The sequence below is a fragment of the Schistocerca gregaria genome, unplaced genomic scaffold (assembly GCF_023897955.1).
Source record: "Schistocerca gregaria isolate iqSchGreg1 unplaced genomic scaffold, iqSchGreg1.2 ptg000047l, whole genome shotgun sequence".
Classification (NCBI taxonomy): Eukaryota; Metazoa; Arthropoda; class Insecta; order Orthoptera; family Acrididae; genus Schistocerca; species Schistocerca gregaria.
The window spans coordinates 292,799-436,977 of record NW_026061704.1 but is presented as its reverse complement, the minus strand read 5'-3'; positions in this window follow the sequence as shown (position 1 = coordinate 436,977).

The following is a 144,179-nucleotide window of genomic DNA, read 5'->3' as shown; positions in this document are numbered from 1 at the left end:
GGTTATTGACTTTTTAGCTGGCTTTGGTGCCTTGGACATGAGCTAGGACCTTAAGATTCTGCATGAAAGGAGGACTAGCAGCCGAGTTGCACGGGAGAATGTGAAAAGTGTTCATATGTAGTAAAAACCTGAGAAATCCGTCCGTTTTCGTCATTTGTTATCGAATCGACTTAAAGCCATATCGACACATTGGCCGCTCTTCTCTCTGAAACGGTTGTACTTATCGTCTGCAAAGCTATGTCGCGTGCTGCGGTATGCTGAGACACTACAAGCACCACAGTAGAACACAGATGAAGCTTCTAAGTTGATGTAATAGCCAGTAAGAGGTAGTACAATTCAAGTTATAGGTATTGAATATTGACCTTTTAGCTGGCTTTGGTGCCTTGGACATGAGCTAGGACCTTAAGATTCTGCATGTAAGGAGGGCTAGCAGCCGAGTTGCACGGGAGAATGTGAAAAGTGTTCATATGTAGTAAAAACCGGAGAAATTCGTCCGTTTTCGTCATTTGTTATCGAATCGACTGAAAGCCAGATCGTCACATTGGCCGCTCTTCTCTCTGAAACGGTTGTACTTATCGTCTGCAAAGCTATGTCGCGTGCTGCGGTATGCGGAGACACTAAAATCACTATAGTAGAACACAGATGAAGCTACTAAGTTGATGCAATAGCCAGTAAGAAGTAGTCCAATTCAAGATTTAGGTATCGATTATTGACCTTTTAGCTGGCTTCGGTACCTTGGACATGAGCTAGGACCATAAGATTCTGCATAAAAGGAGGACTAGCAGCCGAGTTGCACGGGAGAATGTGAAAAATGTTCATATGTAGTAAAAAAATGAGACATCCGTCCGTTTTCGTCATTTGTTATCGAATCGACTTAAAGCCACATCGTCACATTGGCCGCTCTTCTCTCTGAAACGGTTGTACTTATCGTCTGCAAAACTATGTCGCGTGCTGCGGTATGCGGAGAAACTAAAAGCACCGTAGTAGAACACAGATGAAGCTTCTAACTTGATGTAATAGCCAGTAAGAAGTAGTACAATTCAAGTTTTAGGTATTGATTGTTGACTTTTTAGCTGGTTTTGGTGCCTTGGACATGAGCTAGGACCTTAATATTCTGCATGAAAGGAGGACTAGCAGCCGAGTTGCACGGGAGAATGTGAAAAGTGTTCATATGTAGTAAAAACCAGAGAAATACGTCCGTTTTCGTCATTTGTTATCGAATCGACTTAAAGCCACATCGTCACATTGGCCGCTCTTCTCTCTGAAACGGTTGTACTTATCGTCTGCAAAGCTATGTCGCGTGCTGCGATATGCTGAAACACTAAAAGCACCATAGTAGAACACAGATGAAGCTTCTAAAATGATGTAATAGCCAGTAAGAAGTAGTACAATTCAAGTTTTAGGTATCGGTTATTGACTTTTTAGCTGGCTTTGGTGCCTTGGACATGAGCTAGGACCTTAAGATTCTGCATGAAAGGAGGACTAGCAGCCGAGTTGCACGGGAGAATGTGAAAAGTGTTCATATGTAGTAAAAACCTGAGAAATCCGTCCGTTTTCGTCATTTGTTATCGAATCGACTTAAAGCCAGATCGTCACATTGGCCGATCTTCTCTCTGAAATGGTTGTACTTATCGTCTGCAAAGCTATGTCGCGTGTTGCCGTAGGAGGAAACAGGAAAAGCACCATAATAGAACACAGATGAAGCTTCTAAGTTGATGTAATAGCCAGTAAGAAGTAGTCCAATTCAAGTTTTAGGTATCGATTATTGAATTTTAGCTGGCTTTGGTGCCTTGGACATGAGCTAGGACCTTAAGATTCTGCATGAAAGGAGGACTAACAGCCGAGTTGCACGGGAGAATGTGAAAAGTGTTCATATGTAGTAAAAACCTGAGAAATCCGTCCGTTTTCGTCATTTGTTATCGCATCGACTTAAAGCCATATCGACACATTGGCCGCTCTTCTCTCTGAAACGGTTGTACTTATCGTCTGCAAAGCTCTGTCGCGTGCTGCGGTATGCTGAGACACTACAAGCACCACAGTAGAACACAGATGAAGCTTCTAAGTTGATGTAATAGCCAGTAAGAGGTAGTACAATTCAAGTTATAGGTATTGAATATTGACCTTTTAGCTGGCTTTGGTGCCTTGGACATGAGCTAGGACCTTAAGATTCTGCATTAAAGGAGGGCTAGCAGCCGAGTTGCACGGGAGAATGTGAAAAGTGTTCATATGTAGTAAAAACCTGAGACATCCGTCCGTTTTCGTCATTTGTTATTGAATCGATGTAAAGCCAGATCGTCACATTGGCCGCTCTTCTCTCTGAAACGGTTGTACTTATCGTCTGCAAAGCTATGTCGCGTACTGCGGTATTCGGAGACACTAAAAGCACCACAGTAGAACATAGATGTAGCTTCTAAGTTGATGTAATATCCAGTAAGAAGTAGTACAATACAAGTTTTAGGTATCGATTATTGACAGTAAGAAGTAGTACAATTCAAGTTTTAGGTATTGAATATTGACCTTTTAGCTGGCTTTGGTGCCTTGGACATGAGCTAGGACCTTAAGATTCTGCATGAAAGGAGGACTAGCAGCCGAGTTGCACGGGAGAATGTGAAAAATGTTCATATGTAGTAAAAAAATGAGACATCCGTCCGTTTTCGTCATTTGTTATCGAATCGACTTAAAGCCACATCGTCACATTGGCCGCTCTTCTCTCTGAAACGGTTGTACTTATCGTCTGCAAAACTATGTCGCGTGCTGCGGTATGCGGAGAAACTAAAAGCACCGTAGTAGAACACAGATGAAGCTTCTAACTTGATGTAATAGCCAGTAAGAAGTAGTACAATTCAAGTTTTAGGTATTGATTGTTGACTTTTTAGCTGGTTTTGGTGCCTTGGACATGAGCTAGGACCTTAATATTCTGCATGAAAGGAGGACTAGCAGCCGAGTTGCACGGGAGAATGTGAAAAGTGTTCATATGTAGTAAAAACCAGAGAAATACGTCCGTTTTCGTCATTTGTTATCGAATCGACTTAAAGCCACATCGTCACATTGGCCGCTCTTCTCTCTGAAACGGTTGTACTTATCGTCTGCAAAGTTATGTCGCGTGCTGCGATATGCTGAAACACTAAAAGCACCATAGTAGAACACAGATGAAGCTTCTAAAATGATGTAATAGCCAGTAAGAAGTAGTACAATTCAAGTTTTAGGTATCGGTTATTGACTTTTTAGCTGGCTTTGGTGCCTTGGACATGAGCTAGGACCTTAAGATTCTGCATGAAAGGAGGACTAGCAGCCGAGTTGCACGGGAGAATGTGAAAAGTGTTCATATGTAGTAAAAACCTGAGAAATCCGTCCGTTTTCGTCATTTGTTATCGAATCGACTTAAAGCCAGATCGTCACATTGGCCGATCTTCTCTCTGAAATGGTTGTACTTATCGTCTGCAAAGCTATGTCGCGTGTTGCCGTAGGAGGAAACAGGAAAAGCACCATAATAGAACACAGATGAAGCTTCTAAGTTGATGTAATAGCCAGTAAGAAGTAGTCCAATTCAAGTTTTAGGTATCGATTATTGAATTTTAGCTGGCTTTGGTGCCTTGGACATGAGCTAGGACCTTAAGATTCTGCATGAAAGGAGGACTAACAGCCGAGTTGCACGGGAGAATGTGAAAAGTGTTCATATGTAGTAAAAACCTGAGAAATCCGTCCGTTTTCGTCATTTGTTATCGCATCGACTTAAAGCCATATCGACACATTGGCCGCTCTTCTCTCTGAAACGGTTGTACTTATCGTCTGCAAAGCTCTGTCGCGTGCTGCGGTATGCTGAGACACTACAAGCACCACAGTAGAACACAGATGAAGCTTCTAAGTTGATGTAATAGCCAGTAAGAGGTAGTACAATTCAAGTTATAGGTATTGAATATTGACCTTTTAGCTGGCTTTGGTGCCTTGGACATGAGCTAGGACCTTAAGATTCTGCATTAAAGGAGGGCTAGCAGCCGAGTTGCACGGGAGAATGTGAAAAGTGTTCATATGTAGTAAAAACCTGAGACATCCGTCCGTTTTCGTCATTTGTTATTGAATCGATGTAAAGCCAGATCGTCACATTGGCCGCTCTTCTCTCTGAAACGGTTGTACTTATCGTCTGCAAAGCTATGTCGCGTACTGCGGTATTCGGAGACACTAAAAGCACCACAGTAGAACATAGATGTAGCTTCTAAGTTGATGTAATATCCAGTAAGAAGTAGTACAATACAAGTTTTAGGTATCGATTATTGACAGTAAGAAGTAGTACAATTCAAGTTTTAGGTATTGAATATTGACCTTTTAGCTGGCTTTGGTGCCTTGGACATGAGCTAGGACCTTAAGATTCTGCATGAAAGGAGGACTAGCAGCCGAGTTGCACGGGAGAATGTGAAAAATGTTCATATGTAGTAAAAAAATGAGACATCCGTCCGTTTTCGTCATTTGTTATCGAATCGACTTAAAGCCAGATCGTCACATTGGCCGCTCTTCTCTCTGAAACGGTTGTACTTATCGTCTGCAAAACTATGTCGCGTGCTGCGGTATGCGGAGAAACTAAAAGCACCGTAATAGAACACAGATGAAGCTTCTAAGTTGATGTAATAGCCAGTAAGAAGTAGTACAATTCAAGTTTTAGGTATTGATTTTTGACTTTTTAGCTGGTTTTGGTGCCTTGGACATGAGCTGGGACCTTAATATTCTGCATGAAAGGAGGACTAGCAGCCGAGTTGCACGGGAGAATGTGAAAAGTGTTCATATGTAGTAAAAACCAGAGAAATACGTCCGTTTTCGTCATTTGTTATCGAATCGACTTAAAGCCACATCGTCACATTGGCCGCTCTTCTCTCTGAAACGGTTGTACTTATCGTCTGCAAAGCTATGTCGCGTGCTGCGATATGTTGAAACACTAAAAGCACAATAGTAGAATACAGATCAAGCTTCTAAGTTGATGTAATAGCCAGTAAGAAGTAGTACATTTCAAGCATCGATTATTGGCTTTTTAGCTGGCTTTGGTGCCCTGGACATGAGCTAGGACCTTAAGATTCTGCATGAAAGGAGCACTAGCAGCCGAGTTGCACGGGAGAATGTGAAAAGTGTTCATATGTAGTAAAAACCTTAGAAATCCGTCCGTTTTCGTCATTTGTTATCGCATCGACTTGAAGCCATATCGACACATTGGCCGCTCTTCTCTCTGAAACGGTTGTACTTATCGTCTGCAAAGCTCTGTCGCGTGCTGCGGTATGCTGAGACACTACAAGCACCATAGTAGAACACAGATTAAGCTTCTAAGTTGATGTAATAGCCAGTAAGAGGTAGTACAATTCAAGTTATAGGTATTGAATATTGATCTTTTAGCTGGCTTTGGTGCCTTGGACATGAGCTAGGACCTTAAGATTCTGCATGAAAGGAGGGCTAGCAGCCGAGTTGCACGGGAGAATGTGAAAAGTGTTCATATGTAGTAAAAACCTGAGACATCCGTCCGTTTTCGTCATTTGTTATTGAATCGATGTAAAGCCAGATCGTCACATTGGCCGCTCTTCTCTCTGAAACGGTTGTACTTATCGTCTGCAAAGCTATTTCGCGTACTGCGGTATTCGGAGACACTAAAAGCACCACAGTAGAACACAGATGTAGCTTCTAAGTTGATGTAATATCCAGTAAGAAGTAGTACAATTCAAGATTTAGGTATCGATTATTGACTTTTTAGCTGGCTTTGGTGCCTTGGACATGAGCTGTTACCTTAAGATTCAGCATGAAAGGAGGACTAGCAGCCGAGTTGCACGGGAGAATGTGAAAACTGTTCAAGTGTAGTAAAAACCTGAGAAATCCGTCCGTTTTCGTCATTTGTTATCGAATCGACTTAAAGCCAGATCGTCACATTGGCCGCTCTTCTCTCTGAAACGGTTGTACTTATCGTCTGCAAAGCTATGTCGCGTGCTGCGATATGCTGAAACACTAAAAGCAGAATAGTAGAATACAGATCAAGCTTCTAAGTTGATGTAATAGCCAGTAAGATGTAGTACAATTCAAGTTTTAGGTATTGAATATTGACCTTTTAGCTGGCTTTGGTGCCTTGTACATGAGCTAGGACCTTACGATTCTGCATGAAAGGAGGACTAGCAGCCGAGTTGCACGGGAGAATGTGAAAAATGTTCATATGTAGTAAAAAAATGAGACATCCGTCCGTTTTCGTCATTTGTTATCGAATCGACTTAAAGCCACATCGTCACATTGGCCGCTCTTCTCTCTGAAACGGTTGTACTTATCGTCTGCAAAAATATGTCGCGTGCTGCGGTATGCGGAGAAACTAAAAGCACCGTAGTAGAACACAGATGAAGCTTCTAAGTTGATGTAATAGCCAGTAAGAAGTAGTACAATTCAAGTTTTAGGTATTGATTATTGACTTTTTAGCTGGTTTTGGTGCCTTGGACATGAGCTACGACCTTAATATTCTGCATGAAAGGAGGACTAGCAGCCGAGTTGCACGGGAGAATGTGAAAAGTGTTCATATGTAGTAAAAACCTTAGAAATCCGTCCGTTTTCATCATTTGTTATCGAATCGACTTAAAGCCAGATCGTCACATTGGCCGCTCTTCTCTCTGAAACGGTTGTACTTGTCGTCTGCAAAGCTATGTCACGTGCTGCGGTATGCGGAGACACTAAAATCACCACAGTAGAACACAGATGAAGCTTCTAAGTTGATGTAATAGCCAGTAAGAAGTAGTACAATTCAAGTTTTACGTATTGAATATTGACCTTTTTGCTGGCTTTGGTGCCTTGGACATGTGCTAATACCTTAAGATTCTGCATGACAGGAGGACTAGCAGCCGAGTTGCACGGGAGAATGTGAAAAATGTTCATATGTAGTAAAAAAATGAGACATCCGTCCGTTTTCGTCATTTGTTATCGAATCGACTTAAAGCCACATCGTCACATTGGCCGCTCTTCTCTCTGAAACGGTTGTACTTATCGTCTGCAAAGCTATGTCGCGTACTGCGGTATTCGGAGACACTAAAAGCACTATAGTAGAACACAGATGAAGCTTCTAAGATGAAGTAACAACCAGTAAGAAGAAGTACAAGTTTTAGGTATCGGTTATTGACTTTTTAGCTGGCTTTGGTGCCTTGGACATGACCTAGGACCTTAAGATTCTGCATGAAAGGAGGACTAGCAGCCGAGTTGCACGGGTGAATGTGAAAAGTGTTCATATGTAGTACAAACCTGAGAAATCCGTCCGTTTTCGTCATTTGTTATCGAATCGACTTAAAGCCAGATCGTCACATTGGCCGCTCTTCTCTCTGAAACGGTTGTACTTATCGTCTGCAAAGCTATGTCGCGTGTTGCCGTAGGCGGAAACAGGAAAAGCACCATAATAGAACACAGAAGAAGCTTCTAAGTTGATGTAATAGCCAGTAAGAAGTAGTCCAATTCAAGTTTTAGGTATCGATTATTGACTTTTTAGATGGCTTTGGTGACTTGGACATGAGCTAGGACTTTAAGATTCTGCATAAAAGGAGGACTAGCAGCCCAGTTGCACGGGAGAATGTGATAAGTGTTCATATGTAGTAAAAACCTGAGCCATCCGTCCGTTTTCGTCATTTGTTATCGAATTGACTTAAAGCCAGATCGTCACATTTTCCGCTCTTCTCTCTGAAACGGTGGTACTTATCGTCTGCAAAGCTATGTCACGTGCTGCGGTATGCGGAGACACTAAAAGCACCATAGTAGAACACAGATGATACTTCTAAATTGATGTAATAGCCAGTAAGAAGTAGTACTATTCAAGTTTTAGGTATCGGTTATTGACTTTTTAACCTTCTTTGGTGCCTTGGACACGAGCTAGGAACTTAAGATTTTGCATGAAGGAGGACTAGCAGCCGAGTTGCACGGGAGAATGTGAAAAGTGATCATATGTAGTAAAACCTGAGAAATACGTCCGTTTTCGTCATTTGTTATCGAATAGACTTAAAGCCAGATCGTCACATTGGCCGCTCTTCTCTCTGAAACGGTTGTACTTATCGTCTGCAATGCTATGTCGCGTGTTGCCGTAGGCGGAAACAGGAAAAGCACCATAATAGAACACAGATGAAGCCTCTAAGTTGGTGTAATAGCCAGTAAGAAGTAGTCCAACTCAAGTTTTAGGTATCGATTATTGACTTTTTAGCTGGCTTTGGTGCCTTGGACATGAGCTAGGACTTTAAGATTCTGCATGTAAGGAGGACTAGCAGCCGAGTTGCACGGGAGAATGTGAAAAGTGTTCATATGTAGTAAAAACCTGAGACATCCGTCCGTTTTCGTCATTTGTTATCGAATTGACTTAGAGCCAGATCGTCACATTTTCCGCTCTTCTCTCTGAAACGGTTGTACTTATCGTCTGCAAAGCGATGTCGCGTGCTGCGGTATGCGGAGACACTAAAAGCACCATAGTAGAACACAGATGATGCTTCTAAGTTGATGTAATAGCCAGTAAGAAGTAGTACAATTCAAGTTTTAGGTATCGGTTATTGACTTTTTACCCTTCTTTGGTGCCTTGGACACGAGCTAGGAACTTAAGATTTTGCATGAAGGAGGACTAGCAGCCGAGTGGCACGGGAGAATGTGAAAAGTGTTCATATGTAGTAAAACCTGAGAAATACGTCCGTTTTCGTCATTTGTTATCGAATCGACTTAAAGCCAGATCGTCACATTGGCCGCTCTTCTCTCTGAAACGGTTGTACTTATCGTCTGCAAAGCTATGTCGCGTGCTGCGGTATGCTGAGACACTAAAAGCACCATAGTAGAACACAGATGAAGCTTCTAAGTTGATGTAATAGCCAGTAAGAAGTAGTACAATTCAAGTTTTAGGTATTGAATATTGACCTTTTAGCTGGCTTTGGTGCCTTGGACATGAGCTATGACCTTAAGATTCTGCATGAAAGGAGGACTAGCAGCAAAGTTGCACGGGAGAATGTGAAAAGTGTTCATATGTAGTAAAAACCTGAGAAATCCATCCGTTTTCGTCATTTGTTATCGAATTGACTTAAAGCCAGATCGTCACATTGGCAACTCTTCTCACTGAAACGGTTGTACTTATCGTCTGCAAAGCTATGTCGCGTGCTGCGGTATGTGGAGACACTAAAAGCACCTTAATAGAACACAGATGAAGCTTCTAAGTTGATGTGATACCCAATAAGAAGTAGTACAATTCAAGTTTTAGGTATCGAATATTGCCTTTTTAGCTGGCTTTGGTGCCTTGGACATGAGCTAGGACCTTAAGATTCTGCATGAAAGGAGAACTAGCAGCCGAGTTGCACGGGAGAATGTGAAAAGTGTTCATATGTAGTAATAACCTGAGAAATCCGTCCTTTTTCGTCATTTGTTATCGAATCGACTTAAAGCCAGATCGTCACATTGGCCGCTCTTCTCTCAGAGACGGTTGTACTTATCGTCTGCAAAGCTATGTCACGTGCTGCGGTATGTGGTGACACTAAAATCACCGCAGTAGAACACAGATGAATCTTCTAAGATGATGTAATATCCAGTAAGAAGTAGTACAATTCAAGTTTTAGGTATCGATTATTGACTTTTCAGCTGGCTTTGGTGCATTGGACATGAGCTAGGACCTTAAGATTCTGCATGAAAGGTGGACTAGCAGCCGAGTTGCACGGGAGAATGTGAAAAGTGTTCATATGTAGTAAATACCTGAGAAATCCGTCCGTTTTCGTCATTTGTTATCGAAACGACTTAAAGCCAGATCGTCACATTGGCCGCTCTTCTCTCTGAAACGGTTGTACTTAGCGTCTGCAAAACTATGTCGCGTGCTGCGGTATGCGGAGAAACTAAAAGCAACGTAGTAGAACACAGATGAAGCTTCTAAGTTGATGTAATAGCCAGTAAGAAGTAGTACAATTCAAGTTTTACGTATTGATTATTGACTTTTTGCTGGCTTTGGTGCCTTGGACATGAGCTAGGACCTTAAGATTCTGCATGAAAGGAGGACTAGCAGCCGAGTTGCACGGGAGAATGTGAAAAGTGTTCATATGTAGTACAAACCTGAGAAATCCGTCCGTTTTCGTCATTTGTTATCGAATCGACTTAAAGCCAGATCGTCACATTGGCCGCTCTTCTCTCTGAAACGGTTGTACTTATCGTCTGCAAAGCTATGTCGCGTACTGCGGTGTTCGGAAACACTAAAAGCACCATAGTATATCACAGATGAAGCTCCTAAGATGATGTAATAGCCAGTAAGAAGTAGTACAATTCAAGTTTTAGGTATCGGTTATTGACTTTTTAGCTGCCTTTGGTGCCTTGGACATGAGCTAGGACTTTAAGATTCTGCATGAAAGGAGGACTAGCATTCGAGTTGCACGGGAGAATGTGAAAAGTGTTCATATGTAGTACAAACCTGAGAAATCCGTCCGTTTTCGTCATTTGTTATCGAATCGACTTAAAGCCAGATCGTCACATTGGCCGCTCTTCTCTCTGAAACGGCTGTACTTACCGTCTGCAAAGCTATGTCGCGTGCTGCGGTTTGCGGAGACACTAAAATCACCATAGTAGAACACAGATGAAGCCTCTAAGTTGATGCAATAGCCAGTAAGAAGTAGAACAATTCAAGTTTTAGGTATCGATTATTGCCTCTTTAGCTGGCTTCGGTACCTTGGACATGAGCCAGGACCTTAAGATTCTGCATGAAAGGAGGACTAGCAGCCGAGTTGCACGTCAGAATGTGAAAAGTGTTCATATGTAGTAAAAACCTGAGAAATCCGTCCGTTTTCGTCATTTGTTATCGAATCGACTTAAAGCCAGATGGTCACATTGGCCGCTCTTCTCTCTGAAACGGTTGTACATATCGTCTGCAAAGCTATGTCGCGTGCAGCGGTATGTGGAGACACTAAAATCACCATAGTAGAACACAGATGAAGCATCTAAGTTGATGTAATAGCCAGTAAGAAGTAGTACAATTCAAGTTTTAGGAATCGATTATTGACTTTTTAGCTAGCTTTGGTGCCTTGGACATGAGCTAGGACTTTAAGATTCTGCACGTAAGGAGGACTAGCAGCCGAGTTGCACGGGAGAATGTGAAAAGTGTTCATATGTAGTAAAAACCTGAGAAATCCTTACGTTTTCGTAATTTGTTATCGAATCGACTTAAAGCCAGATCGTCACATTGGCCGCTCTTCTCTCTGAAACGGTTGTACTTATGGTCTGCAAAGCTATGTCGCGTGCTGCGGGATGCTGAGACACTAAAAGCACCATAGTAGACCACAGATCAAGCTTCTAAGTTGATGTAATAGCCAGTAAGAAGTAGTACAATTCAAGTTTTAGGTATTGATTATGGACCTTTTAGCTGGCTTTGGTGCCTTGGACATGAGCTAGGACCTTAAGATTCTGCATTAAAGTAGGACTAGCAGCCGAGTTGCACGGGAGAATGTGAAATGTGTTCATATGTAGTAATAACCTAGAAATGCGTCCTTTTTCTTCATTTGTTAGCGAATCGACTTAAAGCCAGATCGTCACATTGGCCGCTCTTCTCTCTGAAACGGTTGTACTTATCGTCTGCAAAGCTATGTCACGTGCAGCGGTATGCGGAGACACTAAAATCACCACAGTAGAACACAGATGAAGCTTCTAAGTTGATGTAATATCCAGTAAGAAGTAGTACAATTCAAGTTTTAGGTATCGATTATTGACTTTTTAGCTGGCTTTGGTGCATTGGACATGAGCTAGGACCTTAATATTCTGCATGAAAGGTGGACTCGCAGCCGAGTTGCACGGGAGAATGTGAAAAGTGTTCATATATAGTAAAAACCTGAGAAATCCGTCAGTTTTCGTCATTTGTTATCGAATCGACTTAAAGCCAGATCGTCACATTGGCCGCTCTTCTCTCTGAAACGGTTGTACTTATCGTCTGCAAAGTTATGTCGCGTACTGCGGTATTCGGAGACACTAAAAGCACCATAGTATAACACAGATGAAGCTTCTAAGATGATGTAATAGCCAGTAAGAGGAAGTACAATTCAAGTTTTAGGTATCGGTTATTGACTTTTTAGCTGGCTTTGGTGCCTTGGACATGAGCTAGGACCTTAAGATTCTGCATGAAAGGAGGACTAGCAGCCGAGTTGCACGGGAGAATGTGAAAAGTGTTCATATGTAGTACAAACCTGAGAAATCCGTCCGTTTTCGTCATTTGTTATCGATTCGACTTAAAGCCAGATCGTCACATTGGCCGCTCTTCTCTCTGAAACGGTTCTACTTATCGTCTGCAAAGCTATGTCCCGTGTTGCCGTAGGCGGAAACAGGAAAAGCACCATAATAGAACACAGATGAAGCTTCTAAGCTGATGTAATAGCCAGTAAGAAGTAGTACAATTCAAGTTTTAGGTATTGAATATTGACCTTTTAGTTGGCTTTGGTGCCTTGGACATGAGCTAGGACCTTAAGATTCTGCATGAAAGGAGGACTAGCAGCCGAGTTGCACGGGAGAATGTGAAAAATGTTCATATGTAGTAAAAAAATGAGACATCCGTCCGTTTTCGTCATTTGTTATCGAATCGACTTAAAGCCAGATCGTCACATTGGCCGCTCTTCTCTCTGATACGGATGTACTTATCGTCTGCAAAGCTATGTCACGTGCTGCGGTATGCTGAGACACTAAGAGCACCATAGTAGAACACAGATCAAGCTTCGAAGTTGATGTAATAGCCAGTAAGAAGTAGTACAATTCAAGTTTTAGGTATTGAATATTGACCTTTTAGCTGGCTTTGGTGCCTTGGACATGAGCTAGGACCTTAAGATTCTGCATGAAAGGAGGACTAGCAGCCGAGTTGCACGGGAGAATGTGAAAAGTGTTCATATGTAGTAAAAACCTGAGAAATCCGTCCGTTTTCGTCATTTGTTATCGAATTGACTTAAAGCCAGATCGTCACATTGGCCGCTCTTCTCTCTGAAACGGTGGTACTTATCGTCTGCAAAGCTATGTCGCGTGCTGCGGTATGTGGAGACACTAAAAGCACCATAGTAGCACACAGATGAAGCTTCGAAGTTGATGTAATACCCAATAAGAAGTAGTACAATTCAAGTTTTAGGTATCGAATATTGACTTATTAGCTGGCTTTGGTGCCTTGGACATGAGCTAGGACCTTAAGATTCTGCATGAAAGGAGGACTAGCAGCCGAGTTGCACGGGAGAATGTGAAAAGTGTTCATATGTAGTAATAACCTGAGAAATCCGTCCTTTTTCGTCATTTGTTATCGAATCGACTTAAAGCCAGATCGTCACATTGGCCGCTCTTCTCTCTGAAACGGTTGTACTTATCGTCTGCAAAGCTATGTCACGTGCTGCGGTATGCGGAGACACTAAAAGCACCACAGTAGAACACAGATGAAGCTTCTAAGTTGATGTAATATCCAGTAAGAAGTAGTACAATTCAAGTTTTAGGTATCGATTATTGACTTTTTAGCTGGCTTTGGTGCATTGGACATGAGCTAGGACCTTAATATTCTGCATGAAAGGTGGACTAGCAGCCGAGTTGCACGGGAGAATGTGAAAACTGTTCAAGTGTAGTAAAAACCTGAGAAATCCGTCCGTTTTCGTCATTTGTTATCGAATCGACTTAAAGCCAGATCGTCACATTGGCCGCACTTCTCTCTGAAACGGTTGTACTTATCGTCTGCAAAGCTATGTCACGTGCTGCGGTATGCGGAGACACTAAAATCACCACAGTAGAACACAGATGAAGCTTCTAAGTTGATGTAATATCCAGTAAGAAGTAGTACAATTCAAGTTTTAGGTATCGATTATTGACTTTTTAGCTGGATTTGGTGCCTTGGACATGAGCTAGGACCTTAATATGCTGCATGAAAGGAGGACTAGCAGCCGAGTTGCACGGGAGAATGTGAAAACTGTTCAAATGTAGTAAAAACCTGAGAAATACCTCCGTTTTCGTCATTTCTTATCGAATCGACTTAAAGCCAGATCGTCTCACTGGCCGCTCTTCTCCCTGAAACGGTTGTACTTATCGTCTGCAAAGCTATGTCGCGTGCTGCGATATGCTGAGACACTAAAAGCACCATAGTAGAATACAGATCAAGCTTCTAAGTTGATGTAATAGCCAGTAAGAAGTAGTACAATTCAAGTTTTAGGTATTGAATATTGACCTTTTAGTTGGCTTTGGTGCCTTGGACATGAGCTAGGAACTTAAGATTCTGCATGAAAGGAGGACTAGCAGCCGAGTTGCATGGGAGAATGAGAAAAATGTTCATATGTAGTAAAAAAATGAGACATCCGTCCGTTTTCGTCATTTGTAATCGAATCGACTTAAAGCCACATCGTCACATTGGCCGCTCTTCTCTCTGAAACGGTTGTACTTATCGTCTGCAAAACTATGTCGCGTGCTGCGGTATGCGGAGAAACTAAAAGCACCGTAGTAGAACACAGATGAAGCTTCTAAGTTGATGTAATAGCCAGTAAGAAGTAGTACAATTCAAGTTTTAGGTATTGATTATTGACTTTTTAGCTGGTTTTGGTGCCTTGGACATGAGCTAGGACCTTAATATTCTGCATGAAAGGAGGACTAGCAGCCGAGTTGCACGGGAGAATGTGAAAAGTGTTCATATGTAGTAAAAACCTTAGAAATCCGTCCGTTTTCGTCATTTGTTATCGAATCGACTTAAAGCCAGATCGTCACATTGGTCGCTCTTCTCTCTGTAACGGTTGTACTTGTCGTCTGCAAAGCTATGTCACGTGCTGCGGTATGCGGAGACACTAAAATCACCACATTAGAACACAGATGTAGCTTCTAAGTTGATGTAATAGCCAGTAAGAAGTAGTACAATTCAAGTTTTAGGTATTGAATATTGATCTTTTTGCTGGCTTTGGTGCCTTGGACATGTGCTAGGACCTTAAGATTCTGCATGAAAGGAGGACTAGCAGCCGAGTAGCACGGGAGAATGTGAAAAGTGTTCATATGTAGTACAAACCTGAGAAATCCGTCCGTTTTCGTCATTTGTTATCGAATCGACTTAAAGCCAGATCGTCACATTGGCCGCTCTTCTCTCTGAAACGGTTGTACTTATCGTCTGCAAAGCCATGTCGGGTACTGCGGTATTCGGAGGCACTAAAAGCACGATAGTAGAACACAGATGAAGCTTCTAAGATGATGTAATAGCCAGTAAGAAGAAGTACAATTCAAGTTTTAGGTACCGGTTATTGACTTTTTAGCTGGCTTTGATGCCTTGGACATGAGCTAGCACCTCAAGAATCTGCATGAAAGGAGGACTAGCAGCCGAGTTGCACAGGAGAATGTGAAATGTGTTCATATGTAGTAAAAACCTGAGAAATCCGTCCGTTTTCGTCATTTGTTATCGAATTGACTTAAAGCCAGATCGTCACATTGGCCGCTCTTCTCACTGAAACGGTTGTACTTATCGTCTGCAAAGCTATGTCGCGTACTGCGGTATTCGGAGACACTAAAAGCACCTTAATAGAACACAGATGAAGCTTCTAAGTTGATGTAATACCCAATAAGAAGTAGTACAATTCAAGTTTTAGGTATCGAATATTGATTTTTTGCTGGCTTTGGTGCCTTGGACATGAGCTAGGACCTTAAGATTCTGCATGAAAGGAGGACTAGCAGCCGAGTTGCACGGGAGAATGTGAAAAGTGTTCATATGTAGTACAAACCTGAGAAATCCGTCCGTTTTCGTCATTTGTTATCGATTCGACTTAAAGCCAGATCGTCACATTGGCCGCTCTTCTCTCTGAAACGGTTCTACTTATCGTCTGCAAAGCTATGTCCCGTGTTGCCGTAGGCGGAAACAGGAAAAGCACCATAATAGAACACAGATGAAGCTTCTAAGTTGATGTAATAGCCAGTAAGAAGTAGTACAATTCAAGTTTTAGGTATTGAATATTGACCTTTTAGTTGGCTTTGGTGCCTTGGACATGAGCTAGGACCTTAAGATTCTGCATGAAAGGAGGACTAGCAGCCGAGTTGCACGGGAGAATGTGAAAAATGTTCATATGTAGTAAAAAAATGAGACATCCGTCCGTTTTCGTCATTTGTTATCGAATCGACTTAAAGCCAGATCGTCACATTGGCCGCTCTTCTCTCTGATACGGATGTACTTATCGTCTGCAAAGCTATGTCACGTGCTGCGGTATGCTGAGACACTAAGAGCACCATAGTAGAACACAGATCAAGCTTCGAAGTTGATGTAATAGCCAGTAAGAAGTAGTACAATTCAAGTTTTAGGTATTGAATATTGACCTTTTAGCTGGCTTTGGTGCCTTGGACATGAGCTAGGACCTTAAGATTCTGCATGAAAGGAGGACTAGCAGCCGAGTTGCACGGGAGAATGTGAAAAGTGTTCATATGTAGTAAAAACCTGAGAAATCCGTCCGTTTTCGTCATTTGTTATCGAATTGACTTAAAGCCAGATCGTCACATTGGCCGCTCTTCTCACTGAAACGGTGGTACTTATCGTCTGCAAAGCTATGTCGCGTGCTGCGGTATGTGGAGACACTAAAAGCACCATAGTAGCACACAGATGAAGCTTCGAAGTTGATGTAATACCCAATAAGAAGTAGTACAATTCAAGTTTTAGGTATCGAATATTGACTTATTAGCTGGCTTTGGTGCCTTGGACATGAGCTAGGACCTTAAGATTCTGCATGAAAGGAGGACTAGCAGCCGAGTTGCACGGGAGAATGTGAAAAGTGTTCATATGTAGTAATAACCTGAGAAATCCGTCCTTTTTCGTCATTTGTTATCGAATCGACTTAAAGCCAGATCGTCACATTGGCCGCTCTTCTCTCTGAAACGGTTGTACTTATCGTCTGCAAAGCTATGTCACGTGCTGCGGTATGCGGAGACACTAAAAGCACCACAGTAGAACACAGATGAAGCTTCTAAGTTGATGTAATATCCAGTAAGAAGTAGTACAATTCAAGTTTTAGGTATCGATTATTGACTTTTTAGCTGGCTTTGGTGCATTGGACATGAGCTAGGACCTTAATATTCTCCATGAAAGGTGGACTAGCAGCCGAGTTGCACGGGAGAATGTGAAAACTGTTCAAGTGTAGTAAAAACCTGAGAAATCCGTCCGTTTTCGTCATTTGTTATCGAATCGACTTAAAGCCAGATCGTCACATTGGCCGCACTTCTCTCTGAAACGGTTGTACTTATCGTCTGCAAAGCTATGTCACGTGCTGCGGTATGCGGAGACACTAAAATCACCACAGTAGAACACAGATGAAGCTTCTAAGTTGATGTAATATCCAGTAAGAAGTAGTACAATTCAAGTTTTAGGTATCGATTATTGACTTTTTAGCTGGATTTGGTGCCTTGGACATGAGCTAGGACCTTAATATGCTGCATGAAAGGACGACTAGCAGCCGAGTTGCACGGGAGAATGTGAAAACTGTTCAAATGTAGTAAAAACCTGAGAAATACCTCCGTTTTCGTCATTTCTTATCGAATCGACTTAAAGCCAGATCGTCTCACTGGCCGCTCTTCTCCCTGAAACGGTTGTACTTATCGTCTGCAAAGCTATGTCGCGTGCTGCGATATGCTGAGACACTAAAAGCACCATAGTAGAATACAGATCAAGCTTCTAAGTTGATGTAATAGCCAGTAAGAAGTAGTACAATTCAAGTTTTAGGTATTGAATATTGACCTTTTAGTTGGCTTTGGTGCCTTGGACATGAGCTAGGAACTTAAGATTCTGCATGAAAGGAGGACTAGCAGCCGAGTTGCATGGGAGAATGAGAAAAATGTTCATATGTAGTAAAAAAATGAGACATCCGTCCGTTTTCGTCATTTGTAATCGAATCGACTTAAAGCCACATCGTCACATTGGCCGCTCTTCTCTCTGAAACGGTTGTACTTATCGTCTGCAAAACTATGTCGCGTGCTGCGGTATGCGGAGAAACTAAAAGCACCGTAGTAGAACACAGATGAAGCTTCTAAGTTGATGTAATAGCCAGTAAGAAGTAGTACAATTCAAGTTTTAGGTATTGATTATTGACTTTTTAGCTGGTTTTGGTGCCTTGGACATGAGCTAGGACCTTAATATTCTGCATGAAAGGAGGACTAGCAGCCGAGTTGCACGGGAGAATGTGAAAAGTGTTCATATGTAGTAAAAACCTTAGAAATCCGTCCGTTTTCGTCATTTGTTATCGAATCGACTTAAAGCCAGATCGTCACATTGGTCGCTCTTCTCTCTGTAACGGTTGTACTTGTCGTCTGCAAAGCTATGTCACGTGCTGCGGTATGCGGAGACACTAAAATCACCACATTAGAACACAGATGTAGCTTCTAAGTTGATGTAATAGCCAGTAAGAAGTAGTACAATTCAAGTTTTAGGTATTGAATATTGATCTTTTTGCTGGCTTTGGTGCCTTGGACATGTGCTAGGACCTTAAGATTCTGCATGAAAGGAGGACTAGCAGCCGAGTAGCACGGGAGAATGTGAAAAGTGTTCATATGTAGTACAAACCTGAGAAATCCGTCCGTTTTCGTCATTTGTTATCGAATCGACTTAAAGCCAGATCGTCACATTGGCCGCTCTTCTCTCTGAAACGGTTGTACTTATCGTCTGCAAAGCCATGTCGGGTACTGCGGTATTCGGAGGCACTAAAAGCACGATAGTAGAACACAGATGAAGCTTCTAAGATGATGTAATAGCCAGTAAGAAGAAGTACAATTCAAGTTTTAGGTACCGGTTATTGACTTTTTAGCTGGCTTTGATGCCTTGGACATGAGCTAGCACCTCAAGAATCTGCATGAAAGGAGGACTAGCAGCCGAGTTGCACAGGAGAATGTGAAATGTGTTCATATGTAGTAAAAACCTGAGAAATCCGTCCGTTTTCGTCATTTGTTATCGAATTGACTTAAAGCCAGATCGTCACATTGGCCGCTCTTCTCACTGAAACGGTTGTACTTATCGTCTGCAAAGCTATGTCGCGTACTGCGGTATTCGGAGACACTAAAAGCACCACAGTAGAACACAGATGAAGCTTCTAAGTTGATGTAATACCCAATAAGAAGTAGTACAATTCAAGTTTTAGGTATCGAATATTGATTTTTTGCTGGCTTTGGTGCCTTGGACATGAGCTAGGACCTTAAGATTCTGCATGAAAGGAGGACTAGCAGCCGAGTTGCACGGGAGAATGTGAAAAGTGTTCATATGTAGTAATAACCTGAGAAATCCGTAATTTTCGTCATTTGTTATCGAATCGACTTAAAGCCAGATCGTCACATTGGCCGCTCTTCTCTCTGAAACGGTTGTACTTATCGTCTGCAAAGCTATGTCACGTGCTGCGGTATGTGGTGACACTAAAATCACCGCAGTAGAACACAGATGAAGCTTCTAAGATGATGTAATATCCAGTAAGAAGTAGTACAATTCAAGTTTTAGGTATTGATTATTGACCCTTTAGCTGGCTTTGGTGCCTTGGACATGAGCTAGGACCTTAAGATTCTGCATGAAAGGAGGACTATCAGCCGAGTTGCACGGGAGAATGTGAAAAGTGTTCATATGTAGTAAAAACCTGAGAAATCCGTCCGTTTTCGTCATTTGTTATCGAATCGACTTAAAGCCAGATGGTCACATTGGCCGGTCTTCTCTCTGAAACGTTTGTACATATCGTCTGCAAAGCTATGTCGCGTGCAGCGGTATGTGGAGACACTAAAATCACCATAGTAGAACACAGATGAAGCATCTAAGTTCATGTAATAGCCAGTAAGAAGTAGTACAATTCAAGTTTTAGGAATCGATTATTGACTTTTTAGCTGGCTTTGGTGCCTTGGACATGAGCTAGGACTTTAAGATTCTGCATGTAAGGAGGACTAGCAGCCGAGTTGCACGGGAGAATGTGAAAAGTGTTCATATGTAGTAATAACCTGAGAAATCCGTCCTTTTTCATCATTTGTTAGCGAATCGACTTAAAGCCAGATCGTCACATTGGCCGCTCTTCTCTCTGAACCGGTTGTGCTTATAGTCTGCAAGGTTATGTCGCGTGTTGCCGTAGGCGGAAACAGGAAAAGCACCATAGTAGAACACAGATGAAGCTTCTAAGTTGATGTAATAGCCAGTAAGAAGTAGTCCAATTCAAGATTTAGGTATCGATTATCGATTTTTTAGCTGGCTTTCGTGCCTTGGACATGAGCTAGGACTTTAAGATTCTGCATAAAAGGAGGACTAGCAGCCGAGTTGCACGTGAGAATGTGAAAAGTGTTCATATGTAGTAAAAACCTGAGAAATCCGTCCGTTTTCGTCATTTGTTATCGAATCGACTTAAAGCCAGATCGTCACATTGGCCGCCCTTTTTTCTGAAACGGTTGTACTTATCGTCTGCAAAGCTATGTCGCGTGTTGCGGTATGCGGAGACACTAAAAGTACCATAGTAGAACACAGATGAAGCTTCTAAGTTGATGTAATACCCAGTAAGAAGTAGTACATTTCAAGTTTAAGCTATCGATTATTGACTATTTACCCTTCTGTGGTGCTTGGACATGAGCTAGGACCTTAACATTCTTCATGAAAGGAGGACTAGCAGCCGAGTTGCACGGGAGAATGTGAAAAGTGTTCATATGTAGTAAAAACCTGAGAAATACGTCCGTTTTCGTCATTTGTTATCGAATCGACTTATAGCCAGATCGTCACATTGGCCGCTCTTCTCTCTGAAACGGTTGTACTTATCGTCTGCAAAGCTATGTCGCGTGCTGCAGTATGTGGAGACACTAAAAGCACCATAGTAGAACACAGATGAAGCTTCTAAGTTGATGTAATACCCAGTAAGAAGTAGTACAATTCAAGTTTAAGGTATCGATTATTGACATTTTAGCTGGCTTTGGTGCCTTGGACATGAGCTAGGACCTTAACATTCTTCATGAAAGGAGGACTAGCAGCCGAGTTGCACGGGAGAATGTGAAAAGTGTTCATATGTAGTAAAAACCTTAGAAATCCGTCCGTTTTCGTCATTTGTTATCCAATCGACTTAAAGCCAGATCGTCACATTGGCTGCTCTTCTCTCTGAAACGGTTGTACTTATTGCCTGCAAAGCAATGTCACGTGCTGCGGTATGCGGTGACACCAAAATCACCACAGTAGAACACAGATGAAGCTTCTAAGTTGATGTAATAGCCAGTAAAAAGTAGTACAATTCAAGATTTAGGTATTGATTATTGACTTTTTAGCTGGCTTTGGTTTCTTGGACATGAGCTTGGACCTTAAGATTCTGCAAGAAAGGAGGACTAGCAGCCGAGTTGCACGGGAGAATGTGAAAAGTGTTCATATGTAGTAATAACCAGAGAAATCCGTCCTTTTTCGTCATTTGTTATCGAATCGACTTAAAGCCAGATCGTGACATTGGCCGCTCTTCTCTCTGAAACGGTTGTACTTATCGTCTGCATAGCTATGTCGCGTACTGCGGTATTCGGAGACACTAAAAGCACCATAGTAGAACACAGATGAAGCTCCTAAGATGATGTAGTAGCCAGTAAGATGTAGTACAATTCATGTTTTAGGTATTGAATATGGAACTTTTAGCTGGCTTTGGTGCCTTGGACATGAGCTAGGACCTTAAGATTCTGCATGAAAGGAGGACTAGCAGCCGAGTTGCACGGGAGAATGTGAAAAGTGTTCATATGTAGTAATAACCAGAGAAATCCGTCCTTTTTCGTCATTTGTTATCGAATCGACTTAAAGCCAGATCGTCACATTGGCCTCTCTTCTCTCTGAAACGGTTGTGCTTATCGTCTGCAAAGCTATGTCGCGTGTTGCCGTAGGCGTAAACAGGAAAAGCACCATAGTAGAACACAGACGAAGCTTCTAAGTTGATGTAATAGCCAGTAAGAAGTAGTCCAATTCAAGTTTTAGGTATCGATAATTGACTTTTTAGCTGGCTTTCGTGCCTTCGACATGTGCTAGGACTTAAAGAATTTGCATAAAAGGAGGACTAGCAGCCCAGTTGAACGCGAGAATGTGAAAAGTGTTCATATGTAGTAAAAACCTGAGAAATCCGTCCGTTTTCGTCATTTGTAATCGAATCGACTTAAAGCCACATTGTCACATTGGCCGCTCTTCTCTCTGAAACGGTTGTACTTATCGTCTGCAAAACTATGTCGCGTGCTGCGGTATGCGGAGAAACTAAAAGCACCGTAGTAGAACACAGATGAAGCTTCTAAGTTGATGTAATAGCCAGTAAGAAGTAGTACAATTCAAGTTTTAGGTATTGATTATTGACTTTTTAGCTGGTTTTGGTGCCTTGGACATGAGCTAGGACCTTAATATTCTGCATGAAAGGAGGACTAGCAGCCGAGTTGCACGGGAGAATGTGAAAAGTGTTCATATGTCGTAAAAACCTTAGAAATCCGTCCGTTTTCGTCATTTGTTATCGAATCGACTTAAAGCCAGATCGTCACATTGGTCGCTCTTCTCTCTGAAACGGTTGTACTTGTCGTCTGCAAAGCTATGTCACGTGCTGCGGTATGCGGAGACACTAAAATCACCACATTAGAACACAGATGTAGCTTCTAAGTTGATGTAATAGCCAGTAAGAAGTAGTACAATTCAAGTTTTAGGTATTGAATATTGATCTTTTTGCTGGCTTTGGTGCCTTGGACATGTGCTAGGACCTTAAGATTCTGCATGAAAGGAGGACTAGCAGCCGAGTAGCACGGGAGAATGTGAAAAGTGTTCATATGTAGTACAAACCTGAGAAATCCGTCCGTTTTCGTGATTTGTTATCGAATCGACTTAAAACCAGATCGTCACATTGGCCGCTCTTCTCTCTGAAACGGTTGTACTTATCGTCTGCAAAGCTATGTCACGTGCTGCGGTATGTGGTGACACTAAAATCACCGCAGTAGAACACAGATGAAGCTTCTAAGATGATGTAATATCCAGTAAGAAGTAGTACAATTCAAGTTTTAGGTATCGATTATTGACTTTTCAGCTGGCTTTGGTGCATTGGACATGAGCTAGGACCTTAAGATTCTGCATGAAAGGAGGACTAGCAGCCGAGTTGCACGTCAGAATGTGAAAAGTGTTCATATGTAGTACAAACCTGAGAAATCCGTCCGTTTTCGTCAATTGTTATCGAATCGACTTAAAGCCAGATCGTAACATTGGCCGCTCTTCTCTCAAAAACGGTTGTACTTTTCGTCTGCAAAGCTATGTCGCGTGCTGCGGTATGCGGAGACACTAAAAGCACCATAGTAGAACACAGATGAAGCTTCTAAGTTGATGTAATACCCAGTAAGAAGTAGTACAATTCAAGTTTTAGGTATTGATTATTGACCTTTTAGCTGGCTTTGGTGCCTTGGACATGAGCTAGGACCTTAAGATTCTGCATGAAAGGAGGACTATCAGCCGAGTTGCACGGGAGAATGTGAAAAGTGTTCATATGTAGTAAAAACCTGAGAAATCCGTCCGTTTTCGTCATTTGTTATCGAATCGACTTAAAGCCAGATGGTCACATTGGCCGCTCTTCTCTCTGAAACGTTTGTACATATCGTCTGCAAAGCTATGTCGCGTGCAGCGGTATGTGGAGACACTAAAATCACCATAGTAGAACACAGATGAAGCATCTAAGTTCATGAAATAGCCAGTAAGAAGTAGTACAATTCAAGTTTTAGGAATCGATTATTGACTTTTTAGCTGGCTTTGGTGCCTTGGACATGAGCTAGGACTTTAAGATTCTGCATGTAAGGAGGACTAGCAGCCGAGTTGCACGGGAGAATGTGAAAAGTGTTCATATGTAGTAAAAACCTGAGAAATCCGTCCGTTTTCGTCATTTGTTACCGAATCGACTTAAAGCCAGATCGTCACATTGGCCGCTCTTCTCTCTGAAACGGTTGTACTTATCGTCTGCAAAGCTATGTCGCGTGCTGCGGCATGATGAGACACTAAAAGCACCATAGTAGACCACAGATCAAGCTTCTAAGTTGATGTAATAGCCAGTAAGAAGTAGTACAATTCAAGTTTTAGGTATTGAATATGGACCTTTTAGCTGGCTTTGGTGCCTTGGACATGAGCTAGGACCTTAAGATTCTGCATGAAAGGAGGACTAGCAGCCGAGTTGCACGGGAGAATGTGAAAAGTGTTCATATGTAGTAAAAACCTGAGAAATCCGTCCTTTTTCATCATTTGTTAGCGAATCCACTTAAAGCCAGATCGTCACATTGGCCGCTCTTCTCTCTGAACCGGTTGTGCTTATAGTCTGCAAGTTTATGTCGCGTGTTGCCGTAGGCGGACACAGGAAAAGCACCATAGTAGAACACAGATGAAGCTTCTAAGTTGATGTAATAGCCAGTAAGAAGTAATCCAATTCAAGATTTAGGTATCGATTATCGACTTTTTAGCTGGCTTTCGTGCCTTGGACATGAGCTAGGACTTTAAGATTCTGCATAAAAGGAGGACTAGCAGCCCAGTTGCACGGGAGAATGTGAAAAGTGTTCATATGTAGTAAAAACCTGAGAAATCCGTCCGTTTTCGTCATTTGTTATCGAATCGACTTAAAGCCAGATCGTCACATTGGCCGCTCTTTTTTCTGAAACGGTTGTACTTATCGTCTGCAAAGCTATGTCGCGTGTTGCGGTATGCGGAGACACTAAAAGCACCATAGTAGAACACAGATGAAGCTTCTAAGTTGATGTAATACCCAGTAAGAAGTAGTACATTTCAAGTTTAAGGTATCGATTATTGACTATTTACCCTTCTTTGGTGCCTTGGACATGAGCTAGGACCTTAATATTCTTCATGAAAGGAGGACTAGCAGCCCAGTTGCACGGGAGAATGTGAAAAGTGTTCATATGTAGTAAAAACCTGAGAAATCCGTCCGTTTTCGTCATTTGTTATCGAATCGACTTAAAGCCAGATCGTCACATTGGCCGCTCTTCTCTCTGAAACGGGTGTACTTATTGACTGCCAAGCTATGTCGCGTGCTGCGGTATGTGGAGAAACTAAAATTACCATAGTAGAACACAGATGAAGCTTCTAAGTTGATGTAATACCCAGTAAGAAGTAGTACAATTCAAGTTTAAGGTATCGATTATTGACATTGTAGCTGGCTTTGGTGCCTTGGACATGAGCTAGGACCTTAACATTCTTCATGAAAGGAGGACTAGCAGCCGAGTTGCACGGGAGAATGTGAAAAGTGTTCATATGTAGTAAAAACCTTAGAAATCCGTCCGTTTTCGTCATTTGTTATCGAATCGACTTAAAGCCAGATCGTCACATTGGCTGCTCTTCTCTCTGAAACGGTTGTACTTATCGCCTGCAAAGCAATGTCACGTGCTGCGGTATGCGGTGACACTAAAATCACCACAGTAGAACACAGATGAAGCTTCTAAGTTGATGTAATAGCCAGTAAGAAGTAGTCCAATTCAAGATTTAGTTATCGATAATTGACTTTTTAGCTGGCTTTCGTGCCTTCGACATGAGCTAGGACTTAAAGATTCTGCATAAAAGGAGGACTAGCAGCCCAGTTGAACGCGAGAATGTGAAAAGTGTCCGTTTTCGTCATTTGTTATCGAATCGACTTAAAGCCAGATCGTCACATTGGCCGCTCTTCTCTCTGAAACGGTTGTACTTATCGTCTGCAAAGCTATATCGCGTACTGCGGTATTCGGAGACACTAAAAGCACCATAGTAGAACACAGATGAAGCTTCTAAGTTGATGTAATAGCCAGTAAGAAGAAGTACAATTCAAGTTTCAGGTATCGATTATTGACTTTTTAGCTAGCTTTGGTGCATTGGACATGAGCTAGGAGCTTAAGATTCTGCATGAAAGGTGGACTAGCAGCCGAGTTCCACGGGAGAATGTGAAGATTGTTCATATGTAGTAAAAACCTGAGAAATCCGTCCGTTTTCGTCATTTGTTATCGAATCGACTTAAAGCCAGATCGTCACATTGGCCGCTCTTCTCTCTGAAACGGTTGTACTTATCGTCTGCAAAACTGTGTCGCGTGCTGCGGTATGCGGAGAAACTAAAAGCACCGTAGTAGAACACAGATGAAGCTAGTAAGTTGATGTAATAGCCAGTAAGAAGTAGTACAATTCAAGTTTTACGTATTGATTATTGACTTTTCAGCTGGCTTTTGTGCCTTGGACATGAGCTAGGACCTTAAGATTCTGCATGAATGGAGGACTAGCAGCCGAGTTGCACGAGAGAATGTGAAAAGTGTTCATATGTAGTAAAAACATGAGAAATCCGTCCGTTTTCGTCATTTGTTATCGAATCGACTTAAAGCCAGATCGTCACGTTGGCCGCTCTTCTCTCTGAAACGGTTGTACATATCGTCTGCAAAGCTATGTCGCGTGCAGCGGTATGTGGAGACACTAAAATCACCATAGTAGAACACAGATGAAGCATCTAAGTTGATGTAATAGCCAGTAAGAAGTAATACAATTCAAGTTTTAGGAATCGATTATTGACTTTTAAGCTGGCTTTGGTGCCTTGGACATGAGCTAGGACCTTAAGATTCTGCATGAAAGGAGGACTAGCAGCCGAGTTGCACGTGAGAATGTGAAAAGTGTTCATATGTAGTAAAAACCTGAGAAATCCGTCCGTTTTCGTCATTTGTTATCGAATCGACTTAAAGCCAGATCGTCACATTGGCCGCTCTTCTCTCTGAAACGGTTGTCCATTTCGTCTGCAAAGCTATGTCGCGTGCAGCGGTATGTGGAGACACTAAAATCACCATAGTAGAACACAGATGAAGCATCTAAGATGATGTAATAGCCAGTAAGAAGTAATACAATTCAAGTTTTAGGAATCGATTATTGACTTTTAAGCTGGCTTTGGTGCCTTGGACATGAGCTAGGACCTTAAGATTCTGCATGAAAGGAGGACTAGCAGCGGAGTTGCACGGGAGAATGTGAAAAGTGTTCATATGTAGTAAAAACCTGAGAAATCCGTCAGTTTTCGTCATTTGTTATCGAATCGACATAAAGCCCGATCGTCACATTGGCCGCTCTTCTCTCTGAAACGGTTGTACTTATCGTCTGAAAAGCTATGTCGCGTGCTGCGGTGTGAGGAGATACTAAAAGCACCATAGTAGAACACAGATCAAGCTTCTAAGTTGATGTAATAGCCAGTAAGAAGTAGTACAATTCAAGTTATAGATATTGAATAAGGACCTTTTAGCTGGCTTTGGTGCCTTGGACATGAGCTAGGACCTTAAGATTCTGCATGAAAGGAGGACTAGCAGCCGAGTTGCACGGGAGAATGTGAAAAGTGTTCATATGTAGTAATAACCTGAGAAATCCGTCCTTTTACGTCATTCGTTATCGAATCGACTTAAAGCCAGATCGTCAAATTGGCCGCTCTTCTCTCTGAAACGGTTGTGCTTATCGTCTGCAAAGCTATGTCGCGTGTTGCCGTAGGCGTAAACAGGAAAAGCACCATAGTAGAACACAGATGAAGCTTCTAAGTTGATGTAATAGCCAGTAATAAGTAGTCCAATGCAAGATTTAGGTATCGATTATTGACTTTTTAGCTGGCTTTCGTGCCTTGGACATGAGCTAGGGCTTTAAGATTCTGCATAAAAGGAGGACTAGCAGCCGAGTTGCACGGGAGAATGTGAAAAGTGTTCATATGTAGTAAAAACCTGAGAAATCCGTCCGTTTTCGTCATTTGTTATCGAATCGACTTAAAACCAGATCGTCACATTGGCCGCACTTCTCTCTGAAAAGGTTGCACTCATCGTCTGCAAAGCAATGTCGCATGCTGCGGTATGCGGAGACACTAAAAGCACCATAGTAGAACACAGACGAAGCTTCTATGTTGACGTAATAGCCCGTAAGATGTAGTCCAATTCAAGATTTACGTATCGATTATTGACTTTTTAACTGGCTTTGGTGCCTTGGACATGAGATAAGACCTTGACATCCTGCATGAAAGGAGGACCAGCAGCCGAGTTGCACGGGAGAACGTGAAAAGTGTTCATATGTAGTAAAAACCTGAGAAATCCGTCCGTTTTCGTCATTTGTTATCGAATCGACTTAAAGCCAGATGGTCACATAAGCCGCTCTTCTCTCTGAAACGGTTGTACATATCGTCTGCAAAGCTATGTCGCGTGCAGCGGCATGTGGAGACACTAAAATCACTATAGTAGAACACAGATGAAGCATCTAAGTTGATGTAATAGCCCGTAAGAAGTAGTACAATTCAAGTTTTAGAAATCGATTATTGACTTTTTAGCTGGCTTTGGTGCCTTGGACATGAGCTAGGACCTTAAGATTCTGCATGAAAGGAGGACTAGCAGCCGAGTTGCACGGGAGAATGTGAAAAGTGTTCATATGTAGTAAAATCATGAGAAATCCGTCCGTTTTCGTCATTTGTTATCGAATCGACTTGAAGAAAGATCGTCACATTGGCCGCTCTTCTCTCTGAAATGGTTGTACTTATCGTCTGCAAACCTATGTCGCGTACTGCGGTATGCTAAGACACTAAAAGCACCATAGTAGAACACAGATCAAGCCTCTAAGTTGATGTAATAGACAGTAAGAAGTAGCACAATTCAAGTTTTAGGTAATGAATATGGAACTTTTAGCTGGCTTTGGTGCCTTGGACATGAGCTAGGACCTTGAGATTCTGACTGAAAGGAGGACTAGCAGCCGAGTTGCACGGGAGAATGTGAAAAGTGTTCATATGTAGTAAAAACCTGAGAAATCCGTCCTTTTTCGTCATTTGTTATCGAATCGACTTAAAGCCAGATCGTCACATTGGCCGCTCTTCTCTCTGAAACGGTTGTGCTTATCGTCTGCAAAACTATGTCGCGTGCTGCGGTATGCGGAGAAACTAAAAGCATCGTAGTAGAACACAGATGAAGCTTCTAAGTTGATGTAATAGCCAGTAAGAAGTACTCCAATTCAAGTTTTAGGTATCGATTATTGACTTTTTAGCTGGCTTTGGTACCTTGGAAATGAGCTAGAACTATAAGATTCTGCATAAAAGGAGGACTAGCAGCCCAGTTGCACAGGAGAATGTCAAAAGTGTTCACATGTAGTAAGAACCTGAGACATCCGTCCGTTTTCGTCATTTGTTATCAATCGACTTAAAGCCAGATCGTCACATTGGCCGCTCTTCTCTCTGAAACGGTTGTACTTATCGTGTGCAAAGCTATGTCGCTTGCTGCGGTATGCGGAGACACTAAAATCACCATAATAGAACTCAGATGAAGCTTCTAAGTTGATGCAATAGCCAGTAAGAAGTAGAACAATTCAAGTTTTAGGTATCGATTATTGACTTTTTAGCTGGCTTTGGTACCTTGGACATGAGCTAGGACGTTATGATTCTGCATGAAAGGTGGACTAGCAGCCGAGTTGCACGGGAGAACGTGAAAAGTGTTCATATGTAGTAAATACCTGAGAAATCCGTCCGTTTTCGTCATTTGTTATCGAATCGACTTAAAGCCACATCGTCACATTGGCCGCTCTTCTCTCTGAAACGGTTGTGCTTATCGTCTGTAAAACTATGTCGCGTGCTGCGGTATGCGGAGAAACTAAAAGCACCGTAGTAGAACACAGATGAAGCTTCTAAGTTGATGTAATAGCCAGTAAGAAGTAGTCCAATTCAAGTTTTAGGTATCGATTATTGACTTTTTAGCTGGCTTTGGTGCCTTGGACATGAGCTAGGACTTTAAGATTCTGCATAAAAGGAGGACTAGCAGCCCAGTTGCACAGGAGAATGTGAAAAGCGTTCACATGTAGTAAAAACCTGAGACATCCGTCAGTTTTCGTCATTTGTTATTCAATCGACTTAAAGCCAGATCGTCACATTGGCAGCTCTTCTCTCTGAAACGGTTGTACTTATCGTCTGCAAAGCTATGTCGCGTGCTGCGGTATGCGGAGACACTAAAAGCACCATAGTTGATCACAGATGATGCTTCTAAGTTGATGTAATAGCCAGTAAGAAGTAGTACAATTCAAGTTTTAGGTATCGGTTATTGACTATTTACCCTTCTTTGGTGCCTTGGACACGAGCTAGGAACTTAAGATTTTGCATGAAGGAGGACTAGCAGCCGAGTTGCACGGGAGAACGTGAAAAGTGTTCATATGTAGTAATAACCTGAGAAATCCGTCCTTTTTCGTCATTTGCTATCGAATCGACATAAAGCCAGATCGTCACATTGGCCGCTCTTCTCTCTGAAACGGTTGTACTTATCGTCTGCAAAGCTATGTCGCGTGTTGCCGTAGGCGGAAACAGTAAAAGCACCATTGTAGAACACAGATGAAGCTTCTACGTTGATGTAATAGCCAGTAAGAAGTAATCCAATTCAAGATTTAGGTATCGATTATTGAGTTTTTAGCTGGCTTTGGTGCCTTGGACATGAGCTAGGGCTTTAAGATTCTGCATAAAAGGAGGACTAGCAGCCCAGTTGCACGGGAGAATGTGAAAAGTGTTCATATGTAGTAATAACCTGAGAAAACCGTCCTTTTTCGTCATTTGCTATCGAATCGACATAAAGCCAGATCGTCACATTGGCCGCTCTTCTCTCTGAAACGGTTGTGCTTACCGTCTGCAAAGCTATGTCGCGTGCTGCGGTATGCTGAGACACTAAAAGCACCATAGTAGAACACAGATCAAGGTTCTAAGTTGATGTAATAGCCAGTAAGAAGTAGTACAATTCAAGTTTTACGTATAGAATATGGACCTTTTAGCTGGCTTTGGAGCCTTGGACATGAGCTAGGACCTTAAGATTCTGCATGAAAGGAAGACTAGCAGCCGAGTTGCACGGGAGAATGTGAAAAGTGTTCATATGTAGTAATAACCTGAGAAAACCGTCCTTTTTCGTCATTTGCTATCGAATCGACATAAAGCCAGATCGTCACATTGGCCGCTCTTCTCTCTGAAACGGTTGTGCTTACCGTCTGCAAAGCTATGTCGCGTGTTGCCGTAGGCGGAAACAGGAAAAGCACCATAGTAGAACACAGATGAAGCTTCTAAGTTGATGTAATAGCCAGTAATAAGTAGTCCAATTCAAGATTTAGGTATCGATTATTGACTTTTTAGCTGCCTTTCGTGCCTTGGACATGAGCCAGGACTTTAAGATTCTGCATAAAAGGAGGACTAGCAGCCCAGTTGCACGGGAGAATGTAAAAAGTGTTCATATGTAGTAAAAACCTGAGAAATCCGTCCGTTTTCGTCATTTGTTATCGAATCGACATAAAGCCAGATCGTCACATTGGCCGCTCTTCTCTCTGAAACGGTTGTACTTATCGTCTGCAAAGCTATGTCGCGTGCTGCAGTATGCGGAGACACTAAAATCACCATAGTAGAACACAGATGAAGCTTCTAAGATGATGCAATAGCCAGTAAGAAGTAGAACAATTCAAGTTTTAGGTATCTATTATTGACTTTTTAGCTGGCTTCGGTACCTTGGACATGCGCTAGGACCTTAAGATTCTGCATGAAAGGAGGACTAGCAGCCGAGTTGCACGGGAGAATGTGAAAAGTGTTCATATGTAGTAAAAACCTGAGAAATCCGTCCGTTTTCGTCATTTGTTATCGAATCGACTTAAAGCCACATCGTCACATTGGCCGCTTTTCTCTCTGAAACGGTTGTACTTATCGTCTGCAAAACTATGTCGCGTGCTGCGGTATGCGGAGAAACTAAAAGCATCGTAGTAGAACACAGATGAAGCTTCTAAGTTGATGTAATAGCCAGTAAGAAGTAGTCCAATTCAAGTTTTAGGTATCGATTATTGACTTTTTAGCTGGCTTTGGTACCTTGGAAATGAGCTAGAACTTTAAGATTCTGCATAAAAGGAGGACTAGCAGCCCAGTTGCACAGGAGAATGTCAAAAGTGTTCACATGTAGTAAGAACCTGAGACATCCGTCCGTTTTCGTCATTTGTTATCAATCGACTTAAAGCCAGATCGTCACATTGGCCGCTCTTCTCTCTGAAACGGTTGTACTTATCGTGTGCAAAGCTATGTCGCTTGCTGCGGTATGCGGAGACACTAAAATCACCATAATAGAACTCAGATGAAGCTTCTAAGTTGATGCAATAGCCAGTAAGAAGTAGAACAATTCAAGTTTTAGGTATCGATTATTGACTTTTTAGCTGGCTTTGGTACCTTGGACATGAGCTAGGACGTTATGATTCTGCATGAAAGGTGGACTAGCAGCCGAGTTGCACGGGAGAACGTGAAAAGTGTTCATATGTAGTAAATACCTGAGAAATCCGTCCGTTTTCGTCATTTGTTATCGAATCGACTTAAAGCCACATCGTCACATTGGCCGCTCTTCTCTCTGAAACGGTTGTGCTTATCGTCTGTAAAACTATGTCGCGTGCTGCGGTATGCGGAGAAACTAAAAGCACCGTAGTAGAACACAGATGAAGCTTCTAAGTTGATGTAATAGCCAGTAAGAAGTAGTCCAATTCAAGTTTTAGGTATCGATTATTGACTTTTTAGCTGGCTTTGGTGCCTTGGACATGAGCTAGGACTTTAAGATTCTGCATAAAAGGAGGACTAGCAGCCCAGTTGCACAGGAGAATGTGAAAAGCGTTCACATGTAGTAAAAACCTGAGACATCCGTCAGTTTTCGTCATTTGTTATTCAATCGACTTAAAGCCAGATCGTCACATTGGCAGCTCTTCTCTCTGAAACGGTTGTACTTATCGTCTGCAAAGCTATGTCGCGTGCTGCGGTATGCGGAGACACTAAAAGCACCATAGTTGATCACAGATGATGCTTCTAAGTTGATGTAATAGCCAGTAAGAAGTAGTACAATTCAAGTTTTAGGTATCGGTTATTGACTATTTACCCTTCTTTGGTGCCTTGGACACGAGCTAGGAACTTAAGATTTTGCATGAAGGAGGACTAGCAGCCGAGTTGCACGGGAGAATGTGAAAAGTGTTCATATGTAGTAATAACCTGAGAAATCCGTCCTTTTTCGTCATTTGCTATCGAATCGACATAATGCCAGATCGTCACATTGGCCGCTCTTCTCTCTGAAACGGTTGTACTTATCGTCTGCAAAGCTATGTCGCGTGTTGCCGTAGGCGGAAACAGTAAAAGCACCATTGTAGAACACAGATGAAGCTTCTACGTTGATGTAATAGCCAGTAAGAAGTAATCCAATTCAAGATTTAGGTATCGATTATTGACTTTTTAGCTGCCTTTCGTGCCTTGGACATGAGCTAGGGCTTTAAGATTCTGCATAAAAGGAGGACTAGCAGCCCAGTTGCACGGGAGAATGTGAAAAGTGTTCATATGTAGTAATAACCTGAGAAAACCGTCCTTTTTCGTCATTTGCTATCGAATCGACATAAAGCCAGATCGTCACATTGGCCGCTCTTCTCTCTGAACGGTTGTGCTTACCGTCTGCAAAGCTATGACGCGTGCTGCGGTATGCTGAGACACTAAAAGCACCATAGTAGAACACAGATCAAGGTTCTAAGTTGATGTAATAGCCAGTAAGAAGTAGTACAATTCAAGTTTTACGTATAGAATATGGACCTTTTAGCTGGCTTTGGAGCCTTGGACATGAGCTAGGACCTTAAGATTCTGCATGAAAGGAAGACTAGCAGCCGAGTTGCACGGGAGAATGTGAAAAGTGTTCATATGTAGTAATAACCTGAGAAAACCGTCCTTTTTCGTCATTTGCTATCGAATCGACATAAAGCCAGATCGTCACATTGGCCGCTCTTCTCTCTGAAACGGTTGTGCTTACCGTCGGCAAAGCTATGTCGCGTGTTGCCGTAGGCGGAAACAGGAAAAGCACCATAGTAGAACACAGATGAAGCTTCTAAGTTGATGTAATAGCCAGTAATAAGTAGTCCAATTCAAGATTTAGGTATCGATTATTGACTTTTTAGCTGCCTTTCGTGCCTTGGACATGAGCCAGGACTTTAAGATTCTGCATAAAAGGAGGACTAGCAGCCCAGTTGCACGGGAGAATGTAAAAAGTGTTCATATGTAGTAAAAACCTGAGAAATCCGTCCGTTTTCGTCATTTGTTATCGAATCGACATAAAGCCAGATCGTCACATTGGCCGCTCTTCTCTCTGAAACGGTTGTACTTATCGTCTGCAAAGCTATGTCGCGTGCTGCGGTATGCGGAGACACTAAAATCACCATAGTAGAACACAGATGAAGCTTCTAAGATGATGCAATATCCAGTAAGAAGTAGAACAATTCAAGTTTTAGGTATCTATTATTGACTTTTTAGCTGGCTTCGGTACCTTGGACATGAGCTAGGACCTTAAGATTCTGCATGAAAGGAGGACTAGCAGCCGAGTTGCACGGGAGAATGTGAAAAGTGTTCATATGTAGTAAAAACCTGAGAAATCCGTCCGTTTTCGTCATTTGTTATCGAATCGACTTAAAGCCACATCGTCACATTGGCCGCTCTTCTCTCTGAAACGGTTGTGCTTATCGACTGCAAAACTATGTCGCATGCTGCGATATGCGGAGAAACTAAAAGCACCGTAGTAGAAAACAGATGAAGCTTCTAAGTTGATGTAATAGCCAGTAAGAAGTAGTCCAATTCAAGTTTTAGATATCGATTATTGACTTTTTAGCTGGCTTTGGTGCCTTGGACATGAGCTATGACTTAAAGATTCTGCATAAAAGGAGGACTATCAGCCGAGTTGCACGGGAGAATGTGAAAAGTGTTCACATGTAGTAAAAACCTGAGACATCCGTCCGTTTTCGTCATTTGTTATCGAATCGACATAAAGCCAGATCGTCACATTGGCCGCTCTTCTCTCTGAAACGGTTGTACTTATCGTCTGCAAAGCTATGTCGCGTGCTGCGGTATGCTGAGACACTAAAAGCACCATAGTAGAACACAGATCAAGGTTCTAAGTTGATGTAATAGCCAGTAAGAAGTAGTACAATTCAAGGTTTAGGTATTGAATGTGGACCTTTTAGCTGGCTTTGGTGCCTTGGACATGAGCTAGGACCTTAAGATTCTGCATGAAAGGAAAACTAGCAGCCGAGTTGCACGGGAGAATGTGAAAAGTGTTCATATGTAGTAATAACCTGAGAAATCCGTCCTTTTTCGTCATTTGCTATCGAATCGACATAAAGCCAGATCGTCACATTGGCAGCTCTTCTCTCTGATACGGTTGTGCTTACCGTCTGCAAAGCTATGTCGCATGTTGCCGTAGGCGGAAACAGGAAAAGCACCATAGTAGAACACAGATGAAGCTTCTATGTTGATGTAATAGCCAGTAATAAGTAGTCCAATTCAAGATTGAGGTATCGATTATTGACTTTTTAGCTGGCTTTCGTGCCTTGGACATGAGCCAGGACTTTAAGATACTGCATAAAAGGAGGACTAGCAGCCCAGTTGCACGGGAGACTGTGAAAAGTGTTCATATGTAGTAAAAACCTGAGAAATCCGTTTTCGTCATTTGTTATCGAATCGACTTAAAGCCAGATCGTCACATTGGCCCCTCTTCTCTCTGAAACGGTTGTACTTATCGTCTGCAAAGCTATGTCGCGTGCTGCGGTATGCGGAGACACTAAAATCACCATAGTAGAACACAGATGAAGCTTCTAAGATGATGCAATAGCCAGTAAGAAGTAGAACAATTCAAGTTTTAGGTATCGATTATTGACTTTTTAGCTGGCTTTGGTGCCTTGGACATGAGCTAGGACCTTGACATTCTGCATGAAAGAAGGACTAGCAGCCGAGTTGCACGGGAGACTGAAAAGTTTTCATATGTAGTAAAAACCTGAGAAATCCGTTTTCGTCATTTGTTATCGAATCGACTTAAAGCCAAATCGACACATTGGCTACTCTTCTCTCTGAAACGGTTGTACTTATCGTCTGCAAAGCTATGTCGCGTGCTGCGGTATGTGGAGACACTAAAAGCACCATAGTAGAACACAGATGAAGCTTCTAAGTTGATGTAATAGCCAGTAAGAAGTAGTAGAATTCAAGTTTTAGGTAGCGATTATTGACTTTTTACCTGGCTTTCGTGCCTTGGACATGAGCAAGGACCTTAAGATTCCGCATGAAAGGAGGACTATCAGCCGAGTTGCACGGGAGAATGTGAAAAGTGTTCATATGTAGTAAAAACCTGAGAAATCCGTCCGTTTTCGTCATTTGTTATCGAATCGACTTAAAGCCACATCGTCACATTGGCCGCTCTTCTCTCTGAAACGGTTGTGCTTATCGACTGCAAAACTATGTCGCGTGCTGCGATATGCGGAGAAACTAAAGGCACCGTAGTAGAACACAGATGAAGCTTCTACGTTGATGTAATAGCCAGTAAGAAGTAGTACAATTCAAGTTTTAGATATCGATTATTGACTTTTTAGCTGGCTTTGGTGCCTTGGACGTGACCTATGACTTAAAGATTCTGCATAAAAGGAGGACTAGCAGCCTAGTTGCACGGGAGAATGTGAAAAGTGTTCACATGTAGTAAAAACCTGAGACATCCGTCTGTTTTCGTCATTTGTATTGAATCGGCTTAAAGCCAGATCGTCACATTGGCCGCTCTTCTCTCTGAAACGGTTGTACTTATCGTCTGCAAATCTATGTCACGTACTGCGGTATGCTGAGACACTAAAAGAACCATAGTAGAACACAGATGAAGCATCTAATTGATGTAATAGCCAGTAAGAAGTTGTACAATTCAAGTTTTTGGAATCGATAATGGACTTTTTAGCTGGCTTTTGCCTTGGACATGAGCTAGGACTTCAAGATTCTGCATAAAAGGAGGACTAGCAGCCCAGTAGCACGGGAGAATGTGAAAAGTGTTCACATGTAGTAAAAACCTGAGACATCCGTCCGTTTTCGTCATTTGTTATTGAATCGACTTAAAGTCAGATCGTCACATTGGCCGCTCTTCTCTCTGAAACGGTTGTACTTATCGTCTGCAAAGCTATGTCGCGTACTGCGGTATGCTGAGACACTAAAAGCACCATAGTAGAACACAGATGAAGCTTCTAAGTTGATGGAATAGCCAGTAAGAAGTAGTAGAATTCAAGTTTTAGGTAGCGATTATTGACTTTTTACCTGGCTTTCGTGCCTTGGGCATGAGCAAGGACCTTAAGATTCCGCATGAAAGGAGGACTATCAGCCGAGTTGCACGGGAGAATGAGAAAAGTGTTCATATGTAGTAAAAACCTGAGAAATCCGTCCGTTTTCGTCATTTGTTATCGAATCGACTTAAAGCCACATCGTCACATTGGCCGCTCTTCTCTCTGAAACGGTTGTGCTTATCGACTGCAAAACTATGTCGCGTGCTGCGATATGCGGAGAAACTAAAAGCATCGTAGTAGAACACAGATGAAGCATCTAAGTTGATGTAATAGCCAGTAAGAAGTAGTCCAATTCAAGTTTTAGATATCGATTATTGACTTTTTAGCTGGCTTTGGTGCCTTGGACATGAGCTATGACTCAAAGATTCTGCATAAAAGGAGGACTAGCAGCCCAGTTGCACGGGAGAATGTGAAAAGTGTTCACATGTAGTAAAAACCTGAGACATCCGTCCGTTTTCGTCATTTGTTATTGAATCGGCTTAAAGCCAGATCGTCACATTGGCCGCTCTTCTCTCTGAAACGGTTGTACTTATCGTCTGCAAATCTATGTCGCGTACTGCGGTATGCTGAGACACTAAAAGATCCATAGTAGAACACAGATGAAGCATCTAAGTTGATGTAATAGCCAGTAAGAAGTAGTACAATTCAAGTTTTAGGAGTCGATTATTGACCTTTTAGCTGGCTTTGGTGCCTTGGACATGAGCTAGGACCTTAAGATTCTGCATGAAAGGAGGACTAGCAGCCGAGTTGCACGGGAGAATGTGAAAAGTGTTCATATGTAGTAAAAACCTGAGAAATCCGTCCGTTTTCGTCATTTGTTATCGAATCGACTTAAAGCCAGATCGTCACATTGGCCGCTCTTCTCTCTGAAACGGTTGTACTTATCGTCTGCAAAGCTATGTCGCGTGTTGCGGTATGCTGAGACACTAAAAGCACCATAGTAGAACACAGATCAAGCTTCTAAGTTGATGTAATAGCCAGTAAGAAGTAGTACAATTCAAGTTTTAGGTATTGAATATTGACCTTTTAGCTGGCTTTGGTGCCTTGGACATGAGCTAGGACCTTAAGATTCTGCATGAATGGAGGACTAGCAGCCGCGTTGCACGGGAGAATGTGAAAAGTGTTCATATGTAGTAAAAACCAGAGAAATCCGTCTGTCTTCGTCATTTGTTATCGAATCGACTTAAAGCCAGTTCGTCACATTGGCCGCTCTGCTCTCTGAAACGGTTGTACTTATCGTCTGCAAAGCTATGTCTCGTACTGCTGTATTCGGAGACACTAAAAGCACCACAGTAGAACACAGATGAAGCTCCTAAGATGACGTAATAGCCAGTAAGAAGTAGTACATTTCAAGTTTTAGGTATCGGTTATTGACTTTTTAGCTGGCTTTGGTGCCTTGGACATGAGCTAGGACCTTAAGATTCTGCATGAAAGGAGGACTAGCAGCCGAGTTGCACGGGAGAATGTGAAAAGTGTTCATATGTAGTAAAAACCTGAGAAATCCGTCCGTTTTCGTCATTTGTTATCGAATCGACTTCAAGCCAGATCGTCACATTGGCCGCTCTTCTCTCTGAAACGGTTGTACTTATCGTCTGCAAAGCTATGTCGCGTGCTGCGGTATGCGGAGACACTAAAATCACCATAGTAGAACACAGATGAAGCTTCTAAGTTGATGCAATAGCCAGTAAGAAGTAGTACAATTCAAGTTTTAGGTATCGATTATTGACTTTTTAGCTGGCTTCGGTGCCTTGGACATGAGCTAGGACCTCAAGATTCTGCATGAAAGGAGGACTATCAGCCGAGTTGCACGGGAGAATGTGAAAAGTGTTCATATGTAGTAAAAACCTGAGAAATCCGTCCGTTTTCGTCATTTGTTATCGAATCGACTTAAAGCCACATCGTCACATTGGCCGCTCTTCCCTCTGAAACGGTTGTGCTTATCGACTGCAAAACTATGTCGCGTGCTGCGATATGCGGAGAAACTAAAAGCACCATAGTAGAACACAGATGAAGCTTCTAAGTTGATGTAATAGCCAGTAAGAAGTAGTAGAATTCAAGTTTTAGGTAGCGATTATTGACTTTTTACCTGGCTTTCGTGCCTTGGACATGAGCAAGGACCTTAAGATTCCGCATGAAAGGAGGACTATCAGCCGAGTTGCACGGGAGAATGTGAAAAGTGTTCATATGTAGTAAAAACCTGAGAAATCCGTCCGTTTTCGTCATTTGTTATCGAATCGACTTAAAGCCACATCGTCACATTGGCCGCTCTTCTCTCTGAAACGGTTGTGCTTATCGACTGCAAAACTATGTCGCGTGCTGCGATATGCGGAGAAACTAAAAGCACCGTAGTAGAACACAGATGAAGCATCTAAGTTGATGTAATAGCCAGTAAGAAGTAGTCCAATTCAAGTTTTAGATATCGATTATTGACTTTTTAGCTGGCTTTGGTGCCTTGGACATGAGCTATGACTCAAAGATTCTGCATAAAAGGAGGACTAGCAGCCTAGTTGCACGGGAGAATGTGAAAAGTGTTCACATGTAGTAAAAACCTGAGACATCCGTCCGTTATCGTCATTTGTTATTGAATCGGCTTAAAGCCAGATCGTCACATTGGCCGCTCTTCTCTCTGAAACGGTTGTACTTATCGTCTGCAAATCTATGTCGCGTACTGCGGTATGCTGAGACACTAAAAGAACCATAGTAGAACACAGATGAAGCATCTAAGTTGATGTAATAGCCAGTAAGAAGTAGTACAATTCAAGTTTTAGGAATCGATTATTGACCTTTTAGCTGGCTTTGGTGCCTTGGACATGAGCTAGGACCTTAAGATTCTGCATGAAAGGAGGACTAGCAGCCGAGTTGCACGGGAGAATGTGAAAAGTGTTCATATGTAGTAAAAACCCGAGAAATCCGTCCGTTTTCGTCATTTGTTATCGAATCGACTTAAAGCCAGATCGTCACATTGGCCGCTCTTCTCTCTGAAACGGTTGTACTTATCGTCTGCAAAGCTATGTCGCGTGCTGCGGTATGCTGAGACACTAAAAGCACCATAGTAGAACACAGATCAAGCTTCTAAGTTGATGTAATAGCCAGTAAGAAGTAGTACATTTCAAGTTTTAGGTATCGGTTATTGACTTTTTAGCTGGCTTTGGTGCCTTGGACATGAGCTAGGACCTTAAGATTCTGCATGAAAGGAGGACTAGCAGCCGAGTTGCACGGGAGAATGTGAAAAGTGTTCATATGTAGTAAAAACCTGAGAAATCCGTCCGTTTTCGTCATTTGTTATCGAATCGACTTCAAGCCAGATCGTCACATTGGCCGCTCTTCTCTCTGAAACGGTTGTACTTATCGTCTGCAAAGCTATGTCGCGTGCTGCGGTATGCGGAGACACTAAAATCACCATAGTAGAACACAGATGAAGCTTCTAAGTTGATGCAATAGCCAGTAAGAAGTAGTACAATTCAAGTTTTAGGTATCGATTATTGACTTTTTAGCTGGCTTCGGTGCCTTGGACATGAGCTAGGACCTCAAGATTCTGCATGAAAGGAGGACTATCAGCCGAGTTGCACGGGAGAATGTGAAAAGTGTTCATATGTAGTAAAAACCTGAGAAATCCGTCCGTTTTCGTCATTTGTTATCGAATCGACTTAAAGCCACATCGTCACATTGGCCGCTCTTCCCTCTGAAACGGTTGTGCTTATCGACTGCAAAACTATGTCGCGTGCTGCGATATGCGGAGAAACTAAAAGCACCATAGTAGAACACAGATGAAGCTTCTAAGTTGATGTAATAGCCAGTAAGAAGTAGTAGAATTCAAGTTTTAGGTAGCGATTATTGACTTTTTACCTGGCTTTCGTGCCTTGGACATGAGCAAGGACCTTAAGATTCCGCATGAAAGGAGGACTATCAGCCGAGTTGCACGGGAGAATGTGAAAAGTGTTCATATGTAGTAAAAACCTGAGAAATCCGTCCGTTTTCGTCATTTGTTATCGAATCGACTTAAAGCCACATCGTCACATTGGCCGCTCTTCTCTCTGAAACGGTTGTGCTTATCGACTGCAAAACTATGTCGCGTGCTGCGATATGCGGAGAAACTAAAAGCACCGTAGTAGAACACAGATGAAGCATCTAAGTTGATGTAATAGCCAGTAAGAAGTAGTCCAATTCAAGTTTTAGATATCGATTATTGACTTTTTAGCTGGCTTTGGTGCCTTGGACATGAGCTATGACTCAAAGATTCTGCATAAAAGGAGGACTAGCAGCCTAGTTGCACGGGAGAATGTGAAAAGTGTTCACATGTAGTAAAAACCTGAGACATCCGTCCGTTATCGTCATTTGTTATTGAATCGGCTTAAAGCCAGATCGTCACATTGGCCGCTCTTCTCTCTGAAACGGTTGTACTTATCGTCTGCAAATCTATGTCGCGTACTGCGGTATGCTGAGACACTAAAAGAACCATAGTAGAACACAGATGAAGCATCTAAGTTGATGTAATAGCCAGTAAGAAGTAGTACAATTCAAGTTTTAGGAATCGATTATTGACCTTTTAGCTGGCTTTGGTGCCTTGGACATGAGCTAGGACCTTAAGATTCTGCATGAAAGGAGGACTAGCAGCCGAGTTGCACGGGAGAATGTGAAAAGTGTTCATATGTAGTAAAAACCAGAGAAATCCGTCTGTCTTCGTCATTTGTTATCGAATCGACTTAAAGCCAGGTCGTCACATTGGCCCCTCTTTTCTCTGAAACGGTTGTACTTATCGTCTGCAAAGCTATGTCGCGTGCTGCGGTATGCGAAGACACTAAAATCACCATAGTAGAACACAGATGAAGCTTCTAAGTTGATGCAATAGCCAGTAAGAAGTAGAACAATTCAAGTATTAGGTATCGATTATTGACTTTTTAGCTGGCTTCGGTTCCTTGGACATGAGCTAGGTCCTCAAGATTCTGCATGAAAGGAGGACTAGCAGCCGATTTGCACGGGAGAATGTGAAAAGTGTTCATATGTAGTAAAAACCTTAGAAATCCGTCCGTTTTCGTCATTTGTTATCGACTCGACACAAAGCCAGATCGTCACATTGGCCGCTCTTCTCTCTGATCCGGTTGTACTTATCGTCTGCAAAGCTATGTCGTGTGCTGCGGTATGCTGAGACACTAAAAGCACCATAGTAGAACACAGATCAAGGTTCTAAGTTGATGTAATAGCCAGTAAGAAGTAGTACAATTCAAGTTTTAGGTATTGAATATGGATCTTTTAGCTGGCTTTGGTGCCTTGGACATGTGCTAGGACCTTAAGATTCTGCATGAAAGGAGGACTAACAGCCGAGTTGCACGGAAGAATGTGAAAAGTGTTCATATGTAGTAAAAACCTGAGAAATCTGTCCTTTTTCGTCATTTGTTATCGAATCGACATAAAGCCAGATCGTCACATTAGCCGCTCTTCTCTCTGAAACGGTTGTGCTTATCGTCTGCAAAGCTATGTCGCGTGTCGCCGTAGGCGGAAACAGGAAAAGCACTATTGTAGAACACAGATGAAGCTTCTAAGTTGATGTAATAGCCAGTAATAAGTAGGCCTATTCAAGATTTAGGTATCGATTATTGACTTTTTAGCTGGCTTTCGTGCCTTGGACATGAGCCAGGACTTTAAGATTCTGCATAAAAGGAGGACTAGCAGCCCAGTTTCACGGGAGAATGTGAAAAGTGTTCATATGTAGTAAAAACCTGAGAAATCCGTCCGTTTTCGTCATTTGTTATCGAATCGACTTAAAGCCAGATCGTCACATTGGCCGCTCTTCTCTCTGAAAAGGTTGTACTTATCGTCTGCAAAGACTTGTCGCGTGCTGCGGTATGCGGAGACACTAAAAGCACCATAGTAGAACACAGACGAAGCTTCTAAGTTGATGTAATAGCCAGTAAGAAGTAGTACAATTCAAGTTTTAGATATCGATTATTGACTTTTTAACTGGCTTTGGTGCCTTGGACATGAGCTAGGACCTTGACATTCTGTATGAAAGGAGGACTAGCAGCCGAGTTGCACGGGAGAATGTGAAAAGTGTTCATATGTAGTAAAAACCTGAGAAATTCGTCCGTTTTCGTCATTTGTTATCGAATCGACTTAAAGCCAGATCGTCACATTGGCCCCTCTTCTCTCTGAAACGGTTGTACTTATCGTCTACAAAGCTATGTCGCGTGCTGCGGTATGCGGAGACACTAAAATCACCATAGTAGAACACAGATGAAGCTTCTAAGATGATGCAATAGCCAGTAAGAAGTAGAACAATTCAAGTTTTAGGTATCGATTATTGACTTTTTAGCTGGCTTCGGTACCTTGGACATGAGCTAGGACCTTAAGATTCTGCATGAAAGGAGGACTAGCAGCCGAGTTGCACGAGAGAATGTAAAAAGTGTTCATATGTAGTAAAAACCTGAGAAATCCGTCCGTTTTCGTCATTTGTTATCGAATCGACTTAAAGCCAGATCGTCACATTTTCCGCTCTTCTCTCTGAAACGGTTGTACTTATCGTCTGCAAAGCTATGTCGCGTGCTGCGGTATGCTGAGACACTAAAAGCACCATAGTAGAACACAGATGAAGCTTCTAAGTTGATGTAATAGCCAGTAAGAAGTAGTACAATTCAAGTTTTAGGTATCGATTATTGACTTTTTAGCTGGCTTTGGTGCCTTGGACATGAGCTAGGACCTTGACATTCTGCATGAAAGAAGGACTAGCAGCCGAGATGCACGGGAGACTGAAAAGTTTTCATATGTAGTAAAAACCTGAGAAATCCGTCCGTTTTCGTCATTTGTTATCGAATCGACTTAAAGCCAAATCGACACATTGGCTACTCTTCTCTCTGAAACGGTTGTACTTATCGTCTGCAAAGCTATGTCGCGTGCTGCGGTATGTGGAGACACTAAAAGCACCATAGTAGAACACAGATGAAGCTTCTAAGTTGATGTAATAGCCAGTAAGAAGTAGTAGAATTCAAGTTTTAGGTAGCGATTATTGACTTTTTACCTGGCTTTCGTGCCTTGGACATGAGCAAAGACCTTAAGATTCCGCATGAAAGGAGGACTATCAGCCGAGTTGCACGGGAGAATGTGAAAAGTGTTCATATGTAGTAAAAACCTGAGAAATCCGTCCGTTTTCGTCATTTGTTATCGAATCGACTTAAAGGCACATCGTCACATTGGCCGCTCTTCTCTCTGAAACGGTTGTGCTTATCGACTGCAAAACTATGTCGCGTGCTGCTATGTGCGGAGAAACTAAAAGCACCATAGTAGAACACAAATGAAGCATCTAAGTTGATGTAATAGCCAGTAAGAAGTAGTCCAGTTCAAGTTTTAGATATCGATTATGGACTTTTTAGCTGGCTTTGGTGCCTTGGACATGAGCTATGACTTAAAGATTCTGCATAAAAGGAGGACTAGCAGCCTAGTTGCACGGGAGAATGTAAAAAGTGTTCACATGTAGTAAAAACCTGAGACATCCGTGCGTTTTCGTCATTTGTTATCGAATCGACTTAAAGCCAGATCGTCACATTGGCCGCTCTTCCCTCTGAAACGGTTGTACTTATCGTCTGCAAAGCTATGTCGCGTGCAGCGGTATGCGGAGACACTAAAAGCACCATAGTAGAACACAGATCAAGCTTCTAAGTTGATGTAATAGCCAGTAAGAAGTAGTACAATTCAAGTTTTAGGTATTGAATATTGACCTTTTAGCTGGCTTTGGTGCCTTGGACATGAGCTAGGACCTTAAGATTCTGCATGAATGGAGGACTAGCAGCCGCGTTGCACGGGAGAATGTGAAAAGTGTTCATATGTAGTAAAAACCAGAGAAATCCGTCTGTCTTCGTCATTTGTTATCGAATCGACTTAAAGCCAGTTCGTCACATTGGCCGCTCTGCTCTCTGAAACGGTTGTACTTATCGTCTGCAAAGCTATGTCTCGTACTGCTGTATTCGGAGACACTAAAAGCACCACAGTAGAACACAGATGAAGCTCCTAAGATGACGTAATAGCCAGTAAGAAGTAGTACATTTCAAGTTTTAGGTATCGGTTATTGACTTTTTAGCTGGCTTTGGTGCCTTGGACATGAGCTAGGACCTTAAGATTCTGCATGAAAGGAGGACTAGAAGCCGAGTTGCACGGGAGAATGTGAAAAGTGTTCATATGTAGTAAAAACCTGAGAAATCCGTCCGTTTTCGTCATTTGTTATCGAATCGACTTCAGGCCAGATCGTCACATTGGCCGCTCTTCTCTCTGAAACGGTTGTACTTATCGTCTGCAAAGCTATGTCGCGTGCTGCGGTATGCGGAGACACTAAAATCACCATAGTAGAACACAGATGAAGCTTCTAAGTTGATGCAATAGCCAGTAAGAAGTAGTACAATTCAAGTTTTAGGTATCGATTATTGACTTTTTAGCTGGCTTCGGTGCCTTGGACATGAGCTAGGACCTCAAGATTCTGCATGAAAGGAGGACTATCAGCCGAGTTGCACGGGAGAATGTGAAAAGTGTTCATATGTAGTAAAAACCTGAGAAATCCGTCCGTTTTCGTCATTTGTTATCGAATCGACTTAAAGCCACATCGTCACATTGGCCGCTCTTCTCTCTGAAACGGTTGTGCTTATCGACTGCAAAACTATGTCGCGTGCTGCGATATGCGGAGAAACTAAAAGCACCGTAGTAGAGCACAGATGAAGCCTCTACGTTGATGTAATAGCCTGTAAGAAGTAGTCCAATTCAAGTTTTAGATATCGATTATTGACTTTTTAGCTGGCTTTGGTGCCTTGGACGTGAGCTATGACTTAAAGATTCTGCATACAAGGAGGACTAGCAGCCTAGTTGCACGGGAGAATGTGAAAAGTGTTCACATGTAGTAAAAACCTGAGACATCCGTCCGTTTTGGTCATTTGTTATTGAATCGGCTTAAAGCCAGATCGTCACATTGGCCGCTCTTCTCTCTGAAACGGTTGTACTTATCGTCTGCAAATCTATGTCGCGTACTGCGGTATGCTGAGACACTAAAAGAACCATAGTAGAACACAGATGAAGCATCTAATTGATGTAATAGCCAGTAAGAAGTTGTACAATTCAAGTTTTTGGAATCGATTATGGACTTTTTAGCTGGCTTTTGCCTTGGACATGAGCTAGGACTTTAAGATTCTGCATAAAAGGAGGACTAGCAGCCCAGTTGCACGGGAGAATGTGAAAAGTGTTCACATGTAGTAAAAACCTGAGACATCCGTCCGTTTTCGTCATTTGTTATTGAATCGACTTAAAGTCAGATCGTCACATTGGCCGCTCTTCTCTCTGAAACGGTTGTACTTATCGTCTGCAAAGCTATGTCGCGTACTGCGGTATGCTGAGACACTAAAAGCACCATAGTAGAACACAGATCAAGCTTCTAAGTTGATGTAATAGCCAGTAAGAAGTAGTCCAATTCAAGTTTTAGATATCGATTATTGACTTTTTAGCTGGCTTTGGTGCCTTGGACATGAGCTATGACTTAAAGATGCTGCATAAAAGGAGGACTAGCAGCCTAGTTGCACGGGAGAATGTGAAAAGTGTTCACATGTAGTAAAACCTGAGACATCCGTCCGTTTTCGTCATTTGTTATTGAATCGGCTGAAAGCCAGATCGTCACATTGGCCGCTCTTCTCTCTGAAACGGTTGTACTTATCGTCTGCAAATCTATGTCGCGTACTGCGGTATGCTGAGACACTAAAAGAACCATAGTAGAACACAGATGAAGCATCTAAGTTGATGTAATAGCCAGTAAGAAGTAGTACAATTCAAGTTTTAGGAATCGATTATTGACCTTTTAGCTGGCTTTGGTGCCTTGGACATGAGCTAGGACCTTAAGATTCTGCATGAAAGGAGGACTAGCAGCCGAGTTGCACGGGAGAATGTGAAAAGTGTTCATATGTAGTAAAAACCTGAGAAATTGGTCCGTTTTCGTCATTTGTTATCGAATCGACTTAAAGCCAGATCGTCACATTGGCCGCTCTTCCCTCTGAAACGGTTGTACTTATCGTCTGCAAAGCTATGTCGCGTGCTGCGGTATGCGGAGACACTAAAAGCACCATAGTAGAACACAGATCAAGCTTCTAAGTTGATGTAATAGCCAGTAAGAAGTAGTACAATTCAAGTTTTAGGTATTGAATATTGACCTTTTAGCTGGCTTTGGTGCCTTGGACATGAGCTAGGACCTTAAGATTCTGCATGAATGGAGGACTAGCAGCCGCGTTGCACGGGAGAATGTGAAAAGTGTTCATATGTAGTAAAAACCAGAGAAATCCGTCTGTCTTCGTCATTTGTTATCGAATCGACTTAAAGCCAGTTCGTCACATTGGCTGCTCTGCTCTCTGAAACGGTTGTACTTATCGTCTGCAAAGCTATGTCTCGTACTGCTGTATTCGGAGACACTAAAAGCACCACAGTAGAACACAGATGAAGCTCCTAAGATGACGTAATAGCCAGTAAGAAGTAGTACATTTCAAGTTTTAGGTATCGGTTATTGACTTTTTAGCTGGCTTTGGTGCCTTGGACATGAGCTAGGACCTTAAGATTCTGCATGAAAGGAGGACTAGCAGCCGAGTTGCACGGGAGAATGTGAAAAGTGTTCATATGTAGTAAGAACCTGAGAAATCCGTCCGTTTTCGTCATTTGTTATCGAATCGACTTCAAGCCAGATCGTCACATTGGCCGCTCTTCTCTCTGAAACGGTTGTACTTATCGTCTGCAAAGCTATGTCGCGTGCTGCGGTATGCGGAGACACTAAAATCACCATAGTAGAACACAGATGAAGCTTCTAAGTTGATGCAATAGCCAGTAAGAAGTAGTACAATTCAAGTTTTAGGTATCGATTATTGACTTTTTAGCTGGCTTCGGTGCCTTGGACATGAGCTAGGACCTCAAGATTATGCATTAAAGGAGTACTATCAGCCGAGTTGCACGGGAGAATGTGAAAAGTGTTCATATGTAGTAAAAACCTGAGAAATCCGTCCGTTTTCGTCATTTGTTATCGAATCGACTTAAAGCCACATCGTCACATTGGCCGCTCTTCTCTCTGAAACGGTTGTGCTTATCGACTGCAAAACTATGTCGCGTGCTGCGATATGCGGAGAAACTAAAAGCACCGTAGTAGAGCACAGATGAAGCTTCTACGTTGATGTAATAGCCAGTAAGAAGTAGTCCAATTCAAGTTTTAGATATCGATTATTGACTTTTTAGCTGGCTTTGGTGCCTTGGACGTGAGCTATGACTTAAAGATTCTGCATAAAAGGAGGACTAGCAGCCTAGTTGCACGGGAGAATGTGAAAAGTGTTCACATGTAGTAAAAACCTGAGACATGCGTCCGTTTTGGTCATTTGTTATTGAATCGGCTTAAAGCCAGATCGTCACATTGGCCGCTCTTCTCTCTGAAACGGTTGTACTTATCGTCTGCAAATCTATGTCGCGTACTGCGGTATGCTGAGACACTAAAAGAACCATAGTAGAACACAGATGAAGCATCTAATTGATGTAATAGCCAGTAAGAAGTTGTACAATTCAAGTTTTTGGAATCGATTATGGACTTTTTAGCTGGCTTTTGCCTTGGACATGAGCTAGGACTTTAAGATTCTGCATAAAAGGAGGACTAGCAGCCCAGTTGCACGGGAGAATGTGAAAAGTGTTCACTTGTAGTAAAAACCTGAGACATCCGTCCGTTTTCGTCATTTGTTATTGAATCGACTTAAAGTCAGATCGTCACATTGGCCGCTCTTCTCTCTGAAACGGTTGTACTTATCGTCTGCAAAGCTATGTCGCGTACTGCGGTATGCTGAGACACTAAAAGCACCATAGTAGAACACAGATCAAGCTTCTAAGTTGATGTAATAGCCAGTAAGAAGTAGTACAATTCAAGTTTTAGGTATTGAATATTGACCTTTTAGCTGGCTTTGGTGCCTTGGACATGAGCTAGGACCTTAAGATTCTGCATGGAAGGAGGACTAGCAGCCGAGTTGCACGGGAGAATGTGAAAAGTGTTCATATGTAGTAAAAACCTGAGAAATCGGTCCGTTTTCGTCATTTGTTATCGAATCGACTTAAAGCCAGATCGTCACATTGGCCGCTCTTCTCTCTGAACCGGTTGTACTTATCGTCTGCAAAGCTATGTCGCGTGCTGCGGTATGCGGAGACACTAAAATCACCATAGTAGAACACAGATGAAGCTTCTAAGTTGATGCAATAGCCAGTAAGAAGTAGAACAATTCAAGTTTTAGGTATCGATTATTGACTTTTTAGCTGGCTTCGGTTCCTTGGACATGAGCTAGGACCTTAAGATTCTGCATGAAAGGAGGACTAGCAGCCGAGTTGCACGGGAGAATGTGAAAAGTGTTCATATGTAGTAAAAACCAGAGAAATACGTCCGTTTTCGTCATTTGTTATCGAATCGACACAAAGCCAGATCGTCACATTGGCCGCTCTTCTCTCTGAACCGGTTGTACTTATCGTCTGCAAAGCTATGTCGCGTGCTGCAGTATGCTGAGACACTAAACGCACCATAGTAGAACACAGATCAAGGTTCTAAGTTGATGTAATAGCCAGTCAGAAGTAGTACAATTCAAGTTTTAGGTATTGAATATGGACCTTTTAGCTGGCTTTGGTGCCTTGGACATGAGCTAGGACTTTAAGATTCTGCATGAAAGGAGGACTAGCAGCCGAGTTGCACGGAAGAATGTGAAAAGTGTTCATATGTAGTAAAAACCTGAGAAATCCGTCCTTTTTCGTCATTTGTTATGGAATCGACATAAAGCCAGATCGTCACATTAGCCGCTCTTCTCTCTGAAACGGTTGTGCTTATCGTCTGCAAAGCTGTGTCGCGTGTTGCCGTAGGCGGAAACAGGAAAAGCACTATAGTAGAACACAGATGAAGCTTCTAAGTTGATGTAATAGCCAGTAATAAGTAGGCCTATTCAAGATTTAGGTATCGATTATTGACTTTTTAGCTGGCTTTCGTGCCTTGGACATGAGCCAGCACTTTAAGATTCTGCATAAAAGGAGGACTAGCAGCCCAGTTGCACGGGAGAATGTGAAAAGTGTTCATATGTAGTAAAAACCTGAGAAATCCGTCCGTTTTCGTCACTTGTTATCGAATCGACTTAAAGCCACATCGTCACATTGGCCGCTCTTCTCTCTGAAACGGTTGTGCTTATCGACTGCAAAACTATGTCGCGTGCTGCGATATGCGGAGAAACTAAAAGCACCGTAGTAGAACACAGATGAAGCATCTAAGTTGATGTAATAGCCAGTAAGAAGTAGTCCAATTCAAGTTTTAGATATCGATTATTGACTTTTTAGCTGGCTTTGGTGCCTTGGACATGAGCTATGACTTAAAGATGCTGCATAAAAGGAGGACTAGCAGCCTAGTTGCACGGGAGAATGTGAAAAGTGTTCACATGTAGTAAAACCTGAGACATCCGTCCGTTTTCGTCATTTGTTATCGAATCGACTTAAAGCCAGATCGTCACATTGGCCGCTCTTCCCTCTGAAACGGTTGTACTTATCGTCTGCAAAGCTATGTCGCGTGCTGCGGTATGCGGAGACACTAAAAGCACCATAGTAGAACACAGATCAAGCTTCTAAGTTGATGTAATAGCCAGTAAGAAGTAGTACAATTCAAGTTTTAGGTATTGAATATTGACCTTTTAGCTGGCTTTGGTGCCTTGGACATGAGCTAGGACCTTAAGATTCTGCATGAATGGAGGACTAGCAGCCGCGTTGCACGGGAGAATGTGAAAAGTGTTCATATGTAGTAAAAACCAGAGAAATCCGTCTGTCTTCGTCATTTGTTATCGAATCGACTTAAAGCCAGTTCGTCACATTGGCCGCTCTGCTCTCTGAAACGGTTGTACTTATCGTCTGCAAAGCTATGTCTCGTACTGCTGTATTCGGAGACACTAAAAGCACCACAGTAGAACACAGATGAAGCTCCTAAGATGACGTAATAGCCAGTAAGAAGTAGTACATTTCAAGTTTTATGTATCGGTTATTGACTTTTTAGCTGGCTTTGGTGCCTTGGACATGAGCTAGGACCTTAAGATTCTGCATGAAAAGGAGGACTAGCAGCCGAGTTGCACGGGAGAATGTGAAAAGTGTTCATATGTAGTAAAAACCTGAGAAATCCGTCCGTTTTCGTCATTTGTTATCGAATCGACTTCAAGCCAGATCGTCACATTGGCCGCTCTTCTCTCTGAAACGGTTGTACTTATCGTCTGCAAAGCTATGTCGCGTGCTGCGGTATGCGGAGACACTAAAATCACCATAGTAGAACACGGATGAAGCTTCTAAGTTGATGCAATAGCCAGTAAGAAGTAGTACAATTCAAGTTTTAGGTATCGATTATTGACTTTTTAGCTGGCTTCGGTGCCTTGGACATGAGCTAGGACCTCAAGATTCTGCATGAAAGGAGGACTATCAGCCGAGTTGCACGGGAGAATGTGAAAAGTGTTCATATGTAGTAAAAACCTGAGAAATCCGTCCGTTTTCGTCATTTGTTATCGAATCGACTTAAAGCCACATCGTCACATTGGCCGCTCTTCTCTCTGAAACGGTTGTGCTTATCGACTGCAAAACTATGTCGCGTGCTGCGATATGCGGAGAAACTAAAAGCACCGTAGTAGAACACAGATGAAGCTTCTACGTTGATGTAATAGCCAGTAAGAAGTAGTCCAATTCAAGTTTTAGATATCGATTATTGACTTTTTAGCTGGCTTTGGTGCCTTGGACGTGAGCTATGACTTAAAGATTCTGCATAAAAGGAGGACTAGCAGCCTAGTTGCACGGGAGAATGTGAAAAGTGTTCACATGTAGTAAAAACCTGAGACAACCGTCCGTTTTCGTCATTTGTTATTGAATCGGCTTAAAGCCAGATCGTCACATTGGCCGCTCTTCTCTCTGAAACGGATGTACTTATCGTCTGCAAATCTATTTCGCGTACTGCGGTATGCTGAGACACTAAAAGAACCATAGTAGAACACAGATGAAGCATCTAATTGATGTAATAGCCAGTAAGAAGTTGTACAATTCAAGTTTTTGGAATCGATTATGGACTTTTTAGCTGGCTTTTGCCTTGGACATGAGCTAGGACTTTAAGATTCTGCATAAAAGGAGGACTAGCAGCCCAGTTGCACGGGAGAATGTGAAAAGTGTTCACTTGTAGTAAAAACCTGAGACATCCGTCCGTTTTCGTCATTTGTTATTGAATCGACTTAAAGTCAGATCGTCACATTGGCCGCTCTTCTCTCTGAAACGGTTGTACTTATCGTCTGCAAAGCTATGTCGCGTACTGCGGTATGCTGAGACACTAAAAGCACCATAGTAGAACACAGATCAAGCTTCTAAGTTGATGTAATAGCCAGTAAGAAGTAGTACAATTCAAGTTTTAGGTATTGAATATTGACCTTTTAGCTGGCTTTGGTGCCTTGGACATGAGCTAGGACCTTAAGATTCTGCATGGAAGGAGGACTAGCAGCCGAGTTGCACGGGAGAATGTGAAAAGTGTTCATATGTAGTAAAAACCAGAGAAATACGTCCGTTTTCGTCATTTGTTATCGAATCGACACAAAGCCAGATCGTCACATTGGCCGCTCTTCTCTCTGAACCGGTTGTACTTATCGTCTGCAAAGCTATGTCGCGTGCTGCGGTATGCTGAGACACTAAACGCACCATAGTAGAACACAGATCAAGGTTCTAAGTTGATGTAATAGCCAGTCAGAAGTAGTACAATTCAAGTTTTAGGTATTGAATATGGACCTTTTAGCTGGCTTTGGTGCCTTGGACATGAGCTAGGACTTTAAGATTCTGCATGAAAGGAGGACTAGCAGCCGAGTTGCACGGAAGAATGTGAAAAGTGTTCATATGTAGTAAAAACCTGAGAAATCCGTCCTTTTTCGTCATTTGTTATGGAATCGACATAAAGCCAGATCGTCACATTAGCCGCTCTTCTCTCTGAAACGGTTGTGCTTATCGTCTGCAAAGCTGTGTCGCGTGTTGCCGTAGGCGGAAACAGGAAAAGCACTATAGTAGAACACAGATGAAGCTTCTAAGTTGATGTAATAGCCAGTAATAAGTAGGCCTATTCAAGATTTAGGTATCGATTATTGACTTTTTAGCTGGCTTTCGTGCCTTGGACATGAGCCAGCACTTTAAGATTCTGCATAAAAGGAGGACTAGCAGCCCAGTTGCACGGGAGAATGTGAAAAGTGTTCATATGTAGTAAAAACCTGAGAAATCCGTCCGTTTTCGTCACTTGTTATCGAATCGACTTAAAGCCACATCGTCACATTGGCCGCTCTTCTCTCTGAAACGGTTGTGCTTATCGACTGCAAAACTATGTCGCGTGCTGCGATATGCGGAGAAACTAAAAGCACCGTAGTAGAACACAGATGAAGCATCTAAGTTGATGTAATAGCCAGTAAGAAGTAGTCCAATTCAAGTTTTAGATATCGATTATTGACTTTTTAGCTGGCTTTGGTGCCTTGGACATGAGCTATGACTTAAAGATGCTGCATAAAAGGAGGACTAGCAGCCTAGTTGCACGGGAGAATGTGAAAAGTGTTCACATGTAGTAAAACCTGAGACATCCGTCCGTTTTCGTCATTTGTTATTGAATCAGCTTAAAGCCAGATCGTCACATTGGCCGCTCTTCTCTCTGAAACGGTTGTACTTATCGTCTGCAAATCTATGTCGCGTACTGCGGTATGCTGAGACACTAAAAGAACCATAGTAGAACACAGATGAAGCATCTAAGTTGATGTAATAGCCAGTAAGAAGTAGTACAATTCAAGTTTTAGGAATCGATTATTGACCTTTTAGCTGGCTTTGGTGCCTTGGACATGAGCTAGGACCTTAAGATTCTGCATGAAAGGAGGACAAGCAGCCGAGTTGCACGGGAGAATGTGAAAAGTGTTCATATGTAGTAAAAACCTGAGAAATTGGTCCGTTTTCGTCATTTGTTATCGAATCGACTTAAAGCCAGATCGTCACATTGGCCGCTCTTCCCTCTGAAACGGTTGTACTTATCGTCTGCAAAGCTATGTCGCGTGCTGCGGTATGCGGAGACACTAAAAGCACCATAGTAGAACACAGATCAAGCTTCTAAGTTGATGTAATAGCCAGTAAGAAGTAGTACAATTCAAGTTTTAGGTATTGAATATTGACCTTTTAGCTGGCTTTGGTGCCTTGGACATGAGCTAGGACCTTAAGATTCTGCATGAATGGAGGACTAGCAGCCGCGTTGCACGGGAGAATGTGAAAAGTGTTCATATGTAGTAAAAACCAGAGAAATCCGTCTGTCTTCGTCATTTGTTATCGAATCGACTTAAAGCCAGATCGTCACATTGGCCGCTCTGCTCTCTGAAACGGTTGTACTTATCGTCTGCAAAGCTATGTCTCGTACTGCTGTATTCGGAGACACTAAAAGCACCACAGTAGAACACAGATGAAGCTCCTAAGATGACGTAATAGCCAGTAAGAAGTAGTACATTTCAAGTTTTATGTATCGGTTATTGACTTTTTAGCTGGCTTTGGTGCCTTGGACATGAGCTACGACCTTAAGATTCTGCATGAAAAGGAGGACTAGCAGCCGAGTTGCACGGGAGAATGTGAAAAGTGTTCATATGTAGTAAAAACCTGAGAAATCCGTCCGTTTTCGTCATTTGTTATCGAATCGACTTCAAGCCAGATCGTCACATTGCCCGCTCTGCTCTCGGAAACGGTTGTACTTATCGTCTGCAAAGCTATGTCGCGTGCTGCGGTATGCGGAGACACTAAAATCACCATAGTAGAACACAGATGAAGCTTCTAAGTTGATGCAATAGCCAGTAAGAAGTAGTACAATTCAAGTTTTAGGTATCGATTATTGACTTTATAGCTGGCTTCGGTGCCTTGGACATGAGCTAGGACCCCAAGATTCTGCATGAAAGGAGGACTATCAGCCGAGTTGCACGGGAGAATGTGAAAAGTGTTCATATGTAGTAAAAACCTGAGAAATCCGTCCGTTTTCGTCATTTGTTATCGAATCGACTTAAAGCCACATCGTCACATTGGCCGCTCTTCTCTCTGAAACGGTTGTGCTTATCGACTGCAAAACTATGTCGCGTGCTGCGATATGCGGAGAAACTAAAAGCACCGTAGTAGAACACAGATGAAGCTTCTACGTTGATGTAATAGCCAGTAAGAAGTAGTCCAATTCAAGTTTTAGATATCGATTATTGACTTTTTAGCTGGCTTTGGTGCCTTGGACGTGAGCTATGACTTAAAGATTCTGCATAAAAGGAGGACTAGCAGCCTAGTTGCACGGGAGAATGTGAAAAGTGTTCACATGTAGTAAAAACCTGAGACATCCGTCCGTTTTCGTCATTTGTTATTGAATCGGCTTAAAGCCAGATCGTCACATTGGCCGCTCTTCTCTCTGAAACGGTTGTACTTATCGTCTGCAAATCTATGTCGCGTACTGCGGTATGCTGAGACACTAAAAGAACCATAGTAGAACACAGATGAAGCATCTAATTGATGTAATAGCCAGTAAGAAGTTGTACAATTCAAGTTTTTGGAATCGATTATGGACTTTTTAGCTGGCTTTTGCCTTGGACATGAGCTAGGACTTTAAGATTCTGCATAAAAGGAGGACTAGCAGCCCAGTTGCACGGGAGAATGTGAAAAGTGTTCACTTGTAGTAAAAACCTGAGACATCCGTCCGTTTTCGTCATTTGTTATTGAATCGACTTAAAGTCAGATCGTCACATTGGCCGCTCTTCTCTCTGAAACGGTTGTACTTATCGTCTGCAAAGCTATGTCGCGTACTGCGGTATGCTGAGACACTAAACGCACCATAGTAGAACACAGATCAAGCTTCTAAGTTGATGTAATAGCCAGTAAGAAGTAGTACAATTCAAGTTTTAGGTATTGAATATTGACCTTTTAGCTGGCTTTGGTGCCTTGGACATGAGCTAGGACCTTAAGATTCTGCATGGAAGGAGGACTAGCAGCCGAGTTGCACGGGAGAATGTGAAAAGTGTTCATATGTAGTAAAAACCTGAGAAATCGGTCCGTTTTCATCATTTGTTATCGAATCGACTTAAAGCCAGATCGTCACATTGGCCGCTCTTCTCTCTGAACCGGTTGTACTTATCGTCTGCAAAGCTATGTCGCGTGCTGCGGTATGCGGAGACACTAAAATCACCATAGTAGAACACAGATGAAGCTTCTAAGTTGAAGCAATAGCCAGTAAGAAGTAGAACAATTCAAGTTTTAGGTATCGATTATTGACTTTTTAGCTGGCTTCGGTTCCTTGGACATGAGCTAGGTCCTCAAGATTCTGCATGAAAGGAGGACTAGCAGCCGATTTGCACGGGAGAATGTGAAAAGTGTTCATATGTAGTAAAAACCTTAGAAATCCGTCCGTTTTCGTCATTTGTTATCGAATCGACACAAAGCCAGATCGTCACATTGGCCGCTCTTCTCTCTGAACCGGTTGTACTTATCGTCTGCAAAGCTATGTCGCGTGCTGCGGTATGCTGAGACACTAAAAGCACCATAGTAGAACACAGATCAAGGTTCTAAGTTGATGTAATAGCCAGTAAGAAGTAGTACAATTCAAGTTTTAAGTATTGAATATGGACCTTTTAGCTGGCTTTGGTGCCTTGGACATGAGCTAGGACCTTAAGTTTCTGCATGAAAGGAGGACTAGCAGCCGAGTTGCACGGAAGAATGTGAAAAGTGTTCATATGTAGTAAAAACCTGAGAAATCCGTCCTTTTTCGTCATTTGTTATCGAATCGACATAAAGCCAGATCGTCACATTAACCGCTCTTCTCTCTGAAACGGTTGTGCTTATCGTCTGCAAAGCTATGTCGCGTGTTGCCGTAGGCGGAAACAGGAAAAGCACTATAGTAGAACACAGATGAAGCTTCTAAGTTGATGTAATAGCCAGTAATAAGTAGGCCTATTCAAGATTTAGGTATCGATTATTGACTTTTTAGCTGGCTTTCGTGCCTTGGACATGAGCCTGGACTTTAAGTTTCTGCATAAAAGGAGGACTAGCAGCCCAGTTGCACGGGAGAATGTGAAAAGTGTTCACTTGTAGTAAAAACCTGAGACATCCGTCCGTTTTCGTCATTTGTTATTGAATCGACTTAAAGTCAGATCGTCACATTGGCCGCTCTTCTCTCTGAAACGGTTGTACTTATCGTCTGCAAAGCTATGTCGCGTACTGCGGTATGCTGAGACACTAAAAGCACCATAGTAGAACACAGATCAAGCTTCTAAGTTGATGTAATAGCCAGTAAGAAGTAGTACAATTCAAGTTTTAGGTATTGAATATTGACCTTTTAGCTGGCTTTGGTGCCTTGGACATGAGCTAGGACCTTAAGATTCTGCATGGAAGGAGGACTAGCAGCCGAGTTGCACGGGAGAATGTGAAAAGTGTTCATATGTAGTAAAAACCTGAGAAATCGGTCCGTTTTCATCATTTGTTATCGAATCGACTTAAAGCCAGATCGTCACATTGGCCGCTCTTCTCTCTGAACCGGTTGTACTTATCGTCTGCAAAGCTATGTCGCGTGCTGCGGTATGCGGAGACACTAAAATCACCATAGTAGAACACAGATGAAGCTTCTAAGTTGAAGCAATAGCCAGTAAGAAGTAGTACAATTCAAGTTTTAGATATCGATTATTGAATTTTTAACTGGCTTTGGTGCCTTGGACATGAGCTAAGACCTTGACATTCTGCATGAAAGGAGGACTAGCAGCCGAGTTGCACGGGAGAATGGGAAAAGTGTTCATTTGTAGTAAAAACCTGAGAAATTCGTCCGTTTTCGTCATTTGTTATCGAATCGACTTAAAGCCAGATCGTCACATTGGCCGCTCTTCTCTCTGAAACGGTTGTACTTATCGTCTGCAAAGCTATGTCGAGTGCTGCGGTATGCAGAGACACTAAAATCACCATAGTAGAACACAGATGAAGCTTCTAAGTTGATGCAATAGCCAGTAAGAAGTAGAACAATTCAAGTTTTAGGTATCGATTATTGACTTTTTAGCTGGCTTCGGTACCTTGGACATGAGCTAGGATCTTAAGATTCTGCATGAAAGGAGGACTAGCAGCCGAGTTGCACGTGAGAATGTGAAAAGTGTTCATATGTAGTAAAAACCTAAGAAATCCGTCCGTTTTCGTCATTTGTTATCGAATCGACTTAAAGCCAGATCGTCACATTGGCCACTCTTCTCTCTGAAACGGTTGTACATATCGTCTGCAAAGCTATGTCGCGTGCAGCGGTATGTGGAGACACTAAAATCACCATAGCAGAACACAGATGAAGCATCTAAGTTGATGTAATAGCCAGTAAGAAGTTGTACAATTCAAGTTTTTCGAATCGATTAATGACTTTTTAGCTGGCTTTTGCTTGGACATGAGCTAGGACTTTAAGATTCTGCATAAAAGGAGGACTAGCAGCCCAGTTGCACGGGAGAATGTGAAAAGTGTTCACATGTAGTAAAAACCTGAGAAATCCGTCCGTCTTCGTCATTTGTTATCGAATAGACTTAAAGCCAGTTCGTCACATTGGCCGCTCTGCTCTCTGAAACGGTTGTACTTATCGTCTGCAAAGCTATGTCGCGTACTGCTGTATTCGGAGACACTAAAAGCACCATAGTAGAACACAGATGAAGCTCCTAAGATGACGTAATAGCCAGTAAGAAGTAGTACATTTCAAGTTTTAGGTATCGGTTATTGACTTTTTAGCTGGCTTTGGTGCCTTGGACATGAGCTAGGACCTTAAGATTCTGCATGAAAGGAGGACTAGGAGCAGAGTTGCACGGGAGAATGTGAAAAGTGTTCATATGTAGTAAAAACCTGAGAAATCCGTCCGTTTTCGTCATTTGTTATCGAATCGACTTAAAGCCAGATCGTCACATTGGCCGCTCTTTTTTCTGAAACGGTTGTACTTATCGTCTGCAAAGCTATGTCGCGTGTTGCCGTAGGCGGTAACAGGAAAAGCACCATAGTAGAACACAGATGAAGCTTCTAAGTTGATGTAATAGCTAGTAAGAAGTAGTCAAATTCAAGATTTAGGTATCGATTATTGACTTTTAGCTGGCTTTGGTGCCTTGGACATGAGCAAGGACCTTAAGATTCTGCATGAAAGGAGGACTAGCAGCCCAGTTGCACGGGATAATGTGAAAAGTGTTCATATGTAGTAAAACCCTGAGAAATCCGTCCGTTTTCGTCATTTGTTATCGAATCGACTTAAAGCCAGATCGTCACATTGGCCGCTCTTCTCTCTGAAACGGTTGTACTTATCGTCTGCAAAGCTATGTCGCGTGCTGCGGTATGCGGAGACACTAAAATCAACATAGTAGAACACAGATGAAGCTTCTAAGTTGATGCAATAGCCAGCAAGAAGTAGAACAATTCAAGTTTTAGGTATCGATTATTGACTTTTTAGCTGGCTTCGGTACCTTGGACATGAGCTAGGACCTTAAGATTCTGCATGAAAGGAGGACTAGCAGCCGAGTTGCACGAGAGAATGTAAAAAGTGTTCATATGTAGTAAAAACCTGAGAAATCCGTCCGTTTTCGTCATTTGTTATCGAATCGACTTAAAGCCAGATCGTCACATTGGCCGCTCTTCTCTCTGAAACGGTTGTACTTATCGTCTGCAAAGCTATGTCGCGTGCTGCGGTATGTGGAGACACTAAAAGCACCATAGTAGAACACAGATGAAGCTTCTAAGTTGATGTAATAGCCAGTAAGAAGTAGTACAATTCAAGTTTTAGGTATCGATTATTGACTCTTTAGCTGGCTTTGGTGCCTTGGACATGAGCTAGGACCTTGACATTCTGAATGAAAGAAGGACTATCAGCCGAGTTGCATGGGAGAATGTGAAAAGTGTTCATATGTAGTAAAAACCTTAGAAATCCGTCCGTTTTCGTCTTTTGTTATCGAATCGACTTAAAGCCAGATCGTCACATTGGCCGTTCTTCTCTCTGAAACGGTTGTACTTATCGTCTGCAAAGCTATGTCACGTGCTGCGGTATGTGGAGACACTAAAAGCACCATAGTAGAACACAGATGAAGCTACTAAGTTGATGCAATAGCCAGTAAGAAGTAGTCCAATTCAAGATTTAGGTATTGAATATTGACCTTTTAGCTGGCTTTGGTGCCTTGGACATGAGCAAGGACCTTAAGATTCTGCATGAGAGGAGGACTAGCAGCCGAGTTGCACGGGAGAATGTGAAAAGTGTTTATATGTAGTAAAAACCGGAGAAATTCGTCCGTTTTCGTCATTTGTTATCGAATCGACTGAAAGCCAGATCGTCACATTGGCCGCTCTTCTCTCTGAAACGCTTGTACTTATCGTCTGCAAAGCTATGTCGCGTGCTGCGGTATGCGGAGACACAAAAATCACCATAGTATAACACAGATGAATCTAATAAGTTGATGCAATAGCCAGTAAGATGTAGTCCAATTCAAGATTTAGGTATCGATTATTGCCTTTTTAGCTGGCTTCGGTACCTTGGACATGAGCTAGGACCTTCAGATTCTGCATAAAAGGAGGACTAGCAGACGAGTTGCACGGGAGAATGTGAAAAGTGTTCATATGTAGTAAAAACCTGAGAAATTCGTCCGTTTTCGTCATTTGTTATCGAATCGACTTAAAGCCAGATCGTCACATTGGCCGCTCTTCTCTCTAAAACGCTTGTACTTATCGTCTGAAAAGCTATGTCGCGTGCTGCGGTATGCGGAGACACTAAAATCACCATAGTAGAACACAGATGAAGCTACTAAGTTGATGCAATAGCCAGTAAGAAGTAGTCCAATTCAAGATTTAGGTATTGAATATTGACCTTTTAGCTGGCTTTGGTGCCTTGGACATGAGCAAGGACCTTAAGATTCTGCATGAAAGGAGGACTAGCAGCCAAGTTGCACGGGAGAATGTGAAAAGTGTTCATATGTAGTAAAAACCTGAGAAATTCGTCCGTTTTCGTCATTTGTTATCGAATCGACTTAAAGCCACATCGTCACATTGGCCGCTCTTCTCTCTGAAACGGTTGTATTTATCGTCTGCAAAGCTATGTCGCGTGCTGCGCTATGCGGAGACACTAAAAGCACCATAGTAGAACACAGATGAAGCTTCTAAGTTGATGTAATAGCCAGTAAGAAGAAGTACAATTCAAGTTTTAGGTATCGATTATTGACTTCTTAGCTGGCTTTGGTGCCTTGTACATGAGCTAGGACCTTAAGATTCTGCATGAAAGGACGAGTAGCAGCCGAGTTGCACGGGAGAATGTGAAAAGTGTTTATATGTAGTAAAAACCGGAGAAATTCGTCCGTTTTCGTCATTTGTTATCGAATCGACTGAAAGCCAGATCGTCACATTGGCCGCTCTTCTCTCTGAAACGGTTGTACTTATCGTCTGCAAAGCTATGTCGCGTGCTGCGGTATGCGGAGACACTAAAATCACTATAGTAGAACACAGATGAAGCTACTAAGTTGATGCAATAGCCAGTAAGAAGTAGTCCAATTCAAGATTTAGGTATCGATTATTGACCTTTTAGCTGGCTTCGGTACCTTGGACATGAGCTAGGACCATAAGATTCTGCATAAAAGGAGGACTAGCAGCCGAGTTGCATGGGAGAATGTGAAAAGCGTTCATATGTAATAAAAACCTTAGAAATCCGTCCGTTTTCGTCATTTGTTATCGAATCGACTTAAAGCCAGATCGTCACATTGGCCACTCTTCTCCGTGAAACGGTTGTACTTATCGTCTGCAAAGCTATGTCGCGTGCTGCGGTATGCGGAGACACGAAAATCATCATAGTAGAACACAGATGAAGCTTCTAAGTTGATGTAATAGCCAGTAAGAAGTAGTACAATTCAAGTTTTATGTATCGATTATTGACTTTTTAACTGGCTTTGGTGCTTTGGACATGAGCTACGACCTTGAGATTCTGCGTGATAGGAGGACTAGCAGCAGAGTTGCACGGGAGAATGTGAAAAGTGTTCGCATGTAGTAAAAACCTGAGAAATCCGTCCGTTTTCGTCATCTGTTATCGAATCGACTTAAAGCCAGATCGTCACATTGGCCGCTCTTCTCTCTGAAACGGTTGTGCTTATCGTCTGCAAAACTATGTCGCGTGCTGCGGTATGCGGAGAAACTAAAAGCACCGTAGTAGAACACAGATGAAGCTTCTAAGTTGATGCAATAGTCAGTAAGAAGTAGTAGAATTCAAGTTTCAGGTATCGATTATTGACTTTATAGCTGTCTTTGGTGCCTTGGACATGAGCTAGGACCTTAAGATTCTGCATGAAAGGAGGACTAGCAGCCAAGTTGCACGGGAGAATGTGAAAAGTGTTCATATGTAGTAAAAACCTGAGAAATTCGTCCGTTTTCGTCATTTGTTATCGAATCGACTTAAAGCCACATCGTCACATTGGCCGCTCTTCTCTCTGAAACGGTTGTATTTATCGTCTGCAAAGCTATGTCGCGTGCTGCGCTATGCGGAGACACTAAAAGCACCATAGTAGAACACAGATGAAGCTTCTAAGTTGATGTAATAGCCAGTAAGAAGAAGTACAATTCAAGTTTTAGGTATCGATTATTGACTTCTTAGCTGGCTTTGGTGCCTTGTACATGAGCTAGGACCTTAAGATTCTGCATGAAAGGACGAGTAGCAGCCGAGTTGCACGGGAGAATGTGAAAAGTGTTTATATGTAGTAAAAACCGGAGAAATTCGTCCGTTTTCGTCATTTGTTATCGAATCGACTGAAAGCCAGATCGTCACATTGGCCGCTCTTCTCTCTGAAACGGTTGTACTTATCGTCTGCAAAGCTATGTCGCGTGCTGCGGTATGCGGAGACACTAAAATCACTATAGTAGAACACAGATGAAGCTACTAAGTTGATGCAATAGCCAGTAAGAAGTAGTCCAATTCAAGATTTAGGTATCGATTATTGACCTTTTAGCTGGCTTCGGTACCTTGGACATGAGCTAGGACCATAAGATTCTGCATAAAAGGAGGACTAGCAGCCGAGTTGCATGGGAGAATGTGAAAAGCGTTCATATGTAATAAAAACCTTAGAAATCCGTCCGTTTTCGTCATTTGTTATCGAATCGACTTAAAGCCAGATCGTCACATTGGCCACTCTTCTCCGTGAAACGGTTGTACTTATCGTCTGCAAAGCTATGTCGCGTGCTGCGGTATGCGGAGACACGAAAATCATCATAGTAGAACACAGATGAAGCTTCTAAGTTGATGTAATAGCCAGTAAGAAGTAGTACAATTCAAGTTTTATGTATCGATTATTGACTTTTTAACTGGCTTTGGTGCTTTGGACATGAGCTACGACCTTGAGATTCTGCGTGATAGGAGGACTAGCAGCAGAGTTGCACGGGAGAATGTGAAAAGTGTTCGCATGTAGTAAAAACCTGAGAAATCCGTCCGTTTTCGTCATCTGTTATCGAATCGACTTAAAGCCAGATCGTCACATTGGCCGCTCTTCTCTCTGAAACGGTTGTGCTTATCGTCTGCAAAACTATGTCGCGTGCTGCGGTATGCGGAGAAACTAAAAGCACCGTAGTAGAACACAGATGAAGCTTCTAAGTTGATGCAATAGTCAGTAAGAAGTAGTAGAATTCAAGTTTCAGGTATCGATTATTGACTTTATAGCTGTCTTTGGTGCCTTGGACATGAGCTAGGACCTTAAGATTCTGCATGAAAGGAGGACTAGCAGCCGAGTTGCACGGGAGAATGTGAAAAGTGTTCATAGGTAGTAAAAACCTGAGAAATCCGTTCGTTTTCGTCATTTGTTATCGAATCGACTTAAAGCCAGATCGTCACATTGGCCGCTCTTCTCTCTGAAACGGTTGTATTTATCGTCTGGAAAGCTATGTCGCGTGCTGCGCTATGCGGAGACACTAAAAGCACCATAGTAGAACACAAATGAAACTTCTAAGTTGATGTAATAGCCAGTAAGAAGTAGTACAATTCAAGATTTAGGTATCGATTATTGAATTCTTAGCTGGCTTTGGTGCCTTGGACATGAGCTATTACCTTAAGATTCTGCATGAAAGTAGGACTAGCAGCCGAGTTGCACGGGAGAATTTGAAAAGTGTTCAAATGTAGTAAAAACCTGAGAAATCCGTCCGTTTTCGTCATTTGCTATCGAATCGACTTAAAGCCAGATCGTCACATTGGCAGCTCTTCTCTCTGAAACGGTTGTACGTATCGTCTGAAAAGCTATGTCGCGTACTGCGGTATTCGGAGACACTAAAAGCTCCATAGTAGAACACAGATGAAGCTCCTAAGATGATGTAATAGCCAGTAAGAAGTAGTACAATTCAAGTTTTATGTAATGAATATTGACCTTTTAGCTGGCTTTGGTGCCTTGGACATGAGCTAGGACCTTAAGATTCTGCATGAAAGGAGGACTAGGAGCAGAGTTGCACGGGAGAATGTGAAAAGTGTTCATATGTAGTAAAAACCTGAGAAATCCGTCCGTTTTCGTCATTTGTTATCGAATCGACTTAAAGCCAGATCGTCACATTGGCCGCTCTTTTTTCTGAAACGGTTGTACTTATCGTCTGCAAAGCTATGTCGCGTGTTGCCGTAGGCGGTAACAGGAAAAGCACCATAGTAGAACACAGATGAAGCTTCTAAGTTGATGTAATAGCTAGTAAGAAGTAGTCAAATTCAAGATTTAGGTATCGATTATTGACTTTTAGCTGGCTTTGGTGCCTTGGACATGAGCAAGGACCTTAAGATTCTGCATGAAAGGAGGACTAGCAGCCCAGTTGCACGGGATAATGTGAAAAGTGTTCATATGTAGTAAAACCCTGAGAAATCCGTCCGTTTTCGTCATTTGTTATCGAATCGACTTAAAGCCAGATCGTCACATTGGCCGCTCTTCTCTCTGAAACGGTTGTACTTATCGTCTGCAAAGCTATGTCGCGTGCTGCGGTATGCGGAGACACTAAAATCAACATAGTAGAACACAGATGAAGCTTCTAAGTTGATGCAATAGCCAGCAAGAAGTAGAACAATTCAAGTTTTAGGTATCGAATATTGACTTTTTAGCTGGCTTCGGTACCTTGGACATGAGCTAGGACCTTAAGATTCTGCATGAAAGGAGGACTAGCAGCCGAGTTGCACGAGAGAATGTAAAAAGTGTTCATATGTAGTAAAAACCTGAGAAATCCGTCCGTTTTCGTCATTTGTTATCGAATCGACTTAAAGCCAGATCGTCACATTGGCCGCTCTTCTCTCTGAAACGGTTGTACTTATCGTCTGCAAAGCTATGTCGCGTGCTGCGGTATGTGGAGACACTAAAAGCACCATAGTAGAACACAGATGAAGCTTCTAAGTTGATGTAATAGCCAGTAAGAAGTAGTACAATTCAAGTTTTAGGTATCGATTATTGACTCTTTAGCTGGCTTTGGTGCCTTGGACATGAGCTAGGACCTTGACATTCTGAATGAAAGAAGGACTATCAGCCGAGTTGCATGGGAGAATGTGAAAAGTGTTCATATGTAGTAAAAACCTTAGAAATCCGTCCGTTTTCGTCTTTTGTTATCGAATCGACTTAAAGCCAGATCGTCACATTGGCCGTTCTTCTCTCTGAAACGGTTGTACTTATCGTCTGCAAAGCTATGTCACGTGCTGCGGTATGTGGAGACACTAAAAGCACCATAGTAGAACACAGATGAAGCTACTAAGTTGATGCAATAGCCAGTAAGAAGTAGTCCAATTCAAGATTTAGGTATTGAATATTGACCTTTTAGCTGGCTTTGGTGCCTTGGACATGAGCAAGGACCTTAAGATTCTGCATGAGAGGAGGACTAGCAGCCGAGTTGCACGGGAGAATGTGAAAAGTGTTTATATGTAGTAAAAACCGGAGAAATTCGTCCGTTTTCGTCATTTGTTATCGAATCGACTGAAAGCCAGATCGTCACATTGGCCGCTCTTCTCTCTGAAACGCTTGTACTTATCGTCTGCAAAGCTATGTCGCGTACTGCGGTATGCGGAGACACAAAAATCACCATAGTATAACACAGATGAATCTAATAAGTTGATGCAATAGCCAGTAAGATGTAGTCCAATTCAAGATTTAGGTATCGATTATTGCCTTTTTAGCTGGCTTCGGTACCTTGGACATGAGCTAGGACCTTCAGATTCTGCATAAAAGGAGGACTAGCAGACGAGTTGCACGGGAGAATGTGAAAAGTGTTCATATGTAGTAAAAACCTGAGAAATTCGTCCGTTTTCGTCATTTGTTATCGAATCGACTTAAAGCCAGATCGTCACATTGGCCGCTCTTCTCTCTAAAACGCTTGTACTTATCGTCTGAAAAGCTATGTCGCGTGCTGCGGTATGCGGAGACACTAAAATCACCATAGTAGAACACAGATGAAGCTACTAAGTTGATGCAATAGCCAGTAAGAAGTAGTCCAATTCAAGATTTAGGTATTGAATATTGACCTTTTAGCTGGCTTTGGTGCCTTGGACATGAGCAAGGACCTTAAGATTCTGCATGAAAGGAGGACTAGCAGCCAAGTTGCACGGGAGAATGTGAAAAGTGTTCATATGTAGTAAAAACCTGAGAAATTCGTCCGTTTTCGTCATTTGTTATCGAATCGACTTAAAGCCACATCGTCACATTGGCCGCTCTTCTCTCTGAAACGGTTGTATTTATCGTCTGCAAAGCTATGTCGCGTGCTGCGCTATGCGGAGACACTAAAAGCACCATAGTAGAACACAGATGAAGCTTCTAAGTTGATGTAATAGCCAGTAAGAAGAAGTACAATTCAAGTTTTAGGTATCGATTATTGACTTCTTAGCTGGCTTTGGTGCCTTGTACATGAGCTAGGACCTTAAGATTCTGCATGAAAGGACGAGTAGCAGCCGAGTTGCACGGGAGAATGTGAAAAGTGTTTATATGTAGTAAAAACCGGAGAAATTCGTCCGTTTTCGTCATTTGTTATCGAATCGACTGAAAGCCAGATCGTCACATTGGCCGCTCTTCTCTCTGAAACGGTTGTACTTATCGTCTGCAAAGCTATGTCGCGTGCTGCGGTATGCGGAGACACTAAAATCACCATAGTAGAACACAGATGAAGCTACTAAGTTGATGCAATAGCCAGTAAGAAGTAGTCCAATTCAAGATTTAGGTATCGATTATTGACCTTTTAGCTGGCTTCGGTACCTTGGACATGAGCTAGGACCATAAGATTCTGCATAAAAGGAGGACTAGCAGCCGAGTTGCATGGGAGAATGTGAAAAGCGTTCATATGTAATAAAAACCTTAGAAATCCGTCCGTTTTCGTCATTTGTTATCGAATCGACTTAAAGCCAGATCGTCACATTGGCCACTCTTCTCCGTGAAACGGTTGTACTTATCGTCTGCAAAGCTATGTCGCGTGCTGCGGTATGCGGAGACACGAAAATCATCATAGTAGAACACAGATGAAGCTTCTAAGTTGATGTAATAGCCAGTAAGAAGTAGTACAATTCAAGTTTTATGTATCGATTATTGACTTTTTAACTGGCTTTGGTGCTTTGGACATGAGCTACGACCTTGAGATTCTGCGTGATAGGAGGACTAGCAGCAGAGTTGCACGGGAGAATGTGAAAAGTGTTCGCATGTAGTAAAAACCTGAGAAATCCGTCCGTTTTCGTCATCTGTTATCGAATCGACTTAAAGCCAGATCGTCACATTGGCCGCTCTTCTCTCTGAAACGGTTGTGCTTATCGTCTGCAAAACTATGTCGCGTGCTGCGGTATGCGGAGAAACTAAAAGCACCGTAGTAGAACACAGATGAAGCTTCTAAGTTGATGCAATAGTCAGTAAGAAGTAGTAGAATTCAAGTTTCAGGTATCGATTATTGACTTTATAGCTGTCTTTGGTGCCTTGGACATGAGCTAGGACCTTAAGATTCTGCATGAAAGGAGGACTAGCAGCCGAGTTGCACGGGAGAATGTGAAAAGTGTTCATATGTAGTAAAAACCTGAGAAATCCGTTCGTTTTCGTCATTTGTTATCGAATCGACTTAAAGCCAGATCGTCACATTGGCCGCTCTTCTCTCTGAAACGGTTGTATTTATCGTCTGGAAAGCTATGTCGCGTGCTGTGCTATGCGGAGACACTAAGAGCACCATAGTAGAACACAAATGAAACTTCTAAGTTGATGTAATAGCCAGTAAGAAGTAGTACAATTCAAGTTTTAGGTATCGATTATTGACTTCTTAGCTGGCTTTGGTGCCTTGGACATGAGCTATTACCTTAAGATTCTGCATGAAAGTAGGACTAGCAGCCGAGTTGCACGGGAGAATTTGAAAAGTGTTCAAATGTAGTAAAAACCTGAGAAATCCGTCCGTTTTCGTCATTTGCTATCGAATCGACTTAAAGCCAGATCGTCACATTGGCAGCTCTTCTCTCTGAAACGGTTGTACGTATCGTCTGAAAAGCTATGTCGCGTACTGCGGTATTCGGAGACACTAAAAGCTCCATAGTAGAACACAGATGAAGCTCCTAAGATGATGTAATAGCCAGTAAGAAGTAGTACAATTCAAGTTTTATGTAATGAATATTGACCTTTTAGCTGGCTTTGGTGCCTTGGACATGAGCTAGGACCTTAAGATTCTGCATGAAAGGAGGACTAGCAGCCGAGTTGCACGGGAGAATGTGAAAAGTGTTCATATGTAGTAAAAACCTGAGAAATCCGTCCGTTTTCGTCATTTGCTATCGAATCGACTTAAAGCCAGATCGTCACATTGGTGGCTCTTCTCTCTGAAACAGTTGTACGTATCGTCTGCAAAGCTATGTGGCGTACTGTGGTATTCGGAGACACTAAAAGCACCATAGTAGAACACAGATGAAGCTCCTAAGATGATGTAATAGCCAGTAAGAAGTAGTACAATTCAAGTTGTAGGTATCGGTTATTGACTTTTTAGCTGGCTTTGGTGCCTTGGACATGAGCTAGGACCTTAAGATTCTGCATGAAAGGAGGACTAGCAGCCGAATTGCACGGGAGAATGTGAAAAGTGTTCATATGTAGTAAAAACCTGAGAAATCCGTCCGTTTTCGTCATTTGTTATCGAATCGAGTTAAAGCCAGATCGTCACATTGGCTGCTCTTCTCTCTGAAACGGTTGTACTTATCGTCTGCAAAGCTATGTCGCGTGCTGCGCTACGCGGAGGTACTAAAAGCACCATAGTAGAACAGAGATGAAGCTCCTAAGTTGATGTAATAGCCAGTAAGAAGTAGTACAATTCAAGTTTTAGGTATCGATTATTGACTTCTTAGCTGGCTTTGGTGCCTTGGACATGAGCTATTACCTTAAGATTCAGCATGAAAGTAGGACTAGCAGCCGAGTTGCACGGGAGAATTTAAAAAGTGTTCATATGTAGTAAAAACCTGAGAAATCCGTCCGTTTTCGTCATTTGTTATCGAATCGACTTAAAGCCAGATCGTCACATTGGCCGCTCTTCACTCTGAAACGGTTGTACTTATCGTCTGCAAAGCTGTGTCGCGTGCTGCGGTAAGCGGAGAAACTAAAAGCACCGTAGTAGAACACAGATGAAGTTTCTAAGTTGATGTAATAGCCAGTAAGAAGTTAGGTATCGATTATTGACTTTTTAGCTGGCTTTGGTGCCTTGGACATTAGCTAGGACTTTAACATTCTGCATGAAAGGAGGACTAGCAGCCGAGTTGCACGGGAGAATGTGAAAAGTGTTCAGATGTAGTAAAAACCTGAGAAATCCGTCCGTTTTCGTCATTTGCTATCGAATCGACTTAAAGCCAGTTCGTCACATTGGCCGCTCTTCTCTCTGAAACGGTTGTACTTATCGTCTACAAAGCTATGTCGCGTGCTGCGGTATGCGGAGACACTAAAAGCACCATAGTAGAACACAGATAAAGCTTCTAAGTTGATGTAATAGCCAGTAAGAAGTAGTACAATTCAAGTTTTAGGTATCGATTATTGACTTCTTAGCTAGCTTTGGTGCCTTGGACATGAGCTATTACCTTAAGATTCTGCATGAAAGGAGGACTAGCCACCGAGTTGCACGGGAGAATTTGAAAAGTGTTCATATGAAGTAAAAACCTGAGAAATCCGTCCGTTTTCGTCATTTGCTATCGAATCGACTTAAAGCCAGATCGTCACATTGGCCGCTCTTCTCTCTGAAACGGTTGTACGTATCGTCTGCAAAGCTATGTCGCGTTTTGCCGTAGGCGGAAACAGAAAAGCACCATAGTAGAACACAGATGAAGCTCCTATGATGATGTAATAGCCAGTAAGAAGTAGTACAATTCAAGTTGTAGGTATCGGTTATTGCCTTTTTAGCTGGCTTTGGTGCCTTGGACATGAGCTAGGACCTTAAGATTCTGCATGAAAGGAGGACTAGCAGCCGAGTTGCACGGGAGAATGTGAAAAGTGTTCATATGTAGTAAAAACCTGAGAAATCCGACCGTTTTCGTCATTTGTTATCGAATCGACTTAAAGCCAGATCGTCACATTGGGCGCTCTAATCTCTGAAACGGTTGTACTTATCGTCTGCACAGCTATGTCGCGTGCTGCTGTATGCTGAGACACTAAAAGCACCATAGTAAAACACAGATGAAGCATCTAAGTTGATGTAATAGCCAGTAAGAAGTCGTCCAATTCAAGTTTTAGGTATCGATTATTGACATTTTAGCTGGCTTTGGTGACTTGGACATGAGCTAGGACCTTAACATTCTGCATGAAAGGAGGACTAGCAACCGAGTTGCACGGGAGAATGTGAAAAGTGTTCATATGTAATAAAAACCTGAGAAATCCGTCCGTTTTCGTCATTTGTTATCGAATCGACTTAAAGCCAGATCGTCACATTGGCCGCTCTTCTTTCTGAAACGGTTGTACTTATCGTCTACAAAGCTATGTCGCGTGCTGCGGTATGCGGAGACACTAAAAGCACCATAGTAGAACACAGATGAAGCTTCTAAGTTGATGTAATAGCCAGTAAGAAGTAGTACAATTCAAGTTTTAGGTATCGATTATTGACTTCTTAGCCGGCTTTGGTGCCTTGGACATGAGCTATTACCTTAAGATTCTGCATGAAAGGAGGACTAGCAGCCGAGTTGCACGGGAGAATTTGAAAAGTGTTCATATGAAGTAAAAACCTGAGAAATCGGTCCGTTTTCGTCATTTGTTATCGAATCGACTTAAACCCAGATCGTCACATTGGCCGCTCTTCTCTCTGAAAAGGTTGTACTTATCGTCTGCAAAGCTGTGTCGCGTGCTGCGGTATGCGGAGAAACTAAAAGCACCGTAGTAGAACACAGATGAAGCTTCTAAGTTGATGTAATAGCCAGTAAGAAGTTAGGTATCGATTATTGACTTTTTAGCTGGCTTTGGTGCCTTGGACATGAGCTAGGTCCTTAACATTCTGCATGAAAGGAGGACTAGCAGCCGCGTTGCTCGGGAGAATGTGAAAAGTGTTCATATGTAGTAAAAACCTGAGAAATCCGTCCGGTTTCGTCATTTGTTATCGAATCGACTTAAAGCCAGATCGTCACATTGGCCGCTCTTCTCTCTGAAACGGTTGTACTTATCGTCTGCAAAGCTATGTCGCGTGCTGCGGTATGCGGTGACACTAAAAGCACCAAAGTAGAACACAGATGAAGCTTCTAAGTTCATGTAATAGCCAGTAACAAGTAGTACAGTTCAAGTTTTAGGTATCGATTATTGACTTTTTAGCTGGCTTTGGTGCATTGCACATGAGCTAGGACCTTAACGTTCTGCATGAAAGGAGGACTAGCAGCCGAGTTGCATGGGAGAATGTGAAAAGTGTTCATATGTAGTAAAATCCTTGTAAATCCGTCCGTTTTCGTCATTTGTTATCGAATCGACTTATAGCCAGATCGTCACATTAGCCACTCTTCTCCGTGAAACGGTTGTACTTATCGTCTGCAAAGCTATGTCGCGTGCTGCGGTATGCGGAGACACGAAAATCATCATAGTAGAACACAGATGAAGCTTCCAAGTTGGTGTAATAGCCAGTAAGAAGTAGTACAATTCAAGTTTTAGGTATCGATTATTGACTTTTTAGCTGGCTTTGGTGCTTTGGACATGAACTAGGACCTTGAGATTCTGCGTGAGAGGAGGACTAGCAGCAGAGTTGCACGGGAGAATGTGAAAAGTGTTCGCATGTAGTAAAAACCTGAGAAATCCGTCCGTTTTCGTCATTTGTTATCGAATCGACTTAAAGCCAGATCGTCACATTGGCCGCACTTCTCTCTGAAACGGTTGTGCTTAACGTCTGCAAAACTATGTCGCGTGCTGCGGTATGCGGAGAAACTAAAAGCACCGTAGTAGAACACAGATGAAGCTTCTAAGTTGATGTAATAGCCAGTAAGAAGTAGTACAGTTCAAGTTTTATGTATCGATTATTGACTTTTTAGCTGGCTTTGGGGACTTGGACATGAGCTAGGACCTTAAGATTCTGCATGAAAGGAGGACTAGAAACCGAGTTGCACGGGAGAATGTGAAAAGTGTTCACATGTCATAAAAACCTGAGAAATCCGTCCGTTTTCGTCATTTGTTATCGAATCGACTTAAAGCCAGATCGTCACATTGGCCGCTCTTCTCTCTGAAACGGTTGTACTTATCGTCTACAAAGCTATGTCGCGTGCTGCGGTATGCGGAGACACTAAAAGCACCATAGTAGAACACAGATGAAGCTTCTAAGTTGATGTAATAGCCAGTAAGAAGTAGTACATTTTAAGTTTTAGGTATCGATTATAGACTTTATAGTTGGCTTTGGTGCCTTGGACATGAGCTACGACCTTGAGATTCTGCGTGAATGGAGGACTAGCAGCAGAGTTGCACGGGAGAATGTGAAAAGTTTTCGCATGTAGTAAAAACCTGAGAAATCCGTCCGTTTTCTTCATTTGTTATCGAATCGACTTAAAGCCAGATCGTCACATTGGCCGCTCTTCTCTCTGAAACGGTTGTACTTATCGTCTGCAAAGCTATGTCGCGTGCTGCGGTATGCTGAGACACTAAAAGCACCATAGTACAACACAGATCAAGCTTCTAAGTTGATGTAATAGCCAGTAAGAAGTAGTACAATTCAAGTTTTAGGTATTGAATACTGAACTTTTAGCTGGCTTTGGTGCCTTGGACATGAGCTAGGACCTTAAGATTCTGCATGAAAGGAGGACTAGCAGCCGAGTTGCACGGGAGAGTGTGAAAAGTTTTCATATGTAGTAAAAACCTGAGAAATCCGTCCGTTTTTCGTCATTTGTTGTCGAATCGACTTTTAGCCAGATCGTCACATTGGCCGCTCTTCTCTCTGCAACGGTTGTGCTTATCGTCTGCAAAACTATATCGCGTACTGCGGTATGCGGAGAAACTAAAAGCACCGTAGTAGAACACAGATGAAGCTTCTTAGTTGATGTAATAGCCAGTAAGAAGTAGTCCAATTCCAGTTTTAGGTATAGATTATTGACTTTTTAGTTGGCTTTGGTGCCTTGGACATGAGCTAGGACCTTAAGATTCTGCATAAAAGGAGGACTAGCAGCCCAGTTGCACGGGAGAATGTGAAAAGTGTTCACATGTAGTAAAATCCTGAGACATCCGTCCGTTTTCGTCATTTGTTATCGAATCGACTTAAAGCCAGATCGTCACATTGGCCGCACTTCTCTCTGAAACGGTTGTACTTATCGTCTGCAAATCTATGTCGCGTGCTGCGGTATGCGGAGGCACTAAAAGCACCGTAGTAGAACAGAGATGAAGCTTCTAAGTTGATGTAATAGCCAGCAAGAAGTAGTACAATTGAATTTTTAGTTATCGATTACTGACTTTGTAGCTGGCGTTGATGCCTTGGACATGAGCTAGGACCTTAAGATTCTGCATGAAAGGAGGAGTAGCAGCCGAGTTGCACGGGAGAATGTGAAAAGTGTTCGCATATAGTAAAAACCTGAGAAATCCGTCCGATTTCGTCATTTATACTTATCGTCTACAAAGCTATGTCGCGTGCTGCGGTATGCGTAGACACTAAAAGCACCATAGTAGAACACAGATGAAGCTTCTAAGTTGATGTAATAGCCAGTAAGAAGTAGAACAATTCAAGTTTTAGGTATCGGTTATTGACTTTTTAGCTGGCTTTGGTGCCTTGGACATGAGCTAGGACCTTAAGATTCTGCATGAAAGGGCTAGCTGCCGAGTTGCACGGGAGAATGTGAAAAGTGTTCATATGTAGTAAAAACCTAAGGAATCCGTCCGTTTTCGTCATTTGTTATCGAATCGACTTAAAGCCAGATCGTCACATTGGCCGCTCTTCTCTGTGAAACGGTTGTACTTATCGTCTGCAAAGCTATGTCGCGTGCTGCGGTATGCTGAGACACTAAAAGCACCATAGTATAACACGGATCAAGCTTCTAAGTTGATGTAATAGCCAGTAAGAAGTAGTACAATTCAAGTTTTAGGTATCGAATATTGACCCTTTAGCTGGCTTTGGTGCCTTGGACATGAGCTAGGACCTTAAGATTCTGCATGAAAGGAGGACTAGCAGCCGAGTTGCACGGGAGAGTGTGAAAAGTGTTCATATGTAGTAAAAACCTAAGAAATCTGTCCGTTTTCGTCATATGTTATCGAATCGACTTTTAGCCAGATCGTCACATTGGCCGCTCTTCTCTCTGAAACGGTTGTGCTTATCGTCTGCAAAACTATATCGCGTGCTGCGGTATGCGGAGAAACTAAAGGAACCGTAGTAGAACACAGATGAAGCTTCTTAGTTGATGTAATAGCCAGTAAGAAGTAGTCCAATTCAAGTTTTAGGTATAGATTATTGACTTTTTAGCTGGCTTTGGTGCCTTGGACATGAGCTAGGACCTTAAGATTCTGCATAAAAGGAGGACTAGCAGCCCAGTTGCACGGGAGAATGTGAAAAGTGTTCACATGTAGTAAAAACCTCAGACATCCGTCCGTTTTCGTCATTTGTTATCGAATCGACTTAAAGCCAGATCGTCACATTGGCCGCACTTCTCTCTGAAACGGTTGTACTTATCTTCTGCAAAGCTATGTTGCGTGCTGCGTTATGTGGAGACACTAAAAGCAAGATAGTAGAACCGAGATGAAGCTTCTAAGTTGATGTAATAGCCAGTAAGAAGTAGTAGAATTCAAGTTTTAGGTATTGATTATTGACTTTTTAGCTGGCTTTGGTGCCTTGGACATTAGCTAGGACCTTAAGATTCTGCATGAAAGGAGGACTAGCAGCCGAGTTGCACGGGAGAATGTGAAAAGTGTTCATATGTAATAAAAACCTAAGAAATCCGTCCGTTTTCGTCATTTGTTATCGAATCGGCTTAATGCCAGATCGTCACATTGACCGCTCTTCTCTCTGAAATGGTTGTACTTATCGTCTGCAAAGCTATGTCGCGTGCTGCGGTATGCGGAGACATTAAAAGCACCATAGTAGAACACAGATGAAGCTTCTAAGTTGATGTAATAGCCAGTAAGAAGTAGTACAATTCAAGTTTTAAGTATTGATTATTGACCTTTTAGCTGCCTTGGTGCCTTGGACATGAGCTAGGACCTTGAGATTCTGCACGAAAGGAGGACTAGCAGCCGAGTTGCACGGGAGAATGTGAAAAGTGTTCGCATGTAGTAAAAACCTGAGAAATCCGTCCGTTTTCGTCATTTGTTATCGAATCGACTTATAGCCAGATCGTCACATTGGCCGCTCTTCTCTCTGAAACGGTTGTACATATCGTCTACAAAGCTATGTCGCGTGCTGCGGTATGCGGAGACACTAAAAGCACCATAGTAGAACACAGATGAAGCTTCTAAGTTGATGTAATAGCCAGTAAGAAGTAGTACAATTCAAGTTTTAGGTATCGGTTATTGACCTTTTAGCTGCCTTGGTGCCTTGGACATGAGCTAGGACCTTGAGATTCTGCATGAAAGGAGGACTAGCAGCCGAGTTGCACGGGAGAATGTGAAAAGTGTTCATATGTAATAAAATCCTGAGAAATCCGTCCGTTTTCGACATTTGTTATCGAATCGACTTAAAGCCAGATCGTCACATTGGCCGCTCTTCTCTCTGAAACGGTTGTACTTATCGTCTACAAAGCTATGTCGCGTGCTGCGGTATGCGGAGACACTAAAAGCACCATAATAGAACACAGTTGAAGCTTCTAAGTTGATGTAATAGCCAGTAAGAAGTAGTACAATTCTAGTTTTAGGTATCGGTTATTGACTTTTTAGCTGGCTTTGGTGACTTGGACATGAGCTAGGACCTTAAGATTCTGCATGAAAGGAGGACTAGCTGCCGAGTTGCACGGGAGAATGTGAAAAGTGTTCATATGTAGTAAAAACCTGAGAAATCCGTCCGTTTTCGTCATTTGTTATCGAATCGACTTTTAGCCAGATCGTCACATTGGCCGCGCTTCTCTCTGAAACGGTTGTACTTATCTTCTGCAAAGCTATGTCGCGTGCTGCGGTATGTGGAGACACTAAAAGCACCATAGTAGAACACAGATGAAGCTTCTAAGTTGATGTAACAGCCAGTAAGAAGTAGTAGAATTCAAGTTTTAGGTATTGATTATTGACTTTTTAGCTGGCTTTGGTGCCTTGTACATGAGCTAGGACCTTAAGATTCTGCATGAAAGGAGGACTAGCTGCCGAGTTGCACGGGAGAATGTGAAAAGTGTTCATATGTAATAAAATCCTGAGAAATCCGTCCGTTTTCGTCATTTGTTATCGAATCGACTTAGAGCCAGATCGTCACATTGGCCGCTCTTCTCTCTGAAACGGTTGTACTTATCGTCTACAAAGCTATGTCGCGTGCTGCGGTATGCGGAGACACTAAAAGCACCATAGTAGAACACAGTTGAAGCTTCTAAGTTGATGTAATAGCCAGTAAGAAGTAGTACAATTCAAGTTTTAGGTATCGGTTATTGACTTTTTAGCTGGCTTTGGTGACTTGGACATGAGCTAGGACCTTAAGATTCTGCATGAAAGGAGGACTAGCTGCCGAGTTGCACGGGAGAATGTGAAAAGTGTTCATATGTAGTAAAAACCCAAGAAATCCGTCCGTTTTCGTCATTTGTTATCGAATCGTCTTAAAGCCAGACCGTCACATTGACCGCTCTTCTCTCTGAAACGGTTGTACTTATCGACTGCAAAGCTATGTCGCCTGCTGCGGTATGCGGAGACACTAAAAGCACCATAGTACAACACAGATCAAGCTTCTAAGTTGATGTAATAGCCAGTAAGAAGTAGTACAATTCAAGTTTTAATTATTGATTATTGACCTTTTAGCTGCCTTGGTGCCTTGGACATGAGCTAGGACCTTGAGAATCTGCATGAAAGGAGGACTAGCAGCCGAGTTGCACGGGAGAATGTGAAAAGTGTTCGCATGTAGTAAAAACCTGAGAAATCCGTCTGTTTTCGTCATTTGTTATCCAATCGACTTATAGCCAGATCGTCACATTGGCCGCGCTTCTCTCTGAAACGGTTGTACTTATCGTCTGCAAAGCTATGTCGCGTGCTGCGGTATGCGGAGACACTAAAATCACCATAGTAGAACACAGATGAAGCATCTAAGTTGATGTAATAGCCAGTAAGAAGTAGTCCAATTGAAGTTTTTGGTATCGATTATTGACATTTTAGCTGGCTTTGGTGACTTGGACATGAGCTAGGACCTTAAGATTCTGCATGAAAGGAGGACTAGCAGCCGAGTTGCACGGGAGAATGTGAAAAGTGTTCATATGTAGTAAAAACCTGAGAAATCCGTCCGTTTTCGTCTTTTGTTATCGAATCGACTTAAAGCCAGATCGTCACATTGGCCGCTCTTCTCTCTGAACGGTTGTACATGTCATCTGCAAAACTATGTCGCGTGCTGCGGTATGCGGAGAAAAGAAAATCTTCATAGTAGAACACAGATGAAGCTTCTAAGATGATGTAATAGCCAGTAAGAAGTTGTACATTTCAATTTTTAGGTATCGGTTATTGACTTTTTGGCTCGCTTTGGTCCCTTGGACATGAGCTAGGACCTTAAGATTCTGCATGAAAGGAGGACTAGGAGCAGAGTTGCACGGGAGAATGTGAAAAGTGTTCATATGTAGTAAAAACCTGAGAAATCCGTCCGTTTTCGTCATTTGTTATCGAATCGACTTAAAGCCAGATCGTCACACTGGTCACTCTTCTCACTGAAACGGTTGTACTTGTTGTCTGCAAAGCAATGTCGCGTGCTGCGGTATGCGGAGACACGAAAGTCATCATAGTAGAACACAGATAATGCTTCTAAGTTGATGTAATAGCCAGTAAGAACTAGTACAATTCAAGTTTTAGGTATCGATTATTGACTTTTTAGCTGGCTTTGGTGCCTTGGACATGAGCTAGGACCTTACGATTCTGCATGAAAGGAGGACTAGCAGCCGAGTTGCACGGGAGAATGTGAAAAGTGTTTATATGTAGTAAAAACCTGAGAAATCCGTCCGTTTTCGTCATTTGTTATCGAATCGACTTAAAGCCAAATTGTCACATTGGCCGCTCTGCTCTCTGAAACGGTTGTACTTATCGTCTGCAAAGCTATGTCGCGTACTGCGGTATCCGGAGACACTAAACACACCATAGTAGAACACAGATGAAGCTTCTAAGATGATGTAATAGACAGTAAGAAATAGTACAATTCAAGTTTTAGATATCGTTATTGACTTTTTAGCTGGCTTTGGTGCTTTGGACATGGGCTATGACCTTAAGATTCTGCATGAAAGGAGGACTAGCAGCCGAGTTGCACGGGAGAATTTGAAAAGTTTTCATATCTAGTAAAAACCTGAGAAATCCGACCGTTTGCGTCATTTGTTATCGAATCGACTTAAAGCCAGATCGTCACATTGGCCGCTCTTCTCTCTGAAACCGTTGTACTTATCGTCTGCAAAGCTATGTCGCGTGCTGCGATATGCGGAGACACTAAAAGCACCATAGTAGAACACAGATGAAGCTTCTAAGTTAATGTAATAGCCAGTAAGAAGTAGTACAATTCAAGTTTTACATATTGATTACTGACTTTTTAGATGGGTTTCGTGACTTGGACATGAGCTAAGACCTTAAGATTCTGCATGAAAGGAGGAGGAGGACTAGCAGCCGAGTTGCACGGGAGAATGTGAGAAGTGTTCATATGTAGTAAAAACCTGAGAAATCCGTCCGTTTTCGTCATTTGTTATCGAATCGACTTAAAGCCAGATCGTAACATTGGCCGCTCTTCTCTCTGAACGGTTGTACTTATCGTCTGCAAAGCTATGTCGCGTACTGCGGTATTCGGAGACACTAAACGCACCATAGTAGAACACAGATGAAGCTTCTAAGATGATGTAATAGCCAGTAAGAAGTAGTACAATTCAAGTTTTAGATATTGATTATTGCCTCTTTAGCTGGCTTTGGGGCCTTGGACATGATCTAGGACCTTAAGATTCTGCATGAAAGAAGGACTAGCAGCCGAGTTGCACGGGAGAATGTAAAAAGTGTTCACATGTAGTAAAAACCTGAGAAATCCGTCCGTTTTCGTCATTTGTTATCCAATCGACTTAAAGCCAGATCGTCACATTGGCCGCTCTTCTCTCTGAAACGTTTGTACTTATCGACTGCAAAACTATGTCGCGTGCTGCGGTATGCGGAGAAACTAAAAGCACCGTAGTAGAACACAGATGAAGGTTCTAAGTTGATGTAATAGCCAGTAAGAAGTAGTCCAATTCAAGTTTTAGGAATCGATTATTGACTTTTTAGCTGGCTTTGGTGCCTTGGACATGAGCTAGGACCTTAAGAATCTGCATAAAAGGAGGACTAGCTGCCGAGTTGCACGGGAGAATGTGAAAAGTGTTCATATGTAGTAAAAACCTGAGACATCCGTCCGTTTTCGTCATTTGTTATCGAATCGACTTAAAGCCAGATCGTAACATTGGCCGCTCTTCTCTCTAAAACGGTTGTACTTATCGTCTGCAAAGCTATGTCGTGTGCTGCGGTATGCGGAGACACTAAAATCACCATAGTAGAACACAGATGAAGCTTCTAAGTTGATGCAATAGCCAGTAAGAAGTAGTACAATTCATGTTTTAGGTATCGATTATTGACTTTTTAGCTGGCTTCGGTGCCTTGGACATGAGCTAGGACCTTAAGATTCTGCATGAGAGGAGGACTAGCAGAGGAGTTGCACGGGAGAATGTGAAAAGTGTTCATATGTAGTAAAAACCTGAGAAATCCGTCCGTTTTCGTCATTTGTTATCGAATCGACTTAAAGCCAGATGGACACATTGGCCGCTCTTCTCTCTTAAACGGTTGTACTTATCGTCTGAAGAGCTATGTCGCGTGCTGCGGTATGTGGAGACACTAAAATCACCATAGTAGAACACAGATGAAGCTTCTAAGTTGATGTAATAGCCAGTAAGAAATAGTACAATTCAAGTTTTAGGTATCGATTATTGACTTTTTAGCTGGCTTTGGTGCCTTGGACATGAGCTAGGACCTTGAGATTCGGCATAAAAGGAGGACTAGCAGCCGAGTTGCACGGGAGAATGTGAAAAGTGTTCATATGTAGTAAAAACCTGAGAAATCCGTCCGTTTTCGTCATTTGTTATCGAATCGACTTAAAGCCAGATCGTCAAATTGGCCACTCTTCTCTCTGAAACGGTTGTACTTATTGTCTGCAAAGTTATGTCGCGTGCTGCGGTATGCGGAGACACGAAAATCATCATAGTAGAACACAGATAAAGCTTCTAAGTTGATGTAATAGCCAGTAAGAAGTAGTACAATTCAAGTTTTAGGTATCGATTATTGACTTTTTAGCTGGCTTTGTTGCCTTGAACATGAGCTACGACCTTAAGATTCAGCATGAAAGTAGGACTAGCAGCCGAGTTGCACGGGAGAATGTGAAAAGTGTTCATATGTAAAAACCTGAGAAATCCGTCCGTTTTCGTCATTTGTTATCGAATCGACTTAAAGCCAAATCGGCACATTGGCCGCTCTGCTCTCTGAAACCTTTGTACTTATCGTCTGCAAAGCTATGTCGCCTACTGCGGTATTCGGAGACACTAAACGCACCATAGTAGAACACAGATGAAGCTTCTAAGATGATATAATAGCCAGTAAGAAATAGTACAATTCAAGTTTTAGGTATAGTTATTGACTTTTTAGCTGGCTTTGGTGCCTTGGACATGAGCTATGACCTTAAGATTCTGCATGAAAGGAGGACTAGCACTCGAGTTGCACGGGAGAATGTGAAAAGTGTTCATATGTAGTAAAAAACTTAGAAATCCGTCCGTTTTCGTCATTTTTTTATCCAATCGACTTAAAGCCAGATCGTCACATTGGCCGCTCTTCTCTCTGAAACGGTTGTACTTATCGTCTGCAAAACTATGTCGCGTGCTGCGGTATGTGGAGACACTAAAAGCACCATAGTAGAACACAGATGAAGCTTCTAAGTTGATGTAACAGCCAGTAAGAAGTAGTAGAATTCAAGTTTTAGGTATTGATTATTGACTTTTTAGCTGGCTTTGGTGCCTTGGACATGAGCTAGGACCTTAAGATTCTGCATGAAAGGAGGACTAGCAGCCGAGTTGCACGGGAGAATGTGAAAAGTGTTCGCATGTAGTAAAAACCTGAGAAATCCGTCCGTTTTCGTCATTTGTTATCGAATCGACTTATAGCCAGATCGTCACATTGGCCGCTCTTCTCTCTGAAACGGTTGTACTTATCGTCTACAAAGCTATGTCGCGTGCTGCGGTATGCGGAGACACTAAAAGCACCATAGTAGAACACAGATGAAGCTTCTAAGTTGATGTAATAGCCAGTAAGAAGTAGTACAATTCAAGTTTTAAGTATTGATTATTGACCTTTTAGCTGCCTTGGTGCCTTGGACATGAGCTAGGACCTTGAGATTCTGCACGAAAGGAGGTCTAGCAGCCGAGTTGCACGGGAGAATGTGAAAAGTGTTCATATGTAAAAACCTGAGAAATCCGTCCGTTTTCGTCATTTGTTATCGAATCGACTTATAGCCAGATCGTCACATTGGCCGCTCTTCTCTCTGAAACGGTTGTACTTATCGTCTACAAAGCTATGTCGCGTGCTGCGGTATGCGGAGACACTAAAAGCACCATAGTAGAACACAGATGAAGCTTCTAAGTTGATGTAATAGCCAGTAAGAAGTAGTACAATTCAAGTTTTAGGTATCGGTTATTGACCTTTTAGCTGCCTTGGTGCCTTGGACATGAGCTAGGACCTTGAGATTGTGCATGAAAGGAGGACTAGCAGCCAAGTTGCACGGGAGAATGTGAAAAGTGTTCATATGTAATAAAATCCTGAGAAATCCGTCCGTTTTCGTCATTTGTTATCGAATCGACTTAAAGCCAGATCGTCACATTGGCCGCTCTTCTCTCTGAAACGGTTGTACTTATCGTCTACAAAGCTATGTCGCGTGCTGCGGTATGCGGAGACACTAAAAGCACCATAATAGAACACAGTTGAAGCTTCTAAGTTGATGTAATAGCCAGTAAGAAGTAGTACAATTCAAGTTTTAGGTATCGGTTATTGACTTTTTAGCTGGCTTTGGTGACTTGGACATGAGCTAGGACCTTAAGATTCTGCATGAAAGGAGGACTAGCTGCCGAGTTGCACGGGAGAATGTGAAAAGTGTTCATATGTAGTAAAAACCTGAGAAATCCGTCCGTTTTCGTCATTTGTTATCGAATCGACTTTTAGCCAGATCGTCACATTAGCCGCGCTTCTCTCTGAAACGGTTGTACTTATCTTCTGCAAAGCTATGTCGCGTGCTGCGGTATGTGGAGACACTAAAAGCACCATAGTAGAACACAGATGAAGCTTCTAAGTTGATGTAACAGCCAGTAAGAAGTAGTAGAATTCAAGTTTTAGGTATTGATTATTGACTTTTTAGCTGGCTTTGGTGCCTTGTACATGAGCTAGGACCTTAAGATTCAGCATGAAAGTAGGACTAGCAGCCGAGTTACACGGGAGAATGTGAAAAGTGTTCATATGTAAAAACCTGAGAAATCCGTCCGTTTTCGTCATTTGTTATCGAATCGACTTAAAGCCAAATCGGCACATTGGCCGCTCTGCTCTCTGAAACGTTTGTACTTATCGTCTGCAAAGCTATGTCGCCTACTGCGGTATTCGGAGACACTAAACGCACCATAGTAGAACACAGATGAAGCTTCTAAGATGATATAATAGCCAGTAAGAAATAGTACAATTCAAGTTTTAGGTATAGTTATTGACTTTTTAGCTGGCTTTGGTGCCTTGGACATGAGCTATGACCTTAAGATTCTGCATGAAAGGAGGACTAGCACTCGAGTTGCACGGGAGAATGTGAAAAGTGTTCATATGTAGTAAAAAACTTAGAAATCCGTCCGTTTTCGTCATTTTTTTATCCAATCGACTTAAAGCCAGATCGTCACATTGGCCGCTCTTCTCTCTGAAACGGTTGTACTTATCGTCTGCAAAACTATGTCGCGTGCTGCGGTTTGTGGAGACACTAAAAGCACCATAGTAGAACACAGATGAAGCTTCTAAGTTGATGTAACAGCCAGTAAGAAGTAGTACAATTCAAGTTTTAGGTATTGATTATTGACTTTTTAGCTGGCTTTGGTGCCTTGTACATGAGCTAGGACCTTAAGATTCTGCATGAAAGGAGGACTAGCACTCGAGTTGCACGGGAGAATGTGAAAAGTGTTCGCATGTAGTAAAAACCTGAGAAATCCGTCCGTTTTCGTCATTTGTTATCGAATCGATTTATAGCCAGATCGTCACATTGGCCGCTCTTCTCTCTGAAACGGTTGTACTTATCGTCTACAAAGCTATGTCGCGTGCTGCGGTATGCGGAGACACTAAAAGCACCATAGTAGAACACAGATGAAGCTTCTAAGTTGATGTAATAGCCAGTAAGAAGTAGTACAATTCAAGTTTTAAGTATTGATTATTGACCTTTTAGCTGCCTAGGTGCCTTGGACATGAGCTAGGACCTTGAGATTCTGCACGAAAGGAGGACTAGCAGCCGAGTTGCACGGGAGAATGTGAAAAGTGTTCGCATGTAGTAAAAACCTGAGAAATCCGTCCGTTTTCGTCATTTGTTATCGAATCGACTTATAGCCAGATCGTCACATTGGCCGCTCTTCTCTCTGAAACGGTTGTACTTATCGTCTACAAAGCTATGTCGCGTGCTGCGGTATGCGGAGACACTAAAAGCACCATAATAGAACACAGTTGAAGCTTCTAAGTTGATGTAATAGCCAGTAAGAAGTAGTACAATTCAAGTTTTAGGTATCGGTTATTGACTTTTTAGCTGGCTTTGGTGACTTGGACATGAGCTAGGACCTTAAGATTCTGCATGAAAGGAGGACTAGCTGCCGAGTTGCACGGGAGAATGTGAAAAGTGTTCATATGTAGTAAAAACCTGAGAAATCCGTCCGTTTTCGTCATTTGTTATCGAATCGACTTTTAGCCAGATCGTCACATTAGCCGCGCTTCTCTCTGAAACGGTTGTACTTATCTTCTGCAAAGCTATGTCGCGTGCTGCGGTATGTGGAGACACTAAAAGCACCATAGTAGAACACAGATGAAGCTTCTAAGTTGATGTAACAGCCAGTAAGAAGTAGTAGAATTCAAGTTTTAGGTATTGATTATTGACTTTTTAGCTGGCTTTGGTGCCTTGTACATGAGCTAGGACCTTAAGATTCTGCATGAAAGGAGGACTAGCAGCCGAGTTGCACGGGAGAATGTAAAAAGTGTTCATATGTAATAAAATCCTGAGAAATCCGTCCGTTTTCGTCATTTGTTATCGAATCGACTTAAAGCCAGATCGTCACATTGGCCGCTCTTCTCTCTGAAACGGTTGTACTTATCGTCTACAAAGCTATGTCGCGTGCTGCGGTATGCGGAGACACTAAAAGCACCATAGTAGAACACAGTTGAAGCTTCTAAGTTGATGTAATAGCCAGTAAGAAGTAGTACAATTCAAGTTTTAGGTATCGGTTATTGACTTTTTAGCTGGCTTTGGTGACTTGGACATGAGCTAGGACCTTAAGATTCTGCATGAAAGGAGGACTAGCTGCCGAGTTGCACGGGGGAATGTGAAAAGTGTTCATATGTAGTAAAAACCCAAGAAATCCGTCCGTTTTCGTCATTTGTTATCGAATCGTCTTAAAGCCAGACCGTCAGATTGACCGCTCTTCTCTCTGAAACGGTTGTACTTATCGTCTGCAAAGCTATGTCGCCTGCTGCGGTATGCGGAGACACTAAAAGCACCATAGTACAACACAGATCAAGCTTCTAAGTTGATGTAATAGCCAGTAAGAAGTAGTACAATTCAAGTTTTAATTATTGATTATTGACCTTTTAGCTGCCTTGGTGCCTTGGACATGAGCTAGGACCTTGAGATTCTGCATGAAAGGAGGACTAGCAGCCGAGTTGCACGGGAGAATGTGAAAAGTGTTCGCATGTAGTAAAAACCTGAGAAATCCGTCTGTTTTCGTCATTTGTTATCCAATCGACTTATAGCCAGATCGTCACATTGGCCGCTCTTCTCTCTGAAACGGTTGTACTTATCGTCTGCAAAGCTATGTCGCGTGCTGCGGTATGCGGAGACACTAAAATCACCATAGTAGAACACAGATGAAGCATCTAAGTTGATGTAATAGCCAGTAAGAAGTAGTCCAATTGAAGTTTTTGGTATCGATTATTGACATTTTAGCTGGCTTTGGTGACTTGGACATGAGCTAGGACCTTGAGATTCTGCATGAAAGGAGGACTAGCAGCCGAGTTGCACGGGAGAATGTGAAAAGTGTTCATATGTAGTAAAAACCTGAGAAATCCGTCCGTTTTCGTCATTTGTTATCGAATCGACTTAAAGCCAGATCGTCACATTGGCCGCTCTTCTCTCTGAACGGTTGTATATATCATCTGCAAAACTATGTCGCGTGCTGCGGTATGCGGGGAAAAGAAAATCTTCATAGTAGAACACAGATGAAGCTTCTAAGATGATGTAATAGCCAGTAAGAAGTTGTACATTTCAATTTTTAGGTATCGGTTATTGACTTTTTGGCTCGCTTTGGTCCCTTGGACATGAGCTAGGACCTTAAGATTCTGCATGAAAGGAGGACTAGGAGCAGAGTTGCACGGGAGAATGTGAAAAGTGTTCATATGTAGTAAAAACCTGAGAAATCCGTCCGTTTTCGTCATTTGTTATCGAATCGACTTAAAGCCAGATCGTCACATTGGCCGCTCTTCTCTCTGAACGGTTGTATATATCATCTGCAAAACTATGTCGCGTGCTGCGGTATGCGGGGAAAAGAAAATCTTCATAGTAGAACACAGATGAAGCTTCTAAGATGATGTAATAGCCAGTAAGAAGTTGTACATTTCAATTTTTAGGTATCGGTTATTGACTTTTTGGCTCCCTTTGGTCCCTTGGACATGAGCTAGGACCTTAAGATTCTGCATGAAAGGAGGACTAGGAGCAGAGTTGCACGGGAGAATGTGAAAAGTGTTCATATGTAGTAAAAACCTGAGAAATCCGTCCGTTTTCGTCATTTGTTATCGAATCGACTTAAAGCCAAATTGTCACATTGGCCGCTCTGCTCTCTGAAACGGTTGTACTTATCGTCTGCAAAGCTATGTCGCGCACTGCGGTATCCGGAGACACTAAACACACCATAGTAGAACACAGATGAAGCTTCTAAGATGATGTAATAGACAGTAAGAAATAGTACAATTCAAGTTTTAGATATCGTTATTGACTTTTTAGCTGGCTTTGGTGCTTTGGACATGGGCTATGACCTTAAGATTCTGCATGAAAGGAGGACTAGCAGCCGAGTTGCACGGGAGAATTTGAAAAGTTTTCATATCTAGTAAAAACCTGAGAAATCCGACCGTTTGCGTCATTTGTTATCGAATCGACTTAAAGCCAGATCGTCACATTGGCCACTCTTCTCTCTGAAACCGTTGTACTTATCGTCTGCAAAGCTATGTCGCGTGCTGCGATATGCGGAGACACTAAAAGCACCATAGTAGAACACAGATGAAGCTTCTAAGTTGATGTAATAGCCAGTAAGAAGTAGTACAATTCAAGTTTTAGATATTGATTATTGACTTTTTAGATGGCTTTCGTGACTTGGACAAGAGCTAGGACCTTAAGATTCTTCATGAAAGGAGGAGGAGGACTAGCAGCCGAGTAGCACGGGAGAATGTGAAAAGTGTTCATATGTAGTAAAAACCTAAGAAATCCGTCCGTTTTCGTCATTTGTTATCGAATCGACTTAAAGCCAGATCGTAACATTGGCCGCTCTTCTCTCTAAAACGGTTGTACTTATCGTCTGCAAAGCTATGTCGCGTGCTGCGGTATGCGGAGACACTAAAATCACCATAGTAGAACACAGATGAAGCATCTAAGTTGATGTAATAGCCAGTAAGAAGTAGTCCAATTCAAGTTTTAGCTATCGATTATTGACTTTTTAGCTGGCTTTGGTGACTTGGACATGAGCTGGGACCTTAAGATTCTGCATGAAAGGAGGACTAGCAGCCGAGTTGCTTGGGAGAATGTGAAAAGTGTTCATATGTAGTAAAAACCTGAGAAATCCGTCCGTTTTCGTCATTTGTTATCGAATCGACTTAAAGCCAGATCGTCACATTGGCCGCTCTTCTCTCTGAACGGTTGTACTTATCGTCTGCAAAGCTATGTCGCGTACTGCGGTATTCGGAGACACTAAACGCACCATAGTAGAACACAGATGAAGGTTCTAAGATGATGTAATAGCCAGTAAGAAATAGTACAATTCAAGTTTTAGATATCGTTATTGACTTTTTAGCTGGCTTTGGTGCCTTGGACATGAGCTATGACCTTAAGATTATGCATGAAAGGAGGACTAGCAACCGAGTTGCACGGGAGAATGTGAAAAGTATTCATATGTAGTAAAAACCTGAGAAATCCGTCCGTTTGCGTCATTTGTTATCGAATCGACTTAAAGCCAGATCGTCACATTGGCCGCTCTTCTCTCTGAAACCGTTGTACTTATCGTCTGCAAAGCTATGTCGCGTGCTGCGATTTGCGGAGACACTAAAAGCACCATAGTAGAACACAGATGAAGCTTCTAAGTTGATGTAATAGCCTGTAAGAAGTAGTACAATTCAAGTTTTAGATATTGATTATTGACTCTTTAGCTGGCTTTGGGGCCTTGGACATGATCTAGGACCTTAAGATTCTGCATGAAAGAAGGACTAGCAGCCGAGTTGCACGGGAGAATGTAAAAAGTGTTCACATGTAGTAAAAACCTGAGAAATCCGTCCGTTTTCGTCATTTGTTATCCAATCGACTTAAAGCCAGATCGTCACATTGGCCGCTCTTGTCTCTGAAACGTTTGTACTTATCGACTGCAAAACTATGTCGCGTGCTGCGGTATGCAGAGAAACTAAAAGCACCGTAGTAGAACACAGATGAAGGTTCTAAGTTGATGTAATAGCCAGTAAGAAGTAGTCCAATTCAAGTTTTAGGAATCGATTATTGACTTTTTAGCTGGCTTTGGTGCCTTGGACATGAGCTAGGACCTTAAGATTCTGCATAAAAGGAGGACTAGCTGCCGAGTTGCACGGGAGAATGTGAAAAGTGTTCATATGTAGTAAAAACCTGAGACATCCGTCCGTTTTCGTCATTTGTTATCGAATCGACTTAAAGCCAGATCGTAACATTGGCCGCTCTTCTCTCTAAAACGGTTGTACTTATCGTCTGCAAAGCTATGTCGCGTGCTGCGGTATGCGGAGACACTAAAATCACCATAGTAGAACACAGATGAAGCTTCTAAGTTGATGCAATAGCCAGTAAGAAGTAGTACAATTCATGTTTTAGGTATCGATTATTGACTTTTTAGCTGGCTTCGGTGCCTTGGACATGAGCTAGGACCTTAAGATTCTGCATGAGAGGAGGACTAGCAGAGGAGTTGCACGGGAGAATGTGAAAAGTGTTCATATGTAGTAAAAACCTGAGAAATCCGTCCGTTTTCGTCATTTGTTATCGAATCGACTTAAAGCCAGATGGACACATTGGCCGCTCTTCTCTCTTAAACGGTTGTACTTATCGTCTGAAGAGCTATGTCGCGTGCTGCGGTATGTGGAGACACTAAAATCACCATAGTAGAACACAGATGAAGCTTCTAAGTTGATGTAATAGCCAGTAAGAAATAGTACAATTCAAGTTTTAGGTATCGATTAATGACTTTTTAGCTGGCTTTGGTGCCTTGGACATGAGCTAGGACCTTGAGATTCGGCATAAAAGGAGGACTAGCAGCCGAGTTGCACGTGAGAATGTGAAAAGTGTTCATATGTAGTAAAAACCTGAGAAATCCGTCCGTTTTCGTCATTTGTTATCGAATCGACTTAAAGCCAGATCGTCACTTTGGCCGCTCTTCTCTCTGAAACGGTTGTACTTATCGTCCGCAAAGCTATGACGCGTACTGCGGTATTCGGAGACACTAAAAAAACCATAGCAGAACACAGATGAAGCTCCTAAGAAGATGTAATAGCCAGTAAGAAGTAGTACAATACAATTTTTAGGTATCGGTTATTGACATTTTAGCTGGCTTTGGTGCTTTGGACATGAGCCAGGACCTTAAGATTCTGCATGAAAGGAGGACTAGCAGCCGAGTTGCACGGGAGAATGTGAAAAGTGTTCATATGTAGTAAAAACCTGAGAAATCCGTCCGTTTTCGTCATTTGTTATCGAATCGACTTAAAGCCAGATCGTCAAATTGGCCACTCTTCTCTCTGAAACGGTTGTACTTATTGTCTGCAAAGTTATGTCGCGTGCTGCGGTATGCGGAGACACGAAAATCATCATAGTAGAACACAGATAAAGCTTCTAAGTTGATGTAATAGCCAGTAAGAAGTAGTACAATTCAAGTTTTAGGTATCGATTATTGACTTTTTAGCTGGCTTTGTTGCCTTGGACATGAGCTACGACCTTAAGATTCAGCATGAAAGTAGGACTAGCAGCCGAGTTGCACGGGAGAACGTGAAAAGTGTTCATATGTAAAAACCTGAGAAATCCGTCCGTTTTCGTCATTTGTTATCGAATCGACTTAAAGCCAAATCGGCACATTGGCCGCTCTGCTCTCTGAAACGTTTGTACTTATCGTCTGCAAAGCTATGTCGCCTACTGCGGTATTCGGAGACACTAAACGCACCATAGTAGAACACAGATGAAGCTTCTAAGATGATATAATAGCCAGTAAGAAATAGTACAATTCAAGTTTTAGGTATAGTTATTGACTTTTTAGCTGGCTTTGGTGCCTTGGACATGAGCTATGACCTTAAGATTCTGCATGAAAGGAGGACTAGCACTCGAGTTGCACGGGAGAATGTGAAAAGTGTTCATATGTAGTAAAAAACTTAGAAATCCGTCCGTTTTCGTCATTTTTTTATCCAATCAACTTAAAGCCAGATCGTCACATTGGCCGCTCTTCTCTCCGAAACGGTTGTACTTATCGTCTGCAAAACTATGTCGCGTGCTGCGGTATGCGGAGAAACTAAAAGCACCGTAGTAGAACATTGATGAAGGTTCTAAGTTGATGTAATAGCGAGTAAGAAGTAGTCCAATTCAAGTTTTAGGTATCGATTGTTGACTTTTTAGCTGGCTTTGTTGCCTTGGACATGAGCTAGGACCTTAAGATTCTGCATAAAAGGAGAACTAGCAGCCGAGTTGCACGGGAGAATGTGAAAAGTGTTCATATGTAGTAAAAACCTGATACATCCGTCCGTTTTCGTCATTTGTTATCGAATCGACTTAAAGCCAGATCGTAACATTGGCCGCTCTTCTCTCTAAAACGGTTGTACTTATCGTCTGCAAAGCTGTGTCGCGTGCTGCGGTATGCCGAGAAACTAAAAGCACCGTAGTAGAACATTGATGAAGGTTCTAAATTGATGTAATAGCCAGTAAGAAGTAGTCCAATTCAAGTTTTAGGTATCGATTATTGACTTATTAGCTGGCTTTGGTGCCTTGGACATGAGCTAGGACCTTACGATTCTGCATAAAAGGAGGACTAGCAGCCGAGTTGCACGGGAGAATGTGAAAAGTGTTCATATGTAGTAAAAACCTGAGAAATCCGTCCGTTTTCGTCATTTGTTATCCAATCGACTTAAAGCCAGATCGTAACATTGGCCGCTCTTCTCTCTAAAACGGTTGTACTTATCGTCTGCAAAGCTATGTCGCGTGCTGCGGTATGCGGAGACACTAAAATCACCATAGTAGAACACAGATGAAGCTTTTAAGTTGATGTAATAGCCAGTAAGAAGTAGTAGAATTCAAGTTTTAGGTATCGATTATTGATTTTTAGCTGGCTTCGGTGCCTCGGACATGAGCTAGGACCTTAAGATCCTGCATGAAATTAGGACTAGCAGCCGAGTTGCACGGGAGAATGTGAAAGGTGTTCATATGTAGTAAAAACCTGAGAAATCGGTCCGTTTTCGTCATTTGTTATCGAATCGACTTATAGCCAGATCGTCACATTGGCCGCTCTTCTCTCTGAAACGGTTGTACTTATCGTCTGCAAAGCTATGTCGCGTGCTGCGGTATGCAGGGACGCTAAAATCACCATAGTAGAACACAGATGAAGCTTCTAAGTTGATGCAATAGCCAGTAAGAAGTAGTACAATTCATGTTTTAGGTATCGATTATTGAGTTTTTAGCTGGCTTCGGTGCCTTGGACATGAGCTAGGACCTTAAGATTCTGCATGAGAGGAGGACTAGCAGAGGAGTTGCACGGGAGAATGTGAAAAGTGTTCATATGTAGTAAAAACCTGAGAAATCCGTCCGTATTCGTCATTTGTTATCGAATCGACTTAAAGCCAGATGGACACATTGGCCGCTCTTCTCTCTAAAACGGTTGTACTTATCGTCTGCAAAGCTATGTCGCGTGCTGCGGTATGCGGAGACACTAAAATCACCATAGTAGAACAAGGATGAAGCATCTAAGTTGATGTAATAGCCAGTAAGAAGTAGTCCAATTCAAGTTTTAGGTATCGATTATTGACTTTTTAGCTGGCTTTGGTGACTTGGACATGAGCTATGACATTAAGATTCTGCATGAAAGGAGGACTAGCAGCCGAGTTGCATGGGAGAATGTGAAAAGTGTTCATATGTAGTAAAAACCTGAGAAATCCGTCCGGTTTCGTCATTTGTTATCGAATCGACTTAAAGCCAGATCGTCACATTGGTCGCTCTTCTCTCTGAACGGTTGTACTTATCGTCTGCAAAGCTATGTCGCGTACTGCGGTATTCGGAGACACTAAACGCACCATAGTAGAACACAGATGAAGCTTCTAAGATGATGTAATAGCCAGTAAGAAATAGTACAATTCAAGTTTTAGATATCGTTATTGACTTTTTAGCTGGCTTTGGTGCCTTGGACATGAGCTATGACCTTAAGATTATGCATGAAAGGAGGACTAGCAGCCGAGTTGCACGGGAGAATGTGAAAAGTGTTCATATCTAGTAAAAACCTGAGAAATCCGTCCGTTTGCGTCATTTGCTATCGAATCGACTTAAAGCCAGATCGTCACATTTGCCGCTCTTCTCTCTGAAACCGTTGTACTTATCGTCTGCAAAGCTATGTCGCGTGCTGCGATATGCGGAGACACTAAAAGCACCATAGTAGAACACAGATGTAGCTTCTAAGTTGATGTAATAGCCAGTAAGAAGTAGTACAATTCAAGTTTTAGATAATGATTATTGACTCTTTAGCTGGCTTTGGGGCCTTGGACATGATCTAGGACCTTAAGATTCTGCATGAAAGAAGGACTAGCAGCCGCGTTGCACGGGAGAATGTGAAAAGTGTTCACATGTAGTAAAAACCTGAGAAATCCGTCCGTTTTCGTCATTTGTTATCCAATCGACTTAAAGCCAGATCGTCACATTGGCCGCTCTTGTCTCTGAAACGGTCGTACTTATCGTCTGCAAAACTATGTCGCGTGCTGCGGTATGCGGAGAAACTAAAAGCACCGTAGTAGAACACAGATGAAGGTTCTAAGTTGATGTAATAGCCAGTAAGAAGTAGTCCAATTCAAGTTTTAGGAATCGATTATTGACTTTTTAGCTGGCTTTGGTGCCTTGGACATGAGCTAGGACCTTAAGATTCTGCATAAAAGGAGGACTAGCTGCCGAGTTGCACGGGAGAATGTGAAAAGTGTTCATATGTAGTAAAAACCTGAGACATCCGTCCGTTTTCGTCATTTGTTATCGAATCGACTTAAAGCCAGATCGTTACATTGGCCGCTCTTCTCTCTAAAACGGTTGTACTTATTGTCTGCAAAGCTATGTCGCGTGCTGCGGTATGCAGGGACGCTAAAATCACCATAGTAGAACACAGATGAAGCTTCTAAGTTGATGCAATAGCCAGTAAGAAGTAGTACAATTCATGTTTTAGGTATCGATTATTGAGTTTTTAGCTGGCTTCGGTGCCTTGGACATGAGCTAGGACCTTAAGATTCTGCATGAAATTAGGACTAGCAGCCGAGTTGCACGGGAGAAGGTGAAAGGTGTTCATATGTAGTAAACACCGGAGAAATCGGTCCGTTTTCGTCATTTGTTATCGAATCGACTTATAGCCAGATCGTCACATTGGCCGCTCTTCTCTCTGAAACGGTTGTACTTATCGTCTGCAAAGCTATGACGCGTACTGCGATATTCGGAGACACTAAAAACACCATAGTAGAACACAGATGAAGCTCCTAAGATGATGTAATAGCCAGTAAGAAGTAGTACAATACAATTTTTAGGTATCGGTTATTGACATTTTAGCTGGCTTTGGTGCCTTGGACATGAGCCAGGACCTTAAGATTCTGCATGAAAGGAGGACTAGCAGCCGAGTTGCACGGGAGAATGTGAAAAGTGTTCATATGTAGTAAAAACCTGAGACATCCGTCCGTTTTCGTCATTTGTTATCGAATCGACTTAAAGCCAGATCGTCACATTGGCCACTCTTCTCTCTGAAACGGTTGTACTTATTGTCTGCAAAGTTATGTCGCGTGCTGCGGTATGCGGAGACACGAAAATCATCATAGTAGAACACAGATAAAGCTTCTAAGTTGATGTAATAGCCAGTAAGAAGTAGTACAATTCAAGTTTTAGGTATCGATTATTGACTTTTTAGCTGGCTTTGGTGCCTTGGACATGAGCTAGGACCTTAAGATTCAGCATGAAAGTAGGACTAGCAGCCGAGTTGCACGGGGGAATGTGAAAAGAGTTCACATGTAGTAAAAACCTGAGAAATCCGTCCGTTTTCGTCATTTGCTATCGAATCGACTTAAAGCCAAATCGGCACATTGGCCGCTCTGCTCTCTGAAACGTTTGTACTTATCGTCTGCAAAGCTATGTCGCCTACTGCGGTATTCGGAGACACTAAACGTACCATAGTAGAACACAGATGAAGCTTCTAAGATGATATAATAGCCAGTAAGAAATAGTACAATTCAAGTTTTAGGTATAGTTATTGACTTTTTAGCTGGCTTTGGTGCCTTGGACATGAGCTATGACCTTAAGATTCTGCATGAAAGGAGGACTAGCACTCGAGTTGCACGGGAGAATGTGAAAAGTGTTCATATGTAGTAAAAAACTTAGAAATCCGTCCGTTTTCGTCATTTTTTTATCCAATCGACTTAAAGCCAGATCGTCACATTGGCCGCTCTTCTCTCTAAAACGGTTGTACTTATCGTCTGCAAAGCTGTGTCGCGTGCTGCGGTATGCGGAGAAACTAAAATCACCGTAGTAGAACATTGATGAAGGTTCTAAGTTGATGTAATAGCCAGTAAGAAGTAGTCCAATTCAAGTTTTAGGTATCGATTATTGACTTTTTAGCTGGCTTTGGTGCCTTGGACATGAGCTAGGACCTTAAGATTCTGCATAAAAGGAGGACTAGCAGCCGAGTTGCACGGGAGAATGTGAAAAGTGTTCATATGTAGTAAAAACCTGAGAAATCCGTCCGTTTTCGTCATTTGTTATCGAATCGACTTAAAGCCAGATCGTAACATTGGCCGCTCTTCTCTCTAAAACGGTTGTACTTATCGTCTGCAAAGCTATGTCGCGTGCTGCGGTATGCGGAGACACTAAAATCACCATAGTAGAACAAGGATGAAGCATCTAAGTTGATATAATAGCCAGTAAGAAGTAGTCCAATTCAAGTTATAGGTATAGATTATTGACTTTTTAGCTGGCTTTGGTGACTTGGACATGCGCTAGGACCTTAAGATTCTGCATGAAAGGAGGACTAGCAGCCGAGTTGCATGGGAGAATGTGAAAAGTGTTCATATGTAGTAAAAACCTGAGAAATCCGTCCGTTTTCGTCATATGTTATCGAATCGACTTAAAGCCAGATCGTCACATTGGCCGCTCTTCTCTCTGAACGGTTGTACTTATCGTCTGCAAAGCTATGTCGCGTACTGCGGTATTCGGAGACACTAAACGCACCATAGTAGAACACAGATGAAGCTTCTAAGATGATGTAATAGCCAGTAAGAAATAGTACAATTCAAGTTTTAGATATCGTTATTGACTTTTTAGCTGGCTTTGGTGCCTTGGACATGAGCTATGACCTTAAGATTATGCATGAAAGGAGGACTAGCAGCCGAGTTGCACGGGAGAATGTGAAAAGTGTTCATATCTAGTAAAAACCTGAGAAATCCGTCCGTTTGCGTCATTTGTTATCGAATCGTCTTAAAGCCAGATCGTCACATTTGCCGCTCTTCTCTCTGAAACCGTTGTACTTATCGTCTGCAAAGTTATGTCGCGTGCTGCGGTATGCGGAGACACGAAAATCATCATAGTAGAACACAGATAAAGCTTCTAAGTTGATGTAATAGCCAGTAAGAAGTAGTACAATTCAAGTTTTAGGTATCGATTATTGACTTTTTAGCTGGCTTTGGTGCCTTGGACATGAGCTAGGACCTTAAGATTCAGCATGAAAGTAGGACTAGCAGCCGAGTTGAACGGGAGAATGTGAAAAGTGTTCACATGTAGTAAAAACCTGAGAAATCCGTCCGTTTTCGTCATTTGTTATCGAATCGACTTAAAGCCAAATCGGCACATTGGCCGCTCTGCTCTCTGAAACGTTTGTACTTATCGTCTGCAAAGCTATGTCGCGTACTGCGGTATTCGGAGACACTAAACGCACCATAGTAGAACACAGATGAAGCTTCTAAGATGATGTAATAGCCAGTAAGAAATAGTACAATTCAAGTTTTAGATATCGTTATTGACTTTTTAGCTGGCTTTGGTGCCTTGGACATGAGCTATGACCTTAAGATTATGCATGAAAGGAGGACTAGCAGCCGAGTTGCACGGGAGAATGTGAAAAGTGTTCATATCTAGTAAAAACCTGAGAAATCCGTCCGTTTGCGTCATTTGTTATCGAATCGTCTTAAAGCCAGATCGTCAAATTTGCCGCTCTTCTCTCTGAAACCGTTGTACTTATCGTCTGCAAAGCTATGTCGCGTGCTGCGATATGCGGAGACACTAAAAGCACCATAGTAGAACACAGATGAAGCTTCTAAGTTGATGTAATAGCCAGTAAGAAGTAGTACAATTCAAGTTTTAGGTATTGATTATTGACTCTTTAGCTGGCTTTGGGGCCTAGGACATGATCTAGGACCTTAAGATTCTGCATGAAAGAAGGACTAGCAGCCGAGTTGCACGGGAGTATGTGAAAAGTGTTCACATGTAGTAAAAACCTGTGAAATCCGTCCGTTTTCGTCATTTGTTATCCAATCGACTTAAAGCCAGATCGTCACATTGGCCGCTCTTGTCTCTGAAACGGTTGTACTTATCGTCTGCAAAACTATGTCGCGTGCTGCGGTATGCGGAGAAACTAAAAGCACCGTAGTAGAACACAGATGAAGGTTCTAAGTTGATGTATTAGCCAGTAAGAAGTAGTCCAATTCAAGTTTTAGGAATCGATTATTGACTTTTTAGCTGGCTTTGGTGCCTTGGACATGAGCTAGGACCTTAAGATTCTGCATAAAAGGAGGACTAGCTGCCGAGTTGCACGGGAGAATGTGAAAAGTGTTCATATGTAGTAAAAACCTGAGACATCCGTCCGTTTTCGTCATTTGTTATCGAATCGACTTAAAGCCAGATCGTAACATTGGCCGCTCTTCTCTCTAAAACGGTTGTACTTATCGTCTGCAAAGCTATGTCGAGTGCTGAGGTATGCGAAGACACTAAAATCACCATAGTAGAACACAGATGAAGCCTCTAAGTTGATGTAATAGCCAGTAAGAAGTAGTAGAATTCAAGTTTTAGGTATCGATTATTGATTTTTAGCTGGCTTCGGTGCCTTGGACATGAGCTAGGACCTTAAGATTCTGCATGAAATTAGGACTAGCAGCCGAGTTGCACGGGAGAATGTGAAAGGTGTTCATATGTAGTAAACACCTGAGAAATCGGTCCGTTTTCGTCATTTGTTATCGAATCGACTTATAGCCAGATCGTCACATTGGCCGCTCTTCTCTCTGAAACGGTTGTACTTATCGTCTGCAAAGCTATGTCGCGTGCTGCGGTATGCAGGGACGCTAAAATCACCATAGTAGAACACAGATGAAGCTTCTAAGTTGATGCAATAGCCAGTAAGAAGTAGTACAATTCATGTTTTAGGTATCGATTATTGACTTTTTTACTGGCTTCGGTGCCTTGGACATGAGCTAGGACCTTAAGATTCTGCATGAGAGGAGGACTAGCAAAGGAGTTGCACGGGAGAATGTGAAAAGTATTCATATGTAGTAAAAACCTGAGAAATCCGTCCGTTTGCGTCATTTGTTATCGAATCGTCTTAAAGCCAGATCGTCACATTTGCCGCTCTTCTCTCTGAAACCGTTGTACTTATCGTCTGCAAAGCTATGTCGCGTGCTGCGATATGCGGAGACACTAAAAGCACCATAGTAGAACACAGATGAAGCTTCTAAGTTGATGTAATAGCCAGTAAGAAGTAGTACAATTCAAGTTTTAGGTATTGATTATTGACTCTTTAGCTGGCTTTGGGGCCTTGGACATGATCTAGGACCTTAAGATTCTGCATGAAAGAAGGACTAGCAGCCGAGTTGCACGGGAGAATGTGAAAAGTGTTCACATGTAGTAAAAACCTGAGAAATCCGTCCGTTTTCGTCATTTGTTATCGAATCGACTTAAAGCCAGATCGCCACATTGGCCGCTCTTCTCTCTGAAACGGTTGTACTTATCGTCTGCAAAGCTATGACGCGTACTGCGATATTCGGAGACACTAAAAACACCATAGTAGAACACAGATGAAGCTCCTAAGATAATGTAATAGCCAGTAAGAAGTAGTACATTACAATTTTTAGGTATTGGTTATTGACATTTTAGCTGGCTTTGGTGCCTTGGACATGAGCCAGGACCTTAAGATTCTGCATGAAAGGAGGACTAGCAGCCGAGTTGCACGGGAGAATGTGAAAAGTGTTCATATGTAGTAAAAACCTGAGAAATCCGTCCGTTTTCGTCATTTGTTATCCAATCGACTTAAAGCCAGATCGTCACATTGGCCACTCTTCTCTCTGAAACGGTTGTACTTATTGTCTGCAAAGTTATGTCGCGTGCTGCGGTATGCGGAGACACGAAAATCATCATAGTAGAACACAGATAAAGCTTCTAAGTTGATGTAATAGCCAGTAAGAAGTAGTCCAATTCAAGTTTTAGGTATCGATTATTGACTTTTTAGCTGGCTTTGGTGCCTTGGACATGAGCTAGGACCTTAAGATTCTGCATAAAAGGAGGACTAGCAGCCGAGTTGCACGGGAGAATGTGAAAAGTGTTCATACGTAGTAAAAACCTGAGAAATCCGTCCGTTTTCGTCATTTGTTATCGAATCGACTTAAAGCCAGATCGTAACATTGGCCGCTCTTCTCTCTAAAACGGTTGTACTTATCGTCTGCAAAGCTATGTCGCGTGCTGCGGTATGCGGAGACACTAAAATCACCATAGTAGAACAAGGATGAAGCATCTAAGTTGATGTAATAGCCAGTAAGAAGTAGTCCAATTCAAGTTTTAGGTATCGATTATTGACTTTTTAGCTGGCTTTGGTGACTTGGACATGAGCTAGGACCTTAAGATTCTGCATGAAAGGAGGACTAGCAGCCGAGTTGCATGGGAGAATGTGAAAAGTGTTCATATGTAGTAAAAACCTGAGAAATCCGTCCGGTTTCGTCATTTGTTATCGAATCGACTTAAAGCCAGATCGTCACATTTGTCGCTCTTCTCTCTGAACGGTTGTACTTATCGTCTGCAAAACTATGTCGCGTGCTGCGGTATGCGGAGAAACTAAAAGCACCGTAGTAGAACACAGATGAAGGTTCTAAGTTGATGTAATAGCCAGTAAGAATTAGTCCAATTCAAGTTTTAGGAATCGATTATTGACTTTTTAGCTGGCTTTGGTGCCTTGGACATGAGCTAGGACCTTAAGATTCTGCATAAAAGGAGGACTAGCTGCCGAGTTGCACGGGAGAATGTGAAAAGTGTTCATATGTAGTAAAAACCTGAGACATCCGTCCGTTTTCGTCATTTGTTATCGAATCGACTTAAAGCCAGATCGTAACATTGGCCGCTCTTCTCTCTAAAACGGTTGTACTTATCGTCTGCAAAGCTATGTCGCGTGCTGCGGTATGCAGGGACGCTAAAATCACCATAGTAGAACACAGATGAAGCTTCTAAGTTGATGCAATAGCCAGTAAGAAGTAGTACAATTCATGTTTTAGGTATCGATTATTGAGTTTTTAGCTGGCTTCGGTGCCTTGGACATGAGCTAGGACCTTAAGATTCTGCATGAGAGGAGGACTAGCAGAGGAGTTGCACGGGAGAATGAGAAAAGTGTTCATATGTAGTAAAAACCTGAGAAATCCGTCCGTTTTCGTCATTTGTTATCGAATCGACTTAAAGCCAAATCGGCACATTGGCCGCTCTGCTCTCTGAAACGTTTGTACTTATCGTCTGCAAAGCTATGTCGCCTACTGCGGTATTCGGAGACACTAAACGCACCATAGTAGAACACAGATGAAGCTTCTAAGATGATATAATAGCCAGTAAGAATTAGTCCAATTCAAGTTTTAGGAATCGATTATTGACTTTTTAGCTGGCTTTGGTGCCTTGGACATGAGCTATGACCTTAAGATTCTGCATGAAAGGAGGACTAGCACTCGAGTTGCACGGGAGAATGTGAAAAGTGTTCATATGTAGTAAGAAACTTAGAAATTCGTCCGTTTTCGTCATTTTTTTATCTAATCGACTTAAAGCCAGATCGTCACATTGGCCGCTCTTCTCTCTAAAACGGTTGTACTTATCGTCTGCAAAGCTGTGTCGCGTGCTGCGGTATGCGGAGAAACTAAAATCACCGTAGTAGAACATTGATGAAGGTTCTAAGTTAATGTAATAGCCAGTAAGATGTAGTCCAATTCAAGTTTTAGGTATCGATTATTGACTTTATAGCTGGCTTTGGTGCCTTGGACATGAGCTAGGACCTTAAGATTCTGCATAAAAGGAGGACTAGCAGCCGAGTTGCACGGGAGAATGTGAAAAGTGTTCATATGTAGTAAAAACCTGAGAAATCCGTCCGTTTTCGTCATTTGTTATCGAATCGACTTAAAGCCAGATCGTAACATTGGCCGCTCTTCTCTCTAAAACGGTTGTACTTATCGTCTGCAAAGCTATGTCGCGTGCTGCGGTATGCGGAGACACTAAAATCACCATAGTAGAACAAGGATGAAGCATCTAAGTTGATGTAATAGCCAGTAAGAAGTAGTCCAATTCAAGTTTTAGGTATCGATTATTGACTTTTTAGCTGGCTTTGGTGACTTGGACATGCGCTAGGACCTTAAGATTCTGCATGAAAGGAGGACTAGCAGCCGAGTTGCATGGGAGAATGTGAAAAGTGTTCATATGTAGTAAAAACCTGAGAAATCCGTCCGTTTTCGTCATTTGTTATCGAATCGACTTAAAGCCAGATCGTCACATTGGCCGCTCTTCTCTCTGAACGGTTGCACTTATCGTCTGCAAAGCTATGTCGCGTACTGCGGTATTCGGAGACACTAAACGCACCATAGTAGAACACAGATGAAGCTTCTAAGTTGATGTAATAGCCAGTAAGAAGTAGTACAATTCAAGTTTTAGGTATTGATTATTGACTCTTTAGCTGGCTTTGGGGCCTTGGACATGATCTAGGACCTTAAGATTCTGCATGAAAGAAGGACTAGCAGCCGAGTTGCACGGGAGAATGTGAAAAGTGTTCACATGTAGTAAAAACCTGAGAAATCCGTCCGTTTTCGTCATTTGTTATCCAATCGACTTAAAGCCAGATCGTCACATTGGCCGCTCTTGTCTCTGAAACGGTTGTACTTATCGTCTGCAAAACTATGTCGCGTGCTGCGGTATGCGGAGAAACTAAAAGCACCGTAGTATAACACAGATGAAGGTTCTAAGTTGATGTAATAGCCAGTAAGAAGTAGTCCAATTCAAGTTTTAGGAATCGATTATTGACTTTTTAGCTGGCTTTGGTGCCTTGGACATGAGCTAAGACCTTAAGATTCTGCATGACATTAGGACTAGCAGCCGAGTTGCACGGGAGAATGTGAAAGGTGTTCATATGTAGTAAACACCTGAGAAATCCGTCCGTTTTCGTCATTTGTTATCGAATCGACTTAAAGCCAGATGGACACATTGGCCGCTCTTCTCTCTTAAACGGTTGTACTTATCGTCTGCAGAGCTATGTCGCGTGCTGCGGTATGTGGAGACACTAAAATCACCATAGTAGAACACAGATGAAGCTTCTAAGTTGATGTAATAGCCAGTAAGAAATAGTACAATTCAAGTTTTAGGTATCGATTATTGACTTTTTAGCTGGCTTTGGTGCCTTGGACATGAGCTAGGACCTTGAGATTCGGCATGAAAGGAGGACAAGCAGCCGAGTTGCACGGGAGAATGTGAAAAGTGTTCATATGTAGTAAAAACCTGAGAAATCCGTCCGTGTTCGTCATTTGTTATCGAATCGACTTAAAGCCAGATCGTCACATTGGCCGCTCTTCTCTCTGAAACGGTTGTACTTATCGTCTGCAAAGCTATGACGCGTACTGCGATATTCGAAGACACTAAAAACACCATAGTAGAACACAGATGAAGCTCATGAGATGATGTAATAGCCAGTAAGAAGTAGTACAATACAATTTTTAGGTATCGGTTATTGACATTTTAGCTGGGTTTGGTGCCTTGGACATGAGCTGGGACATTAAGATTGTGCATGAAAGAAGGACTAGCAGCCGAGTTGCACGGGAGAATGTGAAAAGTGTTCATATGTAGTAAAAACCTGAGACATCCGTCCGTTTTCGTCATTTGTTATCGAATCGACTTAAAGCCAGATCGTAACATTGGCCGCTCTTCTCTCTAAAACGGTTGTACTTATCGTCTGCAAAGCTATGTCGCGAGCTGCGGTATGCGGAGACACTAAAATCACCATAGTAGAACACAGATGAAGCTTTTAAGTTGATGTAATAGCCAGTAAGAAGTAGTACAATTCAAGTTTTAGGTATCGATTATTGACTTTTTAGCTGGCTTTGGTGCCTTGGACATGAGCTAGGACCTTAAGATTCAGCATGAAAGTAGGACTAGCAGCCGAGTTGCACGGGAGAATGTGAAAAGTGTTCAAATGTAGTAAAAACCTGAGAAATCCGTCCGTTTTCGTCATTTGTTATCGAATCGACTTAAAGCCAAATCGGCACATTGGCCGCTCTGCTCTCTGAAACGTTTGTACTTATCGTCTGCAAAGCTATGTCGCCTACTGCGGTATTCGGAGACACTAAACGCACCATAGTAGAACACAGATGAAGCTTCTAAGATGATATAATAGCCAGTAAGGAATAGTACAATTCAAGTTTTAGGTATAGTTATTGACTTTTTAGCTGGCTTTGGTGCCTTGGACATGAGCTATGACCTTAAGATTCTGCATGAAAGGAGGACTAGCACTCGAGTTGCACGGGAGAATGTGAAAAGTGTACATATGTAGTAAAAACCTCAGAAATCCGTCCGTTTTCGTCATTTGTTATCGAATCGACTTAAAGCCAGATCGTCACATTTGCCGTTCTTCTCTCCGAATCCGTTGTACTTATCGTCTGCAAAGCTATGTCGCGTGCTGCGGTATGCGGAGACACTAAAAGCACCATAGTAGAACACAGATGAAACTTCTAAGTTGATGTAATAGCCAGTAAGAGGTAGTACAATTCAAGTTTTATATATTGATTATTGACTTTTTAGCTGGCTTTGGTGCCTTGGACATGATCTAGGACCTTAATATTCTGCATGAAAGAAGGACTAGCAGCCGAGTTGCACGGGAGAATGTGAAAAGTGTTCATATTTAGTAAAAACCTGAGACATCCGTCCGTTTTCGTCATTTGTTATCGAATCGACTTAAAGCCAGATCGTAACATTGGCCGCTCTTCTCTCTAAAACGATTGTACTTATCGTCTGCAAAGCTATGTCGCGTGCTGCGGTATGCGGAGACACTAAAATCACCATAGTAGAACACAGATGAAGCTTTTAAGTTGATGTAATAGCCAGTAAGAAGTAGTAGAATTCAAGGTTTAGGTATCGATTATTGATTTTTAGCTGGCTTCGGTGCCTTGGACATGAGCTAGGACCTTAAGATTCTGCATGAAATTAGGACTAGCCGCCGAGTTGCACGGGAGAATGTGAAAGGTGTTCATATGTAGTAAAAACCTGAGAAATCGGTCCGTTTTCGTCATTTGTTATCGAATCGACTTATAGCCAGATCGTCACATTGGCCGCTCTTCTCTCTGAAACGGTTGTACTTATCGTCTGAAAAGCTATGTCGCGTGCTGCGGTATGCAGGGACGCTAAAATCACCATAGTAGAACACAGATGAAGCTTCTAAGTTGATGCAATAGCCAGTAAGAAGTAGTACAATTCATGTTTTAGGTATCGATTATTGACTTTTTAGCTGGCTTCGGTGCCTTGGACATGAGCTAGGACCTTAAGATTCTGCATGAGAGGAGGACTAGCAGCCGAGTTGCACGGGAGAATGTGAAAAGTGTTCATATGTAGTAAAAACCTGAGAAATCCGTCCGTTTTCGTCATTTGTTACCGAATCGACTTAAAGCCAGATGGACACATTGGCCGCTCTTCTCTCTTAAACGGTTGTACTTATCGTCTGCAGAGCTATGTCGCGTGCTGCGGTATGTGGAGACACTAAAATCACCATAGTAGAACACAGATGAAGCTTCTAAGTTGATGCAATAGCCAGTAAGAAATAGTACAATTCAAGTTTTAGGTATCGATTATTGACATTTTAGCTGGCTTTGGTGCCTTGGACATGAGCTAGGACCTTGAGATTCGGCATGAAAGGAGGACTAGCAGCCGAGTTGCACGGGAGAATGTGAAAAGTGTTCAAATGTAGTAAAAACCTGAGAAATCCGTCCGTTTTCGTCATTTGTTATCGAATCGACTTAAAGCCAGATCGTCACATTGGCCGCTCTTCTCTCTGAAACGGTTGTACTTATCGTCTGCAAAGCTATGACGCGTACTGCGATATTCGGAGACACTAAAAACACCATAGTAGAACACAGATGAAGCTCCTAAGATGATGTAATAGCCAGTAAGAAGTAGTACAATTCAATTTTTAGGTATCGGTTATTGACATTTTATCTGGCTTTGGTGCCTTGGACATGAGCCAGGACCTTAAGATTCTGCATGAAAGGAGGACTAGCAGCCGAGTTGCACGGGAGAATGTGAAAACTGTTCATATGTAGTAAAAACCTGAGAAATCCGTCCGTTTTCGTCATTTGTTATCGAATCGACTTAAAGCCAGATCGTCACATTGGCCACTCTTCTCTCTGAAACGGTTGTACTTATTGTCTGCAAAGTTATGTCGCGTGCTGCGGTATGCGGAGACACGAAAATCATCATAGTAGAACACAGATAAAGCTTCTAAGTTGATGTAATAGCCAGTAAGAAGTAGTACAATTCAAGTTTTAGGTATCGATTATTGACTTTTTAGCTGGCTTCGGTGCCTTGGACATGAGCTAGGACCTTAAGATTCTGCATGAGAGGAGGACTAGCAGAGGAGTTGCACGGGAGAATGAGAAAAGTGTTCATATGTAGTAAAAACCTGAGAAATCCGTCCGTTTTCGTCATTTGTTATCGAATCGACTTAATGCCAAATCGGCACATTGGCCGCTCTGCTCTCTGAAACGTTTGTACTTATCGTCTGCAAAGCTATGTCGCCTACTGCGGTATTCGGAGACACTAAACGCACCATAGTAGAACACAGATGAAGCTTCTAAGATGATATAATAGCCAGTAAGAAATAGTACAATTCAAGTTTTAGGTATAGTTATTGACTTTTTAGCTGGCTTTGGTGCCTTGGACATGAGCTATGACCTTAAGATTCTGCATGAAAGGAGGACTAGCACTCGAGTTGCACGGGAGAATGTGAAAAGTGTTCATATGTAGTAAGAAACTTAGAAATTCGTCCGTTTTCGTCATTTTTTTATCCAATCGACTTAAAGCCAGATCGTCACATTGGCCGCTCTTCTCTCTAAAACGGTTGTACTTATCGTCTGCAAAGCTGTGTCGCGTGCTGCGGTATGCGGAGAAACTAAAATCACCGTAGTAGAACATTGATGAAGGTTCTAAGTTGATGTAATAGCCAGTAAGATGTAGTCCAATTCAAGTTTTAGGTATCGATTATTGACTTTTTAGCTGGCTTTGGTGCCTTGGACATGAGCTAGGACCTTAAGATTCTGCATAAAAGGAGGACTAGCAGCCGAGTTGCACGGGAGAATGTGAAAAGTGTTCACATGTAGTAAAAACCTGAGAAATCGGTCCGTTGTCGTCATTTGTTATCGAATCGACTTAAAGCCAGATCGTAACATTGGCCGCTCTTCTCTCTAAAACGGTTGTACTTATCGTCTGCAAAGCTATGTCGCGTGCTGCGGTATGCGGAGACACTAAAATCACCATAGTAGAACAAGGATGAAGCATCTAAGTTGATGTAATAGCCAGTAAGAAGTAGTCCAATTCAAGTTTTAGGTATCGATTATTGACTTTTTAGCTGGCTTTGGTGACTTGGACATGCGGTAGGACCTTAAGATTCTGCATGAAAGGAGGACTAGCAGCCGAGTTGCATGGGAGAATGTGAAAAGTGTTCATATGTAGTAAAAACCTGAGAAATCCGTCCGTTTTCGTCATTTGTTATCGAATCGACTTAAAGCCAGATCGTCACATTGGCCGCTCTTCTCTCTGAACGGTTGTACTTATCGTCTGCAAAGCTATGTCGCGTACTGCGGTATTCGGAGACACTAAACGCACCATAGTAGAACACAGATGAAGCTTCTAAGTTGATGTAATAGCCAGTAAGAAGTAGTACAATTCAAGTTTTAGGTATTGATTATTGACTCTTTAGCTGGCTTTGGGGCCTTGGACATGATCTAGGACCTTAAGATTCTGCATGAAAGAAGGACTAGCAGCCGAGTTGCACGGGAGAATGTGAAAAGTGTTCACATGTAGTAAAAACCTGAGAAATCCGTCCGTTTTCGTCATTTGTTATCCAATCGACTTAAAGCCAGATCGTCACATTGGCCGCTCTTGTCTCTGAAACGGTTGTACTTATCGTCTGCAAAACTATGTCGCGTGCTGCGGTATGCGGAGAAACTAAAAGCACCGTAGTAGAACACAGATGAAGGTTCTAAGTTGATGTAATAGCCAGTAAGAAGTAGTCCAATTCAAGTTTTAGGAATCGATTATTGACTTTTTAGCTGGCTTTGGTGCCTTGGACATGAGCTAGGACCTTAAGATTCTGCATGACATTAGGACTAGCAGCCGAGTTGCACGGGAGAATGTGAAAGGTGTTCATATGTAGTAAACACCTGAGAAATCGGTCCGTTTTCGTCATTTGTTATCGAATCGACTTATAGCCAGATCGTCACATTGGCCGCTCTTCTCTCTGAAACGGTTGTACTTATCGTCTGCAAAGCTATGTCGCGTGCTGCGGTATGCAGGGACGCTAAAATCACCATAGTAGAACACAGATGAAGCTTCTAAGTTGATGCAATAGCCAGTAAGAAGTAGTACAATTCATGTTTTAGGTATCGATTATTGACTTTTTAGCTGGCTTCGGTGCCTTGGACATGAGCTAGGACCTTAAGATTCTGCATGAGAGGAGGACTAGCAGAGGAGTTGCACGGGAGAATGTGAAAAGTGTTCATATGTAGTAAAAACCTGAGAAATCCGTCCGTTTTCGTCATTTGTTATCGAATCGACTTAAAGCCAGATGGACACATTGGCCGCTCTTCTCTCTTAAACGGTTGTACTTATCGTCTGCAGAGCTATGTCGCGTGCTGCGGTATGTGGAGACACTAAAATCACCATAGTAGAACACAGATGAAGCTTCTATGTTGATGTAATAGCCAGTAAGAAATAGTACAATTCAAGTTTTAGGTATCGATTATTGACTTTTTAGCTGGCTTTGGTGCCTTGGACATGAGCTAGGACCTTGAGATTCGGCATGAAAGGAGGACAAGCAGCCGAGTTGCACGGGAGAATGTGAAAAGTGTTCATATGTAGTAAAAACCTGAGAAATCCGTCCGTGTTCGTCATTTGTTATCGAATCGACTTAAAGCCAGATCGTCACATTGGCCGCTCTTCTCTCTGAAACGGTTGTACTTATCGTCTGCAAAGCTATGACGCGTACTGCGATATTCGAAGACACTAAAAACACCATAGTAGAACACAGATGAAGCTCCTGAGATGATGTAATAGCCAGTAAGAAGTAGTACAATACAATTTTTAGGTATCGGTTATTGACATTTTAGCTGGGTTTGGTGCCTTGGACATGAGCTGGGACCTTAAGATTCTGCATGAAAGAAGGACTAGCAGCCGAGTTGCACGGGAGAATGTGAAAAGTGTTCATATGTAGTAAAAACCTGAGACATCCGTCCGTTTTCGTCATTTGTTATCGAATCGACTTAAAGCCAGATCGTAACATTGGCCGCTCTTCTCTCTAAAACGGTTGTACTTATCGTCTGCAAAGCTATGTCGCGTGCTGCGGTATGCGGAGACACTAAAATCACCATAGTAGAACACAGATGAAGCTTTTAAGTTGATGTAATAGCCAGTAAGAAGTAGTACAATTCAAGTTTTAGGTATCGATTATTGACTTTTTAGCTGGCTTTTGTGCCTTGGACATGAGCTAGGACCTTAAGATTCAGCATGAAAGTAGGACTAGCAGCCGAGTTGCACGGGAGAATGTGAAAAGTGTTCAAATGTAGTAAAAACCTGAGAAATCCGTCCGTTTTCGTCATTTGTTATCGAATCGACTTAAAGCCAAATCGGCACATTGGCCGCTCTGCTCTCTGAAACGTTTGTACTTATCGTCTGCAAAGCTATGTCGCCTACTGCGGTATTCGGAGACACTAAACGCACCATAGTAGAACACAGATGAAGCTTCTAAGATGATATAATAGCCAGTAAGGAATAGTACAATTCAAGATTTAGGTATAGTTATTGACTTTTTAGCTGGCTTTGGTGCCTTGGACATGAGCTATGACCTTAAGATTCTGCATGAAAGGAGGACTAGCACTCGAGTTGCACGGGAGAATGTGAAAAGTGTACATATGTAGTAAAAACCTCAGAAATCCGTCCGTTTTCGTCATTTGTTATCGAATCGACTTAAAGCCAGATCGTCACATTTGCCGTTCTTCTCTCTGAATCCGTTGTACTTATCGTCTGCAAAGCTATGTCGCGTGCTGCGGTATGCGGAGACACTAAAAGCACCATAGTAGAACACAGATGAAACTTCTAAGTTGATGTAATAGCCAGTAAGAGGTAGTACAATTCAAGTTTTATATATTGATTATTGACTTTTTAGCTGGCTTTGGTGCCTTGGACATGATCTAGGACCTTAATATTCTGCATGAAAGAAGGACTAGCAGCCGAGTTGCACGGGAGAATGTGAAAAGTGTTCATATTTAGTAAAAACCTGAGACATCCGTCCGTTTTCGTCATTTGTTATCGAATCGACTTAAAGCCAGATCGTAACATTGGCCGCTCTTCTCTCTAAAACGATTGTACTTATCGTCTGCAAAGCTATGTCGCGTGCTGCGGTATGCGGAGACACTAAAATCACCATAGTAGAACACAGATGAAGCTTTTAAGTTGATGTAATAGCCAGTAAGAAGTAGTAGAATTCAAGGTTTAGGTATCGATTATTGATTTTTAGCTGGCTTCGGTGCCTTGGACATGAGCTAGGACCTTAAGATTCTGCATGAAATTAGGACTAGCCGCCGAGTTGCACGGGAGAATGTGAAAGGTGTTCATATGTAGTAAAAACCTGAGAAATCGGTCCGTTTTCGTCATTTGTTATCGAATCGACTTATAGCCAGATCGTCACATTGGCCGCTCTTCTCTCTGAAACGGTTGTACTTATCGTCTGAAAAGCTATGTCGCGTGCTGCGGTATGCAGGGACGCTAAAATCACCATAGTAGAACACAGATGAAGCTTCTAAGTTGATGCAATAGCCAGTAAGAAGTAGTACAATTCATGTTTTAGGTATCGATTATTGACTTTTTAGCTGGCTTCGGTGCCTTGGACATGAGCTAGGACCTTAAGATTCTGCATGAGAGGAGGACTAGCAGCCGAGTTGCACGGGAGAATGTGAAAAGTGTTCATATGTAGTAAAAACCTGAGAAATTCGTCCGTTTTCGTCATTTGTTACCGAATCGACTTAAAGCCAGATGGACACATTGGCCGCTCTTCTCTCTTAAACGGTTGTACTTATCGTCTGCAGAGCTATGTCGCGTGCTGCGGTATGTGGAGACACTAAAATCACCATAGTAGAACACAGATGAAGCTTCTAAGTTGATGCAATAGCCAGTAAGAAATAGTACAATTCAAGTTTTAGGTATCGATTATTGACATTTTAGCTGGCTTTGGTGCCTTGGACATGAGCTAGGACCTTGAGATTCGGCATGAAAGGAGGACTAGCAGCCGAGTTGCACGGGAGAATGTGAAAAGTGTTCAAATGTAGTAAAAACCTGAGAAATCCGTCCGTTTTCGTCATTTGTTATCGAATCGACTTAAAGCCAGATCGTCACATTGGCCGCTCTTCTCTCTGAAACGGTTGTACTTATCGTCTGCAAAGCTATGACGCGTACTGCGATATTCGGAGACACTAAAAACACCATAGTAGAACACAGATGAAGCTCCTAAGATGATGTAATAGCCAGTAAGAAGTAGTACAATTCAATTTTTAGGTATCGGTTATTGACATTTTATCTGGCTTTGGTGCCTTGGACATGAGCCAGGACCTTAAGATTCTGCATGAAAGGAGGACTAGCAGCCGAGTTGCACGGGAGAATGTGAAAACTGTTCATATGTAGTAAAAACCTGAGAAATCCGTCCGTTTTCGTCATTTGTTATCGAATCGACTTAAAGCCAGATCGTCACATTGGCCACTCTTCTCTCTGAAACGGTTGTACTTATTGTCTGCAAAGTTATGTCGCGTGCTGCGGTATGCGGAGACACGAAAATCATCATAGTAGAACACAGATAAAGCTTCTAAGTTGATGTAATAGCCAGTAAGAAGTAGTACAATTCAAGTTTTAGGTATCGATTATTGACTTTTTAGCTGGCTTCGGTGCCTTGGACATGAGCTAGGACCTTAAGATTCTGCATGAGAGGAGGACTAGCAGAGGAGTTGCACGGGAGAATGAGAAAAGTGTTCATATGTAGTAAAAACCTGAGAAATCCGTCCGTTTTCGTCATTTGTTATCGAATCGACTTAATGCCAAATCGGCACATTGGCCGCTCTGCTCTCTGAAACGTTTGTACTTATCGTCTGCAAAGCTATGTCGCCTACTGCGGTATTCGGAGACACTAAACGCACCATAGTAGAACACAGATGAAGCTTCTAAGATGATATAATAGCCAGTAAGAAATAGTACAATTCAAGTTTTAGGTATAGTTATTGACTTTTTAGCTGGCTTTGGTGCCTTGGACATGAGCTATGACCTTAAGATTCTGCATGAAAGGAGGACTAGCACTCGAGTTGCACGGGAGAATGTGAAAAGTGTTCATATGTAGTAAGAAACTTAGAAATTCGTCCGTTTTCGTCATTTTTTTATCCAATCGACTTAAAGCCAGATCGTCACATTGGCCGCTCTTCTCTCTAAAACGGTTGTACTTATCGTCTGCAAAGCTGTGTCGCGTGCTGCGGTATGCGGAGAAACTAAAATCACCGTAGTAGAACATTGATGAAGGTTCTAAGTTGATGTAATAGCCAGTAAGATGTAGTCCAATTCAAGTTTTAGGTATCGATTATTGACTTTTTAGCTGGCTTTGGTGCCTTGGACATGAGCTAGGACCTTAAGATTCTGCATAAAAGGAGGACTAGCAGCCGAGTTGCACGGGAGAATGTGAAAAGTGTTCATATGTAGTAAAAACCTGAGAAATCCGTCCGTTTTCGTCATTTGTTATCGAATCGACTTAAAGCCAGATCGTAACATTGGCCGCTCTTCTCTCTAAAACGGTTGTACTTATCGTCTGCAAAGCTATGTCGCGTGCTGCGGTATGCGGAGACACTAAAATCACCATAGTAGAACAAGGATGAAGCATCTAAGTTGATGTAATAGCCAGTAAGAAGTAGTCCAATTCAAGTTTTAGGTATCGATTATTGACTTTTTAGCTGGCTTTGGTGACTTGGACATGCGGTAGGACCTTAAGATTCTGCATGAAAGGAGGACTAGCAGCCGAGTTGCATGGGAGAATGTGAAAAGTGTTCATATGTAGTAAAAACCTGAGAAATCCGTCCGTTTTCGTCATTTGTTATCGAATCGACTTAAAGCCAGATCGTCACATTGGCCGCTCTTCTCTCTGAACGGTTGTACTTATCGTCTGCAAAGCTATGTCGCGTACTGCGGTATTCGGAGACACTAAACGCACCATAGTAGAACACAGATGAAGCTTCTAAGTTGATGTAATAGCCAGTAAGAAGTAGTACAATTCAAGTTTTAGGTATTGATTATTGACTCTTTAGCTGGCTTTGGGGCCTTGGACATGATCTAGGACCTTAAGATTCTGCATGAAAGAAGGACTAGCAGCCGAGTTGCACGGGAGAATGTGAAAAGTGTTCACATGTAGTAAAAACCTGAGAAATCCGTCCGTTTTCGTCATTTGTTATCCAATCGACTTAAAGCCAGATCGTCACATTGGCCGCTCTTGTCTCTGAAACGGTTGTACTTATCGTCTGCAAAACTATGTCGCGTGCTGCGGTATGCGGAGAAACTAAAAGCACCGTAGTAGAACACAGATGAAGGTTCTAAGTTGATGTAATAGCCAGTAAGAAGTAGTCCAATTCAAGTTTTAGGAATCGATTATTGACTTTTTAGCTGGCTTTGGTGCCTTGGACATGAGCTAGGACCTTAAGATTCTGCATGACATTAGGACTAGCAGCCGAGTTGCACGGGAGAATGTGAAAGGTGTTCATATGTAGTAAACACCTGAGAAATCGGTCCGTTTTCGTCATTTGTTATCGAATCGACTTATAGCCAGATCGTCACATTGGCCGCTCTTCTCTCTGAAACGGTTGTACTTATCGTCTGCAAAGCTATGTCGCGTGCTGCGGTATGCAGGGACGCTAAAATCACCATAGTAGAACACAGATGAAGCTTCTAAGTTGATGCAATAGCCAGTAAGAAGTAGTACAATTCATGTTTTAGGTATCGATTATTGACTTTTTAGCTGGCTTCGGTGCCTTGGACATGAGCTAGGACCTTAAGATTCTGCATGAGAGGAGGACTAGCAGAGGAGTTGCACGGGAGAATGTGAAAAGTGTTCATATGTAGTAAAAACCTGAGAAATCCGTCCGTTTTCGTCATTTGTTATCGAATCGACTTAAAGCCAGATGGACACATTGGCCGCTCTTCTCTCTTAAACGGTTGTACTTATCGTCTGCAGAGCTATGTCGCGTGCTGCGGTATGTGGAGACACTAAAATCACCATAGTAGAACACAGATGAAGCTTCTATGTTGATGTAATAGCCAGTAAGAAATAGTACAATTCAAGTTTTAGGTATCGATTATTGACTTTTTAGCTGGCTTTGGTGCCTTGGACATGAGCTAGGACCTTGAGATTCGGCATGAAAGGAGGACAAGCAGCCGAGTTGCACGGGAGAATGTGAAAAGTGTTCATATGTAGTAAAAACCTGAGAAATCCGTCCGTGTTCGTCATTTGTTATCGAATCGACTTAAAGCCAGATCGTCACATTGGCCGCTCTTCTCTCTGAAACGGTTGTACTTATCGTCTGCAAAGCTATGACGCGTACTGCGATATTCGAAGACACTAAAAACACCATAGTAGAACACAGATGAAGCTCCTGAGATGATGTAATAGCCAGTAAGAAGTAGTACAATACAATTTTTAGGTATCGGTTATTGACATTTTAGCTGGGTTTGGTGCCTTGGACATGAGCTGGGACCTTAAGATTCTGCATGAAAGAAGGACTAGCAGCCGAGTTGCACGGGAGAATGTGAAAAGTGTTCATATGTAGTAAAAACCTGAGACATCCGTCCGTTTTCGTCATTTGTTATCGAATCGACTTAAAGCCAGATCGTAACATTGGCCGCTCTTCTCTCTAAAACGGTTGTACTTATCGTCTGCAAAGCTATGTCGCGTGCTGCGGTATGCGGAGACACTAAAATCACCATAGTAGAACACAGATGAAGCTTTTAAGTTGATGTAATAGCCAGTAAGAAGTAGTACAATTCAAGTTTTAGGTATCGATTATTGACTTTTTAGCTGGCTTTTGTGCCTTGGACATGAGCTAGGACCTTAAGATTCAGCATGAAAGTAGGACTAGCAGCCGAGTTGCACGGGAGAATGTGAAAAGTGTTCAAATGTAGTAAAAACCTGAGAAATCCGTCCGTTTTCGTCATTTGTTATCGAATCGACTTAAAGCCAAATCGGCACATTGGCCGCTCTGCTCTCTGAAACGTTTGTACTTATCGTCTGCAAAGCTATGTCGCCTACTGCGGTATTCGGAGACACTAAACGCACCATAGTAGAACACAGATGAAGCTTCTAAGATGATATAATAGCCAGTAAGGAATAGTACAATTCAAGATTTAGGTATAGTTATTGACTTTTTAGCTGGCTTTGGTGCCTTGGACATGAGCTATGACCTTAAGATTCTGCATGAAAGGAGGACTAGCACTCGAGTTGCACGGGAGAATGTGAAAAGTGTACATATGTAGTAAAAACCTCAGAAATCCGTCCGTTTTCGTCATTTGTTATCGAATCGACTTAAAGCCAGATCGTCACATTTGCCGTTCTTCTCTCTGAATCCGTTGTACTTATCGTCTGCAAAGCTATGTCGCGTGCTGCGGTATGCGGAGACACTAAAAGCACCATAGTAGAACACAGATGAAACTTCTAAGTTGATGTAATAGCCAGTAAGAGGTAGTACAATTCAAGTTTTATATATTGATTATTGACTTTTTAGCTGGCTTTGGTGCCTTGGACATGATCTAGGACCTTAATATTCTGCATGAAAGAAGGACTAGCAGCCGAGTTGCACGGGAGAATGTGAAAAGTGTTCATATTTAGTAAAAACCTGAGACATCCGTCCGTTTTCGTCATTTGTTATCGAATCGACTTAAAGCCAGATCGTAACATTGGCCGCTCTTCTCTCTAAAACGATTGTACTTATCGTCTGCAAAGCTATGTCGCGTGCTGCGGTATGCGGAGACACTAAAATCACCATAGTAGAACACAGATGAAGCTTTTAAGTTGATGTAATAGCCAGTAAGAAGTAGTAGAATTCAAGGTTTAGGTATCGATTATTGATTTTTAGCTGGCTTCGGTGCCTTGGACATGAGCTAGGACCTTAAGATTCTGCATGAAATTAGGACTAGCCGCCGAGTTGCACGGGAGAATGTGAAAGGTGTTCATATGTAGTAAAAACCTGAGAAATCGGTCCGTTTTCGTCATTTGTTATCGAATCGACTTATAGCCAGATCGTCACATTGGCCGCTCTTCTCTCTGAAACGGTTGTACTTATCGTCTGAAAAGCTATGTCGCGTGCTGCGGTATGCAGGGACGCTAAAATCACCATAGTAGAACACAGATGAAGCTTCTAAGTTGATGCAATAGCCAGTAAGAAGTAGTACAATTCATGTTTTAGGTATCGATTATTGACTTTTTAGCTGGCTTCGGTGCCTTGGACATGAGCTAGGACCTTAAGATTCTGCATGAGAGGAGGACTAGCAGCCGAGTTGCACGGGAGAATGTGAAAAGTGTTCATATGTAGTAAAAACCTGAGACATCCGTCCGTTTTCGTCATTTGTTACCGAATCGACTTAAAGCCAGATGGACACATTGGCCGCTCTTCTCTCTTAAACGGTTGTACTTATCGTCTGCAGAGCTATGTCGCGTGCTGCGGTATGTGGAGACACTAAAATCACCATAGTAGAACACAGATGAAGCTTCTAAGTTGATGCAATAGCCAGTAAGAAATAGTACAATTCAAGTTTTAGGTATCGATTATTGACATTTTAGCTGGCTTTGGTGCCTTGGACATGAGCTAGGACCTTGAGATTCGGCATGAAAGGAGGACTAGCAGCCGAGTTGCACGGGAGAATGTGAAAAGTGTTCAAATGTAGTAAAAACCTGAGAAATCCGTCCGTTTTCGTCATTTGTTATCGAATCGACTTAAAGCCAGATCGTCACATTGGCCGCTCTTCTCTCTGAAACGGTTGTACTTATCGTCTGCAAAGCTATGTCGCGTACTGCGGTATTCGGAGACACTAAAAACTCCATAGTAGAACACATATGAAGCTTCTAAGATGATGTAATAGCCAGTAAGAAGTTGTACAATTCAAGTTTTAGGTATTGATTATTGACTTTTTAGCTGGCTTTGGTGCCATGGACATGAGCTAGGACCTTAAGATTCTTCATGAAAGGAGGAGTAGCAGCCGAGTTGCACAGGAGAATGTGAAAAGTGTTCATATGTAGTAAAAACCTGAGAAATCCGTCCGTTTTCGTCATTTGTTATCGAATCGACTTAAAGCCAGATCGTCACATTGGCCGCTCTTCTCTCTCTGGAACGGTTGTACTTATCGTTTGCAAAGCTAGGTCGCGTGCTGCGGTATGCGGAGACACTAAAAGCACCATAGTAGAACACAGATGAAGCTTCTAAGTTGATGTAATAGCTAGTAAGAAGTAATCCAATTCAAGTTTTAGGTATCGATTATTGACTTTTTAGCCGGCTTTGGTGCCTTGGACATGAGCTAGGACCTTAAGATTCTGCATAAAAGGAGGACTAGCTGCCCAGTTGCACGGGAGAATGTGAAAAGTGTTCATATGTAGTAAAAACCTGAGACATCCGTCCGTTTTCGTCATTTGTTATCGAATAGACTTAAAGCCAGATCGTCACATTGGCCGCTCTTCTCTCTGAAACGGTTGTACTTATCGTCTGCAAAGCTATGTCGCGTACTGTTGCATTCGGATACACTAAACGCACCATAGTAGAACACAGATGAAGCTTCTAAGATGATATAATAGCCAGTAAGAAATAGTAGAATTCAAGTTTTAGGTATTGATTATTGACTTTTTAGCTGGCTTTGGTGCCATGGACATGAGCTAGGACCTTAAGATTCTGCATGAAATTAGGACTAGCCGCCGAGTTGCACGGGAGAATGTGAAAGGTGTTCATATGTAGTAAAAACCTGAGAAATCGGTCCGTTTTCGTCATTTGTTATCGAATCGACTTATAGCCAGATCGTCACATTGGCCGCTCTTCTCTCTGAAACGGTTGTACTTATCGTCTGAAAAGCTATGTCGCGTGCTGCGGTATGCAGGGACGCTAAAATCACCATAGTAGAACACAGATGAAGCTTCTAAGTTGATGCAATAGCCAGTAAGAAGTAGTACAATTCATGTTTTAGGTATCGATTATTGACTTTTTAGCTGGCTTCGGTGCCTTGGACATGAGCTAGGACCTTAAGATTCTGCATGAGAGGAGGACTAGCAGCCGAGTTGCACGGGAGAATGTGAAAAGTGTTCATATGTAGTAAAAACCTGAGAAATTCGTCCGTTTTCGTCATTTGTTACCGAATCGACTTAAAGCCAGATGGACACATTGGCCGCTCTTCTCTCTTAAACGGTTGTACTTATCGTCTGCAGAGCTATGTCGCGTGCTGCGGTATTCGGAGACACTAAAAACTCCATAGTAGAACACATATGAAGCTTCTAAGATGATGTAATAGCCAGTAAGAAGTTGTACAATTCAAGTTTTAGGTATTGATTATTGACTTTTTAGCTGGCTTTGGTGCCATGGACATGAGCTAGGACCTTAAGATTCTTCATGAAAGGAGGAGTAGCAGCCGAGTTGCACAGGAGAATGTGAAAAGTGTTCATATGTAGTAAAAACCTGAGAAATCCGTCCGTTTTCGTCATTTGTTATCGAATCGACTTAAAGCCAGATCGTCACATTGGCCGCTCTTCTCTCTCTGGTACGGTTGTACTTATCGTTTGCAAAGCTAGGTCGCGTGCTGCGGTATGCGGAGACACTAAAAGCACCATAGTAGAACACAGATGAAGCTTCTAAGTTGATGTAATAGCTAGTAAGAAGTAATCCAATTCAAGTTTTAGGTATCGATTATTGACTTTTTAGCCGGCTTTGGTGCCTTGGACATGAGCTAGGACCTTAAGATTCTGCATAAAAGGAGGACTAGCTGCCCAGTTGCACGGGAGAATGTGAAAAGTGTTCATATGTAGTAAAAACCTGAGACATCCGTCCGTTTTCGTCATTTGTTATCGAATAGACTTAAAGCCAGATCGTCACATTGGCCGCTCTTCTCTCTGAAACGGTTGTACTTATCGTCTGCAAAGCTATGTCGCGTACTGTTGCATTCGGATACACTAAACGCACCATAGTAGAACACAGATGAAGCTTCTAAGATGATATAATAGCCAGTAAGAAATAGTAGAATTCAAGTTTTAGGTATTGATTATTGACTTTTTAGCTGGATTTGGTGCCATGGACATGAGCTAGGACCTTAAGATTCTGCATGAAATTAGGACTAGCCGCCGAGTTGCACGGGAGAATGTGAAAGGTGTTCATATGTAGTAAAAACCTGAGAAATCGGTCCGTTTTCGTCATTTGTTATCGAATCGACTTATAGCCAGATCGTCACATTGGCCGCTCTTCTCTCTGAAACGGTTGTACTTATCGTCTGAAAAGCTATGTCGCGTGCTGCGGTATGCAGGGACGCTAAAATCACCATAGTAGAACACAGATGAAGCTTCTAAGTTGATGCAATAGCCAGTAAGAAGTAGTACAATTCATGTTTTAGGTATCGATTATTGACTTTTTAGCTGGCTTCGGTGCCTTGGACATGAGCTAGGACCTTAAGATTCTGCATGAGAGGAGGACTAGCAGCCGAGTTGCACGGGAGAATGTGAAAAGTGTTCATATGTAGTAAAAACCTGAGAAATTCGTCCGTTTTCGTCATTTGTTACCGAATCGACTTAAAGCCAGATGGACACATTGGCCGCTCTTCTCTCTTAAACGGTTGTACTTATCGTCTGCAGAGCTATGTCGCGTGCTGCGGTATGTGGAGACACTAAAATCACCATAGTAGAACACAGATGAAGCTTCTAAGTTGATGCAATAGCCAGTAAGAAATAGTACAATTCAAGTTTTAGGTATCGATTATTGACATTTTAGCTGGCTTTGGTGCCTTGGACATGAGCTAGGACCTTGAGATTCGGCATGAAAGGAGGACTAGCAGCCGAGTTGCACGGGAGAATGTGAAAAGTGTTCAAATGTAGTAAAAACCTGAGAAATCCGTCCGTTTTCGTCATTTGTTATCGAATCGACTTAAAGCCAGATCGTCACATTGGCCGCTCTTCTCTCTGAAACGGTTGTACTTATCGTCTGCAAAGCTATGTCGCGTACTGCGGTATTCGGAGACACTAAAAACTCCATAGTAGAACACATATGAAGCTTCTAAGATGATGTAATAGCCAGTAAGAAGTTGTACAATTCAAGTTTTAGGTATTGATTATTGACTTTTTAGCTGGCTTTGGTGCCATGGACATGAGATAGGACCTTAAGATTCTTCATGAAAGGAGGAGTAGCAGCCGAGTTGCACAGGAGAATGTGAAAAGTGTTCATATGTAGTAAAAACCTGAGAAATCCGTCCGTTTTCGTCATTTGTTATCGAATCGACTTAAAGCCAGATCGTCACATTGGCCGCTCTTCTCTCTCTGGAACGGTTGTACTTATCGTTTGCAAAGCTAGGTCGCGTGCTGCGGTATGCGGAGACACTAAAAGCACCATAGTAGAACACAGATGAAGCTTCTAAGTTGATGTAATAGCTAGTAAGAAGTAATCCAATTCAAGTTTTAGGTATCGATTATTGACTTTTTAGCCGGCTTTGGTGCCTTGGACATGAGCTAGGACCTTAAGATTCTGCATAAAAGGAGGACTAGCTGCCCAGTTGCACGGGAGAATGTGAAAAGTGTTCATATGTAGTAAAAACCTGAGACATCCGTCCGTTTTCGTCATTTGTTATCGAATAGACTTAAAGCCAGATCGTCACATTGGCCGCTCTTCTCTCTGAAACGGTTGTACTTATCGTCTGCAAAGCTATGTCGCGTACTGTTGCATTCGGATACACTAAACGCACCATAGTAGAACACAGATGAAGCTTCTAAGATGATATAATAGCCAGTAAGAAATAGTAGAATTCAAGTTTTAGGTATACTTATTGACTTTTTAGCTGGCTTTGGTGCCTTGGACATGAGCTATGACCTTAAGATTCTGCATGAAAGGAGGACTAGTACCCGAGTTGCACGGGAGAATGTGAAAAGTGTTCATAAGTAGTAAAAACCTGAGAAATCCGTCCGTTTTCGTCATTTGTTATCTAATCGACTTAAAGCCAGATCGTCACATTTGCCGTTCTTCTCTCTGAAACCGTTGTACTTATCGTCTGCAAAGCTATGTCGCGTGCTGCGGTATGCGGAGACACTAAAAGCACCATAGTAGAACACAGATGAAGCTTCTAAGTTGATGTAATAGCCAGTAAAAAGTAGTCCAATTCAAGTTTTAGGTATCGATTATTGACTTTTTAGCTGGCTTTGGTGCCTTGGACATGAGCTAGGACCTTAAGATTCTGCATAAAAGGAGGACTAGCAGCCGAGTTGCACGGGAGAATGTGAAAAGTGTTCATATGTAATAAAAACCTGAGACATCCGTCAGTTTTCGTCATTTGTTATCGAATTGACTTAAAGCCAGATGGTCACATTGACCGCTCTTCTCTCTGAAACGGTTGTACTTATCGTCTGCAAAGCTATGTCGCATGGTGCGGTATGTGGAGACACTAAAATCACCATAGTAGAACACAGATGAAGCTTCTAAGTTGATGTAATAGCCAGTAAGAAGTAGTACAATTCAAGTTTTAGGTATCGATTATTGACTTTTTAGCTGGCTTTGGTGCCTTGGACATGAGCTAGGACCTTGAGATTCTGCATGAAAGGAGGACTAGCAGCCGAGTTGCACGGGACAATGTGAAAAGTGTTCATATGTAGTAAAAACCAGAGAAATCCGTCCGTTTTCGTCATTTGTTATCGAATCGACTTAAAGCCAGATCGTAACATTGGCCGCTCTTCTCTCTAAAACGGTTGTACTTATCGTCTGCAAAGCTATGTCGCGTGCTGCGGTATGCGGAAACACTAAAATCACCATAGTAGAACACAGATGAAGCTTTTAAGTTGATGTAATAGCCAGTAAGAAGTAGTAGAATTCAAGTTTTAGGTATCGATTATTGATTTTTAGCTGGCTTCGGTGCCTTGGACATGAGCTAGGACCTTAAGGTTCTGCATGAAATTAGGACTAGCAGCCGAGTTGCACGGGAGAATGTGAAAGGTGTTCATATTAAGTAAAAACCTGAGAAATCGGTCCGTTTTCGTCATTTGTTATCGAAACGACTTATAGCCAGATCGTCACATTGGCCGCTCTTCTCTCTGAAACGGTTGTACTTATCGTCTGCAACGCTATGTCGCGTGCTGCGGTATGCAGGGACGCTAAAATCACCATAGTAGAACACAGATGAAGCTTCTAAGTTGATGCAGTAGCCAGTAAGAAGTAGTTCAATTCATGTTTTAGGTATCGATTATTGACTTTTTAGCTGGCTTCGGTGCCTTGGACATGAGCTAGGACCATAAGATTCTGCATGAGAGGAGGACTAGCAGAGGAGTTTCACGGGAGAATGTGAAAAGTGTTCATATGTAGTAAAAACCTGAGAAATCCGTCCGTTTTCGTCATTTGTTATCGAATCGACTTAAAGCCAGATGGACACATTGGCCGCTCTTCTCTCTTAAACGGTTGTACTTATCGTCTGCAGAGCTATGTCGCGTGCTGCGGTATGCGGAGACAATAAAATCACCATAGTAGAACACAGATGAAGCTTCTAAGTTGATGTAATAGCCAGTAAGAAATAGTACAATTCAAGTTTTAGGTATCGATTATTGACTTTTTAGCTGGCTTTGGTGCCTTGGACACGAGCTAGGACCTTGAGATTCGGCATGAAAGGAGGACTAGCAGCCGAGTTGCACGGGAGAATGTGAAAAGTGTTCATATGTAGTAAAAACCTGAGAAATCCGTCCGTTTTCGTCATTTGTTATCGAATCGACTTAAAGCCAGATCGTCACATTGGCCGCTCTTCTCTCTGAAACGGTTGTACTTATCGTCTGCAAAGCTATGACCCGTAATGCGATATTCGGAGACACTAAAAACACCATAGTAGAACACAGATGAAGCTTTTAAGATGATGTAATAGCCAGTAAGAAATAGTACAATTCAATTTTTAGGTATCGGGTATTGACATTTTAGCTAGCTTTGGTGCCTTGGACATGAGCAAGGACCTTAAGATTCTGCATGAAAGGAGGACTAGCAGCCGAGTTGCACGGGAGAATGTGAAAAGTGTTCATATGTAGTAAAAACCTGAGAAATCCGTCCGTTTTCGTCATTTGTTATCGAATCGACTTAAAGCCAGATCGTCACATTGTCCACTCTTCTCTCTGAAACGGTTGTACTTATTGTCTGCAAAGTTATGTCGCGTGCTTCGGTATGCGGAGACCCGAAAATTATCATAGTAGAACACAGATAAAGCTTCTAAGTTGATGTAATAGCCAGTAAGAAGTTGTACAATTCAAGTTTTAGGTATCGATTATTGACTTTTTAGCTGGCTTTGGTGCCTTGGACATGAGCTAGGACCTTAAGACTCAGCATGAAAGTAGGACTAGCAGCCGAGTTGCACGGGAGAGTGTGAAAAGTGTTCAAATGTAGTAAAAACCTAAGAAATCCGTCCGTTTTCGTCATTTGTTATCGAATCGACTTAAAGCCAAATCGGCACATTGGCCGCTCTGCTCTCTGAAACGTTTGTACTTATCGTCTGCAAAGCTATGTCGCGTACTGCGGTATTCGGAGACACTAAACGCACCATAGTAGAACACAGATGAAGCTTCTAAGATGATATAATAGCCAGTAAGAAATAGTACAATTCAAGTTTTAGGTATAGTTATTGACTTTTTAGCTGGCTTTGGTGCCTTGGACATGAGCTATGACCTTAAGATTCTGCATGAAAGGAGGGCTAGCACTCGAGTTGCACGGGAGAATGTGAAAAGTGTTCATATGTAGTAAAAACCTCAGAAATCCGTCCGTTTTCGTCATTTGTTATCGAATCGACTTAAAGCCAGATCGTCACATTTGCCGTTCTTCTCTCTGAATCCGTTGTACTTATCGTCTGCAAAGCTATGTCGCGTGCTGCGGTATGCGGAGACACTAAAAGCACCATAGTAGAACACAGATGAAGCTTCTAAGATGATGTAATAGAAAGTAATAAGTTGTACAATTCAAGTTTTAGGTATTGATTATTGACTTTTTAGCTGGCTTTGGTGCCTTGGACATGAGCTAGGACCTTAAGATTCTTCATGAAAAGAGGAGTAGCAGCCGAGTTGCACGGGAGAATGTGAAAAGTGTTCATATGTAGTAAAAACCTGAGAAATCCGTCCGCTTTCGTGATTTGTTATCGAATCGAGTTATAGCCAGATCGTCACGTTGGCCGCTGTTCTCTCTGAAACGGTTGTACTTATCGTCTGCAAAGCTATGTCGCGTGCTGCGGTATGCGGCGACACTAAAAGCACCATAGTAGAACTCAGATGAAGCTTCTAAGTTGATGTAATAGCCAGTAAGAAGTAGTAGAATTCAAGTTTTAGGTATCCATTATTGACTTTTTAGGTGGCTTTGGAGCCTTGGACATGAGCTAGGACCTTAAGATTCTGCATGAAAGGAGGACTAGCAGCCGAGTTGCACGAGAGAATGTGAAAAGTGTTCATATGTAGTAAAAACCTGAGATATCAGTCCGTTTTCGTCATATGTTATCGAATCGACTTAAAGCCAGATGGTCACATTGGCCGCTCTCCTCTCTGAAACGGTTGTACTTATCGTCTGCAAAGCTATGTCGCGTGCTGCGGTATGTGGAGACACTAAAATCACCATAGTAGAACACAGATGAAGCTTCTAAGTTGATGTAATAGCCAGTAAGAAGTAGTACAATTCAAGTTCTAGGTATCGATTATTGACTTTTTAGCTGGCTTTGGTGCCTTGGACATGAGCAAGGACCTTGAGATTCTGCATGAAAGGAGGACTAGCAGCCGAGTTGCACGGGACAATGTGAAAAGAGTTCATATGTAGTAAAAACCTGAGAAATCCGTCCGTTTTCGTCATTTGTTATCGAATCGACTTAAAGCCAGATCATCACATTGACCGCTCTTATCTCTGAAACGGTTGTACTTATCGTCTGCAAAGCTATGTCGCGTACTGCGGTATTCGGAGACACTAAAAACACCATAGTAGAACACAGATGAAGCTTCTAAGATGATATAATAGCCAGTAAGAAGTAGTACAATTCAAGTTTTAGTTATCGGTTATTGAATTTTTAGCTGGCTTTGGTGCCTTGAACATGAGCTAGGACCTTAAGATTCTGTATGAAAGGAGGACTAGCAGCCCAGTTGCACGGGAGAATGTGAAAGCTGTTCATATGTAGTAAAAACCAACCTGAGAAATCCGTCCGTTTTCGTCATTTGTTATCGAATCGACTTAAAGCCAGATCGTCACATTGGCCGCTCTTCTCTCTGAAACGGTTGTACTTATCGTCTGCTAAGCTATGTCGCGTGCTGCGGTATGCGGAGGCACTAAAAGCGCCATAGTAGAACACATATGAAGCTTCTAAGATGATGTAATAGCCAGTAAGAAGTTGTACAATTCAAGTTTTAGGTATTGATTATTGACTTTTTAGCTGGCTTTGGTGCCTTGGACATGAGCTAGGACCTTAAGATTCTTCATGAAAGGAGGAGTAGCAGCCGAGTTGCACGGGGGAATGTGAAAAGTGTTCATATGTAGTAAAAATCTGAGAAATCCGTCCGTTTTCGTCATTTGTTATCGAATCGACTTAAAGCCAGATCGTCACATTGGCCGCTCTTCTCTCTCTGGAACGGTTGTACTTATCGTCTGCAAAGCTAGGTCGCGTGCTGCGGTATGCGGAGACACTAAAAGCACCATAGTAGAACACAGATGAAGCTTCTAAGTTGATGTAATAGCCAGTAAGAAGTAATCCAATTCAAGTTTTAGGTATCGATTATTGACTTTTTAGCTGGCTTTGGTGCCTTGGACATGAGCTAGGACATTAAGATTCTGCATAAAAGGAGGACTAGCTGCCCAGTTGCACGGGAGAATGTGAAAAGTGTTCATATGTAGTACAAAACTGAGACATCCGTCCGTTTTCGTCATTTGTTATCGAATCGACTTAAAGCCAGATCGTCACATTTGCCGCTCTTCTCTCTGAAACCGTTGTACTTATCGTCTGCAAAGCTATGTCGCGTGCTGCGGTATGCGGAGACACTAAAAGCACCATAGTAGAACACAGATGAAGCTTTTAAGTTGACGTAATAGCCAGTAAGAAGTAGTAGAATTCAAATTTTAGGTATCGATTATTGACTTTTTAGCTGGCTTCGGTGCCTTGGACATGAGCTAGGACCTTAAGATTCTGCATGAAATTAGGACTAGCAGCCGAGTTGCACGGGAGAATGTGAAAGGTGTTCATATGTAGTAAAAACCTGAGAAATCGGTCCGTTGTCGTCATTTGTTATCGAATCGACTTATAGCCAGATGGTCACATTGGCCGCTCTTCTCTCTGAAACCGTTGTACTTATCGTCTGCAAAGCTATGTCGCATGCTGCGGTATGTGGAGACACTAAAATCACCATAGTAGAACACAGATGAAGCTTCTAATAGCCAGTAAGAAGTAGTGCAATTCAAGTTTTAGGTATCGATTATTGACTTTTTAGCTGGCTTTGGTGCCTTGGACATGAGCTAGGACCTTGAGATTCTACATGAAAGGAGAACTAGCAGCCGAGTTGCACGGGACAATGTGAAAAGTGTTCATATGTAGTAAAAACCTGAGAAATCCGTCCGTTTTCGTCATTTGTTATCGAATCGACTTAAAGCCAGATCGTCACATTGGCCGCTCTTCTCTCTGAAACGGTTGTACTTATCGTCTGCAAAGCTATGTCGCGTGCTGCGGTGTGCGGAGGCACTAAAAGCACCATAGTAGAACACAGATGAAGCTTCTAAGATGATGTAATAGAAAGTAATAAGTTGTACAATTCAAGTTTTAGGTATTGATTATTGACTTTTTAGCTGGATTTGGTGCCTTGGACATGAGTTAGGACCTTAAGATTCTTCATGAAAGGAGGAGTAGCAGCCGAGTTGCACGGGAGAATGTGAAAAGTGTTCATATGTAGTAAAAACCTGAGAAATCCGTCCGTTTTCGTGATTTGTTATCGAATCGAGTTATAGCCAGATCGTCACATTGGCCGCTCTTCTCTCTGAAACGGTTGTACTTATCGTCTGCAAAGCTATGTCGCGTGCTGCGGTATGCGGCGACACTAAAAGCACCATAGTAGAACACAGATGAAGCTTCTAAGTAGATGTAATAGCCAGTAAGAAATAGTACAATTCAAGTTTTAGGTATCGTTATTGACTTTTTAGCTGGCTTTGGTGCCTTGGACATGAGCTATGACCTTAAGATTCTGCATGAAAGGAGGACTAGCAGCCGAGTTGCACGGGAGAATGTGAAAAGTGTTCATATGTAGTAAAAACCTGAGAAATCCGTCCGTTTTCGTCATTTGTTATCGAATCGACTTAAAGCCAGATCGTCACATTGGCCGCTCTTCTCTTTGAGACGGTTGTACTTATCGTCTGCAAAGCTATGTCGCGTGCTGCGGTATGCGGAGACACTAAAAGCACCATAGTAGAACACAGATGAAGCTTCTAAGTTGATGTAATAGCCAGTAAGAACTAGTACAATTCATGTTTTAGGTATCGATTATTGACTTTTTAGCTCGCTTTGGTGCCGTGGACATGAGCTAGGACCTTAAGATTCTGCATGAACGGAGGACTAGCTGCCTAATTGCCCGGTAGAATGTGACAAGTGTTCATATAGAGTAAAAACCTGAGAAATCCGTTCGTTTTCGTCATTTGTTATCGAATCGACTTAAAGCCAGATGGTCACATTGGCCGCTCTTCTCTCTGAAACGGTTGTACTTACCGTCTGCAGAGCTATGTCGCGTGCTGCGGTATGCAGAGACACTAAAAGCACCATAGTAGAACACAGATGATACTTCCAAGTTGTAGTAATAGCCAGTAAGAAGTAGTAAAATTCAAGTTTTAGGTACTGATTATTGACTTTTTAGCTGGCTTTGGTTCCTTGGACATGAGCTAGGACCTTAAGATACTGCATGAAAGGAGGACTAGCAGCCTAATTGCACGGGAGAATGTGAAAAGTGTTCATATAGAGTAAAAACCTGAGAAATCCGTTCGTTTTCGTCATTTGTTATCGAATCGACTTAAAGCCAGATGGTCACATTGGCCGCTCTTCTCTCTGAAACGGTTGTACTTACCGTGTGCAGAGCTATGTCGCGTGCTGCGGTATGCAGAGACACTAAAAGCACCATTGTAGAACACAGATTATACTTCCAAGTTGATGTAATAGCCAGTAAGAGGTAGTAAAATTCAATTTTTATGTACTGATTATTGACTTTTTAGCAGGATTTGGTGCCTTGGACATAAGCTAGGACCTTAAGATTCTGCATGAAAGGAGGACTAGCAGCCGAGTTGCACGGGAGAATGTGAAAAGTGTTCATATGTAGTAAAAACCTGAGAAATCCGTCCGTTTTCGTCATTTGTTATCGAATCGACTTAAAGCCAGATCGTCACATTGGCCGCTCTTCTCTCTGAGACGGTTGTACCTATCGTCTGCAAAGCTATGTCGCGTGCTGCGCTATGCGGAGACACTAAAAGCACCATAGTAGAACACAGATGAAGCTTCTAAGTTGATGTAATAGCCAGTATTAAGTAGTACAATTCAAGTTTTAGGTACCGGTTATTGACTTTTTAGCTGGCTTTGGTGCCTTGGACATGAGCTAGGACCTTAAGATTCGGCATGAAAGGAGGACTAGCAGCCGAGTTGCACGGGAGAATGTAAAAGTGTTCAAATGTAGTGAAAACCTGAGAAATCCGTCCGTTTTCGTCATTTGTTATCGAATCGACGTAAAGCCAGATCGTCACATTTGCCGCTCTTCTCTCTGAAAAAGTTGTACTTATCGTCTGCAAAACTATGTCGCGTGCTGCGGTATGCGGAGACACGAAAATCATCATGTAGAACACAGATGAAGCTTCTAAGTTGATGTAATAGCCAGTAAGAAGTAGTACAATTCAAGTTTTTTGTATCGATTATTGACTTTTTAGCTGGCTTTGGTACCTTGGACATGAGCTAGGACCTTAAGATTCTGCATGAAAGGAGGACTAGCTGCCTAATTGCATGGGCGAATGTGAAAAGTGTTCATATGTAGTAAAAACCTGAGAAATCCGTTCGTTTTCGTCATTTGTTATCGAATCGACTTAAAGCCAGATGGTCACATTGGCCGCTCTTCTCTCTGAAACGGTTGTACTTACCGTCTGCAGAGCTATGTCGCGTGCTGCGGTATGCAGAGACACTAAAAGCACCATAGTAGAACACAGATGATACTTCCAAGTTGATGTAATAGCCAGTAAGAAGTAGTAAAATTCAAGTTTTAGGTACTGATTACTGACTTTTTAGCTGGCTTTGGTGCCTTGGACATGAGCTAGGACCTTAAGATTCTGCATGAAAGAAGGACTAGCAGCCGAGTTGCACGGGAGAATGTGAAAAGTGTTCATATGTAGTAAAAACCTGAGAAATCCGTTCGTTTTCGTCATTTGTTATCGAATCGACTTAAAGCCAGATGGTCACATTGGCCGCTCTTCTCTCTGAAACAGTTGTACTTACCGTCTGCAGAGCTATGTCGCGTGCTGCGGTATGCAGAGACACTAAAAGCACCACAGTAGAACACAGATGATACTTCCAAGTTGATGTAATAGCCAGTAAGAAGTAGTAAAATTCAAGTTTTAGGTACTGATTACTGACTTTTTAGCTGGCTTTGGTGCCTTGGACATGAGCTAGGACCTTAAGATTCTGCATGAAAGGAGGACTAGCAGCCGAGTTGCACGGGAGAATGTGAAAAGTGTTCATATGTAGTAAAAACTTGAGAAATCCGTTCGTTTCCGTCATTTGTTATCGATTCGACTTAAAGCCAAATCGTCACATTGGCCGCTCTTCTCTCTGAAACGGTTGTACTTATCGTCTGCAAAGCTATGTCGCGTACTGCGGTATTCGGAGACACTAAAAGCACCATAGTAGAACACAGATGAAGCTTCTAAGATGATGTAATAGGCAGTAAGAAATAGTACAATTCAAGTTTTAGGAATCGGTTATTGCCTTTTACCCTTGTTTGGTGACTTGGACATGAGCTATTACCTTAAGATTCTGCATGAAAGGAGGACTAGCAGCCGAGTTGCACGGGAGAATGTGAAAAGTGTTCATATGTAGTAAAAACCTGAGAAATCCGTCCGTTTTCGTCATTTGTTATCGAATCGACTTAAAGCCAGATGGACACATTGGCCGCTCTTCTCTCTTAAACGGTTGTACTTATCGTCTGCAAAGCTATGTCGCATGCTGCGGTATGCGGAGACACTAAAAGCACCATAGTAAAACACCGATGAAGCTTCTAAGTTGATGTAATAGCCAGTAAGATGTAGTACAATTCAAGTTTTAGCTACTGATTATTGACTCTTTAGCTGGCTTTGGAGCCTTGGACATGAGCTAGGACCTTAAGATTCTGCATGAAAGGAGGAGTAGCAGCCGAGTTGCACAGGAGAATGTGAAATGTGTTCATATGTAGTAAAAACCTGAGAAATCCGTCCGTTTTCGTCATTTGTTATCGAATCGACTTAAAGCCAAATCGTCACATTGGCCGCTCTTCTCTCTGAAACGGTTGTACTTATCGTCTGCAAAGCTATGTCGCGTGCTGCGGTATGCGGGGACACTAAAATCACCATAGTAGAACACAGATGAAGCTTCTAAGTTGATGTAATAGCCAGTAAGAAGTAGTACAATTCAAGTTTTAGGTATCGATTATTGACTTCTTAGTTGGCTTTGGTGCCTTGGACATGAGCTATTACCTTAAGATTCTGCATGAAAGGAGGACTAGCAGCCGAGTTGCATGGGAGAATGTGAAAAGTGTTCATATGTAGTTAAAACCTGAGAAATCCGTCCGTTTTCGTCATTTGTTATCGAATCGACTTAAAGCCCGATCGTCACATTAGCCGCTCTTCTCTCTGAAACGGTTGTACTTATCGTCTGCAATGCTATGTTGCGTGCTGCGGTATGCGGAGACACTAAAAGCACCATAGTGGAACACAGATGAAGCTTCTAAGTTGATGTAATAGCCAGTAGGAAGTAGTACAATTCAATTTTTAGGTGTCGATTATTGACTTTTTAGCTGGCTTTGATGCCTTGGACATGAGCTAGGACCTTAAGATTCTGCATGAAAGGAGGACTAGCAGCGGAGTTGCACGGGAGAATTTGAAAAGTGTTCATATGTAGTAAAAACCTTAGAAATCCAACCGTTTTCGTCATTTGTTATCGAATCGACTTAAAGCCTGATTGTCACATTGGCCGCTCTTCTCTCTGAAACGGTTGTACTTATCGTCTGCAAAGCTGTGTCGCGTGCTGCGGTATGCGGAGAAACTAAAAGCACCATAGTAGAACACAGATGAAGCTTCCAAGTTGATGTAATAGCCAGTAAGAAGTAGTACAATTCAAGTTTTAGGTATTGATTATTGACTTTTTAGCTGGCTTTGGTGCCTTGGACATGAGCTAGGACCTTAAGATTCTGCATGAAAGGAGGACTAGCAGCCGCGTTGCACGGGATAATGTGAAAAGTGTTCATATGTAGTAAAAACCTGAGAAATCCGTCCGTTTTCGTCATTTGTTATCGAATCGACTTAAAGCCAGATCGTCACATTGGCCGCTCTTCTCTCTGAAACGGTTGTACTTATCGTCTGCAAAGCTATGTCGCGAGCTGCGGTATGCGGAGACACTAAAAGCACCATAGTAGAACACATATGAAGCTTCTAAGATGATGTAATAGCCAGTAAGAAGTAGTACAATTCAAGTTTTAGGTACCGATTATTTACTTTTTAGCTGGCTTTGGTGCCTTGGAGATGAGCTAGGACCTTAAGATTCTGCATGAAAGGAGGACTAGCAGCCGAGTTGCACGGGAGAATCTGAAAAGTGTTCATATGTAGTAAAAACCTGAGAAATCCGTCCGTTTTCGTCATTTGTTATCGAATCGACTTAAAGCCAGATCGTCACATTGGCCGCTCTTCTCTCGGAAACGGTTGTACTTATCGTCTGCAGAGCTATGTCGCATGCTGCGGTATGCAGAGACACTAAAAGCACCATAGTAGAACACAGATGACACTTCCAAGTTGATGTAATAGCCAGTAAGAAGTAGTACAATTCAAGTTTTAGTTACTGATTATTGACTTTTTAGCTGGCTTTGGTGCCTTGGACATGAGCTAGTACCTTAAGATTCTGCATGAAAGGAGGACTAGCAGCCGAGTTGCCCAGGAGAATGTGAAAAGTGTTCATATGTAGTAAAAACCTGAGAAATCCGTCCGGTTTCGTCATTTGTTATCGAATCGACTTAAAGCCAGATCGTCACATTGGCCGCTCTTCTCTCCGAAACGGTTGTACTTATCGTCTGCAAAGCTATGTCGCATGCTGCGGTATGCGGAGACACTAAAAGCACCATAGTACAACACCGATGAAGCTTCTAAGTTGATGTAATAGCCAGTAAGAAGTAGTAGAATTCAAGTTTTTGGTATCGATTATTGACTTTTTTGTTGGCTTTGGTACCTTGGACATGAGCTAGGACCTTAAGATTCTGCATGAAAGGAGGACTAGCAGCCGAGTTGCACGGGAGAATGTGAAAAGTGTTCATATATAGTACAAACCTGAGAAATCCGTCCGTTTTCGTCATTTGTTATCGAATCGACTTAAAGCCAGATCGTCACATTGCCCGCTCTTCTCTCTGAAACGGTTGTACTTATCGTCTGCAAAGCTATGTCGTGTGATGCGGTATGCGGAGACACTAAAAGCACCATAGTCGAACATAGATGAAGCTTCTAAGTTGATGTAATAGCCAGTAAGAAGTAGTCCAATTCAAGTTTTAGGTATCGATTATTGACTTTTTAGCTGGCTTTGGTGCCTTGGACATGAGCTAGGACCTTAAGATTCTGCATGAAAGGAGGACTAGCAGCCGAGTTGCACGGGAGAATGTGAAAAGTGTTCATATGTAGTAAAAACCTGAGAAATCCGTCCGTTTTCGTCATTTGTTATCGAATCGACTTAAAGCCAGATCGTCACATTGGCCGCACTTCTCTCTGAAACGGTTGTACTTATCGTCTGCAAAGCTATGTCGCGTGCTGCGGTATGCGGGGACACTAAAATCACCATAGTAGAACACAGATGAAGCTTCTAAGTTGATGTAATAGCCAGTAAGAAGTAGTACAATTCAAGTTTTAAGTATCGATTATTGACTTCTTAGTTGGCTTTGGTGCCTTGGACATGAGCTATTACCTTAAGATTCTGCATGAAAGGAGGACTAGCAGCCGAGTTGCATGGGAGAATGTGAAAAGTGTTCATATGTAGTAAAAACCTGAGAAATCCGTCCGTTTTCGTCATTTGTTATCGAATCGACTTAAAGCCCGATCGTCACATTGGCCGCTCTTCTCTCTGAAACGGTTGTACTTATCGTCTGCAATGCTATGTTGCGTGCTGCGGTATGCGGAGACACTAAAATCTCCATAGTAGAACACAGATGAAGCTTCTAAGTTGATGTAATAGCCAGTAAGAAGTAGTACAATTCAAGTTTTAGGTATCGATTATTGAATTTTTATGTGGCTTTTGTGCCTTGGATAATGAGCTAGGACCTTAAGATTCTGCATGAAAGGAGGACTAATAGCCGAGTTGCACGGGAGAATGTGAAAAGTGTTCAAATAGAGTAAAAACCTGAGAAATCCGTCCGTTTTCATCATTTTTATCGAATCGACTTAATGCCCGATCGTCACATTGGCCGCTCTTCTCTCTGAAACGGTTGTACTTATCGTCTGCAGAGCTACGTCGCGTGCTGCGGTATGCAGAGACACTAAAAGCACCATAGTAGAACACAGATGACACTTCCAAGTTGATGTAATAGCCAGTAAGATGTAGTACAATTCAAGTTTTAGTTACTGATTATTGACTTTATAGCTGGCTTTGGTGCCTTGGACATGAGGTAGGACCTTAAGATTCTGCATGAAAGGAGGAGTAGCAGCCGAGTTGCCCAGGAGAATGTGAAAAGTGGTCATATGTAGTAAAAACCTGAGAAATCCGTCCGTTTTCGTCATTTGTTATCGAATGGACTTGAAGCCAGATCGTCACATTGGCCGCTCTTCTCTCCGAAACGGTTGTACTTATCCTCTGCAAAGCTATGTCGCGTGCTGCGGCATTGCGGGGACACTAAAATCACCATAGTGGAACACAGATGAAGCTTCTAAGTTGCCGTAATAGCCAGTAAGAAGTAGTACAATTCCAGTTTTAGGTATCGATTATTGACTTTTTAGCTGGCCTTGATGCCTTGGACATGAGCTAGGACCTTAAGATTCTGCATGAAAGGAGGACTAGCAGCCGAGTTGCACGTGAGAATTTGAAAAGTGTTCATATGTAGTAAAAACCTGAGAAATCCGTCCGTTTTCGTCACTTGTTATCGAATCGACTTAAAGCCAGATGGACACATTGGCCGCTCTTCTCTCTGAAACGGTTGTACTTATCGTCTGCAATGCTATGTCGCGTGCTGCGCTATGCGGAGACACTAAAAGCACCATAGTAGAACACAGATGAAGCTTCTAAGTTGATGTAATAGCCAGTAAGAAGTAGTACAATTCAAGTTTTAGGTATCGATTATTGACTTTTTAGCTGGCTTTGGTGCCTTGGAGATGCGCTATTACCTTAAGATTCTGCATGAAAGGAGGACTAGCAGCCGAGTTGCACGGGAGAATGTGAAAAGTGTTCATATGTAGTAAAAACCTGAGAAATCCGTTCGTTTTCGTCATTTGTTATCGAATCGACTTAAAGCCAGATCGTCACATTGGCCGCTCTCCTCTCTGAAACGGTTGTACTTATCGTCTGCAATGCTATGTTGCGTGCTGCGGTATGCGGAGACACTAAAATCTCCATAGTAGAACACAGATGAAGCTTCTAAGTTGATGTAATAGGCAGTAAGAAATAGTACAATTCAAGTTTTAGATATCGATTATTGAATTTTTATGTGGCTTTTGTGCCTTGGATAATGAGCTAGGACCTTAAGATTCTGCATGAAAGGAGGACTAGCACCCGAGTTGCACGGGAGAATGTGAAAAGTGTTCAAATAGAGTAAAAACCTGAGAAATCCGTCCGTTTTCATCATTTTTATCGAATCGACTTAATGCCCGATCGACACATTGGCCGCTCTTCTCTCTGAAACGGTTGTACTTATCGTCTGCAGAGCTACGTCGCGTGCTGCGGTATGCAGAGACACTAAAAGCACCATAGTAGAACACAGATGACACTACCAAGTTGATGTAATAGCCAGTAAGAAGTAGTACAATTCAAGTTTTAGTTACTGATTATTGAATTTATAGCTGGCTTTGGTGCCTTGGACATGATGTAGGACCTTAAGATTCTGCATGAAAGGAGGAGTAGCTGCCGAGTTGCCCAGGAGAATGTGAAAAGTGGTCATACGTAGTAAAAACCTGAGAAATCCGTCCGTTTTCGTCATTTGTTATCGAATGGACTTAAAGCCAGATCGTCACATTGGCCGCTCTTCTCTCCGAAACGGTTGTACTTATCGTCTGCAAAGCTATGTCGCGTGCTGCGGCATTGCGGGGACACTAAAATCACCATAGTGGAACACAGATGAAGCTTCTAAGTTGCCGTAATAGCCAGTAAGAAGTAGTACAATTCCAGTTTTAGGTATCGATTATTGACTTTTTAGCTGGCCTTGATGCCTTGGACATGAGCTAGGACCTTAAGATTCTGCATGAAAGGAGGACTAGCAGCCGAGTTGCACGGGAGAATTTGAAAAGTGTTCATATGTAGTAAAAACCTGAGAAATCCGTCCGTTTTCGTCATTTGTTATCGAATCGACTTAAAGCCAGATGGACACATTGGCCGCTCTTCTCTCTGAAACGGTTGTACTTATCGTCTGCAATGCTATGTCGCGTGCTGCGCTATGCGGAGACACTAAAAGCACCATAGTAGAACACAGATGAAGCTTCTAAGTTGATGTAATAGCCAGTAAGAAGTAGTACAATTCAAGTTTTAGGTATCGATTATTGACTTTTTAGCTGGCTTTGGTGCCTTGGACATGAGCTATTACCTTAAGATTCTGCATGAAAGGAGGACTAGCAGCCGAGTTGCACGGGAGAATGTGAAAAGTGTTCATATGTAGTAAAAACCTGAGAAATCCGTTCGTTTTCGTCATTTGTTATCGAATCGACTTAAAGCCAGATCGTCACATTGGCCGCTCTCCTCTCTGAAACGGTTGTACTTATCGTCTGCAAAGCTATGTCGCGTGCTGCGGTATGCGGAGACACTAAAAGCACCATAGTGGAACACAGATGAAGCTTCTAAGTTGATGTAATAGCCAGTAAGAAGTAGTACAATTCAAGTTTTAGGTATCGATTATTGACTTTTTAGCTGGCTTTGATGCCTTGGACATGAGCTAGGACCTTAAGATTCTGCATGAAAGGAGGTCTAGCAGCCGAGTTGCACGGGAGAATTTGAAAAGTGTTCATATGTAGTAAAAACCTGAGAAATCCGTCCGTTTTCGTCATTTGTTATCGAATCGACTTAAAGCCTGATTGTCACATTGGCCGCTCTTCTCTCTGAAACACTTGTACTTATCGTCTGCAAAGCTGTGTCGCGTGCTGCGGTATGCGGAGAAACTAAAAGCACCATAGTAGAACACAGATGAAGCTCCTAAGTTGAAGTAATAGCGAGTAAGAAGTAGTACAATTCAAGTTTTAGGTATTGATTATTGACTTTTTAGCTGGCTTTGGTGCCTTGGACATGAGCTAGGACCTTAAGATTCTGCATGAAAGGAGGACTAGCAGCCGCGTTGCACGGGAGAATGTGAAAAGTGTTCATATGTAGTAAAAACCTGAGAAATCCGTCCGTTTTCGTCATTTGTTATCGAATCGACTTAAAGCCAGATCGTCACATTGGCCGCTCTTCTCTCTGAAACGGTTGTACTTATCGTCTGCAAAGCTATGTCGCGAGCTGCGGTATGCGGAGACACTAAAAGCACCATAGTAGAACACATATGAAGCTTCTAAGATGATGTAATAGCCAGTAAGAAGTAGTACAATTCAAGTTTTAGGTATCGATTATTGACTTTTTAGCTGGCTTTGGTACCTTGGAGATGCGCTATTACCTTAAGATTCTGCATGAAAGGAGGACTAGCAGCCGAGTTGCACGGGAGAATCTGAAAAGTGTTCATATGTAGTGAAAACCTGAGAAATCCGTCCGTTTTCGTCATTTGTTATCGAATCGACTTAAAGCCAGATCGTCACATTGGCCGCTCTTCTCTCGGAAACGGTTGTACTTATCGTCTGCAGAGCTATGTCGCATGCTGCGGTATGTAGAGACACTAAAAGCACCATAGTAGAACACAGATGACACTTCCAAGTTGATGTAATAGCCAGTAAGAAGTAGTACAATTCAAGTTTTAGTTACTGATTATTGACTTTTTAGCTGGCTTTGGTGCCTTGGACATGAGCTAGGTCCTTAAGATTCTGCATAGAAGGAGGACTAGCAGCCGAGTTGCACGGGAGAATGTGAAAAGTGTTCATATGTAGTAAAAACCTGAGAAATCCGTCCGACTTCGTCATTTGTTATCGAATCGACTTAAAGCCAGATCGTCACATTGGCCGCTCTTCCCTCCGAAACGGTTGTACTTATCGTCTGCAAAGCTATGTCGCATGCTGCGGTATGCGGATACACTAAAAGCACCATAGTAGAACACAGATGAAGCTTCTAAGTTGATGTAATAGCCAGTAAGATGTATTACAATTCAAGTTTTAGCTACTGATTATTTGCTTTTTAGCTGGCTTTCGAGCCTTGGACATGAGCTAGGACCTTAAGATTCTGCATGAAAGGAGGACTAGCAGCCGAGTTGCCCAGGAGAATGTGAAAAGTGTTCATATGTAGTAAAAACCTGAGAAATCCGTCCGGTTTCGTCATTTGTTATCGAATCGACTTAAAGCCAGATCGTCACATTGGCCGCTCTTCTCTCCGAAACGGTTGTACTTATCGTCTGCAAAGCTATGTCGCATGCTGCGGTATGTGGAGACACTAAAAGCACCATAGTAGAACACCGATGAAGCTTCTAAGTTGATGTAATAGCCAGTAAGAAGTAGTAGAATTCAAGTTTCTGGTATCGATTATTGACTTTTTTGTTGGCTTTGGTACCTTGGACATGAGCTAGGACCTTAAGATTCTGCATGAAAGGAGGAATAGCAGCCGAGTTGCACGGGAGAATGTGAAAAGTGTTCATATATAGTACAAACCTGAGAAATTCGTCCGTTTTCGTCATTTGTTATCGAATCGACTTAAAGCCAGATCGTCACATTGCCCGCTCTTCTCTCTGAAACGGTTGTACTTATCGTCTGCAAAGCTATGTCGCGTTATGCGGTATGCGGAGACACTAAAAGCACCATAGTCGAATATAGATGAAGCTTCTAAGTTGATGTTATAGCCAGTAAGAAGTAGTACAATTCAAGTTTTAGGTATCGATTATTGACTTCTTAGTTGGCTTTGGTGCCTTGGACATGAGCTATTACCTTAAGATTCTGCATGAAAGGAGGACTAGCAGCCGAGTTGCATGGGAGAATGTGAAAAGTGTTCATAAGTAGTAAAAACCTGAGGAATCCGTCCGTTTTCGTCATTTGTTATCGAATCGACTTAAAGCCCGATCGTCACATTGGCCGCTCTTCTCTCTGAAACGGTTGTACTTATCGTCTGCAATGCTATGTTGCGTGCTGCGGTATGCGGAGACACTAAAATCTCCATAGTAGAACACAGATGAAGCTTCTAAGTTGATGTAATAGCCAGTAAGAAGTAGTACAATTCAAGTTTTAGGTATCGATTATTGAATTTTTATGTGGCTTTTGTGCCTTGGATAATGAGCTAGGACCTTAAGATTCTGCATGAAAGGAGGACTAGCAGCCGAGTTGCACGGGAGAATGTGAAAAGTGTTCAAATAGAGTAAAAACCTGAGAAATCCGTCCGTTTTCATCATTTTTATCGAATCGACTTAATGCCCGATCGTCACATTGGCCGCTCTTCTCTCTGAAACGGTTGTACTTATCGTCTGCAGAGCTACGTCGCGTGCTGCGGTATGCAGAGACACTAAAAGCACCATAGTAGAACACAGATGACACTTCCAAGTTGATGTAATAGCCAGTAAGAAGTAGTACAATTCAAGTTTTAGTTACTGATTATTGACTTTATAGCTGGCTTTGGTGCCTTGGACATGAGGTAGGACCTTAAGATTCTGCATGAAAGGAGGAGTAGCAGCCGAGTTGCCCAGGAGAATGTGAAAAGTGGTCATATGTAGTAAAAACCTGAGAAATCCGTCCGTTTTCGTCATTTGTTATCGAATGGACTTAAAGCCAGATCGTCACATTGGCCGCTCTTCTCTACGAAACGGTTGTACTTATCGTCTGCAAAGCTATGTCGCGTGCTGCGGCATTGCGGGGACACTAAAATCACCATAGTGGAACACAGATGAAGCTTCTAAGTTGCCGTAATAGCCAGTAAGAAGTAGTACAATTCCAGTTTTAGGTATCGATTATTGACTTTTTAGCTGGCCTTGATGCCTTGGACATGAGCTAGGACCTTAAGATTCTGCATGAAAGGAGGACTAGCAGCCGAGTTGCACGGGAGAATTTGAAAAGTGTTCATATGTAGTAAAAACCTGAGAAATCCGTCCGTTTTCGTCATTTGTTATCGAATCGACTTAAAGCCAGATGGACACATTGGCCGCTCTTCTCTCTGAAACGGTTGTACTTATCGTCTGCAATGCTATGTCGCGTGCTGCGCTATGCGGAGACACTAAAAGCACCATAGTAGAACACAGATGAAGCTTCTAAGTTGATGTAATAGCCAGTAAGAAGTAGTACAATTCAAGTTTTAGGTATCGATTATTGACTTTTTAGCTGGCTTTGGTGCCTTGGAGATGCGCTATTACCTTAAGATTCTGCATGAAAGGAGGACTAGCAGCCGAGTTGCACGGGAGAATGTGAAAAGTGTTCATATGTAGTAAAAACCTGAGAAATCCGTTCGTTTTCGTCATTTGTTATCGAATCGACTTAAAGCCAGATCGTCACATTGGCCGCTCTCCTCTCTGAAACGGTTGTACTTATCGTCTGCAATGCTATGTTGCGTGCTGCGGTATGCGGAGACAATAAAATCTCCATAGTAGAACACAGATGAAGATTGTAAGTTGATGTAATAGCCAGTAAGAAGTAGTACAATTCAAGTTTTAGGTATCGATTATTGAATTTTTATGTGGCTTTTGTGCCTTGGATAATGAGCTAGGACCTTAAGATTCTGCATGAAAGGAGGAGTAGCAGCCGAGTTGCCCAGGAGAATGTGAAAAGTGTTCATATGTAGTAAAAACCTGAGAAATCCGTCCGTTTTCGTCATTTGTTATCGAATGGACTTAAAGCCAGATCGTCACATTGGCCGCTCTTCTCTCCGAAACGGTTGTACTTATCGTCTGCAAAGCTATGTCGCGTGCTGCGGCATTGCGGGGACACTAAAATCACCATAGTGGAACACAGATGAAGCTTCTAAGTTGCCGTAATAGCCAGTAAGAAGTAGTACAATTCCAGTTTTAGGTATCGATTATTGACTTTTTAGCTGGCCTTGATGCCTTGGACATGAGCTAGGACCTTAAGATTCTGCATGAAAGGAGGACTAGCAGCCGAGTTGCACGGGAGAATTTGAAAAGTGTTCATATGTAGCAAAAACCTGAGAAATCCGTCCGTTTTCGTCATTTGTTATCGAATCGACTTAAAGCCAGATGGACACATTGGCCGCTCTTCTCTCTGAAACGGTTGTACTTATCGTCTGCAATGCTATGTCGCGTGCTCCGCTATGCGGAGACACTAAAAGCACCATAGTAGAACACAGATGAAGCTTCTAAGTTGATGTAAGAGCCAGTAAGAAGTAGTACAATTCAAGTTTTAGGTATCGATTATTGACTTTTTAGCTGGCTTTGGTGCCTTGGACATGAGCTATTACCTTATGATTCTGCATGAAAGGAGGACTAGCAGCCGAGTTGCACGGGAGAATGTGAAAAGTGTTCATATGTAGTAAAAACCTGAGAAATCCGTTCGTTTTCGTCATTTGTTATCGAATCGACTTAAAGCCAGATCGTCACATTGGCCGCTCTCCTCTCTGAAACGGTTGTACTTATCGTCTGCAAAGCTATGTCGCGTGCTGCGGTATGCGGAGACACTAAAAGCACCATAGTGGAACACAGATGAAGCTTCTAAGTTGATGTAATAGCCAGTAAGAAGTAGTACAATTCAAGTTTTAGGTATCGATTATTGACTTTTTAGCTGGCTTTGATGCCTTGGACATGAGCTAGGACCTTAAGATTCTGCATGAAAGGAGGACTAGCAGCCGAGTTGCACGGGAGAATTTGAAAAGTGTTCATATGTAGTAAAAACCTGAGAAATCCGTCCGTTTTCGTCATTTGTTATCGAATCGACTTAAAGCCTGATTGTCACATTGGCCGCTCTTCTCTCTGAAACGGTTGTACTTATCGTCTGCAAAGCTGTGTCGCGTGCTGCGGTATGCGGAGAAACTAAAAGCACCATAGTAGAACACAGATGAAGCTTCTAAGTAGATGTAATAGCGAGTAAGAAGTAGTACAATTCAAGTTTTAGGTATTGATTATTGACTTTTTAGCTGGCTTTGGTGCCTTGGACATGAGCTAGGACCATAAGATTCTGCATGAAAGGAGGACTAGCAGCCGCGTTGCACGGGAGAATGTGAAAAGTGTTCATATGTAGTAAAAACCTGAGAAATCCGTCTGTTTTCGTCATTTGTTATCGAATCGACTTAAAGCCAGATCGTCACATTGGCCGCTCTTCTCTCTGAAACGGTTGTACTTATCGTCTGCAAAGCTATGTCGCGAGCTGCGGTATGCGGAGACACTAAAAGCACCATAGTAGAACACATATGAAGCTTCTAAGATGATGTAATAGCCAGTAAGAAGTAGTACAATTCAAGTTTTAGGTACCGATTATTTACTTTTTAGCTGGCTTTGGTGCCTTGGAGATGAGCTAGGACCTTAAGATTCTGCATTAAAGGAGGACTAGCAGCCGAGTTGCACGGGAGAATGTGAAAAGTGTTCATATGTAGTAAAAACCTGAGAAATCCGTTCGTTTTCGTCATTTGTTATCGAATCGACTTAAAGCCAGATCGTCACATTGGCCGCTATTCTCTCGGAAACGGTTGTACTTATCGTCTGCAGAGCTATGTCGCATGCTGCGGTATGCAGAGACACTAAAAGCACCATAGTACAACACAGATGACACTTCGAAGTTGATGTAATAGCCAGTAAGAAGTAGTACAATTCAAGTTTTAGTTACTGATTATTGACTTTTTAGCTGGCTTTGGTGCCTTGGACATGAGCTAGGACCTTAAGATTCTGCATGAAAGGAGGACTAGCAGCCGAGTTGCCCAGGAGAATGTGAAAAGTGTCCATATGTAGTAAAAACCTGAGAAATCCGTCCGTTTTCGTCATTTGTTATCGAATCGACTTAAAGCCAGATCGTCACATTGGCCGCTCTTCTCTCCGAAACGGTTGTACTTATCGTCTGAAAAGCTATGTCGCATGCTGCGGTATGCGGAGACACTAAAAGCACCATAGTAGAACACCGATGAAGCTTCTAAGTTGATGTAATAGCCAGTAAGAAGTAGTAGAATTCAAGTTTTTGGTATCGATTATTGACTTTTTTGTTGGCTTTGGTACCTTGGACATGAGCTAGGACCTTAAGATTCTGCATGAAAGGAGGACTAGCAGCCGAGTTGCACGGGAGAATGTGAAAAGTGTTCATATATAGTAAAAACCTGAGAAATCCGTCCGTTTTCGTCATTTGTTATCGAATCGACTTAAAGCCAGATCGTCACATTTGCCGCTCTTCTCTCTGAAACGGTTGTACTTATCGTCTGCAAAGCTATGTCGCGTGATGCGGTATGCGGAGACACTAAAAGCACCATAGTCGAACATAGATGAAGCTTCTAAGTTGATGTATTAGCCAGCAAGAAGTAGTCCAATTCAAGTTTTAGGCATCGATTATTGACTTTTTAGCTGGCTTTGGTGCCTTGGACATGAGCTAGGACCTTAAGATTCTGCATGAGAGGAGGACTAGAAGCCGAGTTGCACGGGAGAATGTGAAAAGTGTTCATATGTAGCAAAAACCTGAGAAATCCGTCCGTTTGCGTCATTTGTTATCGAATAGACTTAAAGCCAGTTCGTCACATTGGCCGCTCTTCTCTCTGAAACGGTTGTACTTATCGTCTGCAAAGCTATGTCGCGTGCTGCGGCATGCGGGGACACTAAAATCACCATAGTGGAACACAGATGAAGCTTCTAAGTTGATGTAATAGCCAGTAAGAAGTAGTATAATGCAAGTTTTAGGTATCGATTATTGACTTTTTAGCTGGCTTTGATGCCTTGGACATGAGCTAGGACCTTAAGATTCTGCATGAAAGGAGGACTAGCAGCCGAGTTGCACGGGAGAATTTGAAAAGTGTTCATATGTAGTAAAAACCTGAGAAATCCGTCCGTTTTCGTCATTTTTATCGAATCGACTTAAAGCCAAATCGTCACATTGGCCGCTCTGCTCTCTGAAACGGTTGTACTTATCGTCTGCAAAGCTATGTCGCGTACTGCGGTATTCGGAGACACTAAAAGCACCATAGTAGAACACAGATGTAGCTTCTAAGATGATGTAATAGCCAGTAAGAAATAGTACCATTCAAGTTTTAGGAATCGGTTATTGACTTTTTACCCTTGTTTGGTGCCTCGGACATGAGCTAGGAACATAAGATTTTACATGCAGGAGGACTAGCAGACGAGTTGCACGGGAGAATGTGTAAAGTGTTCATATGTAGTAAAAACCTGAGAAATCCGTTCGTTTTCGTCATTTGTTATCGAATCGACTTAAAGCCAGATCGTCACATTAGCCGCTCGGCTCTCTGAAACGGTTGTACTTATCGTCTGCAAAGCTATGTCGCGTGCTGCGGCATGCGGGGACACTAAAATCACCATAGTGGAACACAGATGAAGCTTCTAAGTTGATGTAATAGCCAGTAAGAAGTAGTACAATTCAAGTTTTAGTTATCGATTATTGACTTTTTAGCTGGCTTTGATACTTTGGACATGAGCTAGGACCTTAATATTCTGCATGAAAGGAGGACTAGCAGCCACGTTGCACGGGAGAATTCGAAAAGTGTTCATATGTAGTAAAAACCTGAGAAATCCGTCCGTTTTCGTCATTTGTTATCGAATCGACTTAAAGCCAGATTGTCACATTGGCCGCTCTTCTCTCAGAAACGGTTGTACTTATCGTCTGCAAAGCTATGTCGCATGCTGCGGTATGCGGAGACAGTAAAAGCACCATAGTAAAACACCGATGAAGCTTCTAAGTTGATGTAATAGCCAGTAAGATGTAGTACAATTCAAGTTATAGCCACTGATTATTGACTTTTTAGCTGGCTTTGGAGCCTTGGACATGGGCTAGGACCTTAAGATTCTGCATGAAAGGAGGACTAGCAGCCGAGTTGCACAGGAGAATGTGAAAAGTGTTCATATGTAGTAAAAACCTGAGAAATCCGTCCGTTTTGGTCATTTGTTATCGAATCGACTTAAAGCCAAATCGTCACATTGGCCGCTCTTCTCTCTGAAACGGTTGTACTTATCATCTGTAAAGCTATGTCGCGTGCTGCGGTATGCGGGGACACTAAAATCACCATACCTGAACACAGATGAAGCTTCTAAGTTGCTGTAATAGCCAGTAAGAAGTAGTACAATTCAAGTTTTAGGTATCGATTTTTGACTTCTTAGTTGGCTTTGGTGCCTTGGAAATGAGCTATTACCCTAAGATTCTGCATGAAAGGAGGACTAGCAGCCGAGTTGCACGGGAGAATGTGAAAAGTGTTCAAATAGAGTAAAAACCTGAGAAATCCGTCCGTTTTCATCATTTTTACGTATCGACTTAAAGCCCGATCGTCACATTGGCGGCTCTTCTCTCTGAAACGGTTGTACTTATCGTCTGCAGAGCTACGTCGCGTGCTGCGGTATGCAGAGACACTAAAAGCACCATAGTAGAACACAGATGACACTTCCAAGTTGATGTAATAGCCAGTAAGAAGTAGTACAATTCAAGTTTTA